Source organism: Canis aureus, chromosome 6 (assembly GCF_053574225.1).
Source record: "Canis aureus isolate CA01 chromosome 6, VMU_Caureus_v.1.0, whole genome shotgun sequence".
NCBI classification, from domain to species: Eukaryota; Metazoa; Chordata; class Mammalia; order Carnivora; family Canidae; genus Canis; species Canis aureus.
In genome coordinates this window covers 15,234,364-15,378,542 of record NC_135616.1, presented here as the reverse complement: position 1 = coordinate 15,378,542, position 144,179 = coordinate 15,234,364, and the positions used below count along the sequence as shown (strand labels likewise).

The window sequence follows — 144,179 nt, the reverse complement described above, 5'->3', positions numbered from 1 at the left end:
TCTGTCTGGCAGTCATTCCAGGCTCTTTTTGTTTTCTTCACTGTTCTCTTTATCCAGACTCATTAGTTATTCACCAAGACCTACCAATTTTACCTCCTAAATACCTCCCCGATCCATGTATATCTCTCAACCTCTACGGCCACTACCCCAAACTCCGCCACTGTCATTTTTTGCTTGGGTATTTCTGACACTACTTTTGCCTGCCTTCAGTCCATTCTTCATGCTTCCAGAGAAATTTTTCTAAAGCATGAATCGATCACGCAAAATAATTCTGCTGAAACACTTAAATGACTGTCAACTCTTTAAAATGACCTGTGATGAACTTGTCCTGCTTACCTTTTTGGTCTCACCTTTCACAGTAACTTTCACCACCTCCCCCGCCCCATTCTAGCCACTCTGAACCTCCGTGGGTTCTTCTAACACGATACATGTTACCTGATGGAGGAGCCCCAAAGAACCACCATGTTGGCCATGTCTGGTTGCTTCATATTCGTTTATATCTTACAAGTCATGTCTCCACTCTGAGGAGGTATTTTAGGTTCACAATGACCTGTTTCTTAATTTTTTGCCGTATGGCCACTTCACTGCTATCTTTGACTATATATGTTTCAGAAAGTACCTCAACTGTAGGTTCCCAATTAGAAAATGCCATCTCCCTCTTTAAAAATCTATTCATGGGATGCCTGGGTGGCTCTGTGGTTGAGCGTCTGCCTTGGGCCCAGGACGTGATCCTGGTCTGGGGATGGAGTCCCATATCAGGCTCCCTGCAAGGAGCCCGCTTCTTCCTCTCTGTGTCTCTGCCTCTCTCTGTGTCTTTAATGAATAAATAAATAAAATCTTAAAAAAAAATCTATTCATGACACCTCAAGAAAACCTTTGGGATGCTAAACCTTGAGGTTATTAAGTGTGCCCCAGGCTGTTATTTATTGTGTTTCATTACATTCCGCAATGCCAATTTTTATGAAGTTTCCTTTCTTTGTTTCACTTTGATTGCAGAAATTGGCTAAGATACCTTGGCACTATTGCTTGTAAAAAATTTTGCTCCAAAAGAGTGTCAGTGTTGGAGCCATGAGAAAGGCACAGGTCTTACCTTGCAGCATTGGGGAGAAGATAAGAATGTTAAAAGTTAGCTTTAAAATGGTAGGGGTTCGGGTGCCAGGCAGGAGCAATGGTGGAGCATTTCAAAACTCACCCCAGAGCCTAATGAGGTCTGCTAGTGCTCTGGGCAGGCGTCACTGGCTGGCTCTGTTCCACACCTCTTGACCTTCCCTCCCCTTGTCTCTCCCACTTCCCAGACACACGCAATGCTGGGAGTCAGCACTTGAGCTAATGTTGGAGCCGGGTGGACGACATGAGACTGGGAGATCAGGGCAATGATGGCTAGGTATTTTCCCAGAGGCCCAAAGAGAGCAGGATTTGTACGTCTGGTTTCTGCCTCTAACACCTCCAGGCCTAGAGATGGATTCCCAATGATCTTTTTCCATCAAAGGGCTTGATCCCAGGAAAGGCGAGTAAAGATGAAACTTTAGCTCTTTGTCTGGCTTCAGGATAAAGCTATGTGAAACTGTCAAAGCAAATATCATGTTCCCCTAGAAAGCTGTAAATTCCTTTGGCTCTGGGTCCAGGAGGTTTGTCATGTGGTTCGACGAAAGATGAGTCTGTTGATCGCAGGTCATTAGCTGTAAGGTTCTAGAGCTCAGGCCAAGTCTATGGTGCAAGCCGCTTTATATAACAAGTACAATGCTGGGTTCGAAATGCTTAGTAAATGCCTTTAATTACCACTTAAGATGAAGACACTAAAATAACCTGGCATTTGCTATGTTTATTTGCATGGTGATGTGCAAATGGATACATTTTGGAAGGGGCCTATAAATTAAAAATTGGAATTATAAATACTGCCGTAATAAAACATGGCTAAAAATCTTCAGAAGGAAACGGAAAATTACAAAAGACTTATTTGCTGGCTGGTTGTTTTATTTTTGCCAGATTCTTTATAGATTGAAGTATTATTATCAGTAAGTTCATGTTATAGGAATCAGATTGAAAAGTTTAGAAATTATCATGAGTGAAACCTTTTTTTTTCTTTCTTTCTTTTTTTTTTTTTTTAAGATTTTATTTATTTATTCATGAGAGACAGAAAGAGGGGCAGAGACACAGGCACTGGGAGGAGTAGGATCCCTGTAGGGAGCCCTACATGGGACTTGCTCCCAGGACCCTGGGATCACGCCCTGAGCCTAAGGCAGATGCTCAACCACTGAGCCACCCAGGCATGAAAACTTCTTTCTGATTGTATAGTTTGGTAAGCAGGAACCATGGATGCTTGAATAATGTTTTTCTAAAGCTCCTTCTTTCATTGTATTTTGGATAAAAAGAAAGAAAACACTTCATAAAAATAATTTTGATCACTCATAGTTGCAGCATTAACTAGGTCATACTGGTCTCTTTGTCCTAGATTTATTATTCTGAATTTCTAAGAATTATTGTATCCGTATCATTTAGTAAGTATTCCCTCTGTGTTATTACACAAAGTGAGCACTATTGTTAATGTCTACAGACTGTACTATATCATACAGCTTTGCCATACTTACTTATCCACTCACCTAATACTGTTTTTTTGGGTTATTTTATTTTAAAATAAGAATTTTTCAACAGATTCCCTTATGGATAAATTTTCACTGGTTTCAAAGTACTGACAATATTTAATGTACATATGGTAATATTTAATCTTAATGTGTACATTGTGTAGGCAAAAATTAAAGACCCAGAAGTTCTGTGTTAAAAGTCTATGAAAATCAGCACAATACAAAAAGTAATCTGTCAGCTTCACTGAGCTTCCAGTTTCAGAGAAAAATTATGACCTTTTCAAGTAGAAATTCCTTGTTCCTCTAAGGGAGGAGCCAGATAATGAAGTAATCCCAGGCTATGGAAACAAGACAGAGAAGCTCTTGCAGTGTAGATGACCATGAAATGTCCCCTAGAGGGGTGACATTCAAATCAGGACCTAGAGGTTGAGAACCCTAGCTCTGCCGGTGTACTCAGATACTTTAGGGGATAGCAGTAGATCAGACTTTCTGGAAAGTGATCTGCTAATATGTAAGGAGAGTCTTAAATATTTTTATATCTTTTAGGAAAAATAAATATTTGGAAGTAATCAGGGTGAAAAAGTGAGTGAACCAAATATTCATCTTAGCATGGTTTATAATAGGAAAAAAAAGGTGGGAACCACTTGTGTGTCTATAAGCTAAAGAATTGGTGATGGCCAGGCCTGCGTTGGAAGGTATGCATCATTAAAATATGCTTAGAATCATCAAAGAAATTGGGACAGCTGGGTGGCTCAGCGGTTGAGCATCTGCCTTGGCTCAGGGCGTGACCCCCATCCCGGGATCAAGTCCCATATCGGTCTCCTTGTGTGGAGCCTGTTTCTCCCCCTGAATCAAAAAAAAAAAATTTAAGACTTTATTTATTTATGAGAGACATAGAGACAGAGGTAGAGATAAACAGAGTGAGAAGCAGGTTCCTTGCAGGGAGCTGGATGCAGGACTCGATCTCCAGACCCAGGATCACTCCCTGAGCCTAAAGCAGCTGCTCAACCACTGAGCCACCTAGAGGCCCCAAGAGTCACTTAAAATTAATGAGAAGATTGTTTTAGAACAGAAGAGACATTATCAAACACAATGCATGAGTTGATTTGGGGAGAAAAAAACAGGAAAAAGTAATGTTGCAGACAATTAAGAAAATGTGACTCTGAACTGGATATTAAATGGCATTAGGGAATAATCATTAATATTCTGTTGTAATAATGACATTACGATTTTGTGTGAGAATGTCTTTATTTATAGGAGATGCATATCAAAATATTTGGGATTGAAATGCCACGATGAATGCAATCTAAAATATGTCTGCAAAAATGAATACGTACATATAAAAATATACACATATGCACGTTTAGACAGAGCAAATATGGCAAAGTATTTATGATTATTGTCTCTAAATCAAAGATATATAGGTGTTCATTGTATTTATCTTTTAACTTTTATATATATTTGAAAATTTTCTTAACAGAAGAATGTATGATGTGGCACTATCTAGAAAACCAGAAACTATATCATAATATTTTAGTGATTATATCAGTATGATAGATACACGGATAATTGTTATTTTCTGCTTTATACTTGGATGGATTGTCTACAGTGGACATGTTTTATTTGTTATTATCAGTAATTACAGCCATAGTCTATTGAGCACTTATCAGGCTCTATGCTTTGCAGGCATTATTCTATTTAATTCTTACAACTCTATGTGGCTGGTGTCATTTGGTGACATCTCCTTTCATAGCTGCAGAGATTAAAGAGATTACATTAATTCCTACTGATATGCAACAATGTCAGGATTTAACGTAGGCACGGATTAGGCTTTTATAATTCAAAATCAGTTTCTCCAAGTATTTAGTAGAATAAAAAGAAACTACCTACAAAACTCAAGATTTCACCCCAGAGGCAGACTAATGATACAGATTTAGAAGCTGGAAATCACGATTCAAGCCCTGGCTCTGCAATTTGCTGTCTGTGTGATTGTAAAGATCCAGCCTCAGAACTGTGTGGTGGGCATTTATGCCTGCTCCAGCCTCCTCAGAGAGATGCCACCTCTGTGAGCAGTGAACATGCAAGTGTAGTGTGAATGACTACTTGTCCTGTCCTACAGTCTAAGTCATTATTGTCATAGCCCTGAGATCCCAATAGTGTACCCCATATCTAGAAGAATACCAGGTTGGCCTTTTGAATTTTATTTTAGGATTTGATTCCATTGTCATGAAAACATCTTTTAATGACATCTATTTTGTCTTTCTTTCTTTCTTTCTTTCTTTCTTTCTTTCTTTCTTTCTTTCTTTCTTTAGAATTGCAAAGGATAAGAGTAAAATCTCTCCTCATTTCTTGATTAACCCTGGCTGGGAAAGATCTGCCTTTCTCATTGTTGACCATAGCTAACAATTTAGGAGTAAGTGTTTCTGGACGATGGCTTCCATCAAAGACAGGAGGACAAAAGAGGACTGGGTGTGTCAAGGTACAAATGTATGAAGAGTATGTTTTCATATCCCACTTTCCAAATCTGAATACCATATTCCTTATTTTCAATGTTTTAATCTAGGCATGGGCAAAACACTAGAAACTACAACAAATTGTTGTTGGATGGATGAGCGGTCATTGAGAAATGTGTTCTTTTTGTGTTACGTCCTATCAGTGGCATGAAACAGTCAAGAAATTGCCATTATTTTGAAAACTTCAGCTCAATAACTCGGAGGTAAAGAAAATTGGCACAAAAACATTAATTCTCCATTTGGACAGACTCTCTGAACTTTGTGAGTCTCACCCATCATTGTTGTAAAACTCTAAAGATCAAGTTTATTTTGGAAGCTCTGCTACAACCTCAAGTATCATGTTACCAATAGCATAGTAGAGGTAAAAACAGAAAAGAGCAACATTCAATTTCCAGATACACATCTCTACTGTTTTAAAGCTCACAATGTTTGCTTTACTAAATCAGCAAGGAGGGAGGATCACAAATTATGTCTTAGGTTAGAGTTTAACATTTTGCTTTTCCAAAGTCATCTTCCTATTATCCATGCCACTGCTGCAGATCACAGTTGCAATAACTCCTATCTTGACTGTGAATAAGTTATATGAGCTGAACAGTCTTTAACTAGGATGGACCACCATCAAATCACTCAATATTTGTCTGTTTTTTGTTACTGACCTAAGCAATGATGTAAATTTATTTGGGGACAAAAAAGCAAGAATGCTAGCTAAGATCCCCTGTGGTGGTGTGTGAGGAGTAGGGTATGCGTGCGTGTATGTATGTGTGTGTGTCGTATGTGGGCTAAAATCAAATCTCAGGATCTCATTGAGATACACCAAAGTTTGTGCAACCAAGAACACAGCTTCCTTGGCAGAAAATATCACACAAAACAGTTGCACAGGGTTCTTGGAAGGCTTAGGTTGTAGCCCTGGAGAGACCTTTACCAGTGATTGGGAACAGCAAATAATAGTTTGTGATTAATGGTGGAAACCTTCTGATGGGGTCTTACATATCAAAACAGCAGAGGAAGGTATGACAAATATGGCTCCAACTTGTTTAATCTTACAAACCATAATAATCTGAATTTGGTAAGGTTTATTTGGATTGTTTCTCTTGTCTCTTTGTCTTGAGGGTTTTAAATTAAATTTATTTTCTTGACTTGGGTTAGTTGAATGTCTTTAAAAATTTTTTTTACTCTGTCAATTGGTATATATTGTAAATGTCAATTTCATGTTTCATCTTGACTGGAGTGAAGAATGCTCAGATAGCTGGTGAAACATTATTTCTGGATGTGTCTATAAGGATGTGTCTAGAGAGTTTGGCATTTGAATCCATATCTGATTCAGTGGGCATCACTCATCAGTGAGGGTGGGCAGCACCTAATCAGCTGAGGACTTGAATAGAACAAAAAGGCCTTCAGACTCAGTCTGATTTAAACCACCAGCCTATGATTCTCCAGCTTATAGAGGGCAGATGGTGGATCTTCTCAGCCTCCATAATCATATGAGCTAATTCCTATAATAATTTCCTCTTATAACATATATCCTATTGATTTTGTTTCTCTGGAGAATCATGACTGAAACATTAAGTAGTAGGTCTCATACTAAACTAAGTGTGGTAAAGAATACAAAGTTTTGATATCATCCTCAAGGAATGTAGCACCAAGTTTGGTAGGGCCAAAGAAATAACAAATAATAGTTACCATGTGGTCAGATGAGTCAGGGAGAGCCATAGAACCATAACTAACAAATCCTATTCATTGATTCATTTCATTTATTCACTCACTGTACAACTTCCTGAATTCCAAATGGCAATAGGTGATTATGCTAGTGAGGAATGACCATTCTAAACAGGACACAGTTATGCAGGAGCCATCCAATCCACCCAAAGAGATTTGGATTGGCAATTTTTTCTTTTTCTGTATTTTTTAATTGTTCCATTTCTATAGATTTTAAGGTAGTTGTGGAATGTGGCTTTACTTTTAAGAAAATCCAATACCAGAATTGTGTTCCCTCAGGCCAGCAATTCCCAGGCTTTGATATTTTAGTTTAGTGGTGACCATTATATTCATTTTCATCATGAGAAAATCTAAGTCATTTTGGGTACAGGTTCAAGGTTACATGATGAGGGCATGAACCCCATCCCTGAACTCACTAGCAAACTTGAAACATAATTAATGAGCAGTAGTTGAGCAAAGAGATGAGATAGGACAAAAGTCATACCTTTATTGTACAGGTAACTTGCCAAATAGACTTTAACCTTTTGACAATGACCTTCATTTCCTCATTCCTCAACCTGAATTTATGCAGCTTATTTTTCTTTTCTTGCTTAAAGTGTTATCCTGCATGATCATGGGCACCGAGATTGTCAGAGTTCCCCGTATTGTCCATGGCCAAATCCACAGGTCTGTTCTCTGTCCTCATTTTACTCGAATTATCTGAACAGGTGACACAGTTGATCAATCCCTCCTCCTTGAAACACTTTCTTTACTTGATCATTTGGAGGCATCACATTCTCTCCATTTTCCTGCTACATCTCTGACCGTTCCTTTCCATTGTCATCTGTTTGTTCTTCATCTTTACAACAGCTTAACATTTGGAGGCCAAACCAAGCTCCTGATCATTCCCCTACACCTGTTGTGATCCTGTTTTCCTGCCTGAGGAAATGCAACTTTTTCTTTCCAGTGGCTCACACTAAAAACTTGGAGTCATCACTGACTCCTCTTTCCTCTCACAGTCTACCTCCTATTTGTCAGGAAATTGTATTTGAAATGTATCCATAATGTGAACTCTTTCACCACCTCCACTACTCCTCCTCATGGCCAACCCAACATGACTTCTTCCTGGAAGCTACTACTGGTAGCTTTCTCCCTGTTCCTTCCCTTGTATCTATAAAGTATACCCATAACACAGCAGAGTGAACCTTTAAAATATGTCACCTTGTGTTCCTTCTTTGCTTAAAATTCTCCAATAGCCCCCATCTCACTCAGAGTAAAATAAACAAACAAACAAAAACAAAAAACAGTCCTTATAGTGACTTACAAGGTCTTCCATGACCTGGCACCTAAAACTTTTCTGATATAATCTCCTTCTACTCTTCCAGGTCTAAAACCTCTCCAGCCACACATCTCCTTTCTGTTTCTCTGACATTCCAGGAATGCTCCTGACTTGGGAATTTTAAACTAACTATTCCCTCTGTTAGCAACGCTTTCCCTCTACTGAGCCACATGACTCACTCCCACATCACCCTCTGGTTTTTGCTCAAATATCACCTAATCAGAGAAAGCTTCCCCAACCAACTTAAAATTGCAACCATATCCCTCATCTGAGCACCCTCTTCTTTTTTCCTGTTTAATTTTTTCCTGTAGCACATATCATCATTTACTTGTTTACTGACGTTCTCCCTCTCATCCACAAAATGTAGGCTCCATGTATACAGGGATTTTTTTGTGTATGTTTTCTTTATGGCTATATGCCTGATGCTGAGAATACTATTTGGTTCACAATGGGCCAGAAAAATATTAATAAATATTTTGAGTGAATGGTCATATTTTTTCTCCAAGCCATGTGATGAAACATATCTCCAGTAAAGCTCAAGCCAAGGCTCTGAGGAAACTGTCTCCATGACCACTTATCTGTGTACACCACCCCAAAGAACAATAGCCTGTATTGTTTTGCTTTATTTTGTTGCAATTCTCTTATATATCATGTCCTTGTATAATGTATAAGCATGTTCCTGTATCAGGCAACAGGTGTCCCTTCCCATTTACTTTGCTCTGTTTTCCCTCCATCATGTGGTTTCTTCACCATAGTATAGTCTGTTCTTTCTGTTTTTTAAAACATATTTTATTTCTTTATTTGAGAGAGAGAGAAAGAGAATATGTGAGCATGAGCAGGAGAAAGGGTGGAGGAAGAAGCAGACTTCCCACTGAGCAGGGAGCCTGATACAGGGCTCATCCAGGACCCTGGGATCATGACCTGAGATGAAGGTAGATGCTTAACTGACTCAGCCACCCAGGCACCCCTAGTCTGTTCTTTCTAAAGAGAAAAATTCCTAACTAAAATGTGAATACATCTTAGAGTTGGCCTATACATCAGAGATAACTATGAAGTAGTGACACTGAAGCAGAATTTTTTTTATTGTAAAAAAGAAACTTTTGAAAAACCAAGAGCCATTTTTCCCTCCATTCTTGACCTTGAGAAAACTGGGCTGGTTAGAAGTATTATTATCACCTAATTTGAGTCTATCAATATTAGTTACTTATTTGGGATATGAAATGTTTTAAATAACAACATTTAAATATCTGTATGCTATTCTATTGGGAAACCTCAGTTATATTCTTCTCACTCTGCATGTCAAATGTCAGAGGCAGCAAAATAGCCAGGATGGATCTGCAATGTCTACACTTAATGTACTCTAATTGGAATGTTTGGAATGGTTTCTACTGGTCACAGATACTTGAGAATTCCTGTTACAGTTGATGCATATGGTCATTTACAGTACCTCAATGTAGCTTGGTTCACTGACCATGATTTACATAACTTGCAGTTTCTGCCTAATTGACTCATTCTCTCAATCCTTGAATCATCTAAAGCTTCCTCAGTAGTTTCACCTGCATTTTGTCCTCTAGTCCAGGACTTTCCTGTTCATTCCTTTAGCCCACAGAGGAAACATGACCCAGTTAACATCACTATGTATCACCCCAGTCACCATGTTCTTGCTCCAGATTCTGTTTGAGGTAATACCAACATCTTCAGCCTTTATTCAGAGTTAGATCTCCTTAAAGCTTTGTCCTTCTCACTCTTCAACACCCAGGGCCCTAAAACTGCTCCTAGGAGCAGACAATATACACTAAGGCCCCAAACAGCTTTGCCCTACACTTAATTTTCATAGACCTCTCTTTAGCCTCCTTATCTCATCTAAGGAGGAAAGGAAGACAGTGAAGAAACAGCAACAAAAGTCACAGCCCAGGGATGTAGGCCCACTGAAAGACTGAGGTTTAGTAATAAGATTATAGAATGCTCCCCCTCTTCCATGCTTACCCCCATCACTGCCACCAACAGGTCTTCAGTATAATAACAGTGACTTACAGCTGAAACAGTTGCAATACACAGGGTTTCTCTAAGATGAAGTACTTAGGATAGCCGAAAGTTAACAAGGGAGACAAAACAAGGATGTAAGAGAAATTGGAAGTCTCTGGAACCAATTGCTGCAGCAAATATTAAACACAGTACAACTCCCAGCTAGATTAAAATAAAACTTCACACTACAGGCCTACTACCTGATACATCATGTCAAGCTTTCAACAAAAAAAGTACAAAGCAAAACAAGCAAACAAAAAACACAGCCTGAAGAAAGAGAGCAAGCATCAGAACCAGATTTAGATATGACACAGTTACTAAAATTATTAGGGGATTGAAAATAATTATGTTTAATATATTAAGGGCTCTAATGGAAAAAAAAAAGACTAGTCAACATGCGAAACAAGTGAGTAATGTAAGCAAAGAGATGAAAACTGGACATGAATGGGAAAGGAGTTAGTGAGCTTTCAGCTATGTCAATAGAAACTTCCCAAACTTCCCAAACAGAGGAAAGACAAAAGGAAATGAAGTAAAACAGAACATTAAAGAACTGTGAGACAATTACAAAAGATGAAACATATGCATTGTTGGAATATCTGAAGGAGAAGAAAGGGAGAATGGAATAGAGAAAATATCTAAAGGGATAATGGCCAAGAAGACACCAAATCACAGACTCAGGAAGCTCGAGAATACGAAGCTGGATGAATATCTAAAGCTATACACCTTGGCATATAATATTCGAATTTCAGAGAATCAATGACCAAGAGAAAATCCTTAAAGAAGCCAGAGAAAGGGGTGCCTAGGTGGCTCAGTCGGTTAAGTGTCTGACTTTTGATTTCCACTCAGGTCATGATCTCAGAGTTGTGAGATCGAGACCCATGTTGGGCTCCACACTGTGTGTGGAGCCTGCTAAAGATTCTCTCTCTCCCTTAAGATTCTCCCTCTCCCCTCCTGCAACTTACACACTCTCTTCTCTCTCCGAAGAAGAAGAAGAAGAAGAAGAAGAAGAAGAAGCAGCTAGAGAAACAGAACACCTTACCTATAGGGAAACAAGGATACAATTTACATTGGACATCTCATCAAATACCACGCAAGCAACAAGAGAGTAGGATGAAATATCTAAAATGTTGAAAGAAAAAAAAAATCCATCAACCCAGGTTTCTATATCCCTCAAAACTATCATTCAAAAGTGAAGGAGATTATGTGAATGAAAAACAAACCACAGACTGGAAGAAAATATTTGTCCTTTTTTTTTCATTGTCAATGACAATTTTATTATAGTTAATTTATAATTCCCATTTGCCATGATAGTCAAGCTTATTCAGAGAAATAAACCAGAATTGCAAGGTCAAGAAGCACTGCAAATATTCTTTCTCACATGATATTCAAGACTAAGTATCTTCAACTAAATTCAAAAAGTTGATGATATAAACTTTGGCAGTTTTCAAGAAACATTGGGCAATCCATAGTTAAATCTCAATGCATCAGTTAATACCTGGGCACCTCCTCTTGCAGTTAGCATTGCATTGGGGTAAAGACAACTGGTTTGACTCAATAAATTTTTAAAATATGTATTTAATACTTATGGCATTATTCACAGAGTTCTTGGCAAAGTTGTATTTTGAGGTTTCTATTGCCGAGAAATTTGTGGTTCATGGTGTGTCTTTTTCATTCCCAAAAGCTTCATTTTGAATTCTCTGGGCTTTGGTGGAATTTCAAGTATTGTCAGGTCCAGCCTATGGTACCTCTGCACCCCTTTGGCCTCGGCACACATGGTCAGGAGGCTAGCAGCAAACGTTTTCAGGAAGGTGGCCCAAGACACACCTGCAGGCATGGTCAGTGGACATGGAGTGCACTGGCACTCAGTAGCAGGTCCTGAGAGAAAATATTTGTAAAACACATGTCAGATAAAGGACTCACAGCCAAAATACACAAAGAACTCTTAAAACTCAAGGATAAAAAAACAACCCAGTTAAAAAGTAAGCCAAAACTTCTCTTTTATCATACCCACCAACATGGACTGTGTTTGCACCAAAACTATGAAGGCGGCAGCCCAAGTCATAATTGAGGAGTACCACATGTGTCTGGACAACTTCCACACCAACAAGCGCTTATGCGAGGAGATTGCCATTATTCCCAGTAAGAAGCTCTGTGACAAGAGAGTAGACAGTGTCACACATCTGATGAAGCGGATTCAGAGAGATCCTGGGGAGAGGATCTCCATCGACCTGCAGGAGGAGAGAGAATTATGTTCCTGATTTCTCAGCCCTGGATCAGGAGATGGTTAAAGTAGATCCTGACACTAAGGACATGTTGAAACTCGACTTTGGTGGTGTGTTCAATCTACAGATCACTCACCCTATAGTTGGGATGAATTTCAAAACACCACGTGGAGCTGTTTGAATCTTTCTGCTGGACTGTAATATCTCTAGTAAATCTCGGACAACTACAAGAACAAAAAGTGGGCTAAAACCTGAACAGATACTTCATCAAAGATGACATACAGATGGAAAATAGGCATATGAAAAGATGCTCAACATATGTCTTTAGAGAATTGCAAATTAAAACAACAATGAGACCTCACTACACACCTTTTTGATGAAAATCCAAAACACTGGCAACATCAAATACTGACAAGGATGTGGATCAGCAAGAACTCTAATTCATTGCTGGGGAGAATGCAAAATAGCACAACCACTTCAGAAGACAATTTAGCAGCTTCTCACAAAGCTAGCCATAGTCTACCATATGACCCAGCAATTGTGCTCCTTGATATTTACCCAAATAAATGGAAAACTCACAGAAATGTTCACAGAAATGTTTATTCATAATTGCCCCAAATGTCCTTCAATAGGTGAATGGACAAAGTATAGTGCATCCAAACAATGGTATATATGTTCAGTGATAAAAAGGAATGAACTCTCAAGCCATAAAAAGACAGGGAGGAACCCTAAATGCTAATTATCAAGTGAAAGAAGTCAAACTGAAATGGCTACATATTGTATGATTCCAACTGTATGACATTTTGGAAAAGGCAAAAATAGAGACAATAAAAAGATCAATGTTTGCCAGGGGTTTGGGAAGATCGAAGGAATAAAGAGAGAACAATGAATAAATAAAACACAAGAGTCTTTTAGGACAGTGAAACTATTCTGTATGTCATAATGGTGGATATATGTCCTTATACATTCATCAAAACCCCCAAATTTGTACAATACAAAGAGTGACCCTTAGTGTAAACTATGGACTTTAGTTAATAAAAATGTATCGACACTGATTCATCAATGGTGGTAAATGTACCACATCAATGCAAGATGTTAATAACAGAGGAAACTGTGTAGGTGAGAAGTAAGGGGATATATGAGAATTCTGTACTTTCCAGTCAATTTTTCTCTAAACCCACAACGGCTCTAGAAAATAAAATCTGTTAATAAAAGAAAAAAAGTGAAGAAGAATAAAGGCCTAGTCGGACAAACAAAACCTCCAACCTGGAGACTTCTGAAAGTGATGTAGCCTGCTGGGTTTGGGGGACATTTGGCTGACTATAGAAATTTAGCATACTGAGATGTGAAGACACTTCACCACTTTGCTGAGGGTGAAAAAGTAATTATGAGGCCTGATTAAGAAAGGTAAAGATGTCTGTTTTATCAGCAGAGAGTGGAGACTAGCCTTTGCTGGTATGAGACTGATTCTGTGCTAGATGCTCAACATGTAGTATTACTCCCTCCCTCCCTCCCTCACTTCCTTCCTTCCTTCCTTCCTTTAAAGAATACACAATGTCCTTAAAGAATTTCCTTTCTACTAGAGACTGACAGTTCCAGGAGAGTCCAGTGTTGTAAGGTCATGTACCTGTGATGAGGAGATTACAAGGTATGGTGGCAGCACATGAGAGGGTGCATATCCAGCCTTGGGTGCACCGAGGAAACTCCTGTGGAAAGTGATCTCTATATTAACCTGAAGAATGAGTGGCAATTAGATAAGGGGGAGGGAGGCAGAGAGAGGAAAGTCAATTCCAGGTAGAGGAAACAACTTCCGTAAAGGCCCAGAGTTGAGTGAAAGTCAACAGAATTCAGTATAGAGAGAATTTCCAGTGCCAGAACAATGAAGACCAAATATGATGCCAGAGTGGTAAGAAAGAATCAGATCTTAGCCAGCCAGGGTAAGAAATATCCTGAGGGCAGTGAGAAGCTGTGTAAGGAGGGGAGTGAACGCAATGGACTTGCTCTTCCCAAAAGTCTCTCTGAATGGAGTGTGGCGAATGGCCAACCTTAGGGACAAGACACTCTTGTGATGAAATAGGCATGGAATGGTGGGACCCAAACTGGTGATGGAGATATCACTAGGAAGCTTCAAAGGAGCTGGAATCAAGAGCTGAAGCTTTGCAGTTTATTTGATTGGAGAGTGATGATGAAGAAAAAGAAATTTGAGAGACTTCTAAGTTTTCCAGTGACACATGATGGTATCTTCAGCTGAGTAGAAAACAGATCTGTGAGGTGAGAGAGAAGAAAAATGATGTTTCTGTTTGGAACATTTGGTCTGAAGAGCCTGTGGTACATGGGATAGAGTGTGCAGTTGTGAAACTTGGAAAAGAAATTTGGGCCAGAGAGGAAAGACCTGGAAGTTGCCAGCATAAAAGTAGTCTTTAAGTGGGAGATTTACTTTGACAACAATTATTAAGGCAGATATTTCTCTCCCTGGTTTCAGAAGAAGTAACCAAGGTTTGCAAAGCATAAATAACTTGCTCAAAATCAGTGAGGGAGTGGTGGAGTCAGGATTTTCAACCTGTACATTTCCACTACACAGCACTGTTTCTGGGTAACTGCACTGTTTCTGAGTAAGCTGGTTGTGTTGTTCTATGGAATTCTCCCCATTTCCATCAGCGAATTCTGAAACATACTCCTACTTGTCGCAGGAACTCACCTGGAGAAATGTCACTGTGCACAGCTCAAACGTTCCTTTTTGGAAGCTAAGGCAAAACACATCAACTTCTCAAGGACAGTTCCCTTTCATCTTGGTCTATGAAAGCAGCCCTGAGTGTCCTTCCAAGCCAGACCCATCGTGGGTGACAACCCTTGCCATTATGTTAACAATCTGCCTCTTCATGCACTAACCTGACCATTGAACCTATCAGATAAGTGGTGGCAGAAACAGACAATCCATTTCACTTGCCGATACAAGGCTACCTCCTGGGCTGCTGGCTCTGTGTTTGGCTACCCATCCCCCTTCCTGGGACACCCACTGATGTTACCTGTCTCCTCCTCATGGGGATTCCCACGTCTCCCTCAACCTGACCCATAAACTCCACCTCCTTTCTTAGTCCAGATAGCACCGGAATTGAAGCCTTTTCTTGTTTTCCATTCAGAGGGAAGCTGGATGGTCTTTTGATGACCTCATCTCTCTTGGCATCTCCTTTCACCCCCATCTCCCAGGCACTGTCATTTTCATTTGCATGGCCTCTGGGGTCTTCAGCTATGGGGGGACCTGCTTCATAGCTGACACCAAGGCTCAAGCTCTAACCTCTCACACTTTCTCATATAACATCTCATCTGCTGGTGGAATACATTTGTTTGTGATTACAGGCTGCTTACAATACCATTGCACAGGGCCTTATGTTATGGCCCAGTGCCATGAGAAAACACATTAGTAATTTTTTATGACCCTAGAGCAACCATGCAGGATTTCCCTAAAACAGAAAACATGAAGGGATTTTATTGTCTTGCACTATTAGACATCCCTTATGGCTGGTGCATGTATATTAGAACTAACAGAACACAGGATTTTCCAGACATTTTGGGCTGAGAGGTTTCTGACTCTAATTAGTGAACACCCCTTGTTTATCTGTTCTGGGAGACATAAAACACACAAGGAAATTACCAACAAAAGGCATCAAGGATTTGAACGCTTCTCTTGATATATTAACTTACTCCTGGGCTTAAATGAGATGCTCTTAGTAAGCCACTTCTGAAAGTAACTGAAATGATAAAAATTGGAAGAGATCGGTAAATTCTCAGGGATTCTCATGGCACTTCTTTGAAAAATAGCATACAGCATGGACTTCTCATTAGATGGAGACATAATCTGGCTCTCCTATAGGGTGGCTCTTTCTCTCTCTCTCTTTTTCTATCTCTCTGTCTCACACACACCATCCAATAAAAATGTCTAAAAAGAGAATAGTGGACTTTCATTTGGCCTTAAGAATAAATACATATATTAATTTGATAAAAAATTCTATTTTTGGCACTGTTAATGGTGTTCAATGTCTACCCAGGAGTTTTTGATAAAGTAGCAGGAGAGAACTTGAGAGCTTCTAGCCCTCTCAGAGGAACTACATTGGAACATTTTAATTACTTTTTTATGAAGGACAAACTCACTCTGAATTTGGCAGCTCTTAGAGGCCTCTCCACCCAGCTGGGAGTGTGTTCCCAAGTGTCCAGGGAGTGAAGGTAAGTCAGCCAAGAGTATGAAAAAACAACAGACACCATGGAGGCAGTGAACAAACCCTATCTAATAAAAGAACTTAAATTAGAAAAATTGGAAAAAAATAAGGTTTCCTTTTTAATACAGTGTTAGTAGATAGCATGATGGTGTCAACTCTTTAAACTCCACATGGATGTATGACAGCTACCTTTCCCAACTGTCTGTCAGCCTTCAAATACATGCATCCATGGAGTGGCAAAGGGTGAGAGCCTGGCTGAGCATTTTTTTAAGGTTTTATTTATTTATTTATTGAGGCGGGGAGGGGCAGAAGGAGAGAGAGTCTTAAGCAGACTCTGCACTGAGTGTTGGATTGATGCAGAGCTCGGATCCCATGACCCTGAGATCACAGCCTGAGCCGAAACCAAGAGTTGCACACTTAACCGATTGCGCCACCGAGGCACCCCCTGGGTGAACATTTCTGTATTGAGAGTCATGGGAAAAACACCCTAGACAAAGCAATGATCTATGGATTTCATATCAACTGTGCTATGGTTATAGTAACAAATTTCTCAAGGCTAAAACGTATTTAACCTCCCTTAAAAAACAAATATATTTGTGAGATACTGTGGGAGAAAAGCTGTTGTGGCATCTCACCCTTAATAGAATGGAAAGGACAGGTTTGCCCTCTACCCACTCACTTGTCACCTTCCCTGGGGTTGAGCGTTATCCCGTTTCTCGTGGCTCGCAGGGAACACAGATGGGCTCACTGGCAGTGCAGAAGGGCATTGATAGGCAACACTGAATGTGTCTTTGAAATAATCAGATTGATTTGTGTATTGCCTTTTTAATATCTGGACTCATCTATGCTGTTGTCATTTCTATACATTGTTATACTGGAGGCTGTGTTCTCAATGTTAATCTGTAAATATTGAAAGGTAAATTTTTTGATATTAAAATTTATTTAATAATACAATCTGAATGGTATAATAAAACATGACCTTTAAAAAGATAGGTGAACATATTTGTACATAAACAAATAACAAGGAAATAAGAAACGTGTCACATCTGCATATGTTCTAAAGATATAATTTTACTGTTCTTTTAAAAGATTATCTAATTATTTGAGAAAGTGAAAGTGAGAGAGATTACAGAGGAGGGGGGCAGACTCCCTACTGAGCAGGGAGCCCGATGTGGGGCTCGATCCCAGGACCCTAGGATCATGACCTGGGCTGAAGGCAGACACTTAACTGTCTGAGCCACCCAGGTACCTTAGTTTTACTATTTTACAAAATAATTTTTAATGATGTAAGTTATATTTAGGAGATTTCTAATAATATTTTTATTCTGACCAAGACTTTGTATAGTAGTTTCGGTCTAGGAGAAACATTTTATAACTGAATTATATTCCCCCAAAAGATAGGAATTTAATCTGAAACTGTAAAAAATCTCTTTAGTTATAGCATCATAAATAGGAACCTATAAAATTTAATGGCTGTATATGAATTAGAGCTGAGTGGACTATATAATTATCTCAAAAGCCCTGCTGTTTCTTAGCTTCTCTTAAAAGTAGGGCAACTGCTCAGAAAAACTGAGTGCAGCTAAATACTCAAAAATCGAAAGATACTTTATCTAACCAACCAAATATTGGAAAGGAGCTCCAGCCCAGCTAGCCCCACCAGCATCTCACAGATGTCTGCCATCATCAGAAGGAACTGGATTATCTAGGAGCTAGCCCCAGAGGTTAGGCTTTAGGCCATCCACTCACTTGCATGTCTTTTTCCTTGGAGAAAAAAAATCTTACCTCTTTTCACTCACTGGACTGGTGATGGAAGGGGATGTCTAACTCCCAAGGGCACACCCAGAGACTCACTAATCAATCTCATTATGAAGGAGAGAGAGCTGCACATTTAGTATATGTTGAGGGTAGTTAAGTGGCAGACACAGATACAATGTGTGGCAGCTTGATACTGACTGTGTTGTAATGAGTAAAACACGCCCAGTGCTTATTGGACCAAAAGATGCCTCTGAAAAGCATTGCCACGAAGTTATGACTGGAAGCACATTTTAATCATGTTTGGCTCCTTGTAGCTCAGTTTTGGATCATACAATCTGTGAAGAGCATCCATTGATTGGCACATTTTCCTAGGTTCAGTTACAGTTTATGAGATGTGCAAGAGAGAAATTCCACTCACAGCAATTACCTAGGATCCACAGGACTTCGATCACTTAGAGAAGTCTCTTTCACTGGTTGACTTTTGCTTGCTCCTCTCCAGCCCAGGCTTGGCTATTCTAAGACCTGGAATTAAATCACTGAAGTCATCTTCTCAGGTTTTCCTCCTCCCTGGGAGGGTAGATTTAGAGTGTCATAAGAGAATCAACTCATCCCTCATCAGTTGGCCCAAAGAGACCCAGAATGCTCCTCCCTCTTCCTTTTACAATCCTTCCAATAAAACCTCTCTCCTTTTTTATCCCTAGGTGGGGAGTGCTCTCAGAGAGTTCACACAGTGAGTGTGGTTTGCGCATTCAATAGTAAGATCTAATCATTGCCTCTTGAGGGCTGAAAAATGAAAACACTGGATAAGAGCCCACCTTCTGGCTTCATGCTTGTCAAGAACAGGATCTATTAGCCTTTTAAAGAAATACTGATAATAAAAAGCAGACTAAGTGAGCTATGTGAATTGGCATCTAATCAATTATTTTCTGAGCTCTTTCTCCCTTCAGTTACTCAGAGCTGCATGAGCAAATAAGGTTTTACTGTTTCAAACCCTCTTGCCTTCCACAGGGCTTGGAATAAATTATAAGCCCAAGCACACCCCCATTCTTTTTTGAGATGTTTTTATCACCATCATCATCATCATCATCATTATCATTGAAAAGGATGTATTCCCTTTAACTAAAGGGTGTACAAGTCAGAGACTCCCAGCCTGCATTCCCTAAGCATCAAGAGGTACAAGGCCTGAGCTTTCCTCCCATAGCCCACCAACAGGGCTGGGACATCAGTGGTGTGAGGATGAGGACACTTGCCAGCCAACCCAGAGCAGTGAGAGCTCAGGCTGCTTTCTTTTTCCCACATCGGTTCTTCACTGGATTTGACCTAGAAGTTTTGGATGTAGACAACACTGCATACTTGGAATAATACTTTTTTTTCTCTTTAAACCTTTTGCCCTATAGATGATTCATTTCTCCTGGGCTAAAATTGGACTCATCCTGAGCATCTTTGGCATGGAAGACATTCCAGCATTTGGAGGATCTCCTCACAGACTGGTTGCATCGGATGCTCTGGTTTGCCTTCACTTCCCTTGTCTGCCATCTCAGCTATGCTTCACCTCCTCTCCTACTCTCTCCATACTCGACCTCCACCCTTTGCTTCTACATATATCACTGGGAGAAGAAATGCATTTGTGATTTTCCCTGAGTGCTGGCCAATTCGTTATTTTAGCATGGGTGTGCCTGGTTTCATAAGGTGCATACCAGGCAGCTGAAGAGTGATGTCGATTTTGACCTGCCATCTGTAGTCCCCGCCCAGAAGATGTTTTGAAGCACCAACTCCTCCAATTCCCCGAGGTCATCTTTGTTAACCTTCTGTTAACCCTTAGAGAAACACGATAATGCCAAAAGAAAGCACAAAACATAGGGAAACGGCAACTAGAGGATACATGGTAGTTAAAAAAGGATTACTTTTTTCTATTAAATACATATTAAAAGAGCTACTACCCAAACTTGGGCTTGGAATAGTTGTGGTTAGTGCCATTGGCTGGTTTTTGCCACAAATTGCTTCTCTTGAGGAAAAAAAGAAAGTATGGGATTATCTAAAGTACCCAGTTACTCTAATTAAGTTCAGATTTTCTTAAGATTAGATTGAGAAAAATCTATTTCTACATGCAGCCTGCATTTCAGAATAAGCTTAAATGCATGATCCCAGGCCTCGTCTGAAATCCTGTTGGGTAATTCCAGCTAGGCCTTGATTCTGGGTGTTGTGAGGACCAGGATGGCATTACCAGTTACTGTGTATTTTGTTAGAAGCTAGAGTTGAACTTGGGAGCATGATTAATGCTAGCTCAATTTTCCCCTCCCTCCAGCCAACCACTGAAGTCACTAAGGCTTCTCACAGGATAAACATGTCTGTTAGTTTGTTCCTAGGAATTATCCTATACTTTTCATTATAATATATTTGCCCTTTCATCACTCCCCCACTCCCACCCCCGGCACCTTTCCTCTCCTCTCTTAACCAATATGAACCTAGATCTGAAGCCATGGATTCTCCTGGGAGTCTAGTCACATCTGTCAAAGCTCGGTCAAGGTTCCCCTGAGCAGGAACAGAGCTCACGATTCCTGTCTTAATTCTCTGTTCCCAGGGTCTCGGTTGTCTGCTTCTAGTACTTAATCATTATTCCTGTAGAAGAAAGCAATTTTTAATACTTTTAATAAATACTTTGGGAATCTGAATAAATATCCACATTTTCAAAGGAAACCCAGGGCTTCCTCTTTCCCAACCTCTCTTCCATAGTCAACAAACATTTGTAGAAAGGCTTTTTTTTATGAAGCAGCTGCTCAGCTGGGCCCTCACATTTTATTTCATCTTCACCACCAGCCGTTAGCATGGTACTGTACATGTGGTAGGTTCTCAGTGGATGGGTTCTGGTTAAATGGATTACCTTATGGAATGGACTTACTAGCCTAACTTTAGAGCTGAGGAAACTGAGGCCCAAGTAGTTAAGTGACTTTTCAGCCTGCTGTGCTTTGACTGAATTTATCCTCTATCCATCCCTGTTGTTGTCTTTGTCATATTCATGTCTGTTAATTAAAGCTTCCATCCAGCTGGTACCACAAATAGGACTGTCTAACATTCTCTCTCATTGCTTCAGAAAGGCATGGTGCTATTTATGGAGAGAACATGGGTTACTGACCAGTGTGGTGTTTTGCCTTTTGGCCTTTGGAATGCAGTCTGCAGCATTTGCTCCAGAAAACCTCACACAGATTTGTGTTTGCAGAAAGGGGTCCAAGGACTTAATTATTTTTTGGGAGCTTTACTATTTGTCCTTTGCTAACCAGGTCATCCTTCAGACAGAAAAAATGTTGTGTATGACCCAGCCAAGGCTGCTGCTCAATGGGGTTGACAGCAGGCCAGAAACTCAAAGCCCTGCCCGCAGGCCTAAGCGTGTCCAGAGAACCAGCTGACAGAAAGCAGCTCTCTGAGTGTATCTGTCCCCCCTTTCCCTTTGTTCAAGTCTGGAGGAGTCACCAAAAGCAATGCCCACTTGACTCTTTCTGATGGGTAGTTGCAATGAGCTAAATGAGGAAGACGCAGCCTGCCTCTTCTGGCAGAAGTAGGCAAAAGCAGAATCCAACAGGTATTACCATGGCCTAGACGTTTCTATGATTTGCTGTATTTCAAAATGTGTGTTGCCATCACTGTCAGTGGCAGCTGCCATGTCTCTCTCTCTCTCTTTCCCTCAGGAGGCGGATGTAGAAGTGCCATTAAATAAAAACCTTGGAAATTTCAACTTTTGCTTTTTCTACTTTCCTAACCATTGTTTCACAGCTATGTTTACATGACTAAGATTCTTGCTCAAAACCCCTATCGCACTTGAGAGTAAATTACCAAGGACCCAAGTGGTGCTCTCCCTCATTCTGCAGCAGTGTGTTATTGGAGGTCTCTTGAGTGTCCAGAAGAGGGGCATGACAGCTGTTTGATCAGTGAGTCCGTCAGAATTGTTAGCCATGTTGATCCTGAAAGGAGAGAGCAACTCGGCAGAAGTCCAGTGGGGTGGTGCATCATTCATTCCACAGATATTTATTTATCTTCATGGCATGCAGAGCAGTGTGATAGGTAGAGAAGGACTTGAAAGCACATTATCTCCACCTTTCATGGTCAATTGACACCTGTTAAGGAATCTCTCTGTACAGCAGAACAGGCTCTGGGTCCAAAAGTAGATGTCAGCATATTCTAGTCAATTCAGACATGATTTACTTGTCCTTAAATATCAGCAAAACTACAGTTAGAGTTACAATGATTATCTGGGCTGGTGAATCTTCTCCTGAAATCAACACTGATTTTACCCTTTATTACATGTAGAAATTCCTAATGTGTTCTCCTTAAAAAAAAAAAAGAAAGAAAAAGAAAAAAGAGAAATCGTAAAAAAAGTCTTCAGTTTATTTGAAAGACCACACACAGCTACTCGTTTGTAGAAGATGTGATAAATGAAATGGGAGAATGCATTTGAAGAGCTTCATATGTGTCTGTCCTCAGTAAATATGAGCTGCTATTGCTACCCGGTCACATCATCATCACTGTCACCGTCATTCTAGTTTTTTGCTTGCTTTTGACTAGAAGTTGACTCAATGGAAACAGAGCTCTGGAAGTAAAATTTCCTCCTGGAAACTTGACATATGCTTTTTTGAGATGTAAAGTGAAGTCTAGTTTGCCTTTGTTTTAAACTGAAGGCCTGCCAAAGAGCAGCAATAGACATTCCATTTAAATGGGATTATTTTGCATTTTCGTATCTGCTAAATAACCTGAACAATCCACTGAAAGAACATGTACTACATATTCTGTGTCTTCTTTACACCAAACCTTGGAAGTAGGCAGAAGAAGGGAGCTAGGATTTATTGAAAGTATGCCATGTTCTCAGCATTTCACATGCTTTAGGATTAATTGTTTTCCCCCTAAAATTCATATTTTGAAACCCTCTAGTACCTCAGAATGTGACCTATATTTGGAGACAGGGTCTGTAAAAAGATAATTAAGTTACAATGAGATCATTAAGATAGACCTAATTCAATTTGACTGATCTCCTTGTGTAAAGGAAGTTTGCTTTCAGTGTTTAAAAGTCTGTTTGATTTTTGTTTGTTCATTTGTTTTTTAGATTCCACATATAAGTGAAATCATATGGCATTTATCTTTCTCAAACCAATATATTATCACCAGTTTTTAGATTAAAAAACTGATGATTTGAGAGATAATAACTTACTATGTTTTCACAGGTAGTCAAATAGTTTGGTCAGGCTTCAAACCCAGTTCTACTAGAGGATACCTGACATATGGTGATATTTTGATAAATATTAACACTTGTTTTTTATTGTTGCTATTGGCTTCAGGAAGTAATATCCACTTCAGGTAAGCACATCACAAACAGATGAATTTTATGTAGATCAAGGAAGATACTTCGTGGAACATAGGAGGGAAGCCCACTGGTTTGCTTGTAGGAGGAACAGGAACCCAAGTCCCACAAATACTGCTCGAACTCAGCACGAAGCTAACCTTAGTTTCTTATGAGCTGTAGATTATTATGGAAACCTCTAAAACATGGAGTTTTAGATATCAAATGTGCACTGATTTACAGGCAGAAAGACATTTTGGTGAAAATATATTCTGTAAGGGTAGTGTTAGGATGCATTTACACCCACTCTGAAACCCAAAATTCTTTTCAAATAGTATCTTAAAAGTCTTTGCCCTCATCGGTCAAAATAGCCCTTATAACATGGCCGGAGATTAAAGTTTATGTTCACAATTGTTTTAAACCGAGATATTACTCTCTGGCTTCTCAATCATATTTTTATCCCTTTTGTACATCTCATCAAAGCATTTCGATTAGAACAAGTCACTGAGAAGTGAAGCCAAAATAAATAGTTGATTTAAATTACTACAGTAAAGGGACCACAGTTTCAGTTAGGCCCAAGTTATGGGGACTCTTACTGGTTCTGTGAGGTTCTAGTGTTTAGGGAATTGGCTTGCACATCAATTGTTTTTTCTTCCTGATTTATTTCTGATTTCTAAAGTCACTCATGAATTTCTTAGTCTATCTTGTCAGACTTTTCCTAATGGCTTCTCAGAGATTCCAGCCAGTTGATGGTTTGCTTTGCCTTAGAACCCATTAACTTCTGTCACTTGGCCTGAAACTGGTGACCTCTGCCCAGAGGCCTGACCACGTTGTCCATGTTTGCTATATGAGAACCAGAGGTGCCAGCCAGCACCACTACTTTCATCCCTGCTTCTGAAATGGACCAGAGGAGGCTGCATCAAATGGAAATAAAGATAAGATACAAACCCACTCACATATGTAATCTTTCCTCATGTCTTTCTGATCAGGGAACATGATGGTAAGGTTAAGTGCACAGTTTTGGGTACAGACAGAATTGGTTCTAATCCCAACTGCCACCTATAAATCATGTGATTCTGAACATGTTACTTCATCAACCTGGGACTCAGTTTCCTTATTTGTTAAGTGGAAATAACAACTATGTTGAGGTTTGTTGACAAGACTAAAGAAAATAACTCTAGAAAGAGTTATTTCTAAAGAAAATAACATAGATGAAGCATCTAGGGACGTATCTGTCACATGGTAGGTGCTTAATAAATGAAAACCATAAACAAAAATTTGATAACTTACCTGATATAACTTCCAGTGCTTTCTGTGTGGTTGAGATTTCATTTGTAACACAACAAAGCCTGCTTATATTTCTCCAGAGAAGAAAATACCATGGCAGCCTGATGTGCAATTGGGATTTAACCTCACATAAGACCCAAGAGTCCCTATGGAGGGCATTCTCCATGTGTTTCAAACTTGGTGCATCATCCACCAAGCATGTTCCCTCCGGAAAAAGCAGGAGACCGCCCAAGGTTTGGATAAGTTCAGGGAAGCATCTGAACTTTTTGGGAGCTGTCCCATCAAAACTGGAGTTGTCTGGGTTTTGACCGCTGGGGCCAATATTCTTTTCTGTCTGGGCTTTTTTAAAAGATCAGAACATTGGGTTAGTATTCCCAGTTTTCTATGACATGAGAAGCTCCTAAGCATGAAGATTCTGCTTATTTCAACCAGAATTTTGTGGGTAAAAGAGATGAGTAATGTGAGAAAATGAATGAGGACATTGGCACTCATTGAGGGAAGTTAGGAACTTCAAGGAGAAAAATAAAAGCTATCTTCATCAGCTGGCCTAAGGCGGAGGGGTTTTTAGAATAAGTGTTCCCAGCACTATTTTAAATCTTTCTTACATCACATAGAATCAGGAAATTTGGGTTTGAATTCTGTTCTAAGATTTATTAGATAGGGTGACTTCTTACAGTTTCAGTCTCCCAAGCCTCAGTTTCCTCATTGGTAAAAAGGAAATATTAGTAAGTATTCGTAGGATTGTTCATTTGTTCATTCATTCACTCACTCATTCATCCAATAACACTTATAAACCAGTTGGTCTGGCACATAGCAAGCACTCAGTAAATAATAGTTCCCAGAAAATTTCTATGGAATCTTCATAATTCCATGTGCCTGGATTTCAAGGAAAATTTCACATTTGCATCCCAACTTTTTTCATTTTGCTTAGGAATACATTTTCACCTTTATAAAAAAAATGCACTTGGCCCTTTAGAGTCCTCAGAGAAATATTTCAAATAGAAAAATGTGTGTCCTTCTAAAATCAAACCAGTGGGCAGCCTGGGCGGCTCAGCAGTTTAGTGCAGCCTTCAGCCCAGGGCCTGATCCTGGAGTCCCGGGATCGAGTCCCGAGTCGGGCTCCCTGCATGGAGCCTGCTTCTCCCTCCTCCTGTGTCTCTGCCTCTCTCTCTTTCTCTCATGAATAAATAAATAAAATCTTAAAAAATAAAATAAAACCAATGTTATTGAACCTGACTAAAACGTTAGGCTCAGTCTGTCATGTTTCTCAATTCACTTGAATTACCACTAATGAAAATACAACTTAGCTACATCCAAATGCATATAAAAGGTTGAGCCATCAAATGGTTTGACTTGCAGGAGAGAAGCATGCTCAACAATCAAAAGCGCAGGGTCCACCTCCATGAGGGTCCCTGGTGCCAGTACGTATACTCCAGGCCAGGAGGGTAAGCAGAGTGTCTGCTATGGTTTGCCTTCATAGAGTTTATGACTTTGCATTATGTTTATGACTTGCGCTATAACTTAATACTTCCCTCAAATAGTATCGTTTGCCTCTCAAACTTAACTCTTTTTTTGAGTAGTGTCAGTTTGCCCCCTCCCCTCCACTGTGATTTCTAGTCTTCTTGTCTTTCAGAGTCTGGAATACACTCCTGATTTAGCCATGACTGAATCTCGTACTACCCTGAAGAAAACTATGATTTGAGTAAATATCTCACATTGCTTTCATTAATATGTCACATTAAATTTAAAATCTTAAGTCCAAATCAAAAGTTGGATCTCTTAACATTGTTCATACTTTAGGAAAGTCTGAGAGCTGGGAATAATTTTTCTCATGGGCCAAACACACACACACACACACACACACACACACACACACACACACCAGATTCTAATGGTTCCCAACAGTTTTGTTTTACTTTATTTTGCTTAATCTCCTTACCATCGAGCATATAACTCACTCCCATGAACAAGTGGCACTTCTCCTCAAGGACAATGATTCTGGATGGTCAAGGCCACGTATAATTTGAAAAAGTATTTCCTCTCACCCCATGATATTGAGAATCATTCCTCCAATTGCATCAAGAGAATAGGATTCCTTTTGCCTGCTCTGATGGCTTTACTGAGAGAAGTTTGGCCAGAACTGTCATGCTTTGAAGTCAACAAAATTAGCACCTTAATCTGTTTTGGAGTTAAAGGGTCCTACTGGAATTCTCTCTTGAGGGCTTGCCTGAATAGTTACTCTTGGCATCCTGTTCCACTCATGGCCTTTCTGCTGTCATCATTGTACCCACCATAGTAACCTGTTGTGAGGGCAGTGATGTCTCCTGATGGTCCCAAGAAACCTTCTCAGATCGTCCTTCTTGTATAGGAACAAAGAGAAGGATCACTAGACAAAAGCTTAGGTTTTCCTTATGAAAACATAGTGACTTGCTAAGAGATTTTATAGTGGGCCCAGAATAAAAACAAACAAACAAAAGAAAAGAAAACAAACAGAAAATGTTTTCCTCATATTCATTCCATCAAGAGTTCCAATTTCTCAATAGCAAAAATAAGTCAGGGAGGCTTATAGGGGAAACAGAACAAAGCAAAGCTCTTGGGAAACAATTCTGAGAACAGCCCACTAGCTGGCCTCGCATGAACTGTCACCCAGGAGAAGACATAAAGTGAAGACATCATTCACGGCCCCCCTCCCACGCTTCTCATCTCCACCATCAGAAGAACAAAATGGACATAAAGCAAAAAGAGATTGGTACCCCTTGCCATGTTAGGAAAGAGAGTAGAAGAGCAGGAGAAAAGGAAGAGAGGGAGTGACCAGTGTTATATCCAGAGGTGTAAACAGAAACCTCGTTTTCCAGGAGAGGAAGGCTCTGGCCAGCCCCACTTGTGGGATGTGGGACATCTAGGCTGCTGAGTTTGGGGCTGGCAGCAGCTTCTCAGAACCTGCCTTTGGAGAGTCAGTGATACTTACCTTCAAATAGGCTTGACTAAGTTAATTATGCCTTTGGTATTGTTCATAGGTGGAAAGGACAGTATTTTATCAAGAAGATGGTTTTGGGGTGATAGACATTAAGGAAGGCACATGATGTAGTGAACACTGGGTGTTATATAAGACTAATGAATCACTGACCTCTACCTCTGAGACCAATAATACATGATATGTTAATTAATTGAATTTAAATAAAATAAAATTAAAAAACCCTACCTTGAAAGGCGCCTGGTGGCTCAGTTGGTTTGGCGCCCAACTCTTGGTTTCTGCCCAGGTCATGATCTCAGGGTCATGGGATCCAGCCTTTTATGGGGCTCTGCACTCAGTGGGGATTATGCTTCTCTCCCTCTTGTCCTACTTCTCCCTCCATGTGCACACACTCTGTTTCTCTCTCATAAATAAATCTTTAACAAAACCAAACCAAACCTACTTTGATTTCACCATTTGTAAATTAATGTGTATAGATGTGTCTAACTTCACCGTTATCATGGTTCTCAGTGTCCATCACAGCCTGAGATTACATATATATTTTTTAAAAGATGGCTTTCAACTGCTTCTGTCAACCTGTTCTCCTCTTTTCTAAGCACTGCCAGTTTCCAGAAGGTACTTCTACTCAGCCTGGAGTTGCAGGTACAATGACACACAAGTGAGAAGACAGGAATAAAAAAAAAAAATCACACTATGTAATGATAACCGTGGCCAATGCTATGTCCAGATATTGAATTTGTTTTAGCTTCATAGGTATTAACAGTTGCTGCTGACACTAATTAGCCCAGTTTTTCATTACAGCAAAATTCCATTTTTATGGAATGGCAGAGGGAGAGAAGAAGACAGGCAGAGTAGGAACAAAGTTGGAGAGCAAAATTTGAGTAGGTTTCTTAGCAACTTGACTACTGTTCAATGGAAATGTGTGTGCCCGGAGAGTTAAGCTGCTGCAGGTGACAGAGACCACAGGCATTGCCTCCCACGGCAGGGTGGGCCGATTTGAAACTGGCGAATGGCCAGTTACTTGCCTTTGGTGAAAAGAGCATTCTGTTGAATGGGATATTCATATGTCATATTTCTCCAAAAGCAAACTGTGTCTTACAGGCTGCATCTAACAAATTCTCCCAACATCCCTGGAAAGCAGAGCATGAGTGGAAAACTGATTTGTTCACATGTATCTGGCAAAGTTCATGGTTTGCTAACAGGAAAATGTAAATTCCACTGAAAAAGAACAGCAGCAAACCATCCATGCTGCAAAGATAAGGATTTTAAGGGTGTTAAAATTTGGGGAGATGTTGGAAAGGGATGGGGCAGTGAACAATGATGTGAAATTCAACTTTGAGGAAAAGTTTTGGGAGAGCTAGCAGAAGCCAGAAGGAGGATGAGGCGGAAATCTTAGGTGCTTTGGTGGAGGGAGGAGGGTTAGAGAGAGAATGGGCAACTGAGTCTAGGTGACAATTCTTACACAGTTAGGTATCCTTTACCCAGAAAAGCTGCAATCCCTTGAGATTTGGTTGAAGCATCATCCTCAGTCCTGTTTTTATGGAAACATCTTACTCTTTATCAACTGCAGCAGTTAGCACAGCATGGGGCCTGCAGAGTGGCAAGCTTATTGCATGTAGTCCCTTCGGATGACGTCTGCATTCCTGTTATTCTCATCTGACAGCATGGACCCGGTGCCGAATGACCTTCTGAGGTCTCCGGGGTGGTAGGAGTCAGGGCCAGGGGTCAGGCCCACGTCTGTCTGCTCGTAAAGCCTCTGTTTGTAGCCATGGCATTCTGTGTGCTGCGGCTTCTCAGGGCCCCTGAGGTAGAGCTCAAAGGGTCACAGTTAGGGGGGCTGAATAATGAGAAAAACTTAGATCTGAAGTTTCGGTTTTAAACTCCTGACCCAAACACAGGCAGCGATGGGGGTGCAGGACTGAGAGAGAGAAGAGAGTCGGTGTGCGGTAGTAACACAGTGTAGGTCATTTGTGTGCATATCAGGAGTTGTGATGGGGCCATGTTGCCAGTGGAGGCCCAGCAGGGTCTTGTGACATCACCCATACGGGTGTTGGTGCTTGTCCCTGTCAGCTATGGCTGACGGAGTGGGAGAGGGGCCCTTCTCCCACCAGTGATGGAATTTTTTTACAGACTTGCCCTCTTTTTCACAGAGCTCCCCGCTATGACTTTGCTGACTCATGAACTGAGTTACTCCTCCACTGGAGGATTTGGCCCAAGCTGCCCAAGGGGTTGAGTTAGAAGACAACTGCTGTGTGCCCACCCAGTGTGGCATCCACAGGCATCCCTCCTGTCGACGTCCCAGTGCAGGCTCCTGTCAGAATTGAGCTCGTCCCCCGAGGGTGGCCCTGGGAATCCAGGTCCTGTTCCTGGGCATTAACCCAGATGTTTTATTATCTTTCTGAATTTGTTCTTTAGTTTAAGCCATTATGAAAATAGAACCTCTGGCAGTCGATTTTTTGTAGGACTGAATTTCAGGTATGAATCTTGTGCTGCGACTTGCCAGCTGTGAGATTTGGGACAAGTCATTTAAGGACAGACAAACAACAACTTTCTAAGTCTTAGTTTCCTTACCCCATCCCTTACCATGGGGTCACTGGCAACTAACTAAAAAGCAACTTTGATTTATTATTTTTTCTAGTATCCCATTTGTAGGACAAAAAGATAAATAGTAAAAAGTCAAACTCCATTTGGGCATGTCTTTTATAAGCCAACTTTTCGAACTCACCTGTGAAGATGAGCTCCTCTGCCCCTAAAGCTAGATCTCTAGTTATAAAATCCTTATAGTTGCATAGTGTCTTAAGTTAATGGAAATTATTTCCTAGAGGATTTTCATTATCTTCACATAATTCTGTGAAGTAAGTAGATTTCTTATCCTCACTTTACAGAGAAGGAAACTGAGAACTGAGACTTAGTGTTTTGTTTTTTTTGGTTTTTGTTTTTAAAGCAACTTTCCCTGAACCTCACAGCTCTTCAAGGAGAGTGGATCCTCAAACCCACGTCTTCTGGCTCCAATCCTCAGTACTTGTCCCATCACCCATGGCACCGAGGTCAGTGGTGACCGAAATGATGATCTAAATGATGGCTCTGAAGCTGAATGCAATTCCAAATCTTCAAAGAGAGATTCTATCGCACTAGCAAAGGGGGCTTGAAATGTGTAGAAAGATTTTTTTTCCAAAACAGCAGATGAAAAATCACTGGTTACTGAACATTCCATGTCCTAAACATTCCCACTCTAAGTCTGTGCCCCAGCCATCAGCTGGGGCCGGGGGTGGCCATACATAGATTCAGCATTTGGAGGAAAGAAGAGCTGTCACAGAAACTTAAAACAACACATAGCAGGAAATGAGAAAAAACATTATATATCGTAATCCTGTTGCTGTCTCCAAGGAGCAAATGTAAAAACAGATGCCTATGGCTTTAAGAGAAACAGTCATCCTGGAGAGTGTTACAGGTGTTAAGGAAAAGACTGTTTCTCATGCCTTGGTTCGGGGGATTCCCACAGGCCTGTGTCTGCTTCCTACAGCCCACAGCCTTCAATGTGTGTGTTATCTGGTGTGTGCTTGTTATTGGGTATGAATGACTCGGGGAGGAAAGCACCCATCCCTTCCAGGGGCCTGCTCCCCGTGATGGCTCCATCACTTCATCTCTGTGGGGAGATGGTCACCCAAGGATTCAGGGTCATTGCAAAGAGCCTGCTTCTACCCTTCCTCTTCCTCTCTGGCACCTCCATTTGTTCCAATTATACTGTTTCCTCTGTTTCTGAAGAAAGGGCTGGACCATGGAGCACTGGAGAACGCACACTGAGAGTCTTCCTAAATCAGGCATCACCACTGCAAACCCTCTTCTCCGTTATGGGTGAGAAATGAGTCATGAGATGGGCATGGTCCAACCCCACTCTTGGTCCAGCTAACCCTAGTGGCCTGAAGTGAGTCAAAATGGTGAGCAAGCTGTTCAGTTCCTCTTGAGAAGCCTCAGCTCTGTTCATCTGGATTTCTTGATCTTGCCAAACTTACCTACTTTGAGACATCAGTGGGCATGTTACCTGGAATGCTACATCTGAGAACCAGGGGTTCTGGAGTTCATCTTCCCTCATCGTTTTCTGTGTGGTCCAGATCTATGAGCTGCTTGTTCTTAGTCATGCTCATTACAAACTGTGTTCTCTTAAAGATCAGCACTCAGATCATCAGTGCCAAATCCCATTTCCTTGCACAAGTTCCACATTTCTTAATTTCTTGTGGTAATGACCCTGTTGGGAGGGTCCCGTCCTGATTCTCATTCTTCCTCTCCACACAATGCTTTCATCTCCTTAGTGGTCCACTGCTCTTCTTTCCTCTGACCATGAGTGTGATCTTATATTTTACTCTTGGCCCTCTGGCCCTCTAGTCTTCTCTCTGCACGTTAGACTTTGGTAAATTCACCCACCACTACTTTAAAGGTCACCTGTATGCCAACACTTCTTGAATCTGTATCTCAAACCCCACCAACCTCTTATCATCAATATTCAAGTCTGTAGTGTGGCACTTGAAAATACGGAGTTGGAAAAAAAACATGAGGTAAATTCCAGATTTATAGTTTTGCCGATGAATTAGCCGAGACCTATAGACATGCCTGAGGTCCCTAACATTTACTTATGGTGATCTCACCAATTTGCCTTAACCTACCTTCCTTGCCTTTCCTTCATTGCTTTGCACCAGCCAAACTGGGCTACCGTAAGCTGCTCCGTCCTCCTGACCCCATGCCCACAATTGTTCACATTGTTCCCTTCATAAATTGCACACTCCTTTTCTCCCCACCTCTATCAAAACCCTACCTCTAATTCAGCACGTGTGAACAATTGATGTTTCTCCTTCATTGCCTCAAAAAAAGTAGGCAGAGCGGCACCTGGGTGGCTCAGGTAGGTTAAGCATCTAACTCAGGACTTCGCCTCAGGTCATGATCTCAGGGTCGAAAGATTGAGCCCTGCATTGGCCTATGCCTAGCATGCAGCCTGCTTAAGATTCTCTCTCTCTCTCTCTCTCTCTCTCTCTCTTTCCATCTGCCCCTCCCCCACATTCTCACTCACATTTTTTCTTTCTCTCTCTCTCTCTCAAAAAAAAAAAAAAAAAAAAAGTGGAAAAAGCCCAAATGATCCAAGGGGTACCAGGATGACCAGAAGAGTGGGTCTCTAACAAATCAGGCTCCTCCAGGATCTCAGTGGGACCTGCCCGTAGAGTAAGGGGACAAGATGATAAATAGCTTCCACCTTAATTCTTTCAACTACCTACTGCTGCACCACCAATATTTAGTCAAATCCAAAATGCTTTTAAATTACCTCATTTCAAGAGTTAAATGCTATGTGGGAGAGAATTCAATGAAAAAATTTTAAACTATTAACAAAAAAGCCTACTCCAAAAGAAATAAAAAATACTGGCTGGTAATTTAAGAGACACAACAAAGACTTTGACCCCCTTAAGTTCCTGGAAAATGACTTATTTTAGGCATTATTGAAAATTTTTAGTTTAAAGGACAATTATTTTTATCAACAACATGAATCACACACTTTCTTTTAGCATATATTCTAGCTGCCTCCCACTTTCTACCTTACACAGTTGGAGTATTCACATGGTTTTCCGATTCCCTTTTGTTCTGAACAAATTTTGTTAGAACTTAATGTTAAATGTAACAGTGCCAGAAATATTTTTATATTTTTTCTAATTTTATATTTTTCCTGTTATTGAATTATGTTGAAGAAAGAAAAATGGGAAATGGGGAAACGATGCTGGTGAATGGCTTTGCCTGGATACTAATAAATATCCCACAAGTGAATTTCTTTTATTAATTTATTATTAGTCATTGGTGTTACTTATTCTCATTACTCATGAAACACCACCACAATTATATGAGACTTCCATCAGTGACCCTGTTTTAATGAGATAATGTATGGAGGTACCTGGTCACTAGAAAACATCGAGACCCAGAAAATGGCACCGTTTATTCCCATTATTAACCCTGAGAGTTCTGTGAATCCCTCCGAGGTCCTGAGGATGGACATTATGAGAGGTCTCATGCTACCAAAAATTGACCAACTTGTCTTCTTTAGTACCTTGTGTAATTGTCCCACGTCACACTTATCCTATGTGTAAGACCACCTATCTCTGAAGCTTGGGAAGTCCTGATATCTGCACCTTCAGGAAATCACAGCCTGGCTCTATTCTTTTAACATCTGCCTCATTTACTAAACTCCAAGCTCCATTAAGGGCTGGGACCCTGTTGGCTTTGCTTCTTCCCTGAGTCCCTAAGGCCTAGAGTACTCCTGGCACTTAGTAGGCACTCAGCATTAATACATGGTACTCTGGCTCCTGATCTAGCCATGTGTTCTCAATCCTCTGATTTCTGCTATAAATAAATACAAGCCGTTCTCATGGATTTGATGCTTCTTGACTCATTCTCCCACAGGTCATGTAAGGCGCTTCACTGTAGGACAGTGATTTGGCTAAGTCTGAGTTTCCCTCCCACACAGTACCTCATGGGAGACACTGGATGGCCTTCTTTTTGTGTGTTCAAAAAACACATCCTTTGCACATAGGGGACAGTCAAAATGCTTAGGTAGTCACAGATCTTTCTGGAATGAGGACGTTCTGTAAACAACCAGCTTCTCTCACAGCATTCAGTAAACATTCGCAAACATTAGCAACTATTAATGTCTTCAAATGCATTACATGGTCTGGGGTTATTTTCACAGCTTTTTTTGTTTAAGTAATGGAGTTTGTAGGATGATTTTAATTGACTTTTCTATTTTTCATCTGTACCTAGGCTCAGACAAAAAGGAGCCAACAGTTCCTTTATGAAACTTTTTCTTGCCAAATAGCATTAGGTCTTTTTGATTGTGTGGTGCACACCCATTGTTAATTATGCTGATTGTTATCCATAATAGAGTAACAAGTGATAAGTAAGACTTTGGCTCTGAAGCTTGGGAAATCCCCTTTTTCAGGACAGACAGGAAACCATGGCCTAGGCTTTGACTGACCTTGAGCTTTTTTCTCACCTTCCTGGCTCCTCCCTCACCTTCCACTCCCCAACATTCAAAAACATCCATCCTCCACTTGGGCACAAGTGACAGGAGGAGAGCTTCAGTAAAAGTGGGAAGTGATTTTTTTCCAGAAATCATCTGGAAATCATAGAATCAGGAGGTGGGAAATTATCTAGAGTTCTACTGTTTCATCTAATTTCTTAATCTTACAGGTAAAGAAAATGGATGCCAGAGTGGCTAAGAGAGGATGCAAAACTAGGAGCAGAATCCTGAATGAATTTAATTCTCTAGGCAAAGCCTTCAAGAGGAGCCCACCACTGCTCTGAATTCTCCTGTACAAGTGTAAGCTCCTGTGCAGCAGAATCTACAGGGAGAGATACTTGATAGTCCTTTTGTATACTTAGATCTGAAAGCTTCCCAACCCGTAAGGCACATTTTAAAAGTAGAAGTAAAGAGAGAGAAGGAGATAGTGAGTAATTAACTTCGATGTTGTAGTTTCCTAGTCATACTGGAATTCCTCTTGATTTTATTCAGCTAAAGGAAAACCAACTTGCCATCATGCATGATTTTTATGAAGGGTTGAATGACTTAATTAACTTGGCTTTTATGGTAACCTGAAAAGATTCCCCACTGACTCCTGTGTTTTGACAAAGCTCAAACACTGTTATAGATCAAAGGGAAGATACCATGAAATCTGGACATGTCAAGGGTACTATACTGAAAGCCTCCTTATAAATGGGTAATTGAGGAGCTGTTTCCAAGCTGGACTTCTGACCCCAGAGGCTGTAACATCAAGGACAGAGATAATAACCACAATCTGGGGTGTCTAAGCCCTGGCTGCTGGGAGAAATGGATCCTTACCCACACACCCCTAAGTATGTGATCGTCCTGGCAATGATGCAGATTATCAACCAACTGCCATGCCTCTTGTAAATGTGTCCTTCAGAAAGGAGCCCTCCTTGCATGCCAAAGTTTTTATTGCTTTCCAAGGTCTTGGGCTTCTTTCAATCAACATTCTCCTTATTTATTATTGACATTAATATCAACCACATCAAAGCTGTCCATGCCAAAGCTGTTAACCTTGATACTGTTAATTTAAGCCATCTATTCTCATTAAACCCATATTGGTTACAAATAATGTTTCATCTAAATGTTGTGTGTGATTGTATTTGAAGCAGAAGACCTTAGTTAAAATACCAGCTGTATTTTAAATTATTTTAAATTATATTTTGTGTTTTACATTTATAATCAGAAGAAATAACTTTTTCTCTTGAAAAACATCTCAGACTCTAAAGGAGTTTTAAAAGTTTGACCATCACCATAACACCTTTGAGGAAACAATATGCTTATCTTTAGGTAACCAGATAGATGTCATGTATAAAATTTCAAATAATCCCAACCTTTGAATTCTAATTTCTTGGGATTATTTTTTACTTCAGCCTCCTTAATTAAAATTTGCTATAATCATTATCAGAACTTTTCCAGGGGGACCTGACATCCTGTAAATATCTCACAATTATACTTATTTGCCACATGAATCGATTAGGTAAAAAACTTATAAAGAATCATTACTTTTTCTTTGAATTTTTCAAATGGAGACAGCTATAAAAAAGGAATTTTAACAAGTGCTAGAAGATAATACATGTTCAGATCTTTTCTGTATAAAGGGATCTGCTCTGAAATCTTGAGGAATGGTAAAAAGAAAAAAGTATATTTGGACCTGTTGTTATTTAAAGATTCTATCAGAAAATCATAAATGTCTCATTTCTATAGCACTTAAGTTTTGTCTTCCAAAAGAATCAAACAGATCTGTTAGAGTCATGCAGCAATTTATAAATCTTGGAACATGTGTGCTTAATGGAAAAAATAGTAGACCATTTATGGATGTACAGTGGTGCTATCTATTAAATCATGGATTTTACAGAGTAGGCACAAGATGCTTTCTGGTTTCAACCCGTAAAGGTCAAGGCCTCTACCGTAATTCTGACATAGATTCTGATTCACCAAGAACAATTCTCACAGCTTGCTTCAATGTGGATGCCGGGTTTACCTATAGCAGTCCCTGCTACCTGGTTCATGAGCTATGTTTAGATAACTCGCCACACCTGACATGAGGGGTATAGCTGCAAGTCTGCTTGGAGGCTGATGGGCATTCTGTCCTCTCTTGGGAAAAGGGAGAATGTTGGTCAACTTGTTGAAAAGTTGTTTGCCACCTTTGAAAGACATGTGGAGATTTTCCTCCTGAACAGAATATATCAGAACTACATCTCAATCCTCAAGGCCTTTTCAATTTCTACCCTTAAAAAAGACAAAATGGAATGGAGAAGAAAGGGGACAACTGACTCTAAAACTGTCAGGGAAGTATAAAGAAACCTAAGAATCATAAGATAGTTTTGTGCTTTTTTGTTTTTTTAATTTTTTAAATTAGCAATCATATGACACTGTAAAGAGGCCTCACTACAATTACTGGCTCTTCTTATCTCCAATAAGAATTCAACTTTGCAATAGGAGAAACTCAGTTATTGAGAGACAAACACATTCAAGGTCACATGGTATTGGATACATGACACAAGATGCTGGGAGAACATTCCAATGACAGGGACAATTCTAGTTATCTCTGTGCAATGTGCTATTGCTTTCTTCATGCCTCAGCAGCTTGGTTCATAAAATGGAGACACATTACATAGGGTTGCCAGAAAAACTACAAGGCATCCAGTTAAATTTGAATTTAAGATAAACAACAAATAATTTTTTAAAATATTTTATTTATTTATTTATTTGTGAGAGACACAGAAAGAAAGGCAGAGAAAAGCAGAGGGAGAAGCAGGCTTTTTTGCAGGGAGCCCAATGAGGAACTTAATCTAAGGACTCCAGTTCATGCCCTGAGTCAAAGGCAGACACTCAACCACTGAGCCACCCAGGGATCCCAACAAAAAATAATTTTTAACATAAGTATGTACCATACAATATTTGGGATGCATTGATGCTAAAAATTTATTCATTATTTATCTGAAATTCAAATTTCACTAGACGTCCTGTATTTTTAGTTTCTAAATATAGCAACACTACACTAGCAGTAAATAACTATTACCTTGGTTCTGTTCTCAGCTGTTACTGAAGAATTTCTACTTAAAAACATTCCCTAGAGAAAGAATATTCTTTTCAACAAATGGTACCAAAATCAATAAATATTCACAAGCAAAAGAATGAAGTTAACTCCTGCTTCACGTCACATACAAAAATTAATTCAAAATGGGATATAGACTTAGGATTTGGAAGCTGAAAATATAAAACTCTTAGAAGAATACACAGGAGTGAATTTTCATGATCTTGGGTTCTGACACCAAACACACAAATGAAAAGAAAAGAAAAACAGATAAATTGGACTTTATCAAGATTAAAAAAAATTGTGCTTCAAAGGACAGCATAAAGAAAATGAAAAAATCCCCACAGACTGAGAGGAAATCATATATCTTAGGAAACTATCCAGAATAAATAACCAGCAATAACACCAGAAAGACAACCCAAATTTAAAGATGGGCAAAGGACTTGAATAGATATTTCTCCAAAGAATATATACAAATGGCTAAAGGCACATGAAGATGCTCAACATCATTAGCCATTAGGGAAGTGAAAACTAAAACTATAATGGAATGCCACTTCCCACCCACTAGGATGCCTAAAATAAATGACAAACAATAACCAATGCTGGTGAGGATGTAGGAAAATTGGAACCCTTATTCTTTGCTAATGTCAATTAGCATGGTGCAGCCACTTTGGAAATATCTTTCTCTCAAAATGTTAAACATATAGTTACCATATAACCCAGCAATGCCACTCCTATATATATATATATATATATATATATATATATATATATATCTCCAGAGAATTAAAAACACATTTATAGAGAAACCTGTGCACAAATGTTCATGGCAGCATTAATTATAATAGCCAAAAAAATCTGAAATGTTCATTGATGGATGAATAAACAAAATGTGCTATATCCATACAATGAAATATTATTTGGTAATAAAAAGGAGTGAAGTACTGATGCATGCTATCACATGGCTGAAACTTAAAAAAATCGTGTTACCTGAGAGAAGCATGTGACAGAAAACAACACATTGTGTGATCCCATTTATATGAAAGAAGGGATGTGTGTTAGTGGTTTCCAGGGGATGAGGATAATAAGGAATGAGAAATGACTACAAATGATATGGGTTTCTTTTTGAGGTGATGGAAATGTTCTCATCACTCCACATGTAATTATGAAGTACTTTGTGCCATTCACTGTGCCACGTGCTGGTGGTGTCAGATGGACAAGACTCCACCTCTGAGTTTGAGGAGCTGACAGCCTGGTGTTGGAGAACAGTACCTCCACAGATGAGGGCTGCAAAGCATTATAGGGGTTCTGTATACACACGAACGGGATGCACTGAGTTTCTTTACACAGAAGGTGGTATCTATGTCATTACTTAACACAGAATCTGATGCAGGGTTGGTATTTAATAAACAATTGATGAAAAAATGAAAGAAAGAGGAGGGGCCCCTGGGTGGCTCAGTCATTAAGCACCTGCCTTGGGTCCCACATCCAGCTGGGCATGGGCATCAGGCTCTCTGCTCAGCGGGGAGTCTGTTTCTCCCTCCGCCCCTCCCTCTCCTCCTTCTGTCTCTCTCTCTCATATAAATAAAATCTTTAAAAAAAAATAAAAAAGGAAGAAAGACGAAAAGAGAATGGTTAAAGGTGTGACCATTCTATCCATTTAAGCGACTTGTTCAGTGAAGTTTCTTCTATGATTTGTAATTAGCATATCACTGAGTCATTCATATCATCTCTGAAGCATTTAAGGGAGGGCGCTGAGGACTCTGCTAAATGCTAAGCATTTTGTTGCTACTGTTCCTGTGGAATTTGCTGCCTGGTGAGGAAGACAGTTAATAAACAAGCTATTAAAATAATGGAGGGTGTAGGGTAGTCTGAGAGTATAATAGGAGTGAGTCACTCAGTCTAGGGGTCATTGGAGGCTTCCATGGGAAGTGACAGTTAAGGCAAGACTTGAAGGGTAAGTAAAAGTCACAGGTGGAGGCAGTCATGTCATTCATCCACATGCAAATAAATGCTTTCCTCATGTTTGAAGTGGCTGAAAGACAGTTTATCTGTTTAGGCATTTTCACATCCCTCCACCCAGCAATGCGGTTGATATGGTTCTTGGTTTTCTAAACCTTTTCTTTCATGAATAGTACAAAGGTAAACTTCACCCTAGATCCCATTCGTATTCAAATTTAATGAGATCCTAATCCAGTGGGTTTAAATGTCTTGCTTTAAAACCATCCTGTTTGATAAGCAATGTTGTGTCCTTTCTATAGCTGAGGAAACTGAGCCTTACACCGTGATGTGCAGGTGGCACATCAAAGAACCAGTCAGCCCACATCACACGTGTCCCTCAGCCTGCCTGACTCCACTGTGGGGCCATTCCAATAAGTCCAGATTGCCCACTGAGGTGACCACCAAAAAGGCACATGGTATATGGAATTTGTAGAATTCATGTACATAGACCCTATCTTTCTGGTTATGTAGAGATCACTTATGAACTAATGCCATGGACCAGGGCCTGGAGTTTATTTAAGTTGCACATTATTGTTTAAAATAATCATCTGGAATTGAGAGAAAATGAGGCGTGCCGTAGAAGCGTATTTCCATATAATCGAAATTTACCTCTTTAAGCACAACACTTTTTACAAATGCAAATGTTCGTGAATGTAAATCATTCTAAGATAAACTGCACACTCTCTGCATTCTTACCGTCATTTAACCTATCACTCAGTCTGTGAGGGTTGACTGTTTTCTATCATTTGTTGGCCATTATTAATTATTTATGTACCTGGTGTTATGCCAGGAATTGGGACTATATTAAGCAAAATCCCCAACTGATAGAAAATTTATGCTTAGAAGGAAAATATATATATACCTAAACAGCTAAGCCTAATATGTTCAAGAATTGCACTGAATTGCTTTGGGAATTCAGTGCAGGGGCTGTTGCATGCAAGTCCAAGAAGGTGTCACAGATAAGATGACATTGGAAGAGGACCTTGATGATAGGGGGAGGAAGGTGACGTTGGTGGTAGTGTAGTGGTGGATAGGGGTGTTGGGGGTCAAGAGGAGGAAAGAGAGCTTCCTGGGGGATGCAGTCACATAAACAAAGCATAAGAATGGTCAGGGCATGGGCAGTGCTGTGGGAAGTGGCAAAGATGACACTGGAAGGCAAAGATGACGCTGGAAAGCCAGCTGAGGAAGGGCCTTGTGTGCCAGGCCAACGAAGAGCACCTGAGGTTTCTGACAAGGAATGGCATGATCTGCATTAGCTTTGATAAGGATTACTCAGGTAGAGCCTGAAAAATGATGCATGGGATGGTGGGCAGAGACTGGAAACAGAGAAACGGGTTAGACATCCTTTAAAAACAACACAGAGGGATAGGTGGAGGGTTGAATGGGTCCAAGAAGGAGAAGAGGAAGAGCTTAGTTTGAGGCAACAGCTAAAATGAGATAGTAAAACATGGTCAATAGCACAGGCCTTTACAAAAACAGACACATAGACCAATGGAACAGAATAGAGAATCCAGAAGTGGACCCTCAACTTTATGGTCAACTAATATTCGACAAAGCAGGAAAGACTATCCACTGGAAAAAGGACAGTCTCTTCAATAAATGGTGCTGGGAAAATTGGACATCCACATTCAGAAGAATGAAACTAGACCATTCTCTTATACCATACACAGAGATAAACTCAAAATGGATGAAAGATCTAAATGTGAGACAAGATTCCATCAAAATCCTAGAGGAGAACACAGGCAACACCCTTTCTGAACTTGGCCACAGGAACTTCTTGCAAGATTCATCCATGAAGGCAAGAGAAACAAAAGCAAAAATGAACTATTGGGACTTTATGAAGATAAGAAGCTTTTGCACAGCAAAGGATACAGTCAACAAAACTAAAAGACAACCTACAGAATGAGAGAAGATATTTGCAAATGACGTATCAGATAAAGGACTAGTATCCAAGATCTATAAAGAACTTATTAAACTCAACACCAAAGAAACAAACAATCCAATCATGAAATGGGCAAAAGACATGAACAGAAATCTCACAGAGGAAGACATAGACATGGCCAACATGCACACGAGAAAACGCTCCTCATCACTGGCCATCAGGGAAATACAAATCAAAAGCACAATGAGATACCACCTCACACCAGTCAGAATGGGGAACATTAACAAGGCAGGAAACCACAAATGTTGGAGAGGATGCAGAGAAAGGGGAACCATCTTGCACTGTTGGTGGGAATGTGAACTGGTGCAGCCACTCTGGAAAACTGTGTGGAGGTTCCTCAAAGAGTTAAGAATAGATCTGCTCTATGACCCAACAATTGCACTGCTGGGGATTTACCCCAAAGATACAGATGCAATGAAACGCAGGACACCTGCACCCCGATGTTTATAGCAGCAATGTCCACAACAGCCAAACTGTGGAAGGAGCCTCGGTGTCCATCGAAAGATGAATGGATAAAGAAGATGTGGTCTATGTATACAATGGAATATTACTCAGCCATTAGAAGCAACAAATACCCACCATTTGTTTCGACGTGGTTGGAACTGGAGGAGTGAAATAAGTCAATCGGAGAAGGACAAACATATGGTCCCATTCATTTGGGGAATATAAAAAATAGTGAAAGGGAATAAAGGGGAAAGGAGAAAAATGAGTGGGAAATATCAGAAATGAGAGACTCCTAACTCTGGGAAATGAACTAGGGGAGGGTGGAAGGGGAGGTGGGCGGGGGATGGGGGTGAATGGGTGATGGGCACTGAGGGGGGCACTTGATGGGATGAGCACTGGGTGTTATTCTATATGTTGGCAAATTGAACACCAATAAAAAATAAATTTATAAAAAAATAAAAATAAATAAATTTATACATATATGTATAAATATATATTTTTCACTGGCCCTGATGGCCAGTGATGTGGATTTTGTATATATATACAAAGAGCACAGGCCCTTGAGGCAGATCTGAGGGGGACAAGGCCTTCTTTCTTCCTGGCTGAAGAACCTAGGGCACACCACTCCACTTCTCTATGCTCCCTTTTCCTTGTCTGCAAAATGTGTTCTTAATACCTCACAGGATGACGGTGTGAGTCATTGAGATAATAAATTAAGTACCTAGCACCAAGCAGGCGGTTTGCAATTTGGAGTTCTTTTCCTCGTCCTGAAAGACCCCAGACAGGAGAGCACCCACTTTAACAGACTGGTTTAGGAGGGTCCTCTCCTCCTGTTACCTTTTCTGCTGCCTTGGGTCATTCTTTTGTTCAACAAATATGCACTGAGTATCTACTATGTGTTAGGCAATGTCCCTAGGCCTGTCCCTGCCAGCTCCAGGATCCCCTGAGAATTGACTGCTATTGGCTGTGAGCTCAGAAATCAGAGAGCCTGGTAGTGTCCATAAACATGCTGTTGGGGGACATAAGTGTGTCAGTGTATATAGAGTAAGTGAGCTCTCAGAGCCTGCCCCGTCAGGTAGAGTGCTTGGCTGTGGGGCTGCCCTTCCTGCTGCTTCTAGTACTTTCCCCCAGACTGTTGAGTTCTCACCAGAAGACCCTGCAGACATGTAGGACCTTGTGAGAGAGGCACAGATGGAAGGGCTGTGCTGGGAGCTCCGTCGAATACGGGAGAGGGCACTTGGTTACGCTGCGGCTTTACCTTCAGAAGAAGAACGTCTTACAAGCAGAGGGGATTGGGAGCCATCCAAGGAGCTATAGAATCTTCTCCCGGAGATGCCTGGGACAAAGGATGCTTTCCTAGGCTGGCTTACACATTGCAGCCACTCATCACAGGAAGAGGGGATGGCCCCCCAGATCCTCCATCCCAGCCCCCTGTGAGTTCACACTGTCTTCTGCCTCGGGGGTAGTTTCTAGCACACGTCGCCACAACGCATGACATCATCTCCCAAAGGCAAGGGCCACTAGTGAGTTTTTGCTGGCTACAACCTCTGGGCAGGACTTGGTGTTCTTGATAGAGAACATCTGTCTTGGGCGGCACAGTTGGGAAAGAATGAAGGATTTTCTGGGAGCCCGACTGGCTCACTGAGCAAAAGCCAGGAGGCATTTGGTGAAGTAGCGAGAAGGCTGTGATATGTAAACATGATGTGAGTGTGCTTCCCAGGAGTGACTGGGAGTCTGCAGAAATGGATCGCAGGCTTTCTTCCTCCTCAGCCATAGGGAGGGAAAAGGAGCCTTGTGATGTATGTCTGTTTATTTGTTTGACTCAGTGGATAAACAGATCTCCATATCACCCTGGGGTGTGAATGACTATCCATGGATGTCACGTTTTCCCCTTCACAGTTGCTGTTTGCGCAAAATTCTCTTATTGTACAGACAGATGTCCCAGGGTCCTGAAATCAGTTCGTCTATGGAAGATTTCCCCAAAGGTGCTGGTAACATCACCAACAAATAAGGGAGCCCCCTTTTGGCTCTGTGTTTCTGTGGAGATGGAAGAGTTAGGTAGCAGATGCCTATTTTCTACAAGCAAAACAAGGACACGTGGTATACAAATGTGGTTGGTGTACCAACTCCCCTGACTGATAAGCCTGACAGAGGCTTGTGGGAGACAAGTCAGAAGACAAGAGTTAGAACTGGCAGGAAAAGGTTAGTGAAGAACTTAAATGACCACTTATCAGAAATTCTATCCTGACTTCACTCGCTTTGGAAGACCCATGGCTGTTGGGGCTCAGCAGCTGGAAGAGAGAATGGAGGGAAGATATGAGCAGGCAGTTGGAAAAGTTTCTTCCTACCTGCCTGGACCTAGAGATATAAATGATCTGAAGGTGCAGTGGTGCAGTGGGCTGGCTGGCTTCTTTTCTTTTCTTTTCTTTTTTTCTTTTCTCTTTTCTTTTCTTTTCTTTTCTTTTCTTCTTTTCTTTCTTTTCTTTTCTTTTCTTTCTTTTCTCATCTTTTTTTTCTTTTTTCCTTCCTTCCTTCCTTCCTTCCTTCCTTCCTTCCTTCCTTCCTTCCTTCCTTCCTTCCTTTCTTTTTAAAATATTTTATTTATTTATTCATGAGAGACACAGAGAGAAGCAGAGATAGGCAGAGGGAGAAGCGGGCTCCCTGAGGGGAGCCCGATGTAGGACTCGATCCCAGGACCCAGGATCACACCCTGAACCAAAGATGGACCCTCAACCACTGAGCCATCCATGCATCCCTGGATTTTCTTTCTTGAGTGCCTCAGCTATTCCAGGTTGGCATGGCTACTTGGGATATTGAAAAATATATATGCTGCCTATAAATGCACAAAAGTGGACGTGAGAGGTGTGGTCACTCTGGTTGTCTTGAGATCACTAGATCACACTTAATCATCCTGTAAGGATTGACACAAAGGAAATTTCTTCCTCTGAGGCCTTTTCTGACTCCCCTCCCCACCAGATAGAACCTATCCCTTTGTGTCCCACTTTATTCCAAATATTCCCTCAACTTTTATCCCACCTGGAACTCTGATTCACCATGTAATTCTGGCGAGGGATTGGCTGAGTTCTTCATATAAACAAGCATCTAAAAGAGTCCCTGATACATAATAAAGGATGCAAATTGAATACATTAATTTATGCATATGCAACTTACCACATTGATGCATTCATAATGAGAGAGAAAAGTATGTCGTATGTCAGAGACATAAGGATACAAAAGCTGTGTGTGAAATATGCCTGGGCTTTGAAAGTCGTCGTCCTATCTGTTATCTCAGAACTTGAAAAGAATGTGTATTCTGCTGTTGGGTGGTATTCTATAAATGTCAGTCAGATCCTGTTGGTTAATGGTCTTATTGGATTATTTTATATCTTTGCTAATTTTCTTTTTTTAAAGATTTTATTTATTTATTCATGAGAGAGGCAGAGACACAGGCAGAGGGAGAAGCGGGCTCCTCGCACAGGGCTGGATGTGGGACTTGATCCCTGGACCCAGGGTACGCAGACGTCCCATATATCTCTGCTAATTTTCTGATTAGCTGTTCTCAGTTGTTGAGAGAGAAAGAGGTGTTCAAGTCTCCAGCAATAGTTGTAGATTTGTCTAGTTCTCCTTTCTGTTTTATTGGGTTTTGCTTCACATATTTGCAACTGCATTGTTTGGTGTATACATACACATTTAAGATTGTTATGTCTGCTTGGTGGATTGACCCTTTCATCGTGGGATATGATGATGTAATGCCCCTCTTTATCTCTGGTAATTTTCTTTGCTCTGAGATCTACTTTATTCAATATTCATATAGCTACTTCTGTTTCCCTTTGGTTAGTGTTTGTATACCTTATCTTATTCCATTCCTTTACTTTCTAGCAGATTCTATCATTATATTTGAAGCGACTTTCTATTAGACAGTATAGAGTTGGGTCACATTTCTTTAATTTGTTACATGACAATAGATACCTAATACAATTGGCATGATATCAGTGTTCTCACCTTCTAAACCCATAGAGTCCCCATGACTCTGCAGAACAGGTAGGTGACCTTAGAGCATGTGCTCAGTGAATGAACTTTATTATAGCACATCTGTCAAATCTTTCTGGATTCCTCTCCTAATAAAAGATATGGCATCCCAAGAGCTCCCTAAGATCCACACTGAAAATGTGTTAGGTGTAATCTGGTTGCTGTAATGTGGCTGGTTGACCCAAGGAGACATATGCCCAGAACTTCAAGGATGTTCTTAATGTTAGACTTTAGACGGTTGTGGTGAAGCATGGCAAGTTTGGACGCAGCCTCTGTCTCATCATGCTTCTTGCTTTATAAGCAAGTGTGGAGCCTTGCTGCCTTTAGCAGTATCCTCATGTGAATGTTTCTGGCTGATAAAAAGTGTTCTATGTAGACCCCCTTCAACTTTTTCCCAATACCTTCTTGTCTCTCCTTCCCCAGGCAGTCTCTGCTCCCCCCTTCTCACTTCCAAAGTTTTGGTCTGCCTTTTACTTCTGAGCTATGGGCCTTCCAAAAAGTTTCTTCTTGTCTTGAAAATCTTTAAGCGTTCAGCATGGGATATGAGTCACAGCTATTTTTCTTCCACCTCTTTTTACAGGATAAAGACTTAGCAGACTTGAGGTTGGAAGAAAAGACATGAGTTATTTTCACTTCAGGTAGAAGAGTGTTGGGTGTTGTCATTTTTCTGATTTTTCTTTCAAATTTCCGCTAACAAAAAAAATCAGATCTCCTGCATGAATCGTTTTTGAAATTTACTATATTTTTTAAAGTGTGTCTGTCTTCCTCCTGAATTTTCATTCCATCATCTAGCTCTTTTTTTTATTAATTAATTTACTTTAAAAATTTTTTACAGATTTAGCCTTGGGAGAGGCCATGCCCATCCTAACCTTGACTTTTCTCAATTTCTGTTTTGTTTCCTTTGCTGCAGAAGGTAGAGACAACAACAATTCTGTTTTACTTCACTTCGCTCTCTGTGTTGAGTACTTCTTCTTACCCTGTGCCTTTGGTAGGTTTTGTTAAAGCATGCTGGACTTGCTTTGGTGTGCCACATTGGTCTACACAGTGGTCAAGTAACAAGTAAACCCTCTGTCTCCTGAAAAGGAGTTTTAATTGTCAAGAAGGGGATGAACCTGAGACCATGACATGAATTTTTGAAAAGCAGAGCTGCTTCAAAAGGGAGAATAAGTTTAAGAGACCCAGTGTGAGGCCTGGAAAGGACCTTAGAAAGTCGGAGTGCTTGAATTTATAGCCTAGAGTCTGCAGTCTTGTCTGACCTGCGAATGCCCCATTTGCTCATTACACCCACGGAATATAAGCTCCAAAAGACTGGATAAATTCTTACAATTCCAATGCCATTGATGTTGCTGCCCAAAATGGAATGGCCCAAGACCCCAGAAGCAGGACGGGCAGGGTTAGAGACAGAGCAAGGCTGGGAGAACTTGCTTCCTTTGCTGCCCTCACAGCCCCTCAGCAACCAGGGATCTCCCAGCCCTCAGTCTCCTTCCCTGGAATCTTGAACCACAAGGCCCTGAGCCTCTGTTTCCTCTAGACTTCCTACATCATGACCTGACTTCCCTAGACATCCCTAGATGTGGGGTCCCCCTACTGGCCTGAACTCAACAGACCGTACCTATCTCGGATGCTCACCCACCACCCACTTCCCAGATGAGAACAGGTTCTGGACTCACACCCCCCCCAAGGGATATTGTGAGGCTAAAAATGAGATAAAAGGATAGTCTTCATGGTGGAGATACTTAGTGACAGTAGAAGTAGTGGTTGATAGGGCTGAGTAAAGAATAACTGGCTGCCAACCTTAAGAGGGAAAAGCCTCAGGCTCTCTAAAGACTTTAGCTTGGAACCAGTGGCATAGACACAAATTCGACCTCTAGGTTTGTAATGCCGGAGACTAAAAGGTCCCAGGAAACCAAGCGCTAACACACAGTTTCAGATCTGGGTCTGTGACTCTCCGGTTGTCATTAAAAATGTTTCTGCTTATCCAGCAAGGCACATTTACTGGGGATTAGGAGAACCCATAAAACATTGCTCTCTATTCAAAGTCTTCTTTAGATAAACCCTCTGAAGCTTTGAAGTATCCACTTGCTAAGGATTTTTCATTACCCCTTATCCTCTTGGCAAAGTGCCTGGATATTTGTGTTTGTGCATGCACTATTTTTTTTTTTTTAAGGATCTTGGTAGATCTAAAGATCAACCCATACCACAGAGGCAGATGAGCAATATTTTTATTTTTCAATCATCAACAGAAGACATTCAGACATTCCATTTGTGATTCCCTTATTGTCCAAGAGTATAATGCACTGGGAAGGGCCTTGGTTGGGATTTAGAGGCCTGACTTCTGATCCTGGCTTTGCCACCAACTGGTTATAAGACCTTGGGTGAGTCTTTCAGGACTTAGATTCCTCATGCACAAGGTGAGGGATGGGTGAGCTCTAAGCTTCCTTTCTGAAAGTTAAACCTCCACTTCTAACTAAGTTTTCAATGAAGACTCCACCAAATACAGGCTTGTCTAACTTCCAGCAGTACTTGGGGACAGCCTGCGGGGAATGGTAGCATGAAAAGAAAATGAAACCAGGATTCTTTTCAACACAATCCATGGAACATTAACCAGTTTTGGTTTTTTCAAAAAAAACTGTAGAGGTGTACGTGTGTGTGTGTGTGTGTGTGTGTGTGTGTTTATGTATCTCTGTTCACAAATTTATGTGAACATGGGCTCAGAGGAATTTTTTAGAGATTGGATGAAATCCTGTGCTCTTCAAACTCTCTATAAGTAGCAGAATCCTTTCTTCAGTGAAATTGTATGCAGACTCTGAGTGCATACAATGCAAGAATGAACCTCCCACTGTGGAAACCCGCAGCCCATCTGCTTCTTGATTCTCCCCTTCTCACCTGCATCTCACCTTGATTTCAAAGGCTCTCCATAGAACCCAGAGCTTCTGGGCACCAGGCTGCATAATTCACAGGGAAACAAACTGAGGCTCAGAGAGGCAGGGACTTGCTCAGGGTCAGACACCAACTGGTGGGAAAGCTGGGGCTCCTGAACACTTGTCCAGGAACGCCTATCCTTTTCTCGCCATGATTGTTTAAGTGATTAGGTCCATAATCACATGTGTGCATCCATCGCCATGAGAACTCTCGTAGGATAGTGGGAGTTTCAAAAGTCAACAACAGCCAAAACAGCATCAGTGTTAAGATTCAGGAAGCCCCAGGCCTATCAGCCTCTGGCTCATTATACAGATTACTCTTTTTGTGAAGACAAAGAGGACCTTATTGCTAAAGTGCTGTTTCAACTGAGCTATTAAAAAGAGTCTTGTTTAAAAACTCATTTTATAAGTAATTAAAGAAAAGAGATGGTCCAATCTTTTCACCAGCTCCCTTGGAAAATGTTCCCGGACCAGCAGCACCTGGTGGTAGAGTGAGCTCACAGCAGGGCACACCAAAGTATGAGGGCCCCTCACTGTAGCCCTAGTGCCCAGAGCCTTTCTGGGAAACTCTGTATCAGTCTTTGTGATTGTATAGCTCCAGGGTCCAGCCCTAGATTGCAAAATATTTCCCCTTTTGGACTTCAACTCGACAATAACTCAACAATGTGACAACTCAGTAGGAAACGGACCTTGAACAAAAGTGATAGGTATCTTTAGCTTGGCCAGAGCTGCCCGGGAAGCTCAGGGGCAGATTAAGTAATCATATCCTATGGCCTTCCTTCTTGCACAAAAGAAATATTTGCATCATGCAACCCAAGCACATTTCATACAAAATCTCATCCCCCCCTTTTCCTCTGGGTGGCATTTGGCATTTGTACGAGTTCCTAATGTTTTGTTGCGGTCACAAATAAACCTCCCCTGCCCACTCTGTAGGGAAGCTGAATCACAGACTGTTAGAGCTGGGTTGGCCTCAGAGGTCATCGAATCTAATCTTGGCATTTCACAGCAAAGGAGTCAGAGAGCGAGATGGGGAAGTGACTTGACCCAAGTTGTAGAAGTTAATAGCAGAGCTGGGGCACTAGCAGAGCCTCTGTCTCCATATCAAGGTCTTTTCCACTACTCTGTGGCACTTCCTCCAAATAAGCTACAACACAGTGACAGACTTTTCTATGTGGTTCGCCAGTGTGGGTATTTGCAGTCAGATAACCGAGATCGGTTGGCACCTCTCATTCGTTGAGCACCTAGAAAAAAAGCCCCTCAATAGGCTTACAGGCTGGAGAGGAAGAGAGATACTAAGTGAATAATTACTAAATTCCTAGGTTCATAGTTCCAAGTGTGTACACACCTCCAAGAAGAAGAATCAGCTGCTCTGGGAATGTTATCTCAGGACTGAGAGGGACTGTTTACATCCAGGGTGGAATTGGATTGGCCGATCCTGTGACTTAGCAGGTACAGATGTTGCTTCTTTGTTCATCTCCCAGAGGCTGTTCACATGATGTGTAGACTTCAGCCATTTGATTCTGCTGCTCTTCATTTCTTCAGTCCGAAGAGGCTATGTCTAGGAAGACAGGTACCACAAAAGAACTAAGATTCATACTGTCTTATTCTCTGGTGTAAGTGCTTGGACAAATGGAGTACTGAGGGGACATTTCAATGATCTATGGAGCCCCACGTGTTTGTGTTCTTCCCGGGAAAGGCCTTGTTGGATATTAGAATCTTGATTGCCTACTAATGCACTTCTTTGATTCCTTACATTTACATCAAAACTAAAGTGGTGGCTTCAAATTGAACAACAACCTAATTTGGAATATTAACCCCTCCTCCTCTCCAACCCCCACCATTTCGGCATGCCATTCCTGTTACAACTTCTGCAAAGGCAGTCTCTGCAGAGTTAGAAATCCTGCCATGAATCTTTCTGGAAAATGAGCTAACTTGCTTAAATTCCTTGTCATTCCAGAAGTATGTAAAGAAGCAACAGTTAAAGGAAATTCTGACACCCTGGGTTTCATATTGAAGAGTTAATCACAGGACTTTTTTCTAAATCAAGGAGGTTTGAACTTGGGATCTGGGTTGACACCTGGTGGAGCTCTGCTTGATCCAACTCCTTTGATTCTCTTCCCAGCTTGCTTTCCATCCTCAGACCCTTCCCTTCCTCTTTCTTTTCCACCATGTTCATGAGGTTTCCCTGAAGCCCTTTCTCATTTTTCCATTAGTCCCCAAGTTTGTTCAAATTGTTTTCTTCTTCTGAGGCGACTCCCTCCTGGCTTTTCCTGGCTTTCTCTGCACCCTGCATCTTCATGGGTGGCCCCATCTCTTCTCTCTCCACTTGCCCAGCTTTTCCTTCTCTCTCCTCCCGCCCCTCATCGTGAGAGCCGTGCAAAAGCTGGCACCAGGCAGTAGGGAAGGGAGAGACAGTGAAGCTTCATGTCCCAGCATTTCCTTCCCCTGGCTGGGTAAGTGCCTCAGGGAGAGGGCGCTGAGCTTGCCTGGCAGAGGACAATGTGTCCAAAGCAAGTTGGCTTTGTGTCAGCATTCAGCTTTGGTCAGTGCTTTCTCTCAGTTGAGTAATTGGGCCAAGTTTGGCCAAAGTCCCATTCAAAGTCCAGTTCTGGAATATGTGTCTATTCCTCCTCTCCTTCTACTTTCCCCAGAGAGCCCAGGAGGCCAGACAAACTGTTCCCACACCGGGCTCTCATCAGGGTAGCTTGACATCACTTTTCCTCTCCAGGAAAAGAACTAGAGTTGAACTTTCCTTTAAGCAGATCCAATATAGATTTAGAATTAGAGAATAACATCTCTTTTGACAAAGAGTTTTATCGCAGAAGTGTTTTCGATAGAACATGATTCAATTTCTGAGTGCTTCTAAGCTACTTTCATGTGTACACTGCATCAGGTAAGACATACTGTATATGAGAGGCATTGTCTGGCCAGAAGACACTACCAGCCTTGCCTGGTCTTGACTCTTGCCCTGAAATTCTACCTCATTCTGTCTCCATTTCTTCCTCCATCTTTTCCTGTTCTTCCCACATATCTGAGGTGTGGCTGCACAAGTAACCATGCCACTGGAATGTAACAAAGTAGGCATCCAATAAATCCTACTAAAATAACCTGACTTGAATTACGCATCCAAATGAACATTGTCCTCTCAAGTAGTCATACTTTAATTTATTGCAATGATGCTGCTGGTCCTAAAACCCCATTTTGGAATTTATCTCTTCAAATTGCTTTGAAATCACATCCAGATCCAGTTTACAAGCCAAAATTATAAACTCATAAAGAGGCCTTAAAAATAATCTGGTACAGCCCCTGATTTTATAAATGAAGAAACGGAGCCTGTAGAGTTTATGCATTTGTTTTTTTCTCCCCCTCATCAAGACGCCATCACCACATTCTTCTGTAGAATAAATAAAACAACAATGGCACTCTCCCTCCCCTCAGAGAAGAGCCTCCTGTTGTAGCTGGAGAGAGGGCACCATGAGGAACCCTCATCTGTGGCAAGTAACCAGCCCCTCCTCGGTGCCACACAGCTTCTGGGGTGCCAAGATACACTCATTGCTGGATTTTAAAATGTTTTGCTAAATGCGTCAAAAATAAAAGACTCATTTTATCTAAAAAAAAAAAAAAAAAAAAAAGACAACACTGTTCACCCATTAGTCATTTGATTAGTAGACTCAAATATCTTTGTGAAGCCCGCAGACATTACAATAGAAGAGTTACCAGTTACTAACAACGAGCTGTGCTAAGTTCTATGCCAGGCATTCCTCACAACAGAAATGTACACCAGCAATATTATAATGTGCAATTTCTGGAGGAGGTAAAGGAAAGTAAATTAGATGTGACTTGCTCAGAGCCACCCAGTGATGACGTGGCAGTGGTGGCTTGTGAGCCCAGGTCTCTTGGGTTTCAAAACCTGTGTGCTTTTCTAACTCTGTGGTGCACTAAAGAAAGCCGAAAAAAAAAAAGAAAGCCGAGAAGCTGTTCGTTTTCAGAATGTTAGGAATCATCAGACACTGTCATTATGAAAACTAAAAGAACTTGCAATCTTAAACAAAGCATTTCCTGCAAACCACACACATACCCACATGTGCATGCAGTTTACAAAAGGTTATAGAATGCTAGAAGTAGACAGGAAATTGGAGAAAAACTCTTATTTTTTAAGCAACAAGTCTGAGGTCTAGAGAGATCTCAACCTTTTCCCCAAGCCCCATCAGCAGCAAGTGACATCTTCCATTTCAGGCCTAGAGCTTTCTTCATTATGTCCTGGTGAGGACTCTCAGCCACGCCTTCACTCTCCACGGCAATGAGCTGAAGGTGTTGAGACTTCAGGACACCACCCCAACCCAGGCACATTGTCCCTTCTGGATAAATCATTCTCGTGCAGTGGAAAAGTTTCTCCAGGACAACACCCAAATATTGCCTAACTTCTAAAGCTGGTAGTTTCTGCATCTAGATCTTCCCATTGACACGGCTGAAGCACAAGAGAATTCACTCTGAGGAGCTGTCATTCAGGAAAACTCTTAACTACATTTTATTTCTTTTAATCTCGCAAAACAAAACAGAGAGAGAAGAATACAAAAGGTTCTGAAATATCACCTTTCTAGCCACCTTCTTTTATGAATTAGGCGAGGAAGCCTCTTGCCCACATCAAAGCAGTTAAGGGCAGATTCAGAGCCTGAAAGATAATTTTTTCCAACTCCCAACTCACTACGTTCTACAATACTACTAAGTCATCTCTCCTGCCTTATGTATTTGAGTAGAAAGGGCCATCAGGCCATGGCTCTGGTTCCTCTTACCTGCTATTCAAGACAAAGTCCACTCTGCAAGAGCAAAAACTTGCTGGCCATGTCAGAGCTTCAGACGAGATTTTTGCTTCTTCTGGGTGTGAGCAGCAGGAGCTGACCTAACATGGCCAAGCCGATGAAAGCCACAGGGGCCTGCATTATTTACTGTCTTGACTCAAATCATATAAGGGGATTTTGGTGGCTCAAAAAGATAGCAGATTTCATCCACCAAGTTTTGCTATGGAGTTTCTCTTCTGCAAGCTTGAATCAATAATCCGCCAGTTGATTTGCTATTTGTTGAGGCTTGGCCCTGTGTGGAGTCTGAGCAAGCCACCATGAGACACTATAAAAAAGAGAATGGACCTTGTGTGCCTTTAGAAGGCATACGGTGACTTATTTATGTAGTGTTGTCTCATCTTCCAATGAACAGCCAGGACCATGCCTGAGTCATCTGTGTGCCTATCACCTAGCCAGGACATTGTGGGGGATTCTCAATAAATATTTACTGAAGGAATAAGTAAACGAATGTCACCTATACGATAAAACAATAGCAACATGAGACACTTCAAGTCTTTGCTCTGAACAGAATACTGATAATAAGCTATTGGGAGTCAGAAGAAAGAAGTGAGCAAAGGTGTTTCTTTGGAAATTTAGGAACTCAACTGGGCCCCAAAAGATGGCTCAAATGTGGTCAGTATTAGAAGCAAAAGTGGCTGTCTTCCAGGCAGAGGAAAGTAATGGGAGCAAATGAACGTCAGTGGAAATTTATGGAGTGGTAGAGAAAGCTTGACATCTCCATCTGGCTGTCCTAGACAGTTTCCTTCAAATCAGTGTGTGCAAGAATGAGTGCTTCATTTTTCCTCACAGACCACTCCCTGCCCTGACTGGCAACTCTACAGTCTAAGCCAGAAACCTAGAGATCACTGCTCATTCCATCCAACTAACCAGTCATTAAGTTGAGATGTTTCTGCCTTACAACTATCTCTCATTCTATTTCCTTCTCTTCATGTGAACATTTGTGGCCTTAGCTCAAACTGGCATTGCCTGTCACTTTGCCATATTTCCCCAACAAGTCTCCTTGTCTCCGTACTGGCCCTGCCTACTTATCTGTACAACAGTTGCTTATTGAAAACTTTCCTCATTCCAAAAATGTTATAAAAATTACTATACCATAAGAGATAGTGCATTGTAGAAATATATGCATATGTATACATTATATATGAATATATGTGCCTGTACATGTATAAATATTACACATAATTATAACTATACAGGCAGTCAAGGGAAAGAGAAAATAAGGATAGAATAAGACAAGGATAGATAAAAGTTTAGGCATACAGATGTATGCCAAAATTCTACATGGTGGCAGTATATGACGTACTAATAGATGTTAAATGGGATATTTTTCTGCATTTATATGTTTCACAGTTAATAAGGGAACTGAGGATAATGTGCACTGAGAATATTTTTAGGATAATCAGTTGACCCAAATGTTATGTTTTGGTCTTTTGTTGTCTAGATGATGATTTTAAAAGATTAAACTCATATTACTGGTGTTATGTTGTGTGTGGACCAATATTGCCTATAAAAATATTTTATATATAAAAAAGGCAATATTGAACTATATGCTACAGAATACCATATAACATATTCTAGTTCATATTCTAGAATATCGGCTCTAGTCTCTAAATGGCCAATAAAAAGAGTGGATTACATTGGGTTACCTGGATTGCACTGTCAGTAAGTTTTCTTAAAACTCATGTTCTCTGTCAAGGAGAAGCAAAACATTTTTTAGTAGTAGCTATGAGAAGAATGTTTCTCTTGAGGCCTCTTAAAGGAGACATGGCTTGATGTAGTGGACAAGACCTCAATAACATCCTTAAAGCAAACATGACAGCAAATTTCATGTTAAAAATGCTCTCTCTTTTACAAGCTGAGGGCATACCACCAGAAAAAAAAATTATTTTTTTTAATTTTTAAAGATTTTATTTATTTACTCATGAGGACACACAGAGAGAGGCAGAGACATAGGCAGAGGGAGAAGCAGGCTCCCCGCAGGGAGCTCAATGTGGGACTTGATCCCAGGACCCCGGGATCACAACCAGAGCCAAAGGCAGATGCTCAACCACTGAGCCACCTAGGTGCCCCCAGAAAAAAAAATTTAAAATAAAATTTTAGAGTGGATTTAGGAAATTCAGAGGAAATCCACTTCTCTGTGGTGGCTGTCTTGACCTGGGGCTGGAGTAGGGGTGGATATCTAGGTTGTTGAGAGGATTGTATGAATAGCAAATAATTTTTTAATAAATATGAGTTCGTATAATTGACTTCCTAGTAACAGTTGGGCTTATGCCAAAAGAAGATGAAAAACAATTACTATGTTGCATGTAACCTAAGCTATTTAAAAATATTCACAGGAAAAGGACACAGAAAAAACACATCAATATGTTAACAGTGGGACTCTGGATAGTGAGTATATATGTAACTCTTTTCTTACTGTTATTTATAGTTTTCTGTACACTTTGAGAAAATTACTTTAGCTCCTGTGTTGAGAATAGATCAGGCTGGGGTCGGGGTCGGGGAGGGGACGGGCAGTTGAGTAAGAAGGGTAGAAAGAGGGAGACCAGTCAGAAAGCCTCTTACCTGGGACTGGGAAATAGATATGAAATAAATTTTAAAACAATGACAACAAAGTACCATATACCTGTAATCTCAACTACTTAAAAATATAGATAGAAAACAGATTGGAAAAATGTGTTCCAACAAGTTCTTGATGGTTACCTCTGCATGAAGAGTTTATGTATAATTTTTTTATTATTGATTATGGTTTGGTACACTTTCAAGAGTTTCTACAATGTACGTGTTAGTTTTATCGTTTAAAAGAGTGAGAAAAGAATTTCCCCCAGAAGACAGTTCCAAGACTGTTCTAACATAAGGAAAAATGATTTATCTGAAAAGTATCATGTCACTAGTGAAAAAAATAATTCATTTCATGACTTCCCATTGCCTACGGAATAAGAGAGGTTTCTCAGGCCTTTTATGACCTGTGTCTACTTCTCCAACTCCTCACTTCTTGCTCTCCCCTTTGGCAACACCAGATTCTCTATAGTTCTTCAAATACACGGTGCTCCTATGCTTCCAGCCTTCATTCACTCTGTGTTCTTTTTGAAGAGCAACCTCCCCTGCCTTTCTTCTTGCTCTGAAAGCACCCCTCACTTAGTCAATTACTTCATGATTCTGCTTCCTAGATAATGCCCCCCTTTCTAGAAAGCCTTCTTGCACCCCTCCATGATAGTTTCCAGGCATAACATGTTTGTAACCCATATTGTGTTGAATTTAGATTTTGTCTACCCGTCTACCTTTTTCCAAGTGAACCATTGGTCACTCATCTTTACTTATCCTAGCATGAGCATTATTGAATGGCACAGAGGTTCTCTAACAGCTTTCTCACCCAATAGGATATAAGAGGATCAGACCATTTTCCCAGGTTCTTCCCAAGACAGCCCTTGCTGTGGCTTGTGAAAGACAATGTCTGACTAAGGATCCAAATCTTTTGTGATGAGAATGTCACATGAGAATGTCACATGTGGTCACGTGAAGGGTCTCTTTCTGGTCCCATTGCTGTCTTCCCATGTCTTTAGATACCATAGGTCAACATACAAACTCCTGAAGCTGGTCCAACTCTTTCATTTGACTGAGGAGACACTTAGGGTCTTGCTTTACCCATGGCCCAGAGCTGGTGGACATCTTTTGTGTCCTTCCAGCCTAGTGCAATTCCCACCACATGAGGGCCTCAGATATTCTCTATCATCTATTCTTCTTTGTTTCATCTTTCTTTATTAACAATTCTTTACTAATGTCAGAACCATTTGTAACATAAGCCTTACAAAAAGAGGCTGCAGGCCAGATTTGGCCCAGAGATCATGGTTTGCCAACTCCTCAGCAGGCTTGTGTTTAAACCGGTGGGTCTCAGCCAGAGATGATTGATCTTATCTCCACAGGACACATGGCAATACCTGGAGATATTGATTGTTGTGACTGGAAGGGGTGATGATACTGGCATCTAGTGAGTAGAGGCCAGGGATAATGCTAAACATCCTACAACGCATAGGACAATTCCCACCATGAAGAATGTTCTGGTCTAAAATGTCTATAGTGCATAAATTTAAAATCCTTGGAAAAAATAAATAAATAAATAAAATCCTTGGAGTAGAATAACTGCCCTCCTTTGCAGATGACGGGGAAGATTCCAGGAGCTTCTAATGGGGATCTGCTGAGTACAGACAGTACAGGCCCAGGGAGGCCCCGTCTGGAGTGACTCGGAGCTTTGGTCAGTCAGCAGGAAACCCAGGGATGAGTACCATCTAAAGAAAGGATGGACTCTGGATTCCAGAGGGATAGAATCCCCTGGAAAACAATTAGAAGTGAAGATCACCAATATGTCTTCAAATCATATGCAATAGAGAAGAGATCTGTTTCTGGAGAAATGTATCTCTAGGTCCAATTCCCAGAGACCAGGGAAAGAAAGGCTCAGTTGGAGGCGGTGACTGTGTTTTGCCCTGTCATGTCCTTTTTCTTCTTCTCTGAAGAACAATAAATTACAGTTTCCCTCTGACTTTCTCTTTGCAATGTTGGAAATGAGTGCTTAATGAGCTACTACTTTATGCTAGACACTAACCTTCAGGGACAGTTTTTAGGCTGAGTATCTAAGCTTTTTACTTCACTGGCCTTCCTACACTCCATGGGAGTTTTTTTGTTTGTTTGTTTGTTTTTTTAAGGACAGACACTCCAATATCTCTCAAATTAAATCACAAGAATTCCAAAGGAACTTGGTTAGAAGTTCTCTTCTTCAGTGCTAAACTGTTTTTTATAAGATTTTTAAAATTTATTTTTTCATGAGAGACAGGGAGAGAGAGAGGCAGAGACATAGGCAGAGAGAGAAGCAGATTCCATGCAGGGAGCCTGATGTGGGACTCGATCCCAGAACCCCAGGATCACCCCCTGAGCCAAAGGCAGACGCTCAACTGCTGAGCCATCCAGGCGTCCCTCTTTTTCAATGCTAAACTTTTTAACTTTTGGCAGAGATAAGAGTGGAATCATTCAAAGGTACCTTTCATTCATCTCCTAGAGATTAAGTAAGCACCAGGGCCAAGCAAATCAGTTCAGGAAATGCAGGAATTCAAACAAACAAACAAACAAACAAACAAACAAATGCCTTGGTTTGGAAGGGTGATTGAGGAATCAAGGATCACAAGTCAGGGTGATGGGTGTAGGTGGGGGTCCCCTGAGCATGTTCCTGGAACCACAGAATGGGAACCTAACTCAGGCTGCAAGCAAGGTATGGGAGGAGGGGCTTGGCTCCTTCCCAGAAGAAAGGAAGGCTGAGCAGGACCCTATGTTTCTCTTTTCTCTTCTTATTTATTTATTTATTTATTTATTTATTTATTTATCCTACACTTCTCAATATGGATTTCCTCCTCAAGCGAGTTTGTACATACAAGGAGTTTCTGATTAAAAGAATGGAAGGAAGAAAGGAGAAAATAAGGAAGGGAAAGAGGGAAGGAGGGAGGGTGGGGATGTATGACAGACTCTGGTCTCTGCTTATGTATCCTTGGCTCCCACCGTTTGCTTGCACACTAGCGACCCTGCAAACAACCGCAACTCTCGGCCCGAGAGCCATCTCTGGCTAAAGGAGTGTGCGGAGTCTGCACCCAGAGCAAAGCTGGAAGTGCCTGGGAGCTAAAGGTCCCTGGAATAACCCTCAGCCAATGGCAGAGAGGAGTTGATGGATCAGTAGTCCAGCTGCCTCGCCCCGTAGAAAGCTAGCGCTCTGGACACATCCTATACTGTCCCCCAGATGTCCCAGCAGGACTGAACCCCCGCTGCCCACAGCAGTAACTGCCCACTAACGCACACTGTTTGGGCTTCCCTCCCCCTCTCCTGGTGGTTCTCCCTAGGGTCACCTCTCAAATCAACTCCTTCCACTCAAATGCTGGTGTCAGGGGTGGCTTTCAGCTGAAGATAAGCATGTGTGGAGTAACACACACTTGCCTCATTCCTGGGGTTCACCTGGGGCTCACCTGGGGCATGCACCCTTGGTGAGAGTGTTCCCTCGGCGACATAAAAAGTAGATTTTTTGGTTCCTCAAGAAAGCCCACACAATCGCAAATGTCTTGAATGGGGAGGGGACTATCCTGAAACACAGGTCACTGATCTGCTCACGTGCAGGGCGGTTCTTCTGGGGACAGTGGTGGTGGTGTGCGGGTCCGGTGGCCTGTTCATGCCACTCTGCTGACTTCACAGCCAGGGGCAGACTCAGACAGAAGCCGTCCTGGAGATGCGCTGATGTGATGGGGTGTCCCACTGGCCTTCCTACTCCAGAAGCACGGCATAGAATTCAGACATGACCGACAATATTAGGTCAAATCTGCACGTTTTAATGTCCCCATTGGCAGATCAAAAATCACTACGCCTAGTTTCGGAATCCATGATCTACTTGCGAGTGGGTCTGCGCATAATGTATGTGTCTGTGTGTGGTAGGAGGCATCTTTATGTATCTAATGATGCTTTAAATAAGCTAATATTCAAATTCGCTTGAGTTCTCTGAGCCCCCAGGAGATGCAGCTTATGGAGTAGCAGACGATGGGAGGAAAAGACAGTCCACGATTAAAACGTCACATGGGAGAAATGCCAAAGTAGAGGTCCCACCCTGGGAGAGTTATGAATTGACTGTACCCCTTCTCATCTCCACTCCCTCAATCATTGCTGATGGGCAGAGGGAAACCATTTTCTGCCATCTGGTTTTTGCAAAAGTCAGGCAGTAAGCTCCCTGGGACAGGGATCTTATCTTGTGTAGTTCAAGAATGAGCACATGGCTGTGTACACTCAACAAGCCCTATTAGTACTGAATGCAATCATAAAAATAGCCCAAACGTGGATATTTGATAATGCCCCCGCAGCCAGCCTTAGTCATCGTGTCCGCAGGGTACTGGGTCCCCCAGGCTGGTGCCTTGTGTCTCTCAGACAAGCACCTCGGCTGATAGGGCGGCTGCGGGCTATTGTGAAAAATCACACAGTAGTTCCCAGGATCCTGGAAAAACAGCAGTTCAATCACGACGGTTTTTTTCCTTGGTGTTTGACTTTGGCACTGAGTTCTTTTCAACTGAGAACTATGCCAAACATCTTGTTCGAACCCTTCCACTCGGCAGATATGCAAACAACCTCTCTGTAGCCTGCCAGGGGAAGGCGGGGAGGGGGCAGGGAGAGTCCCATAGAAAACACGGGAGGCTCAGAACCCTTTCTCTGCAAGCAGGAGCCAGCTTGGAGCGACATCTGGGAGCAAGACATGGACTGAGCAGCTAGGAGTGCTCAGCGAAGCATGGGCCTGGCAGCCGGGGTGCGGGGGTGGGCAGGGGGAGCACAGGGGGGCTTCTGCCTCCAGGCCCCCAGGCCAGGCCTTTCTGTGTGATTTTCAGGGTTGGCTGTCATTGCCGTTTCCTCCCCCAGGATAAGTGCACAGAAGTTAGGGGATTCTCCTCCAGGACCAGCTAAGACATCCCTAGAAAAAGGGATGAGAGAAAGCTGCTGGGGTGGAGACTGTGTCTGCAAATAAATATACAGATGTGCATTGGATCGTGTGTACGTGTGCGCACGGAGTGTCAGGATGGTCGCGGGATGGACTCGGCGTCTGTGTCCGGAGGAAGGACCTTGCACACAGGATTTCCTGGGGAAGAAGTGTCCCCCCTGAGCAAGCGGACCTTTTTCCCACAGCCCGAGAGGTGGCGGGAGGCCGCCTGCACAGCCTCCCTGGGCCGCGGGGAGCAGGGCCCGGGGAGGCCGGCGCCAACCCTGTGAGACCAGCCAGCCCGGCCCGCCCGGCTTCCGGGGCTCCAGCCCTCCGTCTCCAAGGCAGGAAAATCATCCTGCTTCTTTCCCAAAGCAAACCGTTCCTAGGAAAGAGCAGAATCTTAGGAGGAAATCACATCATCCGAGAGGGGAGAGCCAGTTCCTTTGTACTATTTTTCAGGGCTGCCTCTGGAGCCAATAATCTGTCATTCCTTGAATAAACAAGCACCTTATCATATCACAAACATTTATTTAACCCTTTTCTCCTGCACTTTTACCAGCAGGGAGAAAGAAAGCGGTTAGCAGAGCGGTTGGAGCCCTGTGGCAGAAATGCCAAATTCTCTGAACATTACACCCAATCTGTAAAGTGTCAGTCGGCCCTTCTCTCTGCCTCCATGAGATGCCGGAGCGGTCACCCCAGACTCAGGCACCGCGTTCCTGCCTCCCACTGCCGTTCCCACCCCCCCATCTCCATTAATACCCCTCATCCTTTCGCAGACAGGCCCTTAATTCCATCCAAATGGAGTCTGGGCTAATTTGTTAGGTTCTTTAGGGAGCTGATGAGGGAAATGGGAAGGGGAGAGACACACAAGGGAGTATTTACATTTCTCCTTTTCATGACAATCCACTTGACGGACAGAGCTGGTGAGCCCCAGCATTTTTTAGTGTGTGTGTGTGTGTGTGTGTGTGTGTGTGTGTGATATTTTTTAAAAGGCATATTCTTTGGCTCTGACATCACCAGAAAATGGAATGAACAAAGTATGTAAATTTCTCCAAGCTCCCACAATATCCATTTTCTCTCAGTGGATGGATTTTGTTTTTCTTTTCTGGTGTTGCTCCCACACAATGGGGCCAAATCTTGTTCAGGACAAAGAAACATATAAATAGAACATGCATGTGGTATGCAAGGGAACTTGTGGAGAGCAGAGAGAGGCTGTTTGGAAAAGCGTCTGGGGGCTGTCAGGGGGAACCACGGGGTCCCGGCCCGAAGTATTCCACAGGCAGATGTCTTGCCTGTCCCTAACGTTACAAACCAGAAATTCCCGAATGTTCCCATTCTTGGGGAAGCGCTAAGAAATGTTAGGATGGGTACAGAGGTAAGAGGGAAGGTGAAGTATCTGTGTGTGAGTATGAGCAAGAGTATGTGCCTCTAAGATGACCATAAGCCTGATTCACAGGCTGAGCGTGCTTTGCAGAGCTGGCGGAGTTGTCCGTCTTTACCAGGAAGGATGCTAAATCATGTGCAGTGTCTCACGCTCTGCATCATCTCGGTGGCTTCCACGGACCGGCTGAAACTTCCATCAAACGTGCTTTCCTGTATTAAGCATTTGCAATTGTTTCAGTGTCAATCATCCGCCAACCAACCCTCCCGTCTCATAACGGCGCACCACGGCTCCAGCCAAAAAGACTTTTTATCAGCGCAAGTTTGAACCAACTAATGTGTGTAGGTCCGGAGCGGTTATTTTTGTTTCCAAGTCTGGACACAGAATCACTTGTTCAATTTCCTGCTGGGTTATATCAGGCAGTTTTAACATGTAAATCTCTGATAAGGAGACTGACTAATTTACGCAGGTTGCCCTCTGAGTAGCTGTCAGAGTTGCCTTCACTTCTTTGCTGCTCCCTTTCTTCTCTAGTCTTTCTCAGTCGTTGTTGTCACCGCCGTTTCCAGCCCTCTCGTGTGTACCCTTATTCTTTAGGTGTTTAGAATATGTTCTGAGGCTGAGAGTGTTGTAAAAACAAACAACCACCCGAAAGCCCGTGTGTCCTTGACGTCTGTGTGGGAGTTCTGTTGGCCTGGATGTCTGCTTTACAGCTTGGGTGGGAAGTAAAGACGCCCCTCAGGCTCCTTCAAGCAATGTCCTCGACAACCGGCAGATTGTTAGTTTTTTTGAATTAAGATGAAAAACCAGTAATAATCTAAACTGCTTCTGGGCATGGATCTCCTTAACCAGCATCAGCCGATTTCAGCCGACGGGGCTTCACGACCTCTAAGTTGAAATTCTAGAGGCTGCTTGAACACTCGTTTCCGAAACCTGCCCTTGGCTGTAAACCTGTGGGTGTATCGATCCGTGTGGGCTTCTCCATTCAATAAGTTGATCAGGGGAGCAGGTATTTTCAAATAATTGCCCAAATATACAGACTGAGGTGGATCGACGTACCGTAAACCTGTACTCAACTATGTGGTGCTCTTGCCCCATGGAGTGGTAAACCTGGCCTCAGCAAAGTCCAGAGCTGTCCCCAGACTTGTGAGCTTGGGCACATTCTTTGAGGACTCAAAGTCAAAACCTGCCATCCCATTGGCTGGGAACAGAAGTAGAATCCATTCTGGGACTTGGTCAGCAAGCCAGGTAGGAGTCTGCTCCCTCTTCCAAGGCTTTGAGGATGGGGACAGAGAGAGCAGGGGTGCGGATCAGAGGGGTGGGGGGCATGAGACCAGGGGACCCTGATGTAGGTACCCTTCTTGCCTCTCGTCCTCTCTATTCCCCAGCCCCAGGCCTCTCCCTGCTGTTCCTACAATCACGCCTGATCTCTCAGAAGCCCTTCACTTTAGAGATTTTTTTTAAGACAATAAGATAATGTGGGACTAAATGCAAATGGGATTTTAAAGTAACCATTTGTGTATCCCCCAGTGATTCCTGAAAGGCCTTCTCCTTCCCTTGTCTCCGCTTCCCCAACAGTGAACTTTAAATCCTTCCGTCCATGGGGACAGAAGGCAAAGTATCTGGACTTTCTTAGAGGCTCCCCCCTTGCCAGTGTGGCTTTTCTTCTCTTTGTCTGAATACTCTTCTTTATGGCTCCTTGCCAGTCAACAGATGTAAACTATTGTCTGGTTATTAAAGGGAAAAAAAAAACCAAAATACACAAAAGCACACATGCCATCCGTGGTAACGACTACAGGACTGTCCACATATAATCAAATCCATGGTTTGGTGCAAACAATAGGCCACCAGCCTCTGCCAGTCTAGGAACTTCTGCTTTCTCCAAGGTCTGATTAAAAACAAACTTAGGCAAATGCAACATGCTCAAGAAAGGTGCACCTCTGTGGTCTTGGGGCTTTGCTGGGCAGCCCTCAATGCCACCTCCTCCCCATCTAGGTTCACACTATCTTTGGGCACCCTTAGGACCCTCGTAGGAAATCTTCCCTAGTCTGTGGCCTGTGCCCTCCTGTTTGGTCTCCCTAGCCCTCAACAAAGTAGTGTAGCCATGTTGAACCCCCTTCGTGGCTTGTTAGAGCAGGGGGTGCACGGGGCAAGGGGTCCGACCTGGCTTCACCACCCCCTCTACTTACCGGTTGGCAAGTTTCTGCTCCCTACCCAGTTTCCTTGTCTGCAAACTAACGAGGCTGAGCTAGATACATTCCTTCCATTTTTCCTTAAGCAAATATTTATTTAGCTCCTACTCTGTGCTAGACGCTGAGAATGGAACTGAAAACAGGACGAACAAGGTCCTGGCCCCCATGCAGCGTATGGAACATCGGGAGGAGGAGGAAAGAAAGAAAGTAAAAGAAAACAAAGTGTGAACATCCCTGGAGAGGCAACAGCCTTCGAAAGCAGTGTTAGGAAGGGCCCCCGTGTTGTCCTTCTGATGTCTTAGGGATGCAAGTCTCCAGGGGAGGTACGGGCGTTCTAGTGGGGAGCGTCAACCGTCGACGTCAGGGACACCTGTGCGACCCTGAAATCCCCACCTTGGTGGACACCTGCGACCCCTCTCCCAAAGACTGGACCCGGCCAGAGCCCTGTCTCGGCTGGTCGCTCCCTCTCTGGGGCTTGGGTATCTGCAGCCACCATTCCACTCTCCACTTTAACTGGGGGAATTTTCAGAAACAGCAGGCAAATGTGACACAACACCAGCCTGTAGCTCCACCCTTCAGTGGAACTGTTATTTTTAGTTGTCTCCTTTCTCTTTCCACAGCCATCTGCATACCTCCCTTGGTGAGTCATTTCTGAGGACATGTGACTTCTTGAACGTGAGGCTGGCTTATTTTAACAAACCAGTTCGTGTGACCCCATCTCTACCTGCAGCACTCATTAGATGGCTGTGGGGGGTGGGGGAGGAGCGCTGTGGGACCCCCAGCACCCCCAGATCCAGGCCAAAGGAATGACAACTACCCGCAGTCGAGCTGCAGGATGAGGCTCCTCGGGTGCACAACTGAGTCCCCGACTCAGAGAGCGGAGCATATTGTCTTTGCTCCATGCACGTAGCCGTGCGACTGACACTTGACCCCAGAGTCTCAGGCACAGGGAAATGCTCTGAGTCTGGAGCCGCTTCACCCAGCACCAGGCATCGAGGTCACGTCCTGAAAAATCACACCTTGCAAGGCTGTGAGTCATTTGTACAAGAGGCTAATCTTTCAAAATAGTGGATAATGAAATCGGAGTATTTCTAGAAGGTGTTGAATATAAATCATCTATCAGAATTTGTGGTCCTCTTTTTTTTGGGGGGGTCATAGAGTAAAATACTCCCGAGTCTATGTTTCAGGCTATGTGACAACAAGGACAGAAGCACCGCCAGCTGCGCATCCAGGTCAGGGTTCCGCTGGTGTGGCACGAAGGAGCTGGAGGAGCAGGGGACAGATTCCCCTTGGTGTCCAGGGAGTAGCTCCTTCCAGCATTAATCCACTCAATAGTCACTTGCTGGGTGTTCCCAGGGTCACCTCCCGCCTCTCGCCCCACGCCTCACCGCTCCGCAGACACATGGTCTGTTTGCCTGCTGGTTTGTTGGTTTTATTTCAAGTCTTCCACGATCTCAGGCTTCTTAGCACAGGACGTCCTCATGTGATAGCCTCACCGTCTGGATGTCCCTCCTCCTCCCACTCTGGAACTATATTTAAATGACTACTTGTTAAATTAATTTGCTGAAGGTCTGTCCTCTCTACCAGATTGTCATGCAGGCAAGCCTCATTCATTCACCGACTGCTCCTCTCACACCCAGCAAGGCACCTTGGAAATAGGAGGATTTCTCTCAATAAATGTGCTGATTTGGTAAGTCTCCTTGCTCTCAAAGTTCATAGTCTAACAAGGGGGCCAGCTGAAAATCAATGTGGTACATTCGTCTTTACATAAATGTAGACATCACCCTGTGTATGCGCAGAGAAAACAACAAGTGATTCTGCAGGAATCATGTGAGGGCAGAGTCAACAGAAGCTCTAACATTGGAGCTGGGCCTTGGAGTAGGAAGAGGAGTTTGAGTGAAAAGAGAGGAGAAGGAATTCTGAGCAGAAGATTTGGTACAAAAAAGACAGTGAGGGATAAAAGTATTGAATGGGTTCTGGGGAAAGCACACAGTCGAATGTGCTAGAATAGATCGTGTCTGAAGGGGAATGCAGGCAATTGTAGACATCTTGTGTTTTCTGCTACAGACATATTTTAAGCAAACAGGAACATAGTAAGGAATACATGAAAACTAAATAATCAGCTTGTGCTTTAGAACATTCTCTCTAGTGACAAAGTGGAAGACAGATTGGAACGGAGAGTGGATGAAAACCATCTAGGGGGCTGTTGCAGGGGTCAAGGCCAGAGGGGAGAGACAGTGGGAGCACAGCTGGCAGGCTTGGTGTGGCTCCGTGTGGAGGGTGAGGGAGAGGCGTTCACCAGATATGACTGAGGATCCCAGCATGGGTGCTGGGTAACAGACAATGAGCTTGCCACTTGCAAGTGTGACAAGAACATGGGAGGAGAATGGGGACTGGGGAGCAACGTGAGGAAGGAGAGCTCACTTGGCTTAGGACAGACTGGGTTCCCATGCCTCTTCTTCAGCCTGGAGGAAATGTCAAGAGCAGTATTTGTCAACCTTCTTCAAATTATTGCTCCTTAAGGAGCTTTTTAAAATTTTTTTTTTCAGGGCACTTGGGTGACTCAGTCTGTTAAACATCTGCCTTTGGCTCAGGTCAGGGTCCTGGGATCAAGCCCCACATCAGGATCCCTGCTCAGTGGGGAGTCTGCTTCTCCCTCTCTTTCTGCTCCTCCCCACCATTCATGTGTGCACTCTCTCTATCTCTCTATCTCAAATAAATAAAATCTTTTTAAAAATATTTTTTTCTTAATATCCCTGCCCCCATGAAATTTTAATACTCCAGCTACACTGTATATTTGTTTATATACTGTCTATAGATAGATCTATGCCTTAGATGTAAAGAGTAGGATGTTTTGCCCTCCCCCACACACAAAAAATTTTGCCCCCTTGAGAATGTACAGGAGGAGGAGGGAGGGAGGCCAACAGTACTCTGCTTACAAGGAGTAAGGAAGTTTTCATGCAGAGGAGCATTTGCAGTGGGCTTTGGAGATTGAGTTTAAAAGTTTATGTTTTGTTTTTACTGTGATACTATATAACATTGTGCAAGTTTAAGATGTACGATATGTGGATTTGAGGCACTTACATACTGCAGTATGATTACCATCATAGAATTAGCTAATACTTCATCACCTCACATAATTAACATTTCTTGTTTGTGGTAAGAACATTTACAATTTACTCTCTCAGTAACTTCCAAATACATAATATAGTACTATTAACTATAATCACCATAAGATCCCCAGAACTTATTTATCTTACAGCCAGAATCTTATAGTCTTTGACCAACATCTCCCATTTCTCCCACTCCCACTACTCCTGACAACCACCACTGTAACCTCTGGTTCTTTGGATTGGTCACATACATGTGAGATCATACAGTATTAGTCTTTCCTTGTCTGATTTGATCTCACTTAGCATAAAGAAGACATGATATGTATACTTACAATGAAATATTATTCAGCAATGGAGAGAAGGAAATCCTGCCATTGGAGACAACATGGATGCATCTTGAGGGCATTATGTTAAAAATCGGTTGTTGTTTATTTTTTTAATCGAGATAAAATTCTCAGGGAGTCTGGGTGGAAAGATAAAAGGGCATTACAATTGACGAGTGAGTCCCTAGAAGTGGGTGGAAGTGCCAGAAGAGAATCCACAGGAGAAAGAGATGTCTTTCTGAACAAGAATGGGTCCTCCACAGCGTTCTCTCATGTACAAAGGGTCTGAGAGGTAGGATAAGTGGACCAGGTAATCTGGAGATGAGGTGGAGAGAGATAGAAAAACAACTGACAGGAGGCAAATAAGCTCCCCATAGATAAGAGAAGGATTTTTGTTACCACGTTTTTGTTTTTTATGATGTTGTAATAATGGATGTTCCCGAACACTCCATTTCCTAGATTTGTGTACATATCTGTGAGAGAAATTCCCAGAGGTGAAGTGGCTGGGTCAAAGGGCATGTGATGTAAATTCTTGGTGCATAGAACCAAATGCTCTCTGAGAGGGTAGCACCAGGTTACATTCTCACCGTGACCTTCCACACACAGCCAGCACAACGTGCCATCAAATGCTTTCACCTCTGCCAAATCTGATAGTGAAAGAGCAGTATTACTTTTTTAGATTAAATTTGCATTTCTCTGTTTATGAATGAAGTTGAGCATCTTTTCATAGGGTTAGAAGCCAGTTTTAGTTTGTTGTGTTTTTTTTTTTGATGAAATGTTTTAGAGCTTTTGTCCATTTTGTATTTCATTATTATTTGCACAGTGATTTCTGTAAATTTTTCACACATTAAGGAAATGTTGTCTTTAATTAGTGATATAAGCTGCACATGTTTTCACCAGCTCACTGTTTTTTTTTATTTATTTATGATATTATTGTACAAGACACACTTCTCAAAGCTTTCGTATGGTAAAAGTTACCGATACGTTCTGTTATAGTTTCTCAGTTTTTTGTTACACATAGAAAAGCCTCTACTACTCAGAGTTTATTTTTTAAGTATATTCTATTTTTCCTTCCAGAGATATATTTTTGTTTTTTTATCTTCTAAATTTTGAATCCATGTAGAATTTAACTGTAATAATGTGGGAAGCTGAAATCTAAGTATATATTTTTCCCTGGGGCTTATATGTTCCAGTGTCCGTTATTGAACAAGCCATCTTCTCCCTATTGAGTTGAGTTCTGAACTTCTGTCACATATTGAATTCCAATATATCTCATATTGATTTCTGGGCCTTTTATTGTTACATGGGTACCCATGTATCAATGCCATGAGGCTTTCACTGATAGCACATTACAATGTGTATGACATCTGGTAGAGCTAGTCTTCCTCAGTAATTCTCACACACACACACACACACACACACACACACACACACACACTCCTCTTCAGCTCTTGCTGCTTGTTGGAACATCTTCTTTGTGTAGAACATTCCATAGTTTCTTTGTAATGTGTCATGATGTGAATTTCTTTTCATTCATATTTAATATTACTCCTTCACAAATCTACTACCCTGTTCTTTTCTCTTCTCTTCTTCTGAAATATCATTTACATTTTGGGTTTTTTTTTTTTAAGATTTGACTTATTTATTTGAGAGAGATAGCAGAGCAAGATAGAGCACGAGCTGGCAGGAGGGGCAGGGGGAGAGGAAGAAGTAGGCTTCTGTCTGTGGGACTCCATCCCAGGATCCCCGATCATGACCTGAGCCACGGCAGACGCTTAACCAACCAAGCGACCCAGGTGCCCCACCATTTACACTCTTGAGAGAGATTCTCTTTGAGAAGAGAGACCTTCTGTATCTTCCATATCCCTTAAGCTTCTCTCATATTTTCTTTTTTTTTTTACTTCTCTGCACTACAATTCTGTAGAGTTTATTCTCATTTTCTTCAATTTTCTAATTCATCTTCTATATCTAGTCTGATGCCACTTCCATCCATTAATATTTTTACTGTATTTTTCTGTTACTGTATCTTTCATTTCTAGTTCTGTTTGGTTTTCCAACCATCTTGTCACATTCATGGTTCATACTCCTTGCAGATATTTAAAGCTTATCTTCTATTTATTTAAATAAAATTGGCTTAGCTGTTTATACTCTGTGGGTGATCATTCAGATAGCCAAAGTTGTGTGAATCACCCCTTCTGTCTCTCTATTTGTGCTGGCATTAACTAATGGTGTCTTGCTTTCTAGTGTGTTTGGTAGTCTTCAACTGCAATGCTTACTGCTCATGAAAAATTATTTGTACAAAATCCCTGAGGCCTAGGATAAGAGTGTCTGCTCCCAGGGATGATTAGAGTTTGTTCCTGCCGTGTGTTTGGAAGCACTATGATGTGGTATCACTTTAAACCAAATTCATCACTTGACCAATGGCTTAATAGTGACATCTAACAGGGACAGGCCTGTTTGTTTTCTTTTTCCTGCTTTGCTTACTATTAAGGAAATTCTCCCTAAAGTCCCCTGAGGTAGGAGAAAGGGAAGCAGATTTGCCTCTGGTTCACCTTTGGGAGTCCCAGCTAATATGGGCAAGAGTGTTCCATGAGACCCTTCCTTTGACCTTGGGTGAATCCTGGCCTTGGAGTATTTGGGTCTTCTTCATCCTGAAGCTCTATTAAAATCAGAGCCAACTCAATTTAACTAGATCAAAAAAGATATTCATGCAAAATGCTAGTCATTCAGTAGGTCCTTGTGATTTGTCAGCTTTTCAGTGCTTTTAAGAACAATCTTATTTAATATTTTATTCAATGTTTCATTGTTTCCAGAGGAAGGGTTAACCTATTTCTTTTTTTTTTTTTTAGAGAGAAAGAGAGAGAGAGAATATGTTCTTGAGCAGAGGGTGGGAGGGGCAGAGGAAGAGGGAGAGAGAATCTTAAGCAGACTCTTAAGTTTAGTGTAGAGACCAACACCAGGCTCTGTCTCATCAACCCGGAGATCATGACCTGAGGTGAAACCAAGAGTTGGTCACTTAACCTACTGCACCACCCAGGTAATCGTGGAAGGGTTAATCTAAATAACTGAGCCTGGGATGCTTGGGTGGCTCAGTGGTTGAGTGTCTGCCTTTGACTCAGGTCATGATTCTGGGGTCCTGGTATCGAGCCTGTATCAGAGCCCCTGCAGAGAGTCTGCTTCTCTCTCTGCTTGTGTCTCTGCTTCTCTCTCTGTGTCTCTCATGAATAAATCAATAAAATCTTTAAAAAAAAAAAAGCAACTGAATCCATTATTACCAAAAATGGAGTAATACCTGTTGATATTTCTTATAAGCTTTAGAAAGTTTTTTGTTTTTTTTTTTAATTTTATATCTTTATTGGCTTCACATTTCATTTATAGAATTTTTTAGAGAGTTCAGGTTTTTGCTTAGTCTCCCTGTTTAAGAACATGATATGCCTTTCCATTTATTCAAATCTTTTGTTTCTTAATAGCATTTTAAAGTTGTCACCTTCTACAGTTTATATTTGTTTTGTAAATTTTCACTTTTTGGTTAAATTTATGTCTACATGCTTTCTTTCTCTTATATAAATGTAATATTAAACCCAGAAATTTTCCTCAGAGTTCTGCTCTATGGTATAGGTTCTGATATATGCTAATGTAATCATCTTTATTTCATTATTCAAATCCATCCCTGATGGTAAAGTTGTACAAGAGTATTTTAGCATTTCCAAGTGGAAGGATTTTTCTTTTTTCTCCTAATTTTATTTTTAATGAATTGCTTCATGATCAGAGAGGCTTTTCTGTGCTCATTCCAAATTTTGGAATTTATTGAAGCTTTCTTTTACCCTTGTATATATAGTCAATTTTTTTGACTATTCCAAGAGTACTTGGAAAAGTATATTCTCAAGGTATAGAGAGTTCTATGTATATTAAATTTACTAATTACATTATTTTTTTTTGATTTGCACTAAAAGGAATAATAAAAGGGATCTAAAGCTCATATAGGAAACTTAAATTTTCTCAATTTTTTTTTTTTTTTTTTTTTTTTTGGCTCAGGATCATGACCTGAACCAAAGGCAGACTCTCAACCACTGAGCCTCCTAGACATCGCAAATTTTCCCAGTATTTGTACATTAAAAATATTTGTGTTCTGCTTTTTGACTTGGAAATGATTTGGCTAGATGTAAAATTCTCTGGTCATGCATTGTAGACATTGTTTAAATCTCTTTTAGGTCTTCTGAGTGTTGCTATGGTGAAACTTAAGAGCAGCTTGGGTTTGTTAAGTCTCTTTATAGGTGACTTGGTCTTGCTATCAGAAAGTTCAAAGGATTCCTTTGTATCTTTATAGTCCAAAAACTTTTCTAGGCTATGATTTGATGTCGATTATTTTGTGTTAATTTTGCCTGCAATGGAGTAACCCCTTTTATTTATTTATTTATTTATTTATTTATTTATTTATTTATTTATAAAGATTTATTTATTTATTTATGATAGATATAGAAAGAGAGAGAGAGAGAGGCAGAGACACAGGAGGAAGGAGAAGCAGGCCCCACGCCAGGAGCCCGATGCAGGACTCGATCCCGGGACTCCAGGACCGCTCTCCTGGCCAAAGGCAGGCACTAAACCGCTGAGCCACCCAGGGATCCTCGAGTAACCCCTTTTAATCTGAATAGTCTGGTCTTTTACATATGGAAAGTGTTAACAGTTATTTTATTTAAAAAAATATGATTACTGCTTCATATTTTCTATTTTCTTTTTCATACATATATTTAAAGATTTCTTTATTTATTTGGGGGAGAGAGAGAGTGTGTGAACATGGAGGTGGAGGAGCAGAGAGAGAGGGAAAAAGAATCTCAAGCTGACTCCCCACTGAGTATGGAGCCTCATGCAGGGCTCGATCTCACAACCCTGAGATCACACCCTGAGTGGAAACCAAGAGTCTGATGCTCAACCAACTGAGCCACTAAGCACCCCTTTTTCAGATATATTTTATATACTATTCACTCTTCCGTTAATCCTTTACAAACTTTCATTCATTTCTGTTTTATTTCATTGCTCACTCCCAACCTGTGAGTACCTGATATGTTTCCAGCTGAGAGCACCTCCCTTCTCCTGCCACCACTGTTGTCCTTATTTCTCTGTCACCTTCTTTGCTAAGTTCTGCTAGTTCTTGTTTTACCTCCTCTTCTCTTGCTCAATTTTTCCTAAACAATTGTATGTCTGGGCTCTTGTTTTGTTTTGTTTCGAGCTCCTGGTTTTTAAAGATGATTGCTTCACTAGGTTTTTTTTTTTTTTCAATGCATGACAATACTTTGAGTCCCAAATTTCACCTATTTTGTGACAATATTTGTCTAGTGAATCTTTTTCCACTCTTCTTCATTTGTTGTTCTTGTTTCTTTCACCTTCTCTCATGCATAGGTTCCGTACCGATTCCTTTCTGGCTACTCATCTTGAAGTGAGGTGAGGCTTTCTGAATCAGCTCTTTGCAAAAAATGTATGTGAGGAGAGAGCCAGGGTTTATTCTGAGCTAGTAGGAATTCTTCTTAAACATAAGGCCATGATGGTGAGACTCCTCTAGTTGTCAACTTATAGTTTCTTTTCCTGCAGCAATTGCTAGCCGCAGAGCTGCACACAAGGAAATCACCTTCCTTCCCCTGACTGGCTAATACACTAAATAATGAACTTTGTCATTGTTAGGGTATCTGAGTCATCAGATTTCTTTATTTTCTGGAACTGTGATGACATAACACTTCCCCTTAGGATAGTGATACTCCAAAATAAAGGACTACATTTGACCTGCAAGTGGCCACCATCATCATCACTATCATTGAATTCTGTAGCTTCAATCTCCTTTTTCAATCCAATTTAAAGACTACAACATGGAATATGAGGAAGGTGAAGAAATGTCCAGAACAGGATAACTTCTGTGAAGGGGAGGATCCTGATAGAATGGCTGTCAGATACCTGAAGATGTAAATTTTTATTTCAGATAAGAACTTACTTAATGTCCTTTAGAAAAAAAAAAATCTCATTTCAATTTTGTCGTCCAGAAAGAAAATGTCTCAGAAAATAAAAGTCATTAGACTCTGCTAAAGCTGGGTATTGTGGAATAAAAACAGGGGCATTGGTCAAATGGGGTTTCCAGTGTACTACCTCAGCAAGACAGTCAGAAGAAATACATCAAAGATCATGATTCGGAGAACCCTTAAGGTTTATCAAGTTTTATTATATCCATGCACTGAATTTATAAGTATTTGTGTTGTTATCTATTTATTTTTATAGATACATATAGATGTATTTTCTATGTATTATCTCTTGTTTTCTTTCTTTTTTAAAAAAAAAAGATTTTATTTATTTATTCATGAGAGACACAGAGAGAGACAGAGACATAGGCAGAGGGAGAAGCAGGCTCCTTCAGGAAGCCTAGTATGGGACTTGATCCCAGGACCTTGGGATGACACCCTGAGCCAAAGGCAGATGCTCAACCACTGAGCCACCCAGGGGCCCCAAATCCTCTTCTCTACACTGGTTGTTGGAGGTAAAGATGGCCCTGGTGCTCCGGAGGACAGGAGAGTACGCAGAGCCTAGGATGCTGAAAGTAGGCAGGCCTGCTCCCAAAAAGGGGTCGGGGTCCAGGGGGAGACTTGCTCAGGGAGCACAGGGTGCTGGGAACTCTGTACCTTCCTCCTCTAGCCTACGATTTTCCATCGCCACCAGACAGCTGTTTGAAATACTACAGCTCCAATCCCCATGACTCTCTTGGAACTCTTCCACCATCCCCATGGCCTCACAGCTCCAGTATGGGAAACTGTGCTTTAGAGGGATGTTATGAATATTAAGGAACAAGTGATTATAAATCTTTTGGCAAACAGACAGTCCTATAGAAATGTTAAATAACCGTATGTTCCCATTTAGCTTCATTTATAGCTTTTGGATGGAACTGAGACATTTTCCCTCTTGTTTGGGACTTTCACTATTCAGTATTTGTAAAGAAATCTTTAGCCACCTCTTATGTAAGGCTTAAGGGAAGTTCTCTTCATCTTCATGCTGACTTCTCCAAAGGGGTTTTTGTTTTTGTTTTTAGTTTGGTTTGTTTGGTGGTTTTTGTTTTTGTTTTTTCGGTCTGCTCTGAAGGCCCTGTCATTGGTTGGGTCTGTTACAAACAATCTCTTAATTGTGCGGCTTACACCTATCTAAAGACTTCATCAGTTCATTGTCTTTCTGAGGGCATTCACAGGTCATGAAAAATCTAGGTTCTGTAGAGTTAGCCTTCATCTTGGATCATAACACTTAACATGATTTCTTTTCATATGGTTCCATTGTGTTATGCAACGATACCTGCCTCCCACCCCCAAATCTGAGTACGTATCTCCAAAACCCAATTACCCACACAAACTTGGGACCAGTTATCTGGATAAATGATAGCCATAAGTGTTCCAAGAAACTTTAACCTTAATAACTTCATAATAATTAATAGTGCTAAATTAATCTAGAGAGCCTCTCCCAAGAGTTGCCAAAAGGGAATATAATTTAACTACTTTGAGAACCTTTACTCTGTTCTCATCCCACACTTCCATGGAAAGTTCCAAAGATATGCAGAGGAAAGGTGGAGAACAGTGGAGAATGAAACGAGATGAGGACTGGCTGTTACAGGCTGGGTGATCAATGGTACACTTCTCCCCTCTGAACTCTTCCTAAAACTGGAGGTACTTCTGTATTTTTCTCTCCTCAGTGCAGTGTCAATGAATACTTTCCACTCTCCTGGAGCCATTAATGTGCAATCATCATCCCTCTGTGGAGGCCATCTGACCACTGTGTTGGTCTTGTCTTCATGGATAAAATCTTCCAGGTCTCTCTGTCCACTCAGAGCCCAAGGCCCACTCTCTGCTGGGTTATATCCTCCAGGTCCCAAATAGAAAGTTTCAGGGGAGGGGGGTGGTCTGAGTTCAGAAATACCTTACCAGACTCTTCTGCATCTTTAGTAAACCAAGATGTCCTAAAGCAGTCAAGTCTTCATTTACACCCTTTAAATATCTGTAGACGGTCATCATGGCTCTCAGTCCAGAAACACTCTAACCTCTCTAACACACTAACACACTTCTGCCCTCTTCCAGAAAATGCACACAGTGCATTTTCCAGAAAATGCAACAGTGCTTGTGTTGTTTTAGAAGACCTTTGATGGCACCAAACAGATTCTGATTCCCTTGTTATCAGATACAGAAAGTGAATTGGTCTCTACCTTGTGCACAGAGAAGCTTTTCTGTGTATAGGCTGGCAGTGCAGCCTACAGGCAATGGGGAGATTGTCAGATGGCAACAGTAAAGCATGAATAACATTTAATTTGAGCAGTCTTTTGTCCTGCTAAGATGTCTTCTCTTCCTTTTGTCTGTAAACTGTTTTTCTGCCTCTATTTCTTTTTGGTCTTATCTTCTGGTAAAATGCATGAACTTACACTTTGTAGCAAACTGCACTGCAGCAGACTTTGAACAGATTCCTCTGTAAATTCTTCAAGGACAGTGATTATAGTAGTAATTCCTCTGTATGTGTGTGTGTGAGGGAGAGGGAGAGAGAGCGCGCATCAAATAAGTGAGTGAATGCATACATACGTGAATAAAGAAATGGAAATTGCAAAAGGGAATTATCAGGAAAGAGAAGACTGTATAATTTATTTTTAAATTTTAAAAAATTTTTTAAAGATTTTATTTATTTATGAGAGAGAGAGAGAGAGAGAGAGAGGCAGAGACACAGGCAGAGGGAGAAGCAGGCTCCATGCAGGGAGCCCGACAGGGACTCGATCCCGGGTCTCCAGGATTAGGCCCTGGGCTGAAGGCGGCGCTAAACCGCTGAGCTACCGGGGCTGCCCCAAGACTGTATAATTTAAAAAGAAGGAAGAAAATCTGGTCATATGCCCACATTCACTGTTGATGTTGTGTTGCGATTGAAACAATCCTAAAAAGATGTGATGGCACGTGGCAAGTTGCTGGCTTTGGAGACAAATGGTCTTAAGCTTGAACCCTGGCCCTGTCATCTACCGAGCCCTAAACCTCTCTGAGGCTGTTGTTCTCTTTGGCATGAGGCAGGACACACAGCCATCATAGGCACCATGCAGGATTTACACTAGAATAACGACGTAAGTGCTTGCCACTGCGCCTGCCACAGGGAGGGCTCAACAAACGGTGTGGTATCTCTGGATGGCATCCTAGTCAGTGTCGAAGTGAAGACATTTCTTATTTTGGCTGAATATTTGGTACGTGTGTCACGGACCTGTTCTCTCACCTCCCCTAATTTGCATCTTCTATTTTTTTAATCCCTAAAGTTCATTTTATGTAAGTAATTTCAGTATTCTTTTCAGAATTAGGGTCTGGCACTTCACATTCCCCAAGGGGTGATGAAGGCCATGTTTAGTGATGCCTTTGCTGTGTCTTGACCAGCCTTTGGAGGGCAGCGGCAGAGACCAGGGTGGTACAGGAGCCCCGCCCCCAGCTGTATTCTGAGTCCTCTTATAGGACCACTGTTCCTCATTTTTGATGAAAAATCTGCACTAGGTGCATGGAATAAAAGAGAGGTTCCAATAATCAAAGAATCATCTTTCAACATAAAGAAGGAGGAGAAAGGCAAGTAAGCATTTTTCAAATTCTAAAAGATATCATTTGAGCAGTCTCTCTTCCAGAATTTCTTATCTGAAAAAAGATTCTTGGAATCCTTTCTGCCCATAAAACTTGGAAGTTTTGCAACACCACCAGCAGGGCAAGCAGCTTAGACATGGAGCCGCCATGTTGCCTGTAGACAAAGCCTGGCTCCCACCCTGCTGGTCCCGTCGAAGCAAATCTGCACAACTAGGATCTCCTTGGACACTGTCACAACTGACAAGAAGGTCAAGAACAAACAAAGGAGCCAGGAGTAAATTTACTTGTGGGAAAGCAGGCAGTGGCGGGGCAATTTAGCTGAGAGATTTGGAGACTGAGGGCTTAATGGGATTAAGAAAATAATGAATCCCCAAATTAACAGCTGTTGGCCAGGGAGACCCCACAATAAAATGTGTTTTTATTTGTGGTTCAATTGTCTTAGTGGGAATTGGAGATGTCTGTGCCAGCCTGGCTGTTTGGCAGGGCTGGGATCTCCGGAGAGGCTGCAAGCAGAGGACCCTGAGCCCATGGATGGAGAAATTGCTGTGTCAGGCCCTATGGTCAGCTTTATAAGAATTGTCTCATTTAAGTCTCCTAAAGCCCCATGAGGAAAGTACTATAGCTATTGTCCCATTTTACAGACAGGGAGACTGAATGTAGGAATACCAAGTAACAACTAGACTCATACAGGGTTACGACTCACACAGGGACTCTAGGGCCACATTCCTAACCACTACACAATCCTGCCTCCTGCAAGTGAACCTTAGCAACCGGGAAGGAGGATGCAGCCCTGGGTTCGAGGTGAGCTCAGGTAGTAAGTTACCTGTGCCTTGTCCTCAGCCTGAGATATAGGGCTGTGGAAAATGCATTTCCTGCTTCAGGATGGTGGGTGGAGACATGCATATTACAGTGTATTCATGAGAGAGAGGAGAGAGCCTTGGGGAGGGATGGAAGGTGGAGCAGGAAAGTATGTGCATGGCACACAGACGTGTCCATGCACACCCACTCACCCATTCACAAACAGCCCCAGGCAAGTGGCAGGGGTGGTCCTGCCTCTCTTCACACACACCTCTTTCCTCCACACCATTTCACCCGCCTGATTCCTTGGTTAAGACATTCTTACCTCCCCTTTGCCATCCTGACCGCCCAGTGTGAGCATATTGCTTTCTATTATCTGTATATCCAAATTTTCAGCTTACTTACGATACCCTTATGCTCAAAATGCTAGCTGAATTTGATAAGACTGACACTAAACCACAATAGAAAAAGAGCATAATGCTGAATAAAAGTAGTAGTTTAAAAAAAAAGAGCTTCAAGTGTCATTCTGACTTCTGGAAACTTCTTCCCATGAAACTCATATATTTTCCAGACTTTTAACACTTTGATCATTATGATCATTTTACATTTTTACCTCTTTCAATTGAGCTTTTGCAACTCAGAGATCAAGTTTGTTGCGTAACAACATTAACAGCTAATAAATTATGCTCTCCTCTGCCATTTTCTTGAGCAGGGCTGGCCGAGTCAAGGCCTCACGGAATTTGGGAGGAACTATTCTGAGGTTGATCCTCCAGTTGGGCTATAAGGTCAGGATTCCATGCCAGAGCTATGCTGCTCCTAAAGAGGGCATGGAGCTGAGACTCACCAAGTTGTGGGTCCATATGCTCTTTTCCAAAACTCTTGGAACCAATATGATTCAGAATTGTTTAGATTTCAGGAAAGAAATGTGCATATACCATATCTTGTAGAACAACTCCCACTGGGATCTGGAACAGCACCCCCTAATCAAACACATTAGTATTTCCATAGCGGAAAATATATTCACATCAAGTGGAATAAATATTAAATGTAGTCTAATATCATAACAATATAAATAATATAATATAATTAATAGTATAAATATTAAAATAATATAAATAACAGAGATATACATATTAAAATAATATAATAAATAATGTAAATATAAAATATAAATAATCAATTCATGTTAGTTTGGAGGAGGAGGTACAGGAGGAGGGGAAAGAGAATCCTAAGCAGGCTCCATACTCAGTGCAGAGCCTGACTTGGGCTGGATCTCACGTGCCTGAGCAGAAATCAAGAGTCCGATGCTCAACTGACTGAGCCACCCACACCCTCCTCGACCGTCAAATAACTTCAAATGACATTGTTGTTGCCACATGGGTTATCGAAACCCTTTTGGTTTTCAGATTTTGGGATTTGGGGTTTAATGGGGTTGTGGGCCTGGCAGGGCCAATGGCTGCCATTCATGGAGACTTCCTGTGCTCTCTGTGATCCTGACGAGAACCTCACAGGAGGGAAGTGTTCACAGCTTCACATGATAGACATGGAAACTTTGAAGCAGACAGTCTGGGAACATGGCCTGAGGTCTCCAAAAGAGAGAGAGGAGTCAAAGCTGGCATATCTACACCTGTGCAAGGCCTACCGTTTTGCTACCCTGACGTCTTCCCCCTAAGAAAATGACCAGCCTGACAGGTTTTTCCTTAAGATGACAACTCTCTTTATGTCACCTGTCTGACAGGCGGGCCCCTGGCTACTTGGCTCTCTCAGCTGTCTACACTTAGCATTATTAGCTCTTAGGGCTGTCAGGTTGATACGGATCCCCTGCTCTTTATGCAAGGGCCCCTTTAGTTTTCCTACTAAAAATATTTTTAAATAGTTGAGTGCCCCAGACATTCTTGAAGCAGTCATTTCCTTCCCTTCTCCTTTATTAATGGGCTAATTTCCTTCGACTCCCCAGTGTTGCTCTGAGGCACTTGTGGAAGGCCTGTTTATTGCCTTTGGCTGACATTACCTTTCTCCTTCTCCACCCCCAACTTTATCTTCTCCCTGCCAGCAGGACTAACCTTTGTTCCTTTCCTCCTTTGGGCTTCCCTCTCTTGCTCTGAATTTTCCGGAGGAGCGGTGGGGGGGGTGGGGGGGTGTTCTGAGCACTGGCTCCCCAGCCCGTTACACAGTGAGGAGTCCTGGCCTCCTCATTTGGGAAGGTTTGGGGCCATGACTGTGAAGAAGTCACATTGAGTGGGAAGTGTTCATGCTCTGGATGAAAAAACCAATCGTCTTAAACTTTCTTTTGCATTTCACCCTTTTACAGGGCACACACTGGGACGAACACCCTTGAACAGGGCCTTTCCTTATTTGAGAGCCCATGAAGGATCTTACCACAGGGTAGCTCCTCACAGCTCTGTGATGACACGAGTATGGTCAGTCAACAGCAGAGGAACCTGAGGTGGATTTGGCTTCTGAGATTTCTCCTAGCCCCCAGGGTTCTCAGGAAAGTTGGCCAAGGGCGGAATGGATATGGCCTATGGGCTCACTGCTCTGATTGAGCGACTCCCCTTCCCAATCAAGCTTTCTTAGCCTCTTTTTCCTTCATATTCTCACATAAGATGGGAGTCATGAGAATATCACTATGATTCTTTTTTTTTTTTTAAGATTTTATTCATTTATTTGACAGAAGGAGACGGAGAGGGAGAGGGAGAGAGACAGAAAGAGAGAACAAACAGGAGGAGTAGCAGAGGGAGAGGGAGAAGCAAACTCCCTGATGAGCAGGGAGCCCAATGCAGGGCTCGATCTCAGGACCCTGAGATCATGACCTGAGCTGAAGGCAGATGCTCAACTGACTGAGCCACCCAGGCGCCCTGAGAATACCACTCTGATTCTGACACCAATTCCAATGTGTGTGCTTCTTTTTTCACACCACTGAGCAATCCTCCAACATTACCTGAGCGTCCTACTATTCAACTCCATTCTGACACTATGTACCTAGAGGTGGTGTCACGTCCCTCAGGTTAAAGGTTCAGCCCCAGGAGACTGCCTCCCCCGCCTCAACGTCAGATGTCGATCACAAGTCCAGGCTGTCACCAGTGCTTCTGACTGGTGGGCTAGGGACAGTGGAGGTTCCCACCTGCTTGGATTCAATTAATTTGCTACAGCAGCTCACAGAACTCAGAGAAGCATTGCTTATGTTTACCCATTTACTATGAAAGGATATAAGTGAGGAGCAGCCATGTAGAAGAGATGCATAGGGCAAGGTATAGGGAGAGCTTGGAGCTTTCATGCTAAATTTTTATGGAGGTTTCATTATATAGGCATGATTAGCTAAGTCATGGGCCATTGGTGATTAACTCTCTCTCTCTCTAGCCTTCTCCCCTTCTTGGAAATAAGGGGTGGAACTGAAAGTTCAATCTCTAATTACATGGTTGATTCCTCTGGTGACCAGTCCCCACCTTTAGGTGACTGAGAGGCTTTCCAAAAGTCACCTCATTAGCATGACAAAAGACAGTTTCCCTCGCCTCTCATTTCAGCAATCCCAAGGGTTTTAGGAGCTCTGTGCTGCGAATATGGACAAAGACCAAATATATATGTCTTATTATAGTCACGAGATCACAAATACCTAACCCATTGAGTTGTCATGTGGGATAAGTTAATTAAATGAGTGAATATGTCTGGAGCTTTTTGCGCTGTGTCAGTTCTCTGGACACTGAGGCCACCCTTTTGTGCTCCAAGGTGAAGTCCTAATACGACCAAGGTGGGAAAATATTTGTCATCTCCCCAAGGAAGGAGGATTCTATATTGACACCCAGGGCAGGACTAACCCTCAGGTAGGGCTGGGATTAGAACCCAAAGGTAGAGATTCTCAGTGCTCTGTGCTAGGATGACAAACTGTACTGGTTTACTAGGGACTTTTCCAGTCTTAGCACCAAACGTTCTGCTTTTCAGAAAACACTTCAGCCCCATTGGTCACCCTAACCCTCCGGTCTTCGTGAGCCTTTGTTGCTTTATTGACCAAAATAGTATGCTTGGGGTGTCTGGGTGGCTCAGTTGGTTAGGTGTCTGATTCTTGATTTCAGCTCAGGTCATGATCTCAGCATTCTGGGATTGAGCCCTATGTTGAGTTCCATGCTCAGCACAGAGTCTGCTTGTTCCTCTCCCTCCAGACCTCCCTCACTTGCTCTCTCCCTTTCTCTCTCTCTCAAATAAATAAAATCTTAAAAAAAAAAAAAAAACACTATGTTTTCTGTCTTCACAGCTTTTTACAGTGGGAAAAAACCTTCAGATGCCAATCTTTGTATATAGGAAGTATTTTAAGTTACTGAAACCTAAAATTTCATAAAATAAGCATGTTTTAGTTCTCCATATTACCTTCTTTTGTATTTAATTTCCATGTCCTATCTCATTAGGTTATTTCAGACCTAGTGAATAATCTGTTGCTGGCTGCTCAGAGGAGGATGATGTATTTTCAAGCTGATGGAGAATGAATTAAGTGCTATTAATAAAGAAATTTCACAAAGTTCTAACTAACTTTTGGGAGTAGCTTACAATCAACCAGACTTAATTCTTCATTTTTTAAAAAGTTTGGCCTTCTGGAAAACATTATAAGGAGGCTTTGTTGCAAAGCACACTAATGGAGTGGAAGCACTGTGCAAACTAAAATATGAAATGATGTTATTAATCCAAATATTTTACCACAATCGTTGTTTCTTTTGGAAGAGGGTGGATAAATCCAAGATTTCACTTGGCCTGAAATATGCAGGTACTCAAGAAAAGCGATTATTGCTCCCACAGGTTCAATCTATAGCAAATGTTTATTGCATACTTAATATATTCTTGACACAATTGGCTATGGAAAAGTCACAGAGAGCAAAATTTGTTTCCAATTCTTTAAGGTAGTTACGTGGGTGCTAGAAAAGTGAGGAAAATGCTTCTGAAAAACTGTGCTTTTGGAATTGAACATTGAAATCAGTCTTTCAGCCATCATTCAATATTGCCATGCTGGATCTGGAGAGGCAGAGCCTTGTTAAAATTTCTGAATAAATCTTTAGGATAAAAGTCAGGATGAGTAGCTTATTGCCACCAACTCATTCTCAATAAACTGTTAGCTAAGAATCATTTGGAAGTTTTGGGCCAATTTGTCTTTGAACTATCAACATAAACAGGTTTGTGCCCATATAATATACCCCTTGTTGAATGTTTCTTTGCAAGATTGAATTTAGAGCTGTGAACATGAAAAATTGCTGTTAAGATATGAGGTACAGTCTAATTTTGAGGAATTTTGAAAGAATCCTTGTAGGAAAGTTGGATGGGATTCTTCTTATAGTGACACGAATACCTAGGTGGTTAATTAACCTCAATTATTATGAAGCACCTTGAAAAGATGGGAAAAACAGCAAAGATCTACTCTTGGAAAGGAAATTGATTGGGCTATTTCTATGCAGGATTGTTAGTGGCCACACACATAAATCTACTTTAATAATCCACTGCATCTCAGACCACAGGATATCTACCATCAGGCATGCCCACCCAGAAACAGGCAGCAGACTCCTGCGAAGCCAGTCTGGAAGAGAAATTTCCCAGGACTGAAAATACTGTGGTCGTTTTCATTTATTTTCTTCATTCTCCTCATTTCTCTCTCTTCCCCATACTCCTTGCCTTCTGAAAACTTTTAGAAGTTGCTGGCTTCTTTCTGGATTACTGCAAATATAAAGTTGTCCCCTAAAATAACATGTGGAAAACGAATTTTTAAAGAACTTTGAAGAACATTCACTCTTTCATGAATGGCTTTTTTTTTTTTTAGCTCTATGATGGTTCTCAAACACTACCATGAAAGAAAATGATCCGCTGAATAGTATGGCCTGAAGATTCTCTGCTCCTGGAGAGCAGTGATTGAGGACCTTGGCATAAGATGCTCCAGGAATAGAACCAACAGAGCTTGAGGATTGTCTAATGTACCCTCTGGCTTTTGGGTTCAAAACCATTCCTTAAAAACAGTGAGATTTTTCATGTTTTAGTTGAAAAGTCTACAAAATATGAGAAACTGCACATTTTGATAGGTTCGTTTTTTATTTTTATTTTTTTCATTCTATGTTGTACGTTAATGTATTGGGTTTTCTTTATTTTTGGCCAACCTCTGAAAATCCATAAGGCATTTCAAGAAAATAATAAATTTTACCATTGAAAACTTCCTCTGTATCTTTCTGGTCTCTTCTACCACTCAAATATCTAGCTTTGCTATACAACTGGTCATATCCCCAAGAAGTCTGGCATGGTTTGCCTTTTGTCTGTAGTTCTCTCTGCCTGGAGACAGTTCCTATCTCTGTCTCCAACCTCCTGACTTTTTTGTCCCTGCTGACCAGCCATTTCCTCCATGTTCTCATCTTCACCATTGGGAAGAATCTATCTGTTGATGTTGTTTTTATTTGTATTTCTCTAACTGCCAGTAGAATAGAACATTTTCACTGCCACTGAGACTCTTTGTCCTGTGATATGTGTTCATGTCCTTTGGATAATTTACTACTGGAAATTTGTCTACTACAGTAGCTATAAAATTTCTTATTTATGAAAGATATTGGCCCTTTTCTTTCTATGAAAATTATGGTTATCCTGGAGTTTTTTTGTTGACGTTTCATTTTTGTTTACAGTAGTTTTGAATTGCAGTCATTTTTATATTGTCATTTTAAAAATGTATGGCTTATTCCTTTTATTCATTTATATTTTCCCATTCCCATTCATTTATATTTTCTTCTAGAATTTTTATGGTTCACTTTTTACATTTAAATGCTAACTCATCTGGAACTTATTTTGGTGTATGGTTTGAGGAACATTTCCTGACAAATAGATATTTCCAGATAAATGGATAGCCAAATAGTCCAACACAAGTTATTGAATAAACTATTCTTTCCCCTGTGAGTTTTGATACCAACTTTATTATGCAGTGATCTGCCTTGAATAAATTCTGGGGAAAGTAAAATTGTCTCTGTTTGCAGATGACAGGATATTATATATAGAAAACTCTAAAGACTACACACACACATACACACACACACAACACACATATGCACACACACAAAAACTTGCTAGGACAAATAATTGAATTCAGTAAAGTTGCAGGTTACAAAATCAATATATCAAAATCAGTTATGTTGTTATACACTAAGAACAAACACTCTGAAAAGGAAATTGGGAAAACAGTTGCATTTAAAGTCATATTAAAAAGAATAAAATGGTTATAAATAAACTTAACTAAGGAAATGAGAGACTTTTACACTGAAAACTACAAATTATTGCTAAAAGAAATTAAAGACATAAACAAATGGAAAGACATCCCATGTTCATGCATTGGAAAACTTAATATTACTAAAATGTCCATACTACCTAAAGCAATCTACAAATTTAATGCAATCTCTATCAAAACCCCTATGACCATTTTACAGGATTAGAAAAAGTTCTACAATTCATATGGAACTATAAAATCCAAAATCAATCCTGACAAAGAAGTCCAAGGCTGGAGGCATCATACTTCCTGATTTCAAAGTATATTACAAAGCTACAGTAATCAAAACAGTATGGTACTGGCATAAATATAGACATTTAGAATAGAAAGCCCAGAAATAAATCCCTAAATTCATCAATAAGGTTGCCAAGAATACACAATGGGGAAGGGGCAGTCTCTTCAACAAATGTGCTAGGAAAACTGGATAGTCAAAAGCAAAAGAATGAAGATGGACCTTTATGTTACACTATAAACAAAAATTAACTTAAAATGGATTAAAGACTTAAACAAGACCTGAAATTGTAAAGGTCCTGGGAAAAAACACAGGGGAATATCTTCATAACATAGGTCTTGACAACTTTTTGAATATGACACCATAAGCAAAAATAAACAAGTGAGACTTCATCAAACTAAGAAAGTTCCTACACAGCAAATAAAAAATAATAATTGGATGAAGAAGCAACCTAGAGAATGGAAGACAATATTTTCAAACCATACATGTGATGAGAAGTTAATTTCTAAAATAAGAAACTCCCACAACTCAATAGTGAAAAAACTAACCCAATTGAAAAACAGGCTAAGGACTTGAATGGATTTCTCCAAAGACATACAAAATGGTCAACAGGTATATGAAAAGATGCTCAACATCACTCACTGTCAGGGAAATGCAAATCAAAACCGCAGTAAAATATCACCTCACACCTGTCAGGATGGTTATTATTAAAAACAAAACAAAACACAACAAATGTTGGCAGGGATGTAGAGAAATTGGAACCCTTGTACACTGTTGATGGGAATGCAAAATGGTCTAGCTGCTATGGAAAATAGTATGGTGCTTTCTCAAAATATTAAAAATAGAACTATCATATGCTCCGGCAATCTCACTTCTGGGCATTTATCCAAGAGAATTGAAATCAGGATCTTTAAGAGATAATAGCACTCCTGTGTTCACTGCAGCACTATTCACAATAACCAAGAGGTACAAACAACCTAAGCATCCATGAACAGATGAATGGATTTTCTAAGTGTGGTATATATATATACCCTGGAATGTTATCAGACTTAAAAATATGTGACAACATGAATGGACATTATGCTAAGGGAAACAAGCCAGTTGCAGAAAAACAAATACTATAGGATTCCACTTACTATATGAGGTATCTCAAGTAGTCAAACTCATAGAAACAAAAAGTAGAACGGCTGCTGCCAGGGGCTGGGGGGTGAGGGAAATGAGAAGTTGCTGTTCAATGGGTATAAAGTTTCAGTTATGTGAAATGAATAAATTCTAGAGATTTTCTGTACATTGTGCCTATAGATAACAATACTGTATTGTACACTTTAAAACCTGTTAAATAAAAAAAAAAACCCTGCTAAATGGGTAAACTCATGTAAAGTGTTCCTACCAAAATAAAATTAAATTAAAATACAAAATTTCGAGGTTTCTGGGTGGCTTAGTGAATTAAACATCTGACTCTTGATTTCAGTTCAGGTCATGATCTCAAAGTTCTGAGACTGAGCCCAGTGTGGGGCTCCACGCTCAGAGGGGAGTCTGCTTAAGAGTCTCTCTCTCCCTCTCCCCCTGCCTTTCCCCCCTACTTGTGCACTCTGTCTCTCTCTCTCTCTCAAATAAATAAATAAATGTTTTTAAATATATATATATATATATATATATATATATATATAGAGAGAGAGAGAGAGAGAGAGAGAGAGAGAGAGAGAGCTCTGTGGATATTAGAGAACACTAGAAAATTGCATGTGAGGGCATTTCTTACATAAGCCTCATTTACTATCATCTTGTTGTCTAATGATGCTGATCATGTTATAAATATTTATGTATGGTATTATTTAAGTGCTATTATTTATTAAATAACTTTTTAAAAACATTTTGTTTTGTTTTGTTCTGTTTTTTACTGAAGACCATATAGAGTAGTGGTAGGGTTTGGCTGGACAAACCGCTTAATCTGCTTCTCTGCTTCCTCATCCATATGGTGTCGACCACACAGGTTTATTAAGCATTCAATTAAATTATACTTGTAAGAAATTTAGCCGTGTGTCTGACACTTAGTAATGAACAAGTATTAGCTATTATTCTCTTTATACAATGAAGTTTAGACAAGTCAAAGAAAAAAGCCTCCTATATAAAAGAAAGTCTTATGTGTTTTAGACCATCTTAATCCAAACAGGCCCAAAATCAAAATATTTCAAAGACAAGGTGGTCTACCTTATCCTGTAGTTTCTAGAAACATGGATGAAAACTCTCCAAGAATAAATAATAATATCCAACATGAACGAATAAATATCAGGTAGTAAGGGACAATAAGATTTATTTGTCCTTTGGATTTCTTTCCACTGTAAATAGAGATGTGCTCCATGATCAGTGTAAATTGTGGGAAAGAACATTCTATAAATCTCCATTTCACCCCACTAAGTCTCAGGGGACTTTGGAAGACAAACTTACTGTTAATGATCTTCTTCCCTGTTTTTTTTTTTTTTTTTTAAGATTTTTATTTATTTTTTCATGAGAGACACACAGAGAGAGAGGCAGGGACACAGGCAGAGGGAGAAGCAGGCTGCATGCAAGGAGCCTCACGTGGGACTCGATCCTGGGTCTTCAGGATCATGCCCTGGGCTGCAGTCAGTGCTAAACCACTGAGCCACCCGGGCTGCCCATCTTCTTCCCTTTTCTACTGTGGTACCTGAGAAAAATGGGATTATTGTGTAATGCTCTAATGAAAACAAAACATAGAGGTAGAGGTAATGCAGTATTTTATCTGGGGATTCAGTTCAACGGCAGTAGTCTTCATATTAATTGAATGTGAGCTGAAGAAACACAGAAAACAGTGTTTTTAAAAATTATAATCACTTGTGTCTTATTGGAGAGCAAAATATGTAAAATAAAGGATGCCTTAAATTATTTTGATATATTTTGTGCCTAATTAACAACTAAAATTGTTTCCCCTCATGGTATTGCTGATTTCAGTTCTGTTCTAATGTTTGAAAATATATGTAAATCAGCTTTTTAATACTTTCTTATTAAAATTATGTCTTTATAAATGCATAAATATGTGCATGCGTGTGTAGTGAATTTTTTAAATGATCTAGAATGTACAGGGCATTATGAAAAAGCAATCTTATTCTTTTCATCACAGGGCTTTCAAAGCTGTTCTTTGAATTATTTTTCCCCACTCCTTGCTTAAATCTCAACTGTAGCCATAGTTTATCCAGTCTTTTTCAGATAATGAAAGTTCAGTCCAGTATCATAATTGCATATTTCCAATTTGCCACATGAATAAAAATGTCCCATTTTTCTGTAGCTTGGAAGCTTGCAATGGAAGTGGGAGCTTTGGTTGACTTCTTTTCCCCTATCTTCCTCTACCACCTCATCTACATGCAAGCTGCTCTTTTAAACCCTTCTATGGGCTGAGAGTTTGGAGGAAGATAGGAGAAGGGAGAACAACAAAGGGAAAAAAAGGTCTTGCTTGGCTGTGCAATTGTAACCTGGAGTAAACTCTTCATATGGTAGACTCTTTATGATGACACATTGATTCTTGGTGTCTTCCTGAGAGTTCTTCAGGCTCCCTCCTCTGCAACCCACCATGACTATAGTTGGGATCTCTCATCAACAGCTCCCTTCCTCCAATTGCTAATGACCATCACCACGATTTCCTTTGGAATCACATTGGCCAGACTCCCTTTCAAGATGATACAATCCAGCTCCATTCCATTTGGCCCATGGGAGCTCACACAATTTTTGCTTTGCTTAACTCAGGAAGTTAGACTGTTTCCAGTACAATGTCTTCCCAAAGATTGGCTTTGTTATCTTGGAGCTCCTGATAGTCACAGCCTCTTCCCTTTAAGCTGGTCAAGCATCAGTCAGACCCCAGCTCTGGTCTCTCTAGCCAGGCAATCCATGTCAAACTTTTCAAATGATTCTCTTGAAGTTCCTCTTCTTGACTTGAAGACCCTCTTTCCTTCCTCCACAGGAGAAATACATGGCCAACTGTTCCAAAAAAAAAAAAAGTCAACACAGGTGTCTTCAATTACAGTGACTCATTTTTCTTCTCTTTTATAACCTAGAAATGAATGGCAGACTAATGCTGGCAGATGATTTCACAATTTCTTAGCCCCTCCCTGCATAAACAGTCTAGCATCTTCCAAGGGATGTAAGACACAAAGATATTCAACAATAATTGTATTTGTTCTCAAATTCTGGGACTTCAGTTGAAACTGTGAGTCAACAGGAAAAGTCCCATTTTAACATAGTGTTATATATGTGTCATGGGCTCCTACTGGTAGTGCTTCAATATATTATGATTTAAATCATGTTCCTTGACAAAATAAATTTGGAAAGCACTGCTCCATTGTTTTGCTTTTAAGTATGATGTAAGCTACTTGGTTTGAGATAAATTTTTAATCATGTTGAGGGAGTATTCTATATGCAATTTATTTTTTACCAAAAATGAATATTGAATATTGTTAAATACCTTTTGACAGTAAAGATGAACATAAAGTTCATTGATGTGATCAATGGTATTTTTAGATTTCCTAATATTAAGTAATTTGTGGCTTCATAGAGCATTATTCCTTTAATAGGATGCTAGATTAGATTTACTAATACTTTAAATGTTTTGTATCTTATTCATAAGTGAGCTTAGTAAAAAAAAATTTGTGCCATCTTTGTCAGGTTTCAGTATATGCTACCTTTTTAAATAAAAAATGCAAAGCATTTTCTATATTCATCCAAGTTATAGTTACCTTTTTCAGAAAAAACTACTAGAGTACATGCATAGAAAAATACATCTATCAGTTTTCAAAAATAATCACACTTGAGGGGGACCTTGCTGGCACAATCAGTAAAGTGTACAACTCTTGGTTCCAGCTCAGATCATGAACTCAGGGTCGTGAGATTGAGCCCCATGTCAAGGCTCTCTAAAATAAATAAATCTTAAAAAAAAAAAAAAAGTAACAACACTTGAGTAACTAGCACCCAGATGGAGAAAAACCAACATAAGTGCCCCAGAATATCCTTCATTTCCCTTTCACTAACTAAGGTCAACTGCATAGAGTAATTTGATCTGTGTGTATACCTTATGTAAATAGATTCATACATATGCACTCTTTTGTATTGGTCTTCTTCTTCTTCTTCTTCTTCTTCTTCTTCTTCTTTTTTTTTTGAGAGAGAGAGAATGAGCATGAGCAGGGAGGGTTTAAGAAGGAGAGGGAGAGAGAGAATCTTAAGCAGGCTCCATGCCCTGCGGAGTGGGACACAGGGCTCAATCTTATGACTCTGAGATCATGACCTGAGCTGAAATCAAGAGTCAGGTGTTTAACTGACTGAACTACCCAAGCACCCTGTGTTGGTCTTCTTTAATTCACTATTATATTTGTGCAATTTAGCCATATTATTGTGTATGGTGATATACAGTTCATTCTCATTGAAATATAACATTCCATTGAATATATATACTAAAAATTGCTTATCCATGCTGCTGTCGATGGGCATTTGGGTTATTTTCAGTTTGAGACTTTCAAAGACTGCTTCTATAAACAGTCTAGTGTAGGTGGTTTTTTGAATACAGGTACATATCTCTGTTAGGTATATATTAGGAGTGGAACTGCTAGGCTGTAGAAAATCATATGGGATATTTGTCATTTTCTTTCTTACTGTTGTGTAGGAATTCTTTATATATTCAGAATGCAAACTAAAGAATGGAAAAAGATGTATTACACAAACAGCAATTATAAGAAAGGTGTGATAGTTATACTCATACCAGACAAAATAGATTTTAAAACAAAAATTACTACTAGAGAGAAAGAAAAATATTTTATAATAGAAAGGTTAATTCATCAGGAAGATGTAACAATTTTAAGTCTATATGCACTTACCAACAGAGCCTCAAAATACATGAGGCAAAAACTGACAGAATTGAAAAGAGAAATAGAGAATTCATAAGTAATAATTGGAGACTTCTATACCTAATTTTCAATAATAACACAACTAGAAAGAAGATCAATAAGGACTTTAACATAGGTGTAAACCTTCATGACCTGAGGTTAGACCAAGCTTTTTTATACCTGACACCAAAAGCACAAGTCACAAAAGGGAAACTAGGTAAATTTGATTTTATCAAAATTTAAAAATTTATACTTCCATGGATTCCACTAAGAAAGTGAAAAGACAACCCACAAAACAGGATATTTGCAAATCATATATCTGATAAGGGACCTGTATCTAGAATACAGAAGGGACCCTTACAACTCAATAATTAAAAGAAAAATGACCCGATTTTTAAATGGGCAATGGATATGAATAGACATTTCTTCAGAGAAGATATACAAATAGCCAATAGGTACAAGAAGGAGAGATACAATGCAATAAGAGCACATTAGGAAAATTTAAATCAAAACCACAACAAGATAGCATTTCATTCCCACTTGGATGGCTCTAATAAAAAAGACAGATAATAACAAGTGTTGATAAGGATATGGAGAGGTTAAAATCCTTATGTATTAATGGTGATGAAAAATGGTGCAGTTACTTTGGAAAGCATTCTGGCAATTCCTCAAGATAGTAAACATAGAATTTCCATAGGACCCAGCAATTCCACTTTTAGGTATATACCCAAGACAAATGAAACCATATCTGAATACAAAAATTTGCACACAAATGTTCATAGCAGCATTATTCATGATAGCGAAACACAGAAACTATACAAATATTTATCAAATGAGGCACAGATAAATAAAGTGTGGTATATCCACATAATGAAATATTATTTCCATTGTAAAAAGGAATAAAAAATTAAAAATGAAATAAAACAAAAAGGAATGAAATACTGATGCATACTACGTCATGGTTGAACCTTGAAAACATTATGCCCAGTGTGTGTGGGGGGGGAACTAGTCATAAAGAAGACATGTTGAATGATTCTATTTGTTTAAAATATCCGATTCAGACAAATCCATAGTCAGAAAGTATATCAGTTGTTGCCGGGGCCTGGGAGATTTGGGAGGAGTGGGATGGGGTGTGATTACTCATCAGTACAAAGTCTATATTATGGATTTTGAGGTTGGTTGTGGTGGTTACACGATTCTGGATACACTAAAAGCCATTGAATTGTACACCTTATATGGATGAATTGGATGATATGTGAATAATATCACAAGCTATTAAAAACAATTTCAATCTTGAACAATTCATGCTTACATTCTTTAAAAGATTATTATCCCTAGGTGGCGCAGCGGTTTAGCGCCTGTCTTTGGCCCAGGGCGCGATCCTGGAGACCCGGGATCGAATCCCACATCGGGCTCCCGGTGCATGGAGCCTGCTCCTCCCTCTGCCTGTGTCTCTGCCTCTCTCTCTCTCTCTCTCTGTGTGTGACTATCATAAATAAATAAAAAATTAAAAAAAAAAAAGATTATTACTCTTTAATACCTCCCACAGTGCTCAGGATATGTGGTCAATAAATGCAAATCAACAGAGTAAAGACTTTGATCAAATTAGACTGAAGAGGCAATATGCTTTCAAATTTCTCTGACACAGATTTCAGGCACAGACTTAGGCCATTCCACAGGATTCTGATCTGACAAAGAACAGAACCCTTTTCTGGGTTAGATGAAAAGGGGAAGCACCCCAAACAATAAGACAACCAAGCTACAAGCTGGCGCATTCCTATCTGCATGGCTGATAAGGACCATCTGATGCAATGTGGCCTTCCTCACCACAAAGTCACAATATTTATTTTAACACCAGTGAATATTGAGTGTGTGTATATATCTATATACTGATAAAACATTGCTCTAATATGTACACAGGGTCTGAACAGGATCAATTTATCAGGGTAATCATGCAAGCCTATGTATGAGAGAGGTCGTTTACATAGTGGGTTGATAGAGTACTGTGATATAAGCCATAGAGAAGCACTATCTAATGCTCATAATGCATGATATATATTTCATAATATGAGTATTGTATAAATAATTAATAGCATGGGCTTGAGAAAGCATTAGGATATGAATAAGAGAGTTTGCATGCAAGAAGATCTGCTCAAAGACTCGCTCTTAGTAGATTGGATAGAAATGCACAGGTTGGCCAAGCATATCACACATTTTTAGGGCCATTCTTCATCAAGCTTTGCCTTGTCTGATGGCTGATTCTCCTACTCAATGATGCTATCTCTTCAGATACAATTTTGAAGTATTTTATTTGTAAGTTTAAAAAATGTGTCTGCTGTCTATTTGTGTGAAAGTCAACATAGAGGAAAAAAATAATAAAAATAATAATAGTAAAAAGAAAGTCAACGTAGAGATAAATTGCCTCATAAAATAGCAAAACAGAATGCAACTTTTTGAATTTCTAGATGTCACCATTTGTCTCAGAAATGTTCTATTTAGAAATAAGTAGTTGGCAAAATATTGACTAGTCTATGTGTAATTTATCTTTCAACCATTACTCAGTGCTTCCCAAGCACCCTTGATGTCCACCTAGCGAAGAACACTGTGCTGATATTTAGCTCACATCCCCAAGGATATCTCCTTTGCCTAATACATATGTATTAATTCCCATTAACCTCATTTAGAGGAAGGAGCAATGTGGGTATGAAGAGGCCAGAAGGCAGTGAGTGTCTGTTACGGTATATGAGTAACTCTTCCCATTATCATTCGGCCTTTATTTACTCAATGAATTCACATTGTGAGTAACTCATTTTTGAGGGCTGGTTCTTTTTCCTCCAGGGCTACTGGCAAAGACAAGTCCCTCATTCTTTCCTAGAGTTAGAAGTTACAATGGCTGTAAAAGACACTGAAGAAAAGTAACTCTGCGAATTAATGCAGACATTTGCAGACAGAAAGCCTCCTGGAAGAGCATTTATAAAAGTGGAGTTGCTGTTGAACTTACCTCGTGAAGAGAGTAGGCCCATGAATCATGTCTGCTCCCTGTCAGTCGACACCCGGGGACTGGGCATTCCCCTGCCCCACCCCCACCCACTTAGACCTTGGTGGAAACTACATAGGTATTTATAAATCTCTCTCTAAAATCCTGTGATTCACCAGTGCAATGAACCCATTTCTCTCCTCAAGTCTCAACCTCTGAGAAATTATGAGGAGGAGTCAGCTGATGGCCAATGCTCAGACTGACACGAAGAGTTATAGGGCCTGCTGACCTTGCCCTCTGAGTTTCTTTCAGTCCTCAGGAACCACAATTTGAAGACTCTAGATTTACAGTGACAATATAGGCCTTCTATTTGAGACAGTGTCAGAAGGGCTCTGCTTAAAATTTGAAAGAGTGTCTGCTCTCTGATTGGTTTATTCATCAGTAAAATCACTGTGTTCTGCTTCTGTGAAAAGTATTCTTATAGCCCCTTGAAAGGGGGGGGAACCCCTCTAGTTTTCATTGAAACAAGGAAGCAAAAAACTTTAAGGTATATTTTTAAATGATGGTAAGAAGTAAAAAAGAAGGAAGTGTCCATTGGGTCAATGGTACTGGGAGATGGGAAGGATGAGGGTGGAAAAGTGTGAAGGTTGGGTGAGTGTTTTCTCCATCCTAATAGGTGAGGGAATGAGGGTGAAGTCCTGAACAGTGGCTTGATGGGTCCATCTCAGGTTGAGTTTTTCCAGGCCAGAACAATGGAGAGAGAAGGAAAAGAGATTTGAGGGTGAGCATGCTCACAGAATATCAAGTTAATAAGGTAACTTGTAAGATCCACAATTTGTATGAAATTTTTCTTTTATCTTTCAACATTATCTTTCCATAATTTTTAACAAAAACTTTTAGACCCCTAAAATATAAATGCATATATATGCTTTGGGTTTATAACCACATGCTCAAAGTCCCACAATATATTCCAGATTTTAAAAATTAAACAAAGACACTAGAAGAAGTCAAGCCAGAGTCACTGTTATTTGTATAAAAAGTCCCCATTTACTTGATGAATGATTGTAAATTATCAAGGTATTCAACATATTTTATCCGTGTGTTTGTTTTCCAGTAAATAAGAGTGTAGTGACTCAACTATTTAACCAATGTTAGACAATTTTTTTGAACATTTATTGTTTATTATGTTAGACAATTTGAATGACACTGTAAATGTTATTTTTCCATAGCTTTGGATATTTAACGTAAGATTTGCAATGTGACTTTTTTTATTTTTTAGTTACGTGCTTTTTAGTCTTGGACATTCCTCAGGGCAAAATGTTACAAAGAGAATCCTGCTACAATGCGTAGGTTTATAGAATCTGAGGCTTAGAACCAAATCAGAAATCCAGGTAGTGTCCCTCCAGGTTTGGGAAGCCTCCAGGCAGGATCCCTGACCTCCAGTCCCCTGGGTCTTCCGGTCATTGCAGCAACTACTATAGAGGCCTTATTCAATCTTTTAGCTGCTTTGATTACAGCTCCCAAGGAGGAGACAAGCTTCCAGAATGAAGATTATTGGTCTTCCTCAACCTAAATGTCTCTATGACAGGTCACTTCAGGAAGCAACTGAATCTAAATTAGTCACTAAAGTTATCACATTATTTCTCTACTCCCAGCTGCCCTCTAAAAGATTTCTTCATTTGAAGTTAATGCCAGAAAGAAAGAGAATGCAGGAGGAGCTTTCCTGCTGACTCTATCAGACCAAGGATAGAATGTAGGCTCTGGGGGCCGATGTCAACAGGAACACCAGATTCTCCCTCATTTGTTCTTTATCTTTACTTATTGCACGTTTTGCTGCCATGGACTTTTTTATTATTCTAAATTGTGGGTGAGATAATAGTTGGTTTCTCAAAGTGCAAAGGCTAAACCTACTGATAAACTTCAGCTGCTACCAGGGGACAAAACGCCACCCAAACTGCCAAAACAATCATGACCTCACTTCCTGCATGGCGCACTGAAGGCTTCACCAGAAACTCAGAAAACCCAGCAGGCAAGGCTCTGGCATGAGCCAAAGGCAAAGATCAATGAGTCATCTGAGCAGTGCTTTGGCCAGGCCAGTTCTTTTAAGAAATAAATACATGGAAAAAGTTCTTTTGCTTAATTGCTATCTACTCAGGAGCCTTTGCTATCATCAAGCCTTTGCTCATACAAGTAAAATTTACTTCTGGGCTTTTTAAAAAACGAGGGCCAAACACTGAACAACTGAGATATTCATTTCCTCCCCAGCTAACAGGTTTTTCAGGTGTGATGTAAAAACCTCCATTTGCAGTGCAGCTTGGCCAGAAACACACACATTTAATTTATAACACTGATGAGAATTTTCAAGGCGAATACTTAAGGCTTCCTAAAAGCATAGGCTTGGGAGCTTTTGAAGGTCTTGAAGGGAACAGTAACATTTGTGTGGTTCTTGAAGTTCAAAGGGTCCTGAAAAGATAAAACAGAGTTTCAGTGCCCCATGGGGGCTTTGCATGGCTTTGGGGAAGGGAAACGAATATTGTTTGAATGGCTACCATGTACTAAGCTCAAGGTGGCCTTAATGACACAAATTAATATGATCTTGACCTCTCTGTCTAGTCATTCCACGTGGTGCAGAAAGGGCTAAGCCTGAGGAATGAGCAGGTGCTAAGGAAACCCAGGGAGGGCACCAAGTCCAGCCTGCACCTAGAAAAGGTGGTCAGCAAGGTCTTCTCTTGACAAGTACCATAAGGGAGTCTTAGAGGACAAGTAGGGATTAATGAATCCCACTATGATAAGATAGAATCAAAGGAAAACAGAAATTGAAATTAGAAAGCCTAGTTTGAGACTTGAGTCTCTCCTTATTACTATGTCACCTTAAGAGAGAAAAGAGCTTTAAGTTTCTAAAACTATCTCTCTTATATAAAATAAGGATGATAATACCCAGATTATAGTGTTGTTGAAAGGACAGACTAGATAATTTATCCTTTTATTTCTTTTTTTATTATTATTTAGGCATGTGCTAAAACTTTCTTGGTATCCTTTTATTTCTATTTCTATTTCTATTATCTCTATCTCTACCTCTATCTTTACTTCAGGCAGAGGGAGCAGTATGTGCAGAGTCATGGGGACCAAAGAGACTGGTGTAATCCTTAGAACTGAAAGTGTCATAATCCCTCCATCCTAGAACAATCTGTGTACATCTAGTGTGGCCATTTTCCTTCTTCTCGTTTTGCCCAGAATTATGAGACAAAGAGAGACAAGGTCATGGCAAAAGAAGAGACTGCAGAAGTAAGTAAGAATCATGATCTATGGGGTTTAGCTGGTTTAGAGAAGAAGTAAGACAGATGTGGAGAAGAAAGATCGGCTGAAATTGTGGTGGTCTTAGTGAAACAGAAGAACTTGTGATGTGAGTAGCTGGAGTGAGGGTGCTGGCAGGACCCAGAGGAGTAAATTTCCTTTAAATGTGAGATTTCATACATCAGGAAATTCTGAGGGATGCAAGGAACAAGCACAGCCCAGAGAGCACAGAGCTGAAATGGAGTCCTGGCAAAGGCCACTGGACCAAAAAAAAAAAAAAAAAAGGCCACTGGACAAAGAGGTCAAGAGCATGATTGACTAGAGTGTTGGGCCAGTCTGTGAGTTGGACTTTGAAAGTCTTTAAACTGACAGGATTCACAATGGAAAAGGTAAATACCAAACTCTTCTCAAACCTCTTCCTGAATTACTAACGTGGATGAGAGATATCACTGTCTACTCAGTTATCCCAGCTGGGAACGTAGGCTTTATCTTCAAATTCTCTAACTCCTTCACCGGTCCATCCAACCAAGGAGCCCACTCATAGGGGCTTTTGTACAACAGCTGTAGACCTCTAGCAAAAGGAGAAGTCTTGTAGAGCTCTGGTTATAAGGTTGCAACCAGGCAGACCTAGGAGAGTATTGGCTCATCCTTTTCTGGCTGTATCAATGTTGGCAAGTGACCTACACACCATGCTTCATTTTTCTTGTTTGGAAGAGAAGATAATAATGGTATCTGCCTCAGAGAACTACAGTGAATTATGAGGTCGTATACATAAAATGTAGTGTCTGGCACACAGTAAGTACTCAATAAATGCTAGTCATTGATGTGGTAGTGTTAGTGGTGCTTTAGAATGCTATAGCAGACATGGAAAACTTCCAAAGACATTCCAATTCATGGAAAACCAGAATTATTCTTTGCTTGTAGGAGAGAAAGAATGCCTATGTTGGGTAAAAATGAAGTATATTAGGAATACAGTAAAGGATGCATTATAGGGAATGATGGGGATTGAAGCCTGAATAGACAGAGGGAAGCTTAGAGAATTCACTGATGCCAGTCAAGACAAGAAACCAGATAGGGGAGAAGAAGAAAGTGGCCAGCAGGGGCAGTAAGATTGAATTCTGTGCCTTCTAGAGAAGAGTTTAGGAAGAGAGAGGGCTAGCAGACCACCATTACTATCTATCTTAAGCAAAATAGTAGCCAGAGGGGATATGGACCAAGAGGGTTTCCCAGGCAGCCTCCAAGACCAGCTAAGTTTGAGGAATCCTAGAAAATCTGGAACATTAAGCATTGACACCAGCACCTAAGAAGCATGCTGGTTACCAGTGAGATGTATGGGCTCTGCAGACTGGTCTCTGAGAAGCACTACAAGCTGTTTAATATCCCAGATTTCAGCTCTGTATTGTAAATTTCCCTACATATTAACATTTCTGAAATTAGAGCATGTCTTGTTGTGATTGTCTCCCCCCAAGTGCTGTGCATTAAATCCCTAGAGCCACCATCAATGGCATCTTAGATTCAAGGAAACACAAAATATGTCACAATAGTATTAGTTAAGTGAAATGTGCTAAATTTCTATAACTCTATGGCATTTGATCTGTAAGTCACATATTCTGAGGGATGCTAGGAAATATAAATATTCTGACCAATAAAACTAATGCTGTTAATTACCTAGAGAATTCATGTTCAAATCAATTGATTGGGAGATTATGCACAGTCAGGAAATTGACTCAATGGAGGTGATAATAGCTAAGAACCCCCGCTGCCTGGCCAGCTAGAGTGGATGTCTTCCTACTCCCAGCCTAGGGCTGCCTTTCCAGTAAGTCCTTCTAGATATCTGCAAGTTTAATGCACAAAAGCTTTCCCATTCATTCTGAAGCCTTGACAAATGTGCCTTTGCTTATTGGGGCTTCCAAAAGAAAAGATTAAATGAAATCTGAATGGAATACAAATAGTTCTTCCTTTCAGGTATTTTATTCTCTGAGAGCTCATGCCAGAAAACAAGCTTCCTTCATGATCACCAGGGAGCCCCCACTGGTATTGGTATTCTAATGGCTGGAGACATCCCCCAGGTTCCCTCTATCAATTCATATGATGGTATATATATTTAATCAGTTTCCACCATGTTCCTGGAAAGGCATTTAGCTGGCTGCCAACAGGCTCCTCCTCCTGCTCCCATACACACATGAAGTCAGTTGGCTGAGCCCTTGATTCAACTACAGGGGCTCTGTAATCCTCTTCCTGAATTTTCTCCTGGGCAAACCAAGCTTCCCATCATGCATGAGCTCATTGTTCTGCCTCTCAAAATTTACCTACATGAAATCACCCATACTCTCTTCATGTATAGGCCAAGCAAGTCAACTAGATATATATTTTTTAATTCATGGAGGCTAGCATCATTCAAGAAAAAGAAGACTCTGGGTAGAAATGAAATAAAACACAATGAACTGTGGCTGGCTGGCTCTGTAAAGGGGAATTGTGGCACAGCAAAGAGAAACAGCCTTACAGAGAAGGAAAATCAATTTTCATTAATGATTTTGAGTGTGCCATTGGCCTCAAGTTAATTATTTATTCGCATGAGGGTTTAGATTTATCTCATGGATATGCCAGATTATTTGAAAGGGTTTTAGTGCCTTTGACCTATGCTCAACGAATCTTCTTGACCCATATTTCATTTCACATGCAAAATCAGTAGGCAGTGTATCGGTCATTTTTTTCTAGTTTATTCATTAATCCCATCAACTAATAATTAAAGAGGTTTACTATGGGCTACATGTTATTCAAAGTTCTAGGAATAAAACTGTGAGCAGAATATAGTCTCTACCTTCATGGAGCTTGACATTCTAACAGTGGGAGAGACAGGTGACCAGCTAATAAAAAATAAATGTGAACACTTGATGTGATGTAATAAAATGCCACCTTACCTCTGGCTGTGTCTTTGAGAAACTCACAGCCCCACTCAAATCCTGAAGAAAACATCAGACAAATTCCAATAGAGGGGCATCCTACAAAACACTTGACCAGTTCTCCTCAAAACTGTCAAGGTCATCAAAAATAAAGAAAGTCAGAGAAACTGTTAGAACCAAAAGAAACCTAAGGACACATGATAACTAAATGTAATGTGAAATCCTGGATGGGGTCCTAGAAGAGATAAAGAACATTAGGCAAAAACTAAGGCAATTTGCTTTTTTTTTTTTTTTTTTTTTTGGTACTGTCTGTATCCAACATGAGGCTTGAACACATGACCCCAAGATCAAGAGTCACATGCTCTACTGACCAAGTCAGCCAGCCACTCCAAAAATTAAGGAAATTTTAATCAACTACGGACTTCAGTGAGTTACAAATAAATGGATATAAACATCACAATTTCAGATAGTAATCAGTCTGATTAGGAAGACTGCTGAAGAGCAGTGAGGTGAGACAGGCTTCCCTGAGAAGGGGACTTTCCAAGTGTTATGGGAATGATGAGAAGAAATCCACCTGCAAAGTGAGGAAGCACATCTGAAGAATGGGAGCAAATGAAAAAAGGCCCTGAATTAAGAATCACCTGGTATGTTCAAAAAACAAGTAGAGAGCTTTGTGTGCCCAGAACCTGGCAAGTGAGTAGAATAAGAAGTCACTGGAGAACCTCCCCAGGTTCTGGAGGCCATGGATGGTCTTCTAGGTCAAGCTAAAGGTATGAAATTATTCAGAGTTACTGGTGAGTTTTAAGCAGGAAAGTGGCATGATCTGACTTATCTTTGAAAAACATCACTCTAGGTGCTGTGCTAAGAACAGAGCATATCAGAGCCTGTCAGGCACTGGGCAGAGAAGTAAACGGGGAGTGACTGTTAAATAGGCATAGAGTTTCTTATGGTGATATTAATGTTCTAGAAGTAGATAGTGGTGATTGGTTGCACTACATTGGTAATGTACTAAAAACCACTGAATTGAAGACCTTAAAAATGGTTAAAATGGTGAATTTTATGTTATAGGAGTTTTATCTCAATTTTTGAAAGAATAGATTATAGAAATGGGGGCAAGCATGGAAGCAGGTGGTTCAGCTACAAGGCTATTCCCTAATACAGGAGAGAAACAATGATGTCTTGGACTGGAGTGACAGCAGTAGAACTAAAGAGAAGTGTCTGGATTTAGACATATTTTGGAAGGAGAGCGGTAGGATTACTTTAGAGTTCATGTGTGTGGAACAGGTTATTGCAGGAAATCATGAGTGATGTTAAGACCGTAGGAGAGACACTTCTGACTTCTAGTTTATTTTAAGACTTTCTAGTATGGGTTTTATACGCCAGATGTTAGTACACTTAAGGATACAAATGATAGAAAACACTAACTCTAAATGGGTTAAATAGTAGGAAATTTACTAAGAATAAATCCAATAGTAGTAATGGCTTCATGCTGGTACAATAAGTGGCTGAGCACTTCATAAAGGACCTGGGTTCTTAACATCTTTCTGTTATGCTTTGCCCTCATCTAGCCTGTCTTCATGGCTTTAAGATGGCAACAGCAGTTCCAGGTGTCACATTCAAGCAAGAGCAAGACAATGACAAGGGGAAGAAATGGCATCTCTTTCTATTTAGCTTTCTTAGAAGCAAAGAATGTAGACAGTCCCAATGACTTCTCAGCATGTTATGTGTCTTTCTAATTTTATTTTATTTTTGCCTCATGGAAAACAATTATGTATTTATTCAATGGAACTGAGCTACAGAAAAAATAAAGAGTAACTGGAGGGTGAAGGTAGAGGAAGAAAAAATTAGAAGTTTAAAAAAAGTGGCTTTTTTTGAGGGGGGGTCTGTCTGTGTTTGCTGTGGTACTGCTCACACATATCTTCCCATGAACAACAGCATTCTGGGCTGTTGGTTAATGAAGAGACTCAAGTTTTTTTCTCACATTATCTGAGATTCAGCATGGGAAATGGAATTATCATGGTTAGCTCAAACTATCCAGGATCTATCTCCTAAAGCTGGGGATGAGGTTCAATTTCCTCTGAGGTACATGGCAATGGGAAGATGACCAATGGCTAAACAAAGGTGTAGGGTGGTTATTTGGTAGGCAACTAACAGCATCTGAGCCATGGTGGGTGAAAGGAAAAACAGGGGAGGGGGTTAAAGAATGTATTCATTATAAATAGGGAGAGGTGCAGAGAACACAAAGTATATTATTGTATCACCAGAAATATGTCTGATAACTTCACTATCCCTATATATTTCTTAAAACTAGAGAAAAAGCATTTTGAATAGCCCTGAACATTTGATAAGAACTTGAGGTTCCTAGAAAGACTTAATAGAACAAAGGCAAAACAGGAAATCAAAGAACAGTTTAATAATCAAGGTTTGATAATAATGGTTTAACAATAATGGCTATAATCACTGAGCATTTCCTATATGTACAACACTTTTCTCCATACTTAACATATAAAATACCATTTAATTCCCAAGATGCCTTATTACTACATTTTCACTTTATAAGTGAGGAAATGGAGGTTTTGAAAGTTTAGGACAATTTATCACACAATTGAACCAGGATTTAAACCCAGACTCCAAAGCACGCATGCTTAAGCGCTGAGCTTCCTACACATCAAGCGTCAATCTAGACTTGAAAGTTTAAACTTTAGAGCAATATTTCTAAACCAACACCCCCTTTATGGAAAGAACAAAACATGTCCTGCCATCCTCAAAGAGACTTTGATTTTGATTACTTATCTTCATGTATAAAATCAATAGATATCTTCTTTCCTTTTACATGAAATTGACTTGCATTTTCAAACCTTCCCCCCTTCCCTGAAATTCTGTTATGCTTACTGGATGGTATGGGGGGTGGGATCCTCTTCTGGAGTGTGAATTAGTCTTCTAGAGCATTTGGGGAGGTATCTATGAGTGGAGGTTCTAAAGGAATTCTGGTCCTATTGGAATTCTGGTCCCAATGACCTATACTGGCTGTCCATATACTTACCCAAGTGAGCTAGATCATTGCTCAACTTTCCACTTTAGCTGAATGGGTTTGGTCTTGAGGTCAAAGACTTCCTAGAGCTGACTCTTGATTTTTTTTTTAATTTTTTTAATTTATTTTATGATAGTCACAGAGAGAGAGAGAGAGGGGCAGAGACATAGGCAGAGGGAGAAGCAGGCTCCATGCACCGGGAGCCCGATGTGGGATTCGATCCCGGGTCTCCAGGATCGCGCCCTGAGCCAAAGGCAGGCGCCAAACCGCTGCGCCACCCAGGGATCCCGAGCTGACTCTTGATTGTGTAAGAGAGGGCAAGCCACTAATTCTCTCATTTGTTAAATGGAGAAAACATATGATACTTAATATCTCCAAAGTATAAATGGGGTTAATTATGGTTCAACCACTATTGGAAACAAGAATTTTTGTTTCTCAGAAGATTGTTCTCAAGGGATAGAAGATACATTCCTATTTCCTCCAAGAAGACAGGTGAGACTGAATGAGTACTTTTGCTTGTTCTCTCTCTTTTTGTATAATTATTTCTTCAGGGCAAGGTGTGTATTGCTAATAGTCAGCACTTGTGTGAAATTAAACCATAAACACAACAGATAAGACGCACAATATTAGATTGGACAGTTTCCCCCACTCAGTAGTGGAAGCTTCACATGAACCCACAGGACTAACCCTGCCTCCATATCTGTGATTTATCTATGTCCAGTTAAAGATCATTCAGAATTGCCATCCAATTTAGGAATGCAATTCCTAAATGGAACAATAAATATTAATTTCATAGCTGCCTCTGAGTCTGCACAGATGGAGACTTAGCACAGACTCCTCTTAGCACAGGTGGATCATGTCATTATAGTCACACATCATTTCCCCACCATAGGTGAGTGGATGACAGTTGTGTGGGGCTTTGAGTGGAGCCTGTGTGCTAATATGAGAACTTAACCAATTTTTTAAAAATTATGCCTGTATTTGGAGATCAAGTTCTTGCTTCTTACAATACTGTGCTAGGCATGATGTTCTTGTGTCGTCTGTCCCTGTTAATATTCCTTGGAACACTGCTTGGCACACATGTACATGTAAGTACTCTGTAAGTACTAGTTATTGTCATTCCTTTTGTTGCCCGTGTCTTTGTTAGGCAAAGACCTAGAATGGAAAGCAATGCAAGACTGTTAGTCATCAAACATCTCTGAGGGTTGTTCCTCAATGAAGGCTATGCCATATTCTCTCTTAGATATTTATGAGCTGTTGTGAAGAGGCATCTACAGTTTCCTCCAATTCTCTCCTCAGGTAAACAGTGGTGAAACAGGTGCATAAGAAGAATGATATTTATCAAGGTTTGGCCACTCAAGGGAAAGGTTTGTTGTGACATTCCCCTTTTCTCTTCTGAGGAAAGGCAATCTGGCTGTTTATCTCCTTGATCTGTCCAAGATCTGTCCATGATTCTCTGGCAGAGAATCATGGCTGTTTGCACAGTTGGCTTTGAGGAAGTGTTCCAGTTTTAATGTCCAACAATCTACAGGGGACCGAGAATGCTAGCATCACTTAAGACCTATCATGAGCTTGAAGGCACCTCATTTGGATATTAAGTACAGGCTCTTTGCTCTGTAAGGCCAAATTTATGACCTTATGCAAATTGCTTAAACTCTTCTAGCTCCAGTTTAATCTTTAGTTTATCCATAGAAAATGGAAAGAATAACAACTTATAAGATTTTGGTGACATTTAGGAGTAATGTATGTAACACACATAGGATGCTAACTTTGCACATAGTAGATGCTCAATAAATAGTAAGTATTGTTATAATTTCTTTGCAGTGTTTATACGATGGAATAATGCTTTTGTTAGGTTTCTGAAAATGTGGCATTCAAAATTATACACACACACACACATTATACAACAAGTTAAAATATGTACAAGAAAATAGTCAAAAGGAAAAATATCAACATATCCAATAGTCACTGTTTGGAGGTGAACTGCTGGTACAACCAAAACCTAAAATAAACTTAAAAAAATAACTCTTGGATCATTTTAATTATCCAAGTGATGCCTGATAAATATATTCTCCTTATGTTCCTCTCTTCTCCAAATGTGAACAGTTAGGATTTTGTGTGAGATATTTTATATCTTTGACTTAGATATCTTTAATTCATATGTTTGCCTAAAGAAAATATACTGTATTCTTTTATGTATTTGCTTTCAAAATGGTGTTATCCCATAAGTGTCATTCTGTAATTGGCTTTTTAAATTAATTAATTAATTAATTGTTAGAGAGAGAGGGAAGGAGGTGCAGAGGGAGAGGGAGAGAATCTTAAGCAGGCTCCATTCCCAGTGCAGAGCCCCACAGCTCCATCCCACAACCCTGAGATTATGACCTGAGCCAAAATCAAGAATCAGAGACTTAACCCACTGGGCCATCCAGGAGCCCTTTCAATAGGCTTTTTAAAAGCAACATTATATTTTTAAGGTCTTGTCATATTGCTGCATATGAACATAATTCCTTTAAACTACTATTTTTAATTATATGGATATGCCCAAATTTATTTAATATTCCACTTTTGATAGGGATTTAGGCTGTCCTAATTTTTCACTCTTACCAGGAAAGCAGCAGGGAATCCTTGCATGTCTCTCTCCTTTGCACATGGGTGTTGCTTTAGATGAAACACCATGTCCTTTGCACATGAGTGTTGCTTTAGATGAAACACTTTGCCTAAAATCTGTTGGCAAAGTGTCTAAGTGTAGCTCTAATAGACACTCCCAGTCACCCTTCAGAATGACTGTACCTGTTCTCTAGTACTTTGCCAGCAGTTAATTTTGTCAAATTTTAAAGTGTTTTCCAATCTGATGGGTTAAAAAAAAATCATACTTCGTTGGAGTTTTTCTCTTTTTATTTCAAAATAATTATAGATTCACAGCAAGTTGCAAAGATAGTACAGTGAGGTCTGTGTGCCCTTCAGTCAGTTTCCCCCAAAGGCTATAATCTTCTATAACTATAGTACCTATCAACATCAGAAAATTGACATTGGTATAAAGTGTGCATGGTCTATGTCATTTTACCACGTGCATAGATTCATGCACCATACCGCAGCCAAGATACAGAACTATGCCGTCACCACAAAGATCTCCCTCCTTTGCCCCTTAGAGTCACGCACCTGCCCCCTCCACCATCCCTAGCTCCTGAACACTAGTACTCTGTTCTCTATTCTCTAATTATGTGTTATTTTGAAAATGTTATATAAATGTAATCATGCAGTATATGACCTTTTGATATTGGCCTTTTTTACTCAGCAGAATACCCTTGAAATCCATCCAGGTTGTTGCGTTTATCAATAATTGTTGCTTTTTATTGCTGAGGAGTATCACATGGTGTAGATTTACCAAGGTTTGTTTAATCATTTATCTGCCTTGAGACCTTTCAGTCACTTCCAGTTTGAGACTATCACAAATAAAGCTGCTGTAAACATTACATACAGCTCTTTGTGTGGACACAAGTTTTCACTTCTCTGGCATTAATGCCAAGAGACCATTGCTGGATCTTATGGTAAGGGTTAGTTGTTGTTGTTGTTTTTTAAGAAACCACCACACTATTTTCCAGAGTGGTTGTACCGCTTTACATTCCCTCCAAAAATGTATGACAGATCCAGTTTCTCCACATTCTTGCCACCTTTTGGTGTTGTCATTAAGTTTTATTTAGCTTTTCTACCTGGTGTGCAGTGTTATTGCTTTGTGGGCTTAATTTTCATTTCCCTAAAGGTTAGGGATATTAAATGTGTGCTTGTCCGCCATCCATATTTTGACTTTGATGAAGTGTCTTTTCATGTCATTTGCCCATTTTCTAGTTGAATTAGGTTGTTTTTTTTTTACAGTTAAGGTCATGTATTCTTTATATATTCTAGATATGAATTCTTATATGAGGGTAGAGTAGTGCCCCAGTGATGGGGACAGGGGGGCTCATCACCACCAGGTGGGGAAGAAAGTCCCAATTCCTCACTTGGACTTCTGTGACACCACCCCCATGGTGAGGAGGGGCTGTGGGGTACAGGGGGTGTCCACTGGAGCTCATTGAGAGTGGAAGTTTGAGCTCCCTAGTCAGACTTTGCTGGCAATGTGGGGCGGGGACTATCTTTTTCCATGGGATCTGTCTGGGGTAGAGAGCATTATCGTCTAAAAGTGTTCTATCCTAATAGACTGCCCTTTCCTGGTCTGATTAGAGCAAGCAGGTTCTTCTAGGGCTTTGCTTGTCTAGGCCTAGTGAGATGTCCTCGTTGCCCACTCCCCCAGCATGCAGTCTGGGATGTATGAGGCAAAGAGAAAACCCAGAGAGCTCACTGCCCCCTTGTTCTTTGGGTTCTGGGGCCTCTAGCTACTCTGCATTCTCTCCATGTTTCAGAGTCCTCTTATATTGTTTTATAGATAATGTCCAGGATTCCTATCTGTTCTTAGCAGGAAGTACAGGGAAAGCACTTTTACTTCAGCTTTCCAGAAGCAGAATGGATACTGGTTGTTGTAATTTGCATTCTTTATTATTAGTGAGATTGATTACCAATATCGAGCCCCATGTCGGGCTCTCTGCTCTGCGAGGATCCTGCTTCTCCTTCTCCCTCTGCCTGCCTCTGTCCTCACTTGTGCTCTGTCTCTTTCTCTCTGCCAAATAAATAAATAAATTTTTTTTTGAAATGCCAGTATCATATAGAAGGCTTTAAATTGTAACGTAGTCATCAAATAACAACAAAAAAACATGGGCATACATCAATATGCATCAATAGGGATGATGGGACACTATGTGACTATTAAAAAGAATGTTTCACTCTAAACCAAGAAAGTTCCAGATCTAGCTTGGAACTTTGGTTTTATAGATTTCCTATCCTCTTTCAGCACTTTGAGAGTGTAGAGGACAGGTAACAGAGAGCATTCCTGCTCTATTGTCTTCCTTGAGAATGATGTCTTCATTTGTCTTTCATAACTTCTTCCCTTTCTTGCTGTAGTATCACTACATAATTGTAGAGGCATTTCCTTTCACTTTATACTTATTTGATAGGGACAGCTCTACCCAAGTATTATATACTGTTCTCTGACTTCTTCCCCATTTCTTTCTCCTGTTTTTGTGCTGACAGCCTATGTTCTACTTTCTTTTACTTTTGCTGGAGCAAGAGGAAAGAATAAATCCAGGATTGTGTTTAATTACAGCTGGGGAATGTAATCCCTGGTTCAGTCCTCTTCCCTAAAATTCTGTTAAAAGTTCTAGTGTGTCTTGCTCGCCTGAGAGATGCCCTGAAATTCTGGAGTATTACCCCAATTCAAGCTTAGACACCAAGTCATTGCTTCTGTTGGAGACACTCTGCTCTAGTTTTTAAAAACTCTCCTGGCTTCCATGCCTCTCCCCAGTAGTGAAGGGCTCCTTAGTCCCAGCTTGAGTGCAATAAAATAAAGTAAGGGATTTGGGTGTGGTGTACCCTTTTCCATCCTCAGGGCTTCCTATGAAGCTTCCCTGGGCTCATCATCATCCTCAGGGGCTTTCGTTTTACTTCTTTTCTCTTCCTGTGCAGTTAAGGCCCTTATTTGCTCTTAGAAAAATATAACTCCTGGTGTTTTTGTTTTTGTTTTTTTTTTTACAGATTTTGTCCTGCCTTCTTGCTAGTCAGAGAAAAAGAAAATGAGGGGCGATAGTGGTTTCTTCCTTCATAGCTAAGTACTAGTTATGCAGGGTGTCAAGGAAGAACTTCTCCCTGGAAAAGATGTGCTTCATTTTCACCCCTGGGTGCCATATCCCATTCCCCAAATAGGAGGGAAGTGGGCAAAATTAATGAGATTTTTTGAATTATGTCTGTGTATCACCTCCACAGAATTCTTTCTGGAGGGACTTTATATCGAGGCAGACATCAATATCCAGAGTCTTCCATTTCTAGACACTTTCCAAAGTTAAAACAATGCTCCTGTATCATTTATTGGGTTTATATATCTACTATCCATTCCATTGCATTAAGTTCAAGATGAGGGAGGTATTGTAATCCTGTGTCTGATTTGCCAGGTTTCCCCAGAAGTCACTTGAATATTAAAAATGTCCTTTTTCCTTGTGCCTGACATTGCTTATTTGAAATAAAGAAAAAGAATGCTTGCTTTGGGGATCCCTGGGTGGCGCAGCGGTTTAGCGCCTGCCTTTGGCCCAGGGCGCGATCCTGGAGACCCGGGATTGAGTCCCACTTCGGGCTCCCGGTGCATGGTGCCTGCTTCTCCCTCTGCCTATGTCTCTGCCTCTCTCTCTCTCTCTGTGACTATCGTAAATAAATAAATAAATAAAAGAATGCTTGCTTTGGTTGAATGGCTACTACTAAGTGTTTTCTATGAACTATGATCTCTTTCTTTAAAAATTTACTTATTTATTTGAGAGAGAGAGTTGGGGGGCAGAGGGAAAGGGAGAGAGAAAATTATCAAGCAAACTCCTGGCTGAGCTGGGAGCCCACTGGGGGACGGGGGGTGCTTGATCCCAGGACCCTGAGATTGTGACCTGGTCAAGAGTTGGCCGCTTAACCCACTAAGCCACCCAGGCACCTTTGAAACTATGCACCCAGGCATAGTTGAAATAATGAATAATGAACCAGTATGAAATCCATTTTAAGAGTCAGTTTTATTCTTTTGGAATTTTTTTTCTCAAATTCTTTTACCAGGTTTATTAGTCACATCACATATGAACTGGGTTGCCATGTCTTCATTTTCTTTCCTTCTTTCTTTTCTTCTTTCCTTCTTTTCCCTCCTGTCTTTATCATCAGTTAAGTTTCCCATTAGGTTCTAAAGGAAATCTGCCCCATTCTGGTATGTTCTTCTAAACCTGCTTCTTGTGGAAGGTATATTTTCTAGATGTTCCTAGAGATTTAAAATTAGAGATATGAGTTTATTTCTACCTGCAGTTTTAACACTAATTGCTTTTTTTTTTTTTCACTAATTGCTTTTTATACTTCCTTTTTTTCTGAGACCATATAGAGAAGCCCCATGTTCTCATCAGTTGCATTTCTGAAATCACTTGCTTGGACCATCTGCTTCAGAAGGAGACCTCACTTCTAAAGGTGTATGGAGACAAGAAGGTTGCTTTTAACAAGGTATATTTGGCTTAGAAGTGCCTGGGTGGCTCAGTCACTTAAGTGTCTGCCTTCAGCTCAGGTCACAATATCAAGGTCCTTGGATCAAGCCCTGCATGAGGAGTCTGGTTCTACCTCTACCTCTCCTCACTCCCTACTTGTGCTCTGTCTCTCTCAAATGAATGAATAAAATCTTTAAAAAAATACATATTTGGCTTAAACCAACTGAACAGCTCTTACTAATGTTGCATTTTCATTATCTACTCTGCAGTTTTAAAATGGCAGCCCATGGGCTCAATTTACCAAGTCCCATTCCTTCCTCTGGTTGGCTTCTACCAGGCTTCAAGCTATCAGTTTAAGTACAGTATGTTATGATTTCTCTGGAAGCCTTTCCTACTCCCTAAGTCTGGAGTAGGTGCCCCTCATGGGAATCCACTCCCATAACAGGCTTTGTTTACCGTAGTTTGCATTGATCACTCTGTAAGGTGATTGCCGATGTCTTATTTCCCATTGGACAGTAAGTCCATTGGACAGAGACTAAACACCCAGTTCAGTGCCTTGCACATAATTACCTCAATGAATATGTGTTTCATGACTACATTTTTAAAAACTTTAATAACATTTCAAAAGTTTTTAAAGAGCTTTGAAGTTCAACAACAGTGTATAGTTGCCAAGTTGGTTCTTATTGCTGCATCCTTTGTGGTTTACCAGAAGGGATGCATACACGCGTTCAGTTCACAAAACTATAATTGAGTAGAGTAAATTTTTAATGGAGTTTGGTAAAACACTTGAGCTAGGTTACATTTTGGACCAGCTGAGAAGCCACAGGTTTCATCACACTATTATTAATGTGGTTTTTTTTTTAAACCATTACTCTATCACCATTTGGCCCTTTGCAGAATTCATCAAAGGCACAGTCTTTGCCCTGAGGCTTTCGATTTTATCATTCCACTGCCTGAAGTCATCCATCTGTGAAGCCAGGGCAATGCACACCTACCTCATAAGGGTGTTGAAAATTAATTAGGCAATGGTCAGCTGTCTTCAATATGAGAGCGGGGTGTAAGTGCACATGTTTCGTGTCTCTTTTAATTATACCCCATGTGCAAGCAAGGTAGCTAAGACCCCAGAGCATTTGGATTTGCAAAGGCTTTGAATGCAGTACAAAGCTTGTTGCCTCAATATAAAGTATCAATAGGAGGCATTAAAATGTCAGCGCCTTTTCAGGGATTTTGTTCATTAAAATGCCTGCAAAGGAGTATGCTGAATAAGTGACTGTGGACCAAGTCATAGCCCAAGCAGTAGAGCAAACAGGAGCCTCAAGAGAGCTCCAGAAGTACAAGGAACAAGCGTTTTAAATGGCGGGTGAAGTGGTGAGAGGGGACTCAGGGAGAAATCTGAATTTGCCCGGCACTCCTGCCCCCCAAAGCTACAGTAGATCAACTTGACACTTCCCGGCTCTAATTTACTTGCTCCTTGTTTTGATTTCACGGCATTCCCAATTATGCAGCTGCCAGGAAAGGAAGCAATGGAATTGCAATATAGAAAGACCAGACCACTTCTTTTCGGACTAGACATTTCTGCACAAAGAGCCAATGGGTCACATCTTCTGCCGGTTTGGAGTTGCTTCCAGGATAACCAAGCACAGTTGTGAGGCAGCTCAGCCTTCTTGGCTTCCCCTTTCCTCAATGGCCATGCGGTTTCTCAGCTGCCTGGGGGATCATCTATAATAGGCCATTTTATTTGGTAAATGTTTTCCTACTTACTGAAGAGTGTTCATTATTAATGACCAGAAAGGGAACTCCTGCCTCCTATGGCAGAAGTTGATACATTTGCTTTGTATAATTGCCGTGTATAGTTAGCCATGTGGTCGTTCAGCTAAAATAAATTGCCTTCTTCCCATAAGAGTCTCCCCGAGTGTCACGGGAGAGCTAGAGGGAAGCTGGCTGCTGAGACTAATCTCTTAGCTAACGCAATAGACGAGTCCAGAAACAGAAGGCAGATGGCAAGTTCGAGATGGATAGCATTTTTTAATGGCTTCAAAATAGCTCTGTCTGTAAACGGCTTTGCTGAATGACAACATGTAGTGCGATTTAATCTATCTATTGCTGCGTTGTCAGACCTTCTGAGAACTGTTCTCTGGTTCATCTATTAAGACAAAAACTGATCTTACTTCAAAGTGGGGGATGTAGAATGATAGGAATGTAAAAGGCCAGTAGAGTAGAAGGGTAAGAAGAAAACGCTACAATTATTTACAAATAAATGGCAGACATCCTTCCAGAGTAACAGTCACTTGTAGTTTGGTATTTGAAGAAAGTAACTCCATGTTGAGATGTAAGAGCAGAAGCTGAACTCTGAACTCTGAAGTGAAAGAGGCCCAAGGTCTAGGAGAAAAAGTCATGACAAAGACAGTATACCCTGGTCTGTCTCCAATTAGTAAGAATTCACATTGTTCTGATGAGATTAACCTTTGGGTATCCAACCCATTGATTTGGGAAATGGTACTGATGAGGACATGGGGCCTCGGTACATGCTCTCAGGAAAGGACCAAAACAGGTAATTGGTGTTAAAGTTGAGTGAAGAAATAAATTCATACCACTAATTTTAAATTTCTAGAAATGTCTAGGAAAGAAAGCCTACTTACCCTAAGAAGCAGGTTGAAAAGAGCATACTTAAGTGTTGAAATAAAAAATACTATTTTTGTTTTGTTTTATTTTGTTTTGTTTTGTTTTGTTACAGACTGGCAGATAGACTCACCCTGGATGAAAATTAAGCAGGTGAAATTGGACAAGAGCAACACTTTTATGGAAGAACAGATAGTCACAGACCAGTCATGGAGGAATTAAACCATGGTCAGACGTTTCTTCCCCCTCTGTTCTGACGTTGGAAGTGAAATGATGCAGAAAGCTGTTCTTTCTTACTCTGTATTGCATCAGTCTTGCAAAGCACACACAGGTGCTAGTAATCAGTAACCACTTGAAATTTATGCTTGTTGTTTTAATAAAGCATTATATTTGGATTAGGATCATTTACTCTCTCTCTTTCTTTATCTCTTTCACTTAAATCTGAAATAAGCCTGGCTTGTTTGCCCAAATTATTCAATTCAATTTTATAGCTGTTTATTGATTTCCTGCAATACTCAAGGCATTTGTATACACTGACCACACTTTACAAGCCCCAAACTGGGTCAAATTATGTGTATGGTGCAATAAAATATTTGAAATTGAGACTATCTTCCAAAATTCCAAATTCTAAGCCTGATGCCAGGAGCTGAAAGGAAAAATAAGAAAGTTCCTCAAGAGTTTGCATGCAAAGGAATTAAATAATTGCAAAAATAAGCATAGAAGGCAGAGTAAGACAGGTGCCCCAACAAGGCAAAAATAAAGCTGTATGGCTTACATTCAGAGTCCCAGGTCCACCACTCACTAATCGTGTGACACAAGGCAGGTCATTGGGCCTCAGCAAGGCCTGGTCTCCACTCCAAAGTAGAGATAATCATATCCAGTCAGTAGATGTGTTATGAGGACGGAGCACATTGGAATGGTGGCTTTCATGCAATAAAATGTTTAAAATGCATGGTGGATTCAAAGAAAGAAGTGATATTAGAATGAGGAAAGGTCAACAAGAAAAGGACACTTTTTGGGGGGTTGGGTTTTGAGATGTCTAGGGGGTGGTAAGGAGGAAGATGTGTTGAGAAGAAAGGAGCTGTGTCTACACAGAAAAGAGTCACTAATGCTAGTGACTAATCCAATGTTCCAACACCATTTTGAGTGTTCTAGAACAAACATCTACTCAGGTGAAGAGAGCAATTGAAAAGAGAAAGAAAAGAAGGCCAAGAACACAATCTTATGCAACACCAGTGTGTAAGAGGAGGAAGTATAGGTGGTGAAAACAGAGAGAAAGTGGTCTGAGAGTTTAGAGAAAACCTGGAAGAGAACAGTGTCCCTGAAGCCAAGAGGGTTTGAAAGAGTATCAAGTGGGACCAGGGTGGGGTCAGGGAGGGGTTCCAGTGCCTCAGTGAAAGAAGAGAAGGAAAACCAAGAGGAGGCCAGTGAATTTAGTAATTAAGTGGCCAGTGATAGTTTTAAATGGTGATTCTATAACAAAATTATACTTGAGCTGCTATGCCTATGTCTCCCATAGAGGTTGTGTTCATCATGTTGTATCTGGAAGGATTCGCCTATTAAGGCCATGGGTCAAGACCTTACCCATACATTATGAGTGGGGTGTACTTTTAAGTGTCAGGAAAGTTGTTTATTCAGCAAGGACAGTGAAACTGCAGGGAAAGAGAAAGCAAGCAGGAGAGAGGACCATTAGCTATCTCTGGGTCTCACTTTCCTGAGTCTGGACTTTGAGGAGGATTTTGAGAAGGACTTGAAGAAGCTCCTACATCAAGGAAAGATGCTCTCTGCCATAGGGAACACAGGCTGGGAGGCATCCTCAGGCTGAAAGTCTATGAGGAAGCCTAGTTCCTTGGACAGATAATTAGGTTTTAGGTTATTCCATTAGTTATTTACCCCAAATCTTCAGTCCTGCTTTGTTTAAAGGTTTCTGGCTAGTCTTTGTTGTGCTGTGGGGAATTACAAAAGGTATTTTCTGACCTCATCTGGATTGGGGTGTTGGAGAGGACACTTTTCGAGGGTGTTGGAGAGGCACTTTTTCGAGGCCTGTGTGGGAGTGATACCCTCAAGGAAAGCCACCCAACCCGGGAGCCAGAGTTAAAGAGAGGCCAGAAGGAAAAAAGAAGATACAAGGGCAGTGGGCTTAGAGATCAGGAGACGGTGAAAGACTCGCAGCTTCATGGCATTCTCCCTTATTTGGCACTACGGGTATTGACTTGGGGATGAGGAGGCAGACGGGCAGTGATTTAGTGATAAAGGACTCATTATTGAGGAAGATACTTCCCCACGTTCTCAAGGAGCCTAAGAAAATAACAGGGTTTAGGGAACATCCTTTAGATGCATGTGTGTGAGCAGAGCAAAGTTGTTTGCCAGCAAGAGGGACTGAACATACAAGATAGAGAGGGGATGCTTGAGGATCTGGGAAAAGTGAAGTCCAGGGCTCTGGTGGGTGGACACCCCACCAGTGTTGGTGGAAATGTAAAATGATGCACCTGCTATGGAAACCAGTATTGAAGTTCCTCAAAAACTTAGAACTACCATATGATCCAACAATCCCACTTCTGGGTATCTATCCAAAGAATTGAAAAATCAACATATCAAAAAATTATTAGCCCTCCCATGTAGAGTGCAGTGTTATTCACAGTGGCCAAAATGTGGAAACAATGGAAATGTCTGACGGATGGATAGAGAAAAAGTGATATGTATATATGTATTATTACATTATTTAGGCCTTAAAAAAGAAGGAAATCCTATATTATATGAATACAGGGATGAACTTTGAGGACATTGTGCTAAATTAACAAGTCATAGAAGGACAAAATAGTATGTGAGTCCATTTGTATGAAGTGTCTAAAATAGTCAAACTTATAGAGGCAAAGAATAGGTTGCTAGGGACTGCCAGGGGATATGGGGAGTTGCCAATTGATGGCTATAACATCTCAGTGATACAAGATGAATAAGTTCTAGAGGTCAGTTATATGACATTGCACATATAAATAAGACCGTATTCCACACTTACAAATCTAGGAGGATAGATCTCAGGCTAAGTGTTCTTACCACAACCAAATTTTAAAGAGAGAGAGAGAGAAAAAAAAGAGAAATAGAGAGAGAGAAATACCCCTGTCACATGGAGAGAAACCTGAGTGGGAGACTGAATATAAAGAACTGTTTTATTTTTCATCAATCTTTGGAGAATTGTCAAGTGCCTTGCTACTGCCATTCATGAAACGTCTGTGCTAATGAATCTGAGGAAGGAATCACTATCATCAACTGTAAGCTGATGACTTTTTCAGTTGACATCCAGCTAACTGGTATATCTTATATCAACAAACCTTCCCCCAAATGTCAACATAAAAAATAAAGAATGGACTATGGAGGTAGCCAGCCAGAATAAGGATAGCAGTTGTCACCTGAAATACAGATCTTTGGTAGATGAGTAGATATAGGAGAGTGATAAACTTACACCTACAAACTCCTGGAGTGATGGCAGAGAGTCCTTGTAAGAGTGCAGGACAGTTCTTAAGAAATGAAGCCAAAACTCTTATAAGATGTTTATGAAGATGTTCTCTGTTATAGAATTAGAGGAAATTGACAATCTTTTTATAATTCTTGTGAGATTACCCAGAATGCTCTGGATTAAAAAATAACAAAAAAAGATGTGATAAAGTTGGAGGGAAACCAGAGGTCAACATAAACAGCAAAGGTAAAATGGGGTTGCTAAAGATGCATTGTGGGACTGAATAATCACAAAGGGGAGAGTATGACAAGAAAACAGTTTAGCTATTTGAAGGTTTGGGACCCAAAGAATGGAAGAAACTATTTTAGTTTAGAATATAAAAATAGTACTAGATGCCAAAAAGCTTCTACAATTTGGTTCCTTTCTGCCTCTCTTGGTTTATTTCTTGGTACTTCCCTGTAGATGCTGCCTTCACCTAGAGGAAGACTGTTTTCACCAACACAAAAACTCTACTGGGCAGACACTTGGGTCTGTGCTGTTCACTACTGTATCTCCACCCCTGAAGACAAGTACCTGGCATACAGTAAGCTCTAGGTATATTTTCATTAAATGCAGCTATAACCTTTCCTATAAATGCCCTGTTTCAATGCCAAATTTAACTCAATCCCACTTCTTTTAATAAATTGTAACTCCTCCATCCAATGTCATGTTCTTTATAGTTCTATTATAGTTTGTATCTTGTGTTAGTAGTTCTTTAAAAACAAAATTTATTTGCCACTGATTATTAATTCCTGCTAGTTTTGTCAAAATGTGATCCAAAGATTTATAGCATTGTTATTACCTCCGGTGCTTAATTAAAAATGTTATATGTTAGTCTCCATCCCAGATCGACAAAATCAGCATCTGTGGAGTTGAAGCCCATGAATTAGCACATTTTACTGGTTCCCTGGATTGATTCAGGTGCACAATGAGGTCTGAAAAGCAACCAAAGAGGAAGCCTCATTCTCCTTTTAGCTTCCAATGTGCTGACACTGTGCTTTGGGCCCTCAATCCATTTTACTAAGTCGAATTGAATTGAATTGAATTGAATTGAATTGAATTGAATTGAACAGAACTAAGTGGTGACCTTAATGATGATACAACTAATTTGCTTGTTAATTTTGAAATCCAACCACCTTCACAGAGGAAACAATCCATGGAATTAAAGTTACCTGAATTTTTTTATAGGAGAACAGAACGCAAATTAAATAGCAAACAAATAAAACCCTGATTTTATGTAAATTGCGGTGATGTAAGCACACATAGAGAAAGTGTATAAAACCTGTGTCCATTTTAATAAACATTCTCAAAATGAACACAGTGATGTAACTAGTACCCAGACCAAGCACTAGAACATGACTAATACCACAGAAGCCCTGCCTGCCCGTTTCCTGTCGCTACTTTTCTTTGAGGTTAGCCACCAGCTTGACTTCTAACACCATAGATTTATTTTACTGTTTATTTGTTTATTCTATCTATCTATCTATCAATCTATCTATCTATCTATCTACTTACCTACCTATCTGTGTACCTATCTGTCTACATGTTGTTGTAATCCATTCATTCTTATTGCTGTATGCTGTTCCACTGCATGAATATAGCACAGTATGCTTGCTTATCCACTCTACATGGATGGATATTTGAGTTGTTTTCAGTTTGAGAGTATTACAAACAGTGCTTCGGTTTGTATTGTTGGACACGTATCTTGGTGAGCACATGCAGACCTTTCTGTTAGGTATATACCTAAAAGTGAAATTACTGGATCATAGAGTATATACATGTTTGTCCAGTTTGAATAAATCCTGGCCCAGTATTTCATGCATCTATGTATTTATGCCACCATAGTTCCCTCCCATGCTAACTCAGAGCTTTGGTCATGTGACTTGCTTTGGCCAACGAGACAGGAGAAAACGTGATATAAGTAGAGTTCATAAAAGCACTTGCCTGCTTTTGCCTTTTCTCTGGCTTCTCCTTGATCACATGTCCAGGCTAGCTTGCTGAAGGATTGTGGGAGCCATGAGGAGGAGAGCAGGTGATCCTGGACAAGGCCATCCTACTGGCCAGCCCCCAGCCATTCTGCCTGTTGATCACAAGTGCATGAATAAGCCCAGGGGAGATTAACTGAACCTAACACAGACCAGCAAGCTGACCACCTAGCCAACAAGACTTGTATAAATTTAAAAGTTCTTTTTTTGAGTTAGTAAGCTTCAGTGTTTGTTACACAGCAATAGCTAACTGCCATACTGCCAAACAGATTTGCAAAGGGTTGTGCCAACTGATACTTCACAAATAGTGTCTGAAGCTCTGGAGTTCCAAGTCCTTCTCAATACTTGGTACAGATTAAACTATATGAAATTGTTGATATTTGCTTATTTCTGGCCTGAAAACATTACAGTTTCATATAGTCCAACTTAATATTCTATCTTTTCATTTTAATCTTTCTTGGAAGTGTGTAACAGTATCAAATTGTAGATTTAATTTGAATTTTCCCAATAACTAAGAATGTTGAGCACCCTTTCATATGTTAACTAGCTAGTACTATATCCTCTTTTGTGAAATACCTGTTCCAGGTTTTTGTCCATTTTTCTATTGGATTAACTGCCTTTTTTGCCATTATTTGTAGAAATGAATATACACACTTGCACTCACACTGGATATGAGGCCTTTGCTAGATATACATATTGCAGATATCTTGTCTTATCCTGTGATTTTCATTTTCATTTTCTTAATGGCACCCTTTCATGAACAGAAATTCTTAATTTTAATATAATTCAGTGTACCCATTTTTAACTTTCATGTTTGTTAGCACTTCTTTGCCCACTCAAGGTCATGAAGATATTCTCCTGTTTTTTTCTTTTAAAAATTTTGTTGTTTATCTCTCATATTTATATCATTGATTCACCTGGAATTGATTTTTTTAAAGTATGGTATGAAGGAGGGGTCCTGGACATTTATTGGAAAGGTAGTGAGTTATAGAGCTTGGTTTTCACAGCTTTCATAGGGAGGCAGCACAGTCAACTGGAGCTAGTCCCAACTCTACCACCAGCTCACTGGCTCTGTGACTTTGGGCAGGCCACAAGAGCTGTCTCCTTTTGCCCATATGTCAAATGATGTTAGATAAGATAATCTCCTTCATTCCTCCCAGCAGCATGGGATCTAGAAGTGACATAACACTCCAACTATGTGGGGTATTAATAGTTCTGGAACCTCCAGGAACACATTTAATGTATCTGAGTCCCAGTTTCTTTACCTATAAGATGGGAACAGTCGTACCCATATGGAGGGCTCTCGTGAAAATAAGAAAAAAATTGTATGAGAAGTTCGGTACTCGGTTCTATTGTTCAATGAAAGGTACCACCTGTTGTTGCTGTTCATAGTCATACCTGAGATATCAGATAGAATTTTGTTTATTTCGTTTTAGTAAAAATAAAGTTGGTGCCTCTAAACTTAACTAGTGATAAAAGTTTGCATACAAGTTTTTTGGCAAGACAGCAAACCAGCTCTGTGATGAGAATCTTAATTTTGCCTCATTCTCTTCATTCCTAAGACATATTATCTAGTAAAGAAAGCCAGAAAGAAAGGGGAAATTCACACAGATATAAAAAGCAGCTTTCTTGAAATTGTATTCCATTATCCTTGAGCTCAAAAATGTATGCTAAACACTTGTGGGCCCGGGACAAGACAGGACAGGATGCCATGATGAGTTAAGTGTTAAGTCATCAAGTTTCTACAAAGAGACCGATGCAGGACTTACCCAGCTGCCTGATTCCACCTCATCTGAAGAAGCACCTTCCATCATTCTCACCTCATTACCACTACCTGACAGATTTCCCTGCTTTTCGGTATCATCCATCTCCCTCAACTAGAACATGATCTCCATGGGAGCAAGAGCTTTGTTTAATTTATCACGTATTTTCAGCACCTAGAAGAAAGCCGGACACATAGCACACATTTAGTAAATTTTGTTAAATAAATGAATGAAGGTAAAATAAGAGTCATATCAAAATATGTATCAAAAGTCGTAACAACATGCAATTAGGCCCATGCTATATTTAATGTGACTGGAAATCAATAATGTATTCTGGCTATAATACTTCTGTCAATCTCAAACTCCAATTATTGTAGATGTTCAGTAATAACATTACCACAAAAATATTAGCCCTGTTAATAATCAACACATTTTTCTCAAGTGCACCTTTGGGAACTATGAAAAGGAAATTGATATTTCCCACACACATATGCTGTAATTGTTGGGTCCTTTTTTTTTTTTTAAGAACCATTTAATGAATATAGTTACTGAAAATTGTTTAAAGACATTTTTTTCTTTAAATAAAAACAGACGTGGGAATCATATTTTTACTATAAACAGATATTAAATTTTACATGTTGACTATTAGAAAGTTGTTCAATTTTTTCTTTACCAAAATAAATCGTTAATTAAGATAGACAAAAACCAGGAAACATTGAAGTTAGTCATTTAATTTCCTTACTAATTCAGAGCTGCCTGGAGTCATTTCCTGCAGGAATTTCACGTCTTCCCATTGAAGTGTTCCAGCAGCTGGTAACAAAATCATCAGCTCAGGCAGTGGGTGTTACTTCAGGCTCCAATTACAAATCAGGTGGTGTTTTTGTTTTGGGTTTTTTTTTTTTAATATATTCTTGATGGAGCCAGATCAACCTTAGAAATAAATCTAAACACCTAGAATGCTGTGTTGGCATTGCCCTAAAGAAATGATTTGGTCTAGTGGGAGAAACCAAAGACAAAGAAACCTAACTCCAAGATTTGGCTCAGCCACTAATTAGTTGTATGACCTTAGCTTTCACCTCCTGTACCCTAATAGCCTTGTCTACGTGAGCGCAATAACTCAAATTTTACCTAACCAAGTTGTTTTGAAGATGGAAGGAATGGTAGCCAAATCCTGAAGTTCTTGTTGCTGCACTTGACTCCAAATATAGCAATAAGCTTGTAATATTCTTAAGCTTAGAGAACTTGTCTGATACTTTGTTGGGTCTAACCTTGGCCAGTGCAATGTGCTGTGAGTACAAAGGAAGATTTTTTTTTTAATTTATGATAGAGAGAGAGAGAGAGAGAGGCAGAGACACAGGCAGAGGGAGAAGCAGGCTCCATGCCAGGAGCCCGATGTGGGATTCGATCCCGGGACACCAGGACCGCACCCTGGGCCAAAGGCAGTCGCCAAACCACTGAGCCACCAGGGATCCCCACAAAGGAAGATTGATAAATCAGAGAAGTCAACATCTTTTGCAGGATTATGAGGAAATTGATCATTGTTCCTTACAGGCCTAAAATGTACAAGCTTTGTCCTCATTCCTAAAGTTGCCTATTTACCTGAGAAACAGAAGCTAATAATTTAATCACACTATTATTTAAAAAAAAAAAAAAAAGAATGGCAAGAGATTTGACCAAACACATACAGTACTATGTTGCTGAATTTGGGATGGGGTTGGGGGGAGGGTGCAACCAAAGGTATATCCTTTTCTCGTCCAAATGTTTTCCTAACTGAACCTGTCAATTGAACATGGAAGGACACTGGTAATAAGCTATATTTTAAGAGCTTATTTTGTTTATTTTAGCAACCAGAAGGAGTAAAGAAGTCTGCATATTTCTCAAGTTGGGTGAGGACATACTGGCTTCTGGAGAACTTGAATCAATAAGCTGAAAGAAAAAGTCTAACTCCAATCTCAGAAGAACTTGGCTATGTATTTTAAACTATGTATTCGTAGATTCTTCTGCCCTGCAGGTCAATTCCACTCTCCGCTGTCATCAACAACTTGCTCCAAAGCTGATTATTGGGGAAATCAATGGGCTTCTGAATGAAGACATTGTCTTACTAGTATAATAGTAGAGCATGAAAAGGATATTATTTAACTCTTTTGAATATATTACATTTACTGAGAACTACAATTAAGTTATGGATTCTTTATCAGTAAAGCACTTTTTTTTTAAGGATTTTATTTATTTATTCACTAGAGACACACACACAGAGAGGCAGAGACCTAGGCAGAGGAGAAGCAGGCTCCCTGCAAGGAGCCTGATGCAGGACTTGATCCCAGGACTCCGGGATCACGACCTGAGCCAAAGGCAGATGCTCAAGCACTGAGCCACCCAGGTGCCCCTCAGTAAAGCACTTGTTTAATTGTGGACATGAAGCTGGCTATAATGACACCAGCATTTAGTGGTTCAAAAAAATCTACAGATATGAATTACTGAGCATATAATGAATTGTGGTGTAGAGAAATATCAAACATTGGAGTGTGATATTCTGAACAACAATAATTTTAATTTTGTGTTATTTTAATGATAAACTAAACACATGAATTTAAGTATTGTGTTCAGGTTCCAGAGTCAGACTTTATGGGTTTAAATTCTCTATATATGGGATGGATTTGAAAATGCTATTGAATTTCTCAGCCCCAATTTCCCCACCTGTAAAACCATGATAATAATAGCATCTTTCTCAAGCAGCAAAAATGGGAATTAAATGGGACAGTCTTGACACATACTAAGTGGTCTGTAAATATTAGCTAACAATATTATCTTCATTGTCTTTGGATGACCACTGTACATGATTTCATATTCTCTGTATTTAAGACCACATTGATCCCAAGAAGTACTTTCATTGTCACAGGTAAATAAGAAATGAAGAGAGATTGAAATTAATACATAAGTGATATATTCATGCCAACTCAAATGCAAATGACACAGTATTTTATTGCACACAATTTCAAAGTGGTTTGAAATGGGAAAATGGACCAGTCACACAGCAAACCTACATACAGCTGTGCTGAATTGTAAAAAACCTTCATTATCAGTATCATACTCACATCCTGAAGAGCAACGTAGTTTCAGCCAAACAGCATCATCTGTCTTATTAATGTTAATTGGAATATATTGGGTTTATTTGCATTTAGTCGTAAACTGTTTTAGTTTCATGGTTGCATTAGAGATATAAGTATGAGGAGTTTATGCTCTATTTTATACTTAAACACATTTAGTACTTAAAAATTCTAAGCCAACACTAAAGGTGCACAAATTTCTTTTTCTTTGAGGGATCTTGACATGGCTCAATCTTGAGAAACATTGGTGTTTGTTAGAGTGGACTATAAATAATGTTAGGGCAATGCCTGATTATATGATTCTAATATATTTGCATGTGTCCACTGTATACAGGGCACTTGCTGAGCACAAACACTGATATAATGTAAACTGTGTCTAGTTAGGAAAGACAGAAGGAGAGTATGGGGTGTGTGCACAGGTGCACACGTGTGTGTGTGTGTGTGTGTGTAAGAGTGTATCAATGAGTAGTACAGAAAGTATAAGAATTCCAGAGATGATCCGAGTGCAGGTGGCCGACGTATGGTTTTGTGGGGACAAGAGATTTGAGGTATGCCTTAAATAAAGATGGTAGAAGCATTCCAATTTTGGGAAATGGGTGTCTGGAAGTAAGGAATAGTGTAAGCAAAGGAGACAGCTATTTCAGTTATATTTAGTTGTTTAATTTAGAGCAAAACATTAAAATAAATAAAACTTTCCTAAAACAAGTAATATATTATATATTGGTCAGAAGTTCACATTTTATTTCTGCAGTGGCTACAACATAGATTCTATTTGCTCTGCTACTCTTGGAAACTGCCAACTATCCTGGAATCACGGTATCTCCCTCATTTTGATTAGTGAATGTTCTCCTAAACTGGCACTACAGTGATTTAATTGACCTTTTAAGTGGGTTCTCCAATGCCAGTGTTCTATAAATCAGGCAGAGAGGTTTTGTCCCTGAAAGGGAGTTAGGGATTCTTTGTCTCAGATTAATGTAAAAAGGGATAAAATTGTATCCATGTTTAATGTTTCTCTTTACATGTTTTTCTGATACCTATGGTGCCTACTATTGCTTATCTGCTAGCAAATTCCAGCAGATAACAAGTTAATGATTAATTAGTAAACAAATATTAGTGGAAACTCATAAAGAGCCAATTACATTGAACTGATATGTGAGTTTGCACGTCCATGTTAATAATTTCATCACATGGTAATATTTCTTGCAATCATTTTTCTCTAGTCATGTTTTGGAATTAAATATATCAGAATTTTGTGGTGTTCTGCAATGAGTGTAGAGCTCTCTATAAAGAGCTCCAAGATTTCCAGAAGCTCCTGCACCTAAAATTTGAGAACCAGAGGTAACCTGGTTAAGGTTAACCTGGTTAAGAGGTAACTTACCTCAACTTTAAATGGAATGGTAAACAGGTGAATTTGAACTTAGTGTCACAGATGTGTTTACCATGCTGAGACATATTGCAGCATAAACCATGCCCTATATCATCAGATCATGGACAAGAAATGGGCAAAGAAGACTACAGTAGTAGAGTGGCTCTGTCCAAACATGGAGAACGTCAGCTAAATGGAAACAGTTGTCTGACTTACAACAACAACAAAAATGTTTAAACACAAAGGTGACACATACTCAAAACCTAATCGGAGATTGAATTTATGTAGTTGTAGGAGACACTATTGGCACCTGTCCTATGCTCTTTATTTTTTTTTAAGATTTTATTTATTTATTTATTCATGAGAGACACAGAGAGAGAGGCAGAGACAGGCAGAGGGAAAAGCAGGCTCCATGCAGGGAGCCCAACGTGGGACTCCATCCGGGAATCCAGGATCACGCCCTGAGCTGAAGGCAGGCACTAAACCACTAAGCTACCCAGGCATCCCTATCCTATGCTCTTTAAAGTATATTTCACATGGTTCCTTGGGAGGTCCCCAGGATTGTGTCCAGTTGCCTATAGAGATACACGTACTGGCTTTCTTCTCTTTCTGGATTCACTTCCTCATGGCACTTCCTGAGATCACCTTCTGAATAAACATCCTGCACACAAATCCTTGTCTCAGGCTCTGCTTTTGAAGAATTCGGGGTATTAGTGTACCCAGGAAATACCTCAATGATCCCTGGAGTCATACTAGGGAAAGTAATAATAATAAATATGCGCCTGTTAAAATACTACAGGTATCATTATTGAGAGCTTACTGTGTGCAAGCCATTGTACTGAAAGTTCTTCCTACAGTATCTTATTCATTCCTCACAAAACTCTTATGAATTACATATTATTCATATTATTTTTAAGATAATAAACTAAAGCTTCAGAGTGTTAGATCACTTATTCAAGGTTGTTAGTAAATGACAAGTCCGAGATTCAAACCCAAATCCTTTGTGTTTTTTCTATAAACTCAGCAAAAGTATGGTTTGGTCATTCATATTTTGATTTCAATCATTTTAACGAAACTGCAAACCCTAGGAAGCATCTTCTAAAAGATACATAACAAGAGAAATAAAGAACCCTATATGATTGTGTCCATCCTCTAGATGAGCAGTTCTCAAAGTGCATCTTTTTTATCTCAAAGGAGAAAGAAGCGAAACAGTTATGCAATATTCTTTTAAACACCAAATTAAAATAAAATAAGTAAACATTTTATTTTTACCCCAGTCATCTCAATTCTTTGCTTTGGATCATAAAAATTCGTCATTAAAGAATCTGGTTTATGAAGTATGCAAGTTCTCAACCAAGTAGTGCTCTGGAATCCAAGACACTTAATTGACTCAGTCCTTGGGCTCCTCAAGCCCCTGGTGCTCTGCTGATTGATCTCACCTGCAGACCCAGGACTGACTCGGAGGAGTCAAGAAACACAAGCTGTGTCAGCCCTCCTTATTTGGAGCAGGATCCCCTAACTTTCTTGGCGGCCCTGCTGCCTTAGTATTCTCAGTCAGAAATAAGGGGGAACCCTGTTATCTCTAGTCTTGCTAAATGTCTCTAGAAATCCCTGAAGTTTTTCTTCCTTTTCCTTATTTCACAAATGAGACAGGAACACCCTTTTGTCAGAAGCGATACACAAGCATACAGAATAAAGTGTGACAAGGCACCCACACCATTCCACTCTAGAATTGTGGTTTAGTGTGTATCATTCCAGTCCTTTTCCCATGCAAGAAACCTTTGTGTCTTGGTGGCAGGATATCATGGAGCCCCCAGGATTTACCAGGTTCCAGAGCATGGAATTATCTCCCATGTGTTTGGACGAAATGGAGCCTGTGGCAAAAGAGAAAGTGAGTTACTAATTGGATTTATGGCCATTACTCCCTGAGCAGCCCTCTGCCCTCGGTAATCTCCATAGCATTTCAGATAGAATCTCTCTCTGCAAAAGATCCAGAAGACTCGGTAAGGAGAAAGCTGGCACATCTCCTGCTCACCCAATAAAAAGTCAGATTGTTATTAAACAGTCCCCGAGGCTACTGTGATTTACATTCATTTTAATGGTTCTCTTTGTAAAGTAGTCCCTTTAATGGGGGATGCCCTCCAGTTCCTATTGGTTGCATGTAAAATAAATATTACACCATCTCCAGCTGTCCAGCTCTCCTTTCATGCTTTGACCTGCAACAGAAAGTACAGAGACTTGACATTTCCCCCTGAAAAGCTCTCACATGTTCAGGGATGCTCACCACCATTATTTGTGCAGTGGCGAGGTAGAGGTGGAGGTGGTCCAGGTACCCATCATTGGGGGAATGCAGATGTACACCGTGGAATACCACACAGCACTCAGAAGCCGCGAACTAGGTGGACCTAAAGCCACGTACAGAGAAATTAAAATTTTTTAAAAAATCTTTAAACAAAAAATAAGAAATAGAATAAAACGTTTCGCACAATGCTATGTATACAATCTAACACACATTTCTATGTAAAATGATGCTACACATATATTTTCAAGGACACATACCCAAGGACACGTACCAAACATAGGAGTGGTGGTGCCTCCAGGGGAGAAAACAATGGGGATGAGAGAAAAAGAGAAAAATTAAAAACTAAAATAGACACAGCTCTTACAAGGAATGATGAATTGGCTGGATGTTAAAACTTAACGCTTTGTTCCTGAGAGGTAGTAAACAAATAAATAATGAATGAAAGAAACCACAAGGTAACCTGTCTTTTATTTGGCTTTAAATTAAATCTCACCACCAGCAAGCATTTCTAGACCTCCTGTAAGCATGTGACATGATGCAAGTTCTGCTCTGTGACCATGGACAAGCCTCTGTGCCTCTCTGGACCTCAGTTTCTTCTTTGATAAAAATAACAAAAAGGAATGAAAAGGGGAAATGAGTGCTAGTACTACCTAGGTTACAATGTTGTATGGTTTGTAAGATTGAAACAAGGTAATACCTGAGGCCAAGCACACATGGGCGCTGGGTGAGTGCCAGTCACTTTCCTCTGAGGAGAATGAGAGCACAGTGGGACCTGAGCAGAGAATCATGGAAAGCCCTTGGACATTTGTTCCTTCCTCAGCTCCGGGGCTCCAAGAGGCAGACACGGGTGTTCATATGATGTTCAACTGTTATCTGTTCTTGTATGGGAGAGAGGGGGAGATCGCTCCAACATGTCACCCCACTGGTTGCCAGAATTAATGTGGCATAATCAGCACAGGTGGCCCTCAGCTCACCCCTCTGCTGCAAAGCTGAGAGCTTGGTCAAAGCTGACTGTCTACAGTGAGGCAGGGCTTCAGGCTGTAAGGTACAGCTTCCTACAACCTGAGGTCCAAGGGCAACTCCTAGAGGGCAGCACAGCCACCCCTAAGGTTGCTGACCCCAGGCCCTTGAGCTTTCTGTACCTGCCCCAATCCAAAAGAAGTCCCTAAAGCCTTGTTCCCTATACTAGAGAAGAAAGCCTTGATTGTACTGTGCCTGTCTTTCCACAGAAGCAACAGGCCCTAAGAGCCCGAGAGAATATTCCCTCCCACAGGCTGTGCAATCAAGGTTTCCTTTGCAAACAAACACCAGGAAAACTAGCAAAGCAGGAAGCTGAATTAGGCCCAGTCCATAAGGATCCAGCTGGGTCAGAATCTGGCCTCTTCATCTCAGGCGGGCTGGGAATGTTTGGAAGCACTCAGGGAAGGAGGACCTGAAGGAAGTGTGGGAACTTCTGTGCTCAGGACGTGTGAGTTCTGTCCTAGAGATCCCCTGGAGGGCTTTTGGCAAAGGTGTCCTTGGCAGAAGCATGAGAAGCCCCCAAACTGTCTCCAGCCTCAGGCCTGACTTCCTGTGGGTTTTAGGAGATTCTCTGAAGTTCAACCTTAAGCTCCCCCAAACTGCTATGAAAAAGTGAGAAGACAGTAGAGAGAGAGAGCTCAGTCACATGATTTTATTTTCTTTCCTCCTTTAAATGTGACACTTCAGGAGTTTCAACTGACCACAAATGAGGAGTCTGCATCAACACAGGTGTACGTTATCTTCCACCAGGGCATCGCTACAGCTGTCCGTGCTCAGAGGGCCTTCTGTGACCAGTTTGACCAGTGAATCCTGTGCTGCAAGAGAAACCTCTGGTTCTTCATCTGACATGTGGGGCTACCCAGAAACTCTAAAAGGAAAGCTCCCCGTGACATTTTAAAGCAAACCCGAGGGAGATCAGTTTCCGAAGAATAATGTGCTATTCCTGGCCTCTTCACCCAGGGCCATCCACTTGCACCTCCTTCCTAATGTCCTCCAGAGACTCCAGGCTTCAAAGTCATACCGAAGGTCCCATTTCTGCACTCTTCAACAAAAATTAGGTCAGGTACCCTGGCCTAGATGAGGTCATTTCAGGGAGTCAGTCTCCACCTGGGCAGTTTGGAACTGTTTTCATTTTTGCTTGTCACATCCTCCCAGTAGCCACCTTGGTTTTCTTATGAAAATGTTAGCAGACTACATGAGGCCTTGTTTTTCACATCCTAACATGGGGAGAGAGAAGTGAATATGGAAGAAGTCAACATTTGCCAACCTATGCCAGGTTGGGGAGGAAAACCTCACCTTTGAGGTGGGTGAGCCTTGGGTGCCCCAGGATCTTGCCCTCCAGCAAAGACAGGGGGAAAATATGGCCATGGAATTGCCAAACAGAAGAGTTTTGTGTACCATGAATTGATTCTCTGAACATTTTTTTTGAGCATGTATTATGTCCCCATCAATGTGCAATGGTACAAAAGATACTTAAGAAATAGCCCCTGCCTCAAATGAGCTCAGACTCTGATGGGGAAGCCAACATTTAGAAAAATAAAATGCAAATTAATTGCAGTAATAAAGGTGTGTATATTCAGAGCAGCAAAGCTAGGGAATCTTTCAAGTGGATGATGGGAGGTTTTCTAAATACAGCTCCAATTTCCTTAGAATTTATAAATCGTACATCCTGCTTCTGGTATCACATTGTCAGTCACCTTTAAATTGAGAGTTTGGAGATTTTTTTTTGTATTTTCATAGATATCTAGAATATAAAATAAAAAGACTCTAAAGATGTTCAGAAAGAATAAGCATGCTAAAAAGACAATTGATGATGGAAAAGAAAGTTGAGGGCCTCACCCATTAGATAGGAAAGTTTGTATAAAGTTAATTAAAATATGTGAAAGTGAATGGGCAAAGAACAGACAATTCAATGGAATGTCTCATCCAAAAACCTTCTCAAATATTTTTAGTAACTTAGTATATGGAAATATTTGCAACTCAAATCAGTGATGAAAGTCAGGGTCATTCAATAACTGGTGTTGAATGCCATTTGCAAAGATATCTATTTTGTAAATGGATTAGCATTTGCAAAAATATGACACATCTTTCCCACCCTATGTCAGATTAACTCCAGATGGACTAATAATTTAAATACTTGTAAAAGAAATGCTCAAATTTCTAGAATAAAATACAACCTGAGTGAAGGATTTCCTAAGAAAAATTACAAGGAAAGAGGGCTTAAGGATAGTGGTGATAGATGTACATCCCTTATAAAGAAGGGAAGTACAATGTCACTGCCTTTCATTGCTCGGAAGCTAAGGGCAAGCCGGTGTCAATGAAACACTGCCATTGGAGAGGTGAGGGTGCGTAAACATGCATGTGTTTGGTGTTTTTACTTTTCAGTGATGACTGAAAATCAAAAACAGTAAAAAATAGAGACATGTTTTTTACGACACATATTGAACAGTAAAAAATAGAGACATGTTTTTTACGACACATATCTGGGAACTCAACCTTAGTAGTATTTTTCATTTAACCAACCCCCTCCAAAACAAACAATAACTAAAAGTGATATGTCTCCCAAGTTAATAATGCTTTTTTCACATACATTATGAGGCTTTTTTTTCAAAATAATCCAATGAAGTAAATGTTTTCATTTTTGTCTACATTTGATTGATGAGGATATTGGGACTGAGAGTGACTTGTCCAAGATCATGCAGCAAAGAGGAGGCAGAAATATGAAGCATCTCCAGACAGCCATGTTCCATGTGACACCACAGCTGCTGCTTATGCACCAGCTTGTGTAGACGCTTCTTCCTTCCTGGGCCTGGAAGGGTGAGGTGGCTGGGGCTTCACCAGCTTTGCTATGTCTGCCACTTTCCATTTTCAGAGTCTGTTGACTATAATCTTGCCACTTAAATGTACCTGTACTGATATCCGATCCTCGGCACCCAACTTCCTGGACAGATATAAAACTGGATTCTTGGGGATATTTTGGAAGCGGCCAGAACTGATAGAACTGATGAATGGAAGAGTCCGTATGATGCAGTCTGCTGAAGCAGAGTGATGGCCTTCAGCATCCTCTTCATATAGTAGCTTGGAAAAACCTCAGAATTTAATTGCCATCAGATTTCAATATTAAAAAAGGACATATCTGCAGAAAATAATGGAATGAATGGTTAACCCTTTTAACTCTGAACATTGAATGAGATAAATTTCCAGCTGCTATTCTCTATTTTTGTTATTGGATCGATGTTCTGTATAAACAGGATGCAACCATTTAATACATTTAAATGTATTTTACAAAGAGTTTAATATGTCTGTAACAATCAATCTCAGTACAGTCACCACAATGTACATCCTGCAAGTGTTATTTTTTTTAAAGATTTTTATTTATTTATTTTTTGAGAGAGCACAAGCAAGAAGTAGGGACAGAGAGAGGCAGAGGGAGAAGCAGTTTCCCCGCTGAGCAGGGAGCTTGATCCCAGGACCCTGGTATCATGACCTGAGATGAAGGCAGGTGGCGCTTAAGCGACTAAGCTCACCCAGGCACCTCTGCAAATGTTACTCTGTTGAGTCAGATACTGGTTTTTCCTGAGGTATCTCCAAGGCATGTAATGGGAAACAAAATTGGTAAATTACTCAAGTTCCTTTCACTGTGATTTGGAAATGATAAATCTTTAGAGAATGAGAAAAAAAAAGTTTGTGGAGACAACTTTTTTTTAAAACTTTTTAATTTAATCTCAGTCTTCTCAGGAATTCGTTCCTATGTTTATAGTATCTCCCTCTGTGCCCATATACTCAGGCAAGCTATACTGTTCCTACTAGTCTAGCCCTCAACTTTTCCTAGATGATACACAATAAGAACATACAATCTTTGATGAAGAAATAACCATTTATTATTTTTTATTATGTTGTATTTTGCTTTTTCCTTTTGTGGTAAGAGCACTTACGATAAGATCTACCCTGTTACCAAATTTTTAACTATACAATATAGCATTGTTAGTTGCAGTCTTACATTGAACTGTAGTAGCTCTCCAGAACCTATCCCTCCTGCATGACTGCAACTTTGTGCCCTTAGACCACTATCTCCCTGTTTCCCCATTCCTCTTGCCACCAGTTTACTATCTGCTGCCATGAGTTTGACTATATTATATTCCACATATAAGTGAGATCACACAATATTTGTCTATCTCTGACTTATTTCATTTAGCATAAGGTCCCTCAGGTCTATACATCTTCTTGCAAATGACATGATTTCCCTCTTTTGTAAGATTGAATATTTTACTATTATATAAATACCAGTCTCACATCCTCTTTATCCATTCATCTGTTGGTAGGCATTTATGTTGTTTCCATATCTTGGCTATGGTAGATAATGTTGCAATGAACATGGGAATGCGGATATTTCTTCAAGGGACAGATTTCAATTCCTTTGGACATATACCCAGAAGTGGCGTTGCTTCATCAAACAGTATTTCTATTTTTAATTATTGGAGGAACCTCCATATTATTTTCCATAGTGGCTGCACCATATGCCATTCCCAAAAGGGTTCCTTTTTCTCTACATCCTTGCCAATACATCCTAGCAGGTATAAGGTGATAATTCATTAATAATCATTCATTGTGTTTTGTTTTCTGGGCATGATGATGATGGCTTCATGGGTGTATACTTATCTCCAAACGCATCAAATTATGTGTCTGTATGTCAATTATGCCTCAATTAACTGGTTTTAAAAACAACAGAATAGGGACACCTGGATGGCTCAGGGCTTGAGTGTCTGCCTTTGGCTCGGTTTGTGATCCTGGCGTCGTGGGATCGAGTCCTGCATCGGGCTCCCTGCAAGAAGACTGCTTCTCCCTCTGCCTATGTCTCCATCTCTCTCTGTGTGTCTCTCATGAATAAATAAATTTAATTAATTAATTAATATAAACAGCAGAATAATTAAAGGAATAGGTCATTTAAATTCATACATAGAAAATCGTGGATTTCCCTAAGACGTTACAAAGTCTGGAGCCATCTCTTTATGTTAAAATACATGCTAACTTTATATTTCTAATCAAAACACTTCAATTCTCAAACAGTCCATTGGCTGTCATCTTTTCTTGAACCAGTGGGGTGGGATTAGTTTCACATTTATGTAACCAAAGCATCATCAGTTGGTTTTACCAAATCAAAGGAAGACAAGTTCTTATGAGCTACACGATGACCAGGATCTTGTCAGTTCTAAGTTATTGTTCTATCTTGAGACTCCCACAAAAAAATATAAATGAGTGGGTGAATGAATAAAGATCTGGTTCAAAGGGAGACAGGCCTCCCACTCTTAGAAAGAAGAAAAAATGCTTGTAACTTTTATTTGGCACTATTTGCAGAGAGGGACCCAACCTTCTTTATATTATAGTGGCTGAAAATGGAAAACTACCTAAATGTTAGGTCACAGGAAGTTAATTAAATATATTACAGTCTAGACATGCTTTACAGACAATTAAATCAACATTGTGGAAGTCAGCTAAACGATAGATCACTTTGGATGTTTTCAGTAACATAAAACACTGACTGAAATGGACTTGAAAATCAGGACTTTTATTATGGCACATATCAGGAAGTCTAAGACAAGTTTCAGGTTGGTTGATTCCAGGCCTCAATAATGTCATCAAGAACCAGGTTCTTTCCATCACTCTGCTCTGCCATCCTTAGTGGGTCAGATTTGCTTCACTGTTTCAAGATGGTGACAAGATTTCAGGCACCATATCCAAATACAGCAATGTCCAGAAGCTCTAAATACTCTCTCTTCAAGTGTCTTATCTAGGATCAGGGAAACTTTTCTCAGGAGCCCCGAGCTGATCTCCCATTATGCCTTAGAAGGGAGTCATATGCTTATCCCTAACCTAACCACTGGAAGAAGAACAAGATGGTTATTAGGGTAGACCAAAGAAGACAAACCCCCTTGATCTTAGATATAGTTACCTTTATCTGATGGTTAGAAGTAAGCCTCTAAACGGAAGTGATAAATAGATATTAGATGTATCAATCAGGACAGGCTAGGTCATACAGCAGAAACAAACATCCCCAGAGTTCCAATGATTTAAAATAGCAGAAGTCTATTTCTTTCTCATGCCACATTGTACGATCACATCAACAAGGGCCTCTTTTCATCATGGTCCCTCAGATATCCATGTTGATGGAATAGTTAATCTCAAACATTGCTAGTCAAGTTACCATAAGGAAATAAAAACCTCTGAAAGTTATCAAATAAGCAATTAAATACTCTGTCCTAGAAATTATGTGTCAATTCCATTCTCAACTCATTTAATAAAACTAGGCACATGGCCCCACCCATTGCAAGGGTGTGAGGAGGTTTTATACTATTACGTCCTTAAAGAAGGGAAAACCAGGAACATTTGGCAAGCAACATCCTATTAGGTAAGCAATGGGAAAATATTCATGATTCTTTATTATGTGAAAAAAAGCATATGACAAAAATATACCCACTGTAGTACCCCAAGTATAATTCAGTGGATATGGGTGTATAACAAGCTGAAAATGATTATTATCTTAACAAATGGCAACAAAATTCCTCTTAGAGAGAGTGTATTGTGCATTTGCTTAGGAAGATACTTTATTAAACCTCTTGAGATGGAGGTATGAGTCTGAAAACGTAACCCATTGGGGATGAGGAAAAAAAGGAATAGCTGAAGAGTTCTACGTTAGAAGTAAATAGGAATTCAGGATGATGGAGAGCAAGGAAGACAGAACAGTAAAAAGTAATCAGAGGCAGTTGTCAAGCACCACTGAGTATGGCCCTAGTACACTCAGGTATCTTAAAGCAGTTTCTCAATAAAGGCACTATTGAAATTTAAGGCTGGATAATTCACTGCTAGTAACTGAGTAGAGACCAAGGATGCTGCTAAATATCCTACAATGTTCAGGATGGCCCTTGCCTTCAACAGTGAATTATCCAAAAACTAGAAACAAGTCAAATGTCTTTTTTGATTGTCACCACATTTTTGGTTGTTTCTAGTTTTTGGTTGTCATGAATAGTGCTGCTATAAAATTCACATACAGGTTTTTGTGTGACCATAACTATAGGTTAAATATCTGAGAGTATAATTACTGGGTCATCTGGTCAATGCATACTTAACTTTTTTTTTTTCATACTTACCTTTATAAGAAATTGCCAAACAGGTTTTCCAGAATGGCCATACTAGTTTGCATTCCTACCAGCAATATATGAAAGTTCAACTTACTTTGAACGCTCACCAGTGCTTGATCTTGTCACATTTGTTTATTTGATTGAAAGTTTTTCAGCCATTCTAATAAGTATGTAGTAGTATCTCCTTATGGTTTAATTTGCATATCCTTATGACTAATGATATTGAGCATCCTTCCAAGTACTTATTACTATTCACATATCTTGTTTGGTGAAGTGTTAAATTTTTTAGTTGATTTATATAACTGAGAGTTTTTCTTATTATTGCATTTTGAAAGTTCTTTATATATTCTAGATACAAGTCCTTTATCAGATACATGATTTCAAATATTTTCACCCAGTCAGTAGCTGGTCGTTGTATTATCTTAGCAGTGGCTCACTCTGAGCAAAAGATTTTAATTTTGGTGAAGTCCATTTTATCAATGTTTCAATGTTTTTCCTTTATCAGTCATGGTCTCACTATTATATCTACAAAACTTCTGCCTAACTTGAGGTCACAAAGATTTTCTACTAAAAGCATTATGGTTTTGTCTTTCACTTAGATGTATGATCCATTTTCATTTTTGTAAAAGTTATAAAGTTTAGGTCAAAGTTCTTGTTTCATAAATGAATGCCCAATTATTTTAACAGCATTTGTTGAAAATATAATCCTTTCTCCATTGAATTGTTTTGCACTTTTGGCAAGAATCAATTGACCATATGTGTGTGGTTCTTTTTTTTTTTTTTTTACATAAACTCTATGCCCAATGTTAGGCTTGCGCCAATGACCCTGAGATCAAGAGTCTCATGCTCTACTGACTGAGCCAGCCAGGCACCCCTTATTTTTGCACTTGTTATCCTATTTCATTTATCTATGTGTTTATTCTTTTGGCCATACCACACTGCCTTGATGACTATGGTTTTACAGTAAGTCTTCAGATCAGGGAGCCCTCCAAATTTGTTCATTTTCAAAACTATTTTGGTTATCTTTGTCCTTTGGCAGAAAAATTTTAGGACCAACCTGTTTATATCTACAAAAATCCTTTTGATATATTTCATGGGATTGCATTAAATCTCTATTCAATATGAGGACAATCACTGTCTTAATAATATTGAGTCTTCCAATCGATAAGCAAAGTATATTTTTCCATTCACTTAGGCCTTTGTTGATTTTGTAATCAATATTTTGTTATTTTCAGCATGCCAATCCTGCATATATTTTGCTAGATTTGTAATTAACTATTTTCTTTTTTAAAGCTATTATTGGTTTTATTTTTGTAATTTCTATTTGCAAATGTCCATTTTAGTACATTAGTATATGATAGTTTTTGTATGTTAACTGTGTATATGTGAACATTGCTAAGCTTGTTAATTCCAGGAGCTTTCTAAAAAATTCCTTACAATTTTCTTTCCTTTTATTTTTTAAAGAATTTATTTATTTATTCATGAGAGACCCAGAGAGGCAGAGACATAGGCAGAGGGAGAAGCAGGGTCCCTTGGAGAGCCTGATGCAGGACTCTATTCCAGGACCCCGGGACCACGACCTGGGCCAAAGGCAGGCGCTCAACCACTGAGCCACCCAGGTGCTCCAATTCCTTATGGTTTTCTATGTAGGCAATCATGCCATCTGTAAATGTAAACAGTTAATTTTTTTCCCTTCCAATATGAATTTTTAAATTGGTTTCCCTTGCCTATAGTGGCTAGGACTTCCAGTATGATGCCTTATCCCTGACCTTAGGGGAAAAGCATTTCAGTATTTCACCATTAAGTATGTTAGCTGTGGATTCTTTGTTGATACTGTTTATCAGATTAAGGAAATTTCCCTCTATTTCCTGACATTTTAAAACACAAATTGATGTTGAATTTTTTCAAACGCGTTTTTGCATCTGTTAAGATAATCATGTGGCTTTTCTTCTTTAGTTTGTTAATATCATGGTTACACAAACTGAATTTCAAATATTGAAGGAACCAGGCTTTATTCCTGAGATAAACTCTACTTGGCCATAATGTGTTTTTCTTTTAATGCATTACTAGATTAAATTTGCTAACATTTTGAGGATGTTTTTATCCATGTTTATGAGGAATATTGGTCTGTAGTTCTTCTTTCTTGCTATATTTTTGTCTAAGTTTGATATCAGGGTAATGCTGCCCTCATAACATGAGCCTTCTCTTCTGTTTTTCTGGAAGACATTGCATATAACTGGCATTGTTTCTTCCTTACATGTTTGATTAAAGGAACCAATTCCTTAAAAGACACAAAGTGCCAAAGTTCACTCATCTAAGTATTTTAATTTATTGGCATAAGCTTGTTTATAATATTTGCTTATAATTCATATATATACATATATATAAAGAATATATTTATTTGAGAGAGAGAGAGAGCTTGAGTAGAAGGAGCAGTAAAGGGAGAGGAAGAGAATCTCCAGTAGACTCCCCACTGAATGGAGCCCAACTCAGGGGCTTATCTCACAACCCCGAAATGGTGACCTGAGAGTCAAAATCAAGAGTCACATGCTCAAGTGACTGAGTGCCCAGATGCCCCTCTTACCGTCTTATGATTCTTTTAATTTCTGTAGGGTGAGCAGTGATGTCTCCTCTTCCAGTCCGGATTTTGGAGATTTGTGTCTTCTTCCTGTTTTTCTGGTGAGTTTAACTAAAAATTTGCCTTTGTATTTCTTTTCTCTCTCTCTCTCTCTTCAAAGAAGAACTTTTGGATGCATATATTTTCTTTATTATTGTTAAGACTGGCTTCCTATGTTTACACAACATAATAGTCATCCAATGTAGAGAGATCATACTCAACTATCTCAAGCCAGTAAGCCTCTGTGCTTTATCAATGGATTTGTGTGTGGGTAGAGCAGAAAATTCAAAAATCAAGTTATTTTCCAGTCTTCCCAGGCATTACTTTCCACTGGGCCCTGTTATGTCTCCTGTGTCTGTTCATTGGCTCAGGATTGGTCAGGATTATGGCTGACTTGAGCTCTTTCCTTGTCCTGCTATGTAGCCAGGCAACCTTGGGCAGGCATATTTGTCCCAGCCCCTACTGCACCCTCAGACTGAAGCCAGCAGCACGATCAGTCACCAGCCTCTGACATGGTTATTTCCAACAACACCACCAATACCACCAAATCAAGTGAGCCCCTTTTGACTGCGGTGGAGAAACTGCCAGTACCCATCTGGCAAAACCTGGTCCTGGGAGAACCCCAGAACTGGGGTGGGTTGAGCATGTGGGCACGTGAGTGAGGGAGAAATAGCATCCACAGGCCAGACTGCCACAGATTACCCCATTTCTTAATGTTTAGCAGCATTTCAGGCATAAATGCTTCTCAGATTATTGTAACTTTAGTTGAGTTCTGGAGTGCTGAATGGGTTCTTGTCTTTTTCACTTTGCCCATGCTTATAATTGTTTTTCAGGGACAAAATTTGCCACTCTCCTCACTCAACCATAGCCAGAGTGAGCCAGTAACTTAGTTTTGAAAAATACTGAAAGAACCTACTGAACTGTTAATTATATCTCTATGCATTCCCTGACTACGTTTAAGGTTATACATCTATTTTATATGATTGGAAGTACCGTTTGTGTACATATTGTTTTGAATTCTGTTTTTTTTATTTGTTATTATATATATTCATTTCAACACATTGGCATAACTCACAGAATACCATCATGTTCATATTCCTCTAACAACAGTACACTTTTAAAAGTCTGCAAACACATGATTCTTTCAATTTTGTATATGAGTTTGGATGCCAACTTTGTTCTTTCTAGGTTGCTTAAAAAGCTCTCATAAGCTTTGTGAAATAAATATTATTGTCACCATCTCTATGGCTTCTTTATAGATTTAATAAGAAGAATCTTACAGATTGTCAAGAAATTCTAATGTTCAGAACATATTCTTGACAGCCCTTATGACCCACACTTATTATGGGAGTGAGTAATTGTGATGTTTATAAAGCCACATTACAATATGTAACTGATTTATGATGGTTTGGATATTCGGTACCCTATTCTGGATACAGACTTTCATAATATCCCCCAGAATGTCATGTGTCATCTATTTATGTAGTTTTATCTATACCTATTCATCTATATATAATTAAAGTGACTTGAAATCATTGACATTGATAATAAATATTTTATGACAACCCTAGAGATGACTGGATATATGCAAGGTGTCACAAAACCAAATGTGATCGTTACAGTATAACTGTTAACACTTCTGCTTTTCAAGACATACTAATCCTATATTGGATAAAAATGCTTCAGACCAGAAAGCACCTAGAACGAGAATTCCATATTTCTTAAAATTTCATGAAATAATATACTTCCAAAAGTATTAGTTCTCCATTATATACATATTATTGAACATACTAAAGTCATTGTGCCCTACTTTCTATTTTCTACTCTGTTACAGCATAAATCAAATTGATTTGGTGTGGCTTGATTGTAGCACACAAAAATGTCTCAGAAAAAAAGGGTTTTAGGAAAAGCAAAAGAAACATAAAGAGGTGACAGTTTTTCTTTTAAATCCATATGCAGTAATAAATATATCAATGCTACCTATGGATTTTTCAGAAAATTTTTAAAAGGCTTTATAAAATTCATGTCTTAGTCTTCTAAAGATATTTTATTAGTGAACAGCTGTTTAAAATTAACTAAAATAAATCCTTACTGTATTTTAATACATTCATTCCCCAAATAAGCACATTGTAGCCCTCATTTAGTTTTTTTTTTTTTAATCAATTGCACAGATACTGAATATGATCTGATTTGTGGGCAGTTCCTATGTCAATTCCTAAGAATTGACAGCAAACTCTGTAAGAGCCAGCTCATGAAATGACTGCTGCAAAAGCCAACAATGTGGATGGAAAATGCAGAGTCTGCCCATGAGAGATAGTCCTACAGCACTGCACACCGGTGCCAGGCGCATCAGAAAGACTGGGCTGGGTGCCAGACACACACTAGAGCCATACACAGGAGGCCAACAAAAATAGGTAGGAGAATTGAGGGAAAAAAACAGTGCATTTTAACCCCAAAGAGAGAAAATTACAGGAAGATATGAGAGCAATCTTTGAATATTTGAAGCATGGTTGTGGCATGTTCTGTTCTTATGGCCCTACCACCACCATTCATCCTCTCCATCCTACCCCCTTCTTCTCTGCTAACCAAACAGATCGGTTTAGGTTGCCAGAGAGATCCCTTGACCTCAGAAAGAAGAAGCTCCACCCAGGTCCTGAAAGTAGAAGCACAGTGAATCTAAACTGGCCATAGTAATTTCATGTCCTACAGCCAGTCTAGAGGTGATCATGAACCTAATTCTGGCTAAGGAGAAGTCTGATAAATCAGGCTTCCAGGAAAGTTTCTGCTTACTTTTTATTTTTTTTTAAAGATTTTATTTATTTATTAATGAGAGACACACACACACAGAGAGAGAGAGAGAGAGAGAGCAAGGCAGAAACACAGGCAGAGGGAGAAGCAGATTCCATGCAGGGAGCCTGCGGTGGGACTTGATCCCGGGTCTCCAGGATCATACCCTGGACTGAAGACGGTGTTAAACCCCTGAGCCACCTGGGCTGCTCTCTGCTTACTTTTTAAGAAGAAAAGAGTTGATTGGCATGCCTTTCACTGCCTGGTTCTTTCTTTCTTCCCACCTGCAGATACAGCAGAAAATGCGCTAAGAATGACAGTGTAGGTAGATAGACAGAACCTGTATCTTTGAGACTCTACCAGCTGGACTCTCAACCTGCAGACATTTTGCATTGTGAGAAAGACAAGCTTCTATTTGTTTAACTATGGTTGTTAAGTATTCTGTTCACTTCAGCTAAACAGTCCAAGTTGATACTGCCATCACGAGAAGAAAAACATATTTGGTCCTCAGACATTGTAGAAGATGCAACTGAATCTACAGAGTAGGAGTTACAAGGAAGATTTTGAATCAAGGTCAGTAATCATTTTCTAACAACTAGAATTGCTGGAAAATAAAGTTGCTTCTGGAGTCAATGATCTTCCATCCCAAACAAAGCCAAGGAGAAGGTGATTGACTTTCTGGAAAGGGTGCTAAAGGAGGAATTTCTGCATGAGTTAGGAGGTTCCACTGTCCCTTTGAACTCTAATTTCCATACTATGCCTTTATATTTGAAAAAGACACTACTGCTATTTGCTAGTCATATATGAAAAAACAGGCTTTAAAAGGGTGACAATTATTTTTCTAGATTGCTCAGGAGTAAGAATAATGCCTTCCTGATATCAGGTATCAATATTTGAAAACACAGAGATTTTTGTTCCAAGTTTCTCTCATCTTGGCATTTGTGTTGAATCACTCAAATAGTGTCCCATGATTTAGATTGCAGTAGATTGTATTTGATTTAAAGACCAACAATTTGAATAAGACTGTTCCTGTCAAATTCCCATTTTGACAATGCTGCTTTGCTCTAAATGAGTCACCTCATTTCTTAATGCTGAATGCCAAACAAGCTCATCTTCTGTTGTGGCATCTTCTCATTGGCCTCAAATAAACTGCAATTATTGCTATGTGTTCTAAAGGGTCTATTAAATTTTCCCTTTATTCAAGTTCAAGGATGCCCCATGAGCAGCTACTTCCAAACCCAGGCTCTGAATGTAGTCAACAGGGCGAAGGCAACATTTTAGTGACCACATTTTGACTATTTTCTGGAAATTCACTGTAGATCAGTTTTTTTCCCATCCCCATCTCCCTCCAAGTTGTAGATCAATTTAATGTTAAATTTGACTTACCAGACAGGACTCTGAGAAAATCACTCATGAACTTGTCATTTTGAGCATGTGTCTACACACAGGTCTCAGGATGTTTATTGAGTACTAGCTATGAAAGAAGTAGTTCTCTGCAGAGACTCAAAATAAATAAAATGGAAAGTACATTAGGATAAGAATGATGAGAGAAGTAACAGTAATAATGTTTTTTACTTGTTTGCTACACTTTTTCTTTCATATGTCAGAACAAATATTCTTGTTCTCATTTTATAGCTGAGGAAGTTGAGGCTCAGAGATATGCAAACAATTAATTACAAACAGGCCGAGTGAAACAGTGCCCTTATAAAGGTACAAGTCCACCACCCCTAATCTGAAATCTTAGGACCACCTGCATACAGGACTTTCTCAGATTCTAGAGTGACAGTGTAGCGTATGTATTACTTATTAACTAACATCTCATCAGTGTCTGGATATCCCTCTGTAATCAAACACATTAATATATTTATGCAACAAAAAGTATGAATATTCATATCAGTGAGACAAATAAAGACTATCTAGAACCTCAGATCAGTAAAGTAAGATTTTACAGCCAAGTAACTTACATAAAAGCTTTCCATTTTTGGAGCTTTCTGGATTTCAGAAGTGCAGAGGGGACCCACCCTGGAACCAGGGGTCTGTTCCACCAGTAGAGAACTAGTCTATTTGAATTGGAGAGTTGGATTGAGGGAGATTTCACAAAGGCAGTGACATTTTAGCCTGACCTTGAAGAACCAGTAGGGCTTTAAACACCAGAAAAATAATATGCATCTTCTA

The 144,179-nt window shown here is 40.2% G+C and overlaps 2 long non-coding RNA genes and 3 pseudogenes across 2 annotated transcripts; 3 read left to right on the top strand and 2 right to left on the bottom strand.

Annotated features, from left to right (window-relative positions):
* Positions 1 to 11,784: 11,784 nt before the first annotated feature.
* LOC144315134 (ubiquinol-cytochrome c reductase complex assembly factor 6 pseudogene) lies at positions 11,785 to 11,988 on the bottom strand (annotated as a pseudogene).
* A 181-nt stretch (positions 11,989 to 12,169) lies between these two features.
* Positions 12,170 to 12,557, top strand: LOC144315133 (small ribosomal subunit protein eS17 pseudogene; annotated as a pseudogene).
* Positions 12,558 to 66,771: 54,214 nt separating this feature from the next.
* LOC144315132 (uncharacterized) lies at positions 66,772 to 114,826 on the top strand. The gene is made up of 3 exons (XR_013380910.1): positions 66,772 to 66,989; positions 111,704 to 111,828; positions 114,544 to 114,826. It is a non-coding gene; the product is annotated as an uncharacterized LOC144315132 (long non-coding RNA).
* On the bottom strand, positions 96,617 to 104,690 carry LOC144315131 (uncharacterized). Its single transcript, XR_013380909.1, has 3 exons — positions 104,589 to 104,690; positions 101,715 to 101,826; positions 96,617 to 97,962 (listed from the first exon to the last, which is right to left on the bottom strand). It is a non-coding gene; the product is annotated as an uncharacterized LOC144315131 (long non-coding RNA).
* Positions 114,827 to 132,312: 17,486 nt separating the features above from the next.
* LOC144315130 (protein kish-A pseudogene) lies at positions 132,313 to 132,662 on the top strand (annotated as a pseudogene).
* Positions 132,663 to 144,179: the final 11,517 nt, after the last annotated feature.